Genomic DNA, 144,179 nt, shown 5'->3' with positions numbered 1-144,179 from the left:
GAAACAGATGTGGGAGCAGCTCTGTGCCATTACAACTTTGTGTAATAGGAACCAACTCAGGAGCTAGCTGAGGCCAGAAAACCTGGTAGCGAGGGGGAGACAATGATTGAACGGCGTCAGGGATATCTCATAAATCAAGATGGGGAATGCATCTGGGACTCAGGAAGGACTGGTAATTGTTCCAAGTGCCACAGAAAAACTGTCATCCAGACCCTGTTTTTTGCCTCTGCAGACACATCTGTTTCATTCTTCTTTCTGTCTGCAGGCTGGGCTTCTCTGCCTGCCTGTTCCCACAGCAGGACCTGACCATCACACCATCCCTGAAACTTACTTTTTAAAAAAAATATATATTTTAATATATTTTATTGATTTTTTACAGAGAGGAAGAGAGATGGATAGAGAGTCAGAAACATCGATGAGAGAGAAACATCGATCAGCTGCTTCTTGCACACCCCCTACTGGGGATGTGCCCGCAACCAAGGTACATGCCCTTGACCGGAATCGAACGTGGGACCTTTCAGTCCACAGGCCGACGCTCTATCCATTGAGCCAAACCGGTTTTGCCTACTTATTACAGTGATAGCCACACACAAACTGGAAGGCAGGACCTCAACTTTTCCTGGACCACAAGTTGGTTGTGCCGAGAGAAGGCATCCTCTGAAATGGGACACTCACAGCAAAGGGCCCCAAGAACTGGAAACAATGAGAGAGGAATTGCAAAATGCAACTTGAAGGGAACAGTTTTCCTACTTCACAGCTTCTCTCTCAGCCTGAATCAGGTCATGGTGGAAAGAACCTAGGGAGAACAATTTTTCTGGACGTGGCTGAGAAGGAATAAGTGTGGAATGGCACTGTAGGCTCCCAACGATGAAGTCATTTCTGTTAAAGCCACCAGAACTGGGCTGTCCAGTAGCCAGAGAAAATCCTTCAGAAAACCCAGGTCAGACCAGCGAGAACCCAGGAGCACAATCAGAACAGAAGCGGGCAGAGAAGTGACATGTCTGATTCTTGGCCTTCACTACTTTTGAAGAAGTGAAACAGACCAAGAACAAATGAACAAAGAAGGTGAAACAGTTAAATGTGGCTCCTCAGCCTTTCTTTTCCAGGAACTGACATAAGTTCTGTTTGTCTGCCTACATGGAATTGTGGTTAAGGACACATTTCTGAGGGATTGGTTTGGTTTCAATGTTTTCCAGCATCTGGTAAAAACAGAACTATATAGGTTCAGTGGTCACAGACTTGTGTTTGGGTTTTAAAACAGGAACATGCCCTGGTCGGCTGGCTCAGTCGTTGGGAGCATCACCCCATATGCCAAAAGGTTGAGGGTTCAATGCCCAGTCCGGGTGTATACAGGAAGCAACTGATGGGTGTGTCTCTGCCAAGTCAATCTCTCTCTCTCTCTCTTCCCCTTCCTCTCTCTAAAATCAATAAACATATCCATGGGAGAGGATTGAAAAAATAAACAGGAACATTTTGCAATACCAAATATGTTATTCTTTCATGCCATTATTTTATTTAAAGATATATTCTTTTACTTAAAGATATATTCTTTAAATCAAACCTTTTTTTTTTTTTTTGCCACTAACATAAACACTGTAGTTTTCCTTTTTGCTCAAAAACCAGTTCCAAACATCACAATTTTAGAGGGAGGGAGGAAAGGAAGAAAAGAAGAAAGAACATAACACAAATAAAGGGAAAATTTGAGACAGTTACACATGCTCTTTTTGAATGTTCTTGTTGATTACCAAATCCCATTTCTTCCTTTGACCATGGAGATCTTGCCACAGAGTGCAACAAACAGGAGCAGTAAGAATTTATCGGGAGCAGCTATTTGCATTTGATTTTTAATATATTTAAATAACAGGCATGTCCAGGTGCTTTTCATTTATCTATAATAATAAAAGCATAATATGCTAATTAGACAAGATGTCCTTCCAGACGAAGCCAGGGCTGTGAGGGAAGCCCAGATCCCAGGCGCCAGAAGGAGGCCGGTGCTGCCAGCTGGAGGAAGGAAGGCCTACTCTTTCACAAATTTCGTGCATCGGGCCTCTAGTTTATACATAAAAGAACTTTACTATGCATGCTTTTGAATTTTCTTATTAGCATATACATCTAATGTTATTTTATTTTACTGGATTCAGAGAGATATGTAGAAATTAAAAAGGAGCCCTGACCGGTTTGGCTCAGTAGATAGAGCGTCAAGGGTCCCAGGTTCAATTCCAGTCAAGGGCATGTACCTTGGTTGTGGGCACATCCCCAGTGGGAAGTGTGCAGGAGGCAGCTGATTGATGTTTCCCTCTCATCGATGTTTCTAATTCTCTATCCCTCTCCCTTCCTCTCTGTAAAAAATCAGTAAAAATATTTTTTTAAAAGGAAAAAAAATTAAAAAGGGGTTCCTAGACTTCTACTTCTAGCCAAGATGAAATAACAAAAACTAGATTTATGTTACTGCCTGAAACACCACCACCCCTGACCATCCAAAACAATGGATTTTTTAAAAAGGGTTTTAAGATACTAGATTTAGGCAACAAAGGACAGTGATCCCTCTGAGATGAGAAGCAAACAAGTGAGTGAGTCTTATGACTGCCCCATCTGGTCGGTCGCCTTGAGACAGTTTCCAGACTGTGGTGCAGAGTAGAGAAAGAGGCGAAGCCTGATGGGTTCCTGAATTGTGGAGACAGAGATGAAGTCTGGATTTAATTTGATCAGACAGTGGAGCAATTAATTTTTTTCAACAGGGTACTGTTGAAAACAATAAAACAATCAACTGCCAATCAGTAGAGGCTAAGCACTGGTTGTGACTCCAACAGAGGAGAGGCAGACAGCTTAGCAGAAAGATCAAGGAAACAGACAGTCAAGCTAAAACCACTGTCATATAGGATTACTGTGCAACATGCCCAAAGCTGCACACACCAAAAGCTTTGCACTGTGGGATAGAGATAGGAACATTGATGAGAGAGAAACATCAGTCAGCTGCCTCCTGCATGCCCCCTGCTGGGGATCTAGCCTGCAACCTGGACATGAAACTAGACCACCTTCTTACATCACACACAAGAATAAATTCAAGATGGATTAAAGACTTAAACTTTAGACTAGAAACCATAAAAATCCTAGAAAACATAAACAGTAAAATCCTGGATGTTTCTCAGAGCAATACTTTTTCTGACATATCTTCTTAGGCAAGAGAAACAAAAGAAAAATAAACAAATGAGACTACCTCAAACTAAAGAGATTTTGCACAGCAAAGAAAACCATCCACAAAATGAAAAGAATCCCACTGAGTAGAACATATTCATCACTGATACATCTGATAAAGGAGTTAATTTCTAAAATATATAAAGAATTAATACCACTTAACAAAAGGAAGACAAACAAACTAATTAAAAATGGCACTCTCTCACCGCTACATAAATTCCATGCTATTTTAGTGTGTACTTACACAAGCAATGTGATCATTTCTCTTTTGTGTAGTAAAGGGATGTCATCCGGAAATAAAACCACCTATTGGGCAGTTCACCTGGCTCTTCATTTACAAAGAAACTTCTCTGGGTGGCTTTATTTTAGTTATTAGTTTGTTAGTTAGTTTGTTTATTGGTTTGACATTTGTTAATAGGATCATATAGGTTTTAAGGGTATCTTTCTATGATACATGATCTGCACATTGCATCCTGTGTCCACCAAAGTCAAATCATCTTCTGTCACCAAGTAGTTGGCTCTCTTTACCCCTCCCAAGCCCCACCCCCACCCCCTCTTTCCCTCTAGTAACCACCATCCTGTTTTCCGAGTCTCTCAGTTTCAGTTTTATAATCTGGGTGCTTTCTAACATCTAACATTAGATGGCAGTGACTCTAAGCTAACAGCCCTTGTAGGTTCACTATGCTCCTATTAAGCAGTGGCAAGGAAGCATCTGTGTTACAGAAACTTAAGAGATGAAAGAAACATCTTTTACTGCCCTGTGAACTGCTCCAATAGGAGGTTTTGTTTCCGGATGACATCCCTTTACTACACAAAAGAGAAATGATCACATTGCTTGCGGAAGTATACACTAAAATAGCATGGAATTCATGTAGCCGTGAGAGAGTGCCATTTGGGGCTATGGTTGTAGTATTAGCATCTAATTACCTTTCCTTGGTAGCTAGAGAGAGAATCATGTGACTTGTTAACTCTATGGCCTCTTAGCTCACAAAAGCATGGCTTTAGGGGTGGTATAGAGCTGAAGACACTGTTGTGAGAGTGCTATAACTAAAGCATCAGATAATACATGTAAATTATTAACTCCAATTCTAAGCACTCTGTTATTATTAAAGATAGAGTCCATAACTAGGGAAACCAGGTGATGGTAAATGGAGTCAGAGGAAAGGCAGGGCCTACCAATCAGGTTTAAAATTTCCCCAAAAAACATTTCTGTGCATCTAATAGTATTTTATATGATGGAATATACTTATTTTCCGTAAAAAGGATATTTTCCTTTTCTTCTTATCTAATATATAAACTCAGAACATAGCAGACATTCAGTGAAACTCTAGTTGGTTTGGCTCAGTGGCTACAGGGTAGCCTGTGGAATGAAGGATCCCAGGTTTGACTCTGGTCAAGGGCACTTGCCCGGGTTTTGGGCTCAATCCTATAAAAAAACAAAACTTTTTTCTATAGCTACATGTAGGGGGCATGCAGGAGGCAGCCAATCAATGATCCTCTCTCATCATTGATCTATCTCCCCCTCTCCCTTTCTCTCTGAAATCAATAAAAATCTATTTTTAAAAAAAACAATGTCCCCTCAAAAAGATATATTAAAGCCCTAAACCCCAGAACTTCAGAATGTGACCAAATCTGGAAAGGTGCAGAGGTAATCAAATTAAAATGAGGTCATTAGGGTGGGCCCTAATCCAGTAGGACTTACAAAAAGGGGGAAATTTGGACACAGAGACAGATATGCACAAATTTGGACACAGAGACAGACATGCACAAAGGGAAGACTATGCAAAGAGACATGGGTTGAAGATAGCCATCTACAGACCAAGGAGAGAGACCTGGAGCAAATTCCCCCCTCACGCCTTCAGCGTGAGCACCGCCCTGCTAACACCTTAACTCTGACTTCTGGCTTCAGGAGCCTCACTCACAGGGAAGACTTCAGAACCTAGCTCAGCACAACCAGCCTTTGATGTTTCTGTTCTCCTTCGACCCAGAGTGGAAAAAAAGAAAAAGAAAGCCGAAGGGTGGAGTTGAGAGTGACAATATCTCACTCTTCAGGCAGGTTAAGGGTCAACTAACAGTGGAGTAGGAAGTCTGAGTCAACCCAACAGCTGAAGGAGCCGCAGTCCAGGCTGCATGACTGTTATTGGCTCCCAGCAGGTGCAATAGGATCAGCCCCAGGTGAGTCATTTTTCTGTTGACACAGGCTCTTCCAAGGAAATGGCCCTCCCATTTATGGGTTAGCTGGATGTAGTTATGACTTTTATCAAGAGTGGACAGGGGCACATGGACACAGACAACAGTATGTATTGGGTCGGCAGCTAAGTAATTGCGGATTTTTTAAAGAAAATCAAAGACAATTTTTTCATGGAACTAAATAACTTTATTCTGTAATGTATTGCCCATTTTGATCAATGACCTTTTGCCATCTTTCAGGCAGCATCATAATCCCACGTTCAAAAAACTTCTGGTTTTTATTAGCAAAAAACTGAATCAGGTACGATTTGACATCATCATCATTATTGAAATTTTTACCATTCAAGGAGTTTTGTAAAGATCGAAACAAAAAGTAATCAGATGATGCAAGGTCAGGACTATATGGTGGATGTGGCAAAACATCCCAACCAAGCTCCATTAATTTTTGCCGAGTGACCAAAGATGTGTGTGGCCTTGCATTGTCATGATGGAATACAACACCTTTTCCATTTGTCAATTTGGGCCGCTTTTCTTCAACTGCATTGTTTAATTTCGTTAGTTGTTCAATGTAGACATCAGAATTGATCGTTCGGTTGGGTGGTAAGAGTTCAAAGTAGACAATTCCTTTGTAATCCCACCAAACTGATAACAAAACCTTCTTTTGATGAATATCAGCTTTTGATGTTGTTTGAGTTGGTTCACCTGGCCTGCTCCACGATCTTTTCTGCTTGATATTGTTGTAAACAACCCATTTTTCATCGCCAGTTATCAGTCGTTTTAAAAATGGATCATTTTCATTACTTTTCTTTAGCAAATCGCAGCTGCTAATGCGTTGCGTTAACTGTGATTCTTTAATTTCGTGAGGAACCCATGTATCGAGTTTTAAAACATAGCCAAGTTGTTTTAAGTGATTTTTCAATGCATGTATGTGATACATGAAGCTTCTCTGCAATCTCACGTGTTGTACTGTGACAGTCCGAATTGATTATTGCTTTGATTAGGGCGTCATCAACTTCAACTGGACGACCAGAGCGTTTTTCATCTTTGAGTGAAAAATCACCAGAACGAAATTTGGCAAACCAATTTTGACACTGCCGTTCTTTTAAGGCTTCGTCACCATAAACAGCACATAACTTTTTATGAGCTTGCGATGCGTTTTTCCCTTTGAGAAAATAAAAAAGCAAAATATGACGAAAATGTTCCTTTTGATTTTCCATTTTTTAACGAACGCCAAACGAAAACTACAAAACAGATCAAAAAACTTTTTTTACTGATTAACAGCTGAATAGCCAACTATCAAATAACAAAATGTGTTTTACATTTGTACTACGTCTGCAAACCTAAAAATTCAACTGAAGCCATATATGTGTGAAACCCGCAATTACTTAGTTGCCGACCCAATAGATAGCCCGAGGGAAAGGGGGAGCAGGGATGGAAAGAGACTTTACATTGGGCAATGGTGAAGTGTGCAGATGATATTTTGTGAGCCAATATAATCACAATAAACTAAAAAGAAGAAGGAGGAGGACGAGGGTGAAGGAGGAGGAGGAGGAGGGGGAGGAGGAGAGTGGGCAGGGGTGAGCAAAATGGGTGAAGGTGGTCAAAAGGTACAGACTTCCAGTTGTAAACTAAATAAGTTCAGGGGATACAATGATGTAACATACACATGTTATTTCCTTAGTTAATAATACTGTATTGTATAATATACTTGCAAGTTGCTAGGAGAATAGATCTCTAAAGTTCTCACAAGGGAAAAAATTTGTAACTATGTGTGGTGATGGATATTAACTAGACTTATTGTGGTGACGATTTTGTAATATATACCGATATTGTGCACCTGAATCTAATATATGTCAATTATACTAGTACATCGATTTAAAAATAGAAGCATAGTGTAAAAAAAAAAAATAGTGAGTCCATTACAAAAGGTATACCTGGATCCGAGTCCAGAGCTGTCTTGTTTAAACAAAAAGGAATGTAGGTTCAAGGATATGGCCAGCAGCCTGTTGATAAGTAAAGATTGGTATCTTAAAAAGGAAAGAAAAAATAAACTAAAGTCTTAATGTGCATTAACCAAACTTGCACACCCCAATTATTTTACCAAATCAAGGTTGGAAGTCAGGTGTCCAGACAGGGTTCAATATTCTATTTCTTTTGCCAACTCTTACTCTATAGGCAATAAATAGATTATCAATACACTTTACATTTTAAAGTAGTCCTGTCATTTTTTTTCTTATAATTGCCACTACTTTTTCCATCTATTTATTCTTCCCACAAATTTTAGAATTATTTTGTTCCATTCCTTCTAGTTTCTTTTTTTAGAATCTATTGTTATAGCTGTATCCACGTCTAATTTTAATGTTATAATCTGAAAGGCCCTCTAAGCCTCAGCTGCTGATGTGTCACCTCGCAGCTTCTCCCAGTCCCACAAAACTCACTCCCTTGTCATTACATTTTACCCTTCCTATTAAATTTTCTGGCAGCTTGCCGAGACCGGTTTGGCTCAATGGATAGAGCGTCGGCTTGGGGACTGAAGGACCAGGGTTCGATTCCGGTCAAGGGCATGTACCTTGGTTGCGGGCATATCCCCAGTAGGGGGTGTGCAAGAGGCAGCTGATCGATGACTCTCTCTCATCGATGTTTCTAGCTTTCTATCTCTCTCCCTTCCTCTCTGTACAAAATCAATAAAATATATTTTAAAAAAAATTTTCTGGCAGCTTTATTGAGGTATAATTGACAAATCAAATATTGTAAGATATGTAATGGTTTTGTATGTGTATGCATTGTGAAAGGATTCCCCTATGAAGTGAACACATCTCACCTTACATATTTACCTTTTCATGTGTGTATGAGAACACTTAAGTTGTATTCTCTTAGCAAATTTCAATTATGCAATTGCCAAGCGTTATTAACTATAATCATTATGGGCATCATGTTATATATTAGACCCTCAGACCTTCTTAATCTTATATCTGAAAATTTGTACGCTTTTCCCAACCTCTTCTTATTAACCAACCCCAGGGCTTTTTCTACTCTCTGTTTCTGTGTTTGCCCCCCCCCCCCCCCCCCCACTTTTTTTTTAATTCTACACACAAGTGAGTGTTTGTCTTTCTCTGTCTGGCTTATTTCATTTGGTCTAATGCCTTCCAATTTCATCCATGTTGTTGCAAATGACAGAATTTCTTTTCATGCTAATGTGTGTGTGTGTGTGTGTGTGTGTGTGTGTGTGTGTGTGTGTTGTGTACACTGCATTTCCTTGACTGGTCATCATTGCATCATTCTATTAGAGCCAAAGAACTCCTTGTGCAAAGCTTCATCTGAGCCTGTTGCCAGGAGACCTGATTTATTTCTCATTGACCTGTGATTATTTCCCAATCTTTTTCCTTTTTTTTTTTTTTTTCCTTTTTGTTATTTGCTGATGCTGAATTTCAAAATATCATACAATCTTTTCTCTATGTAACTTCTTCTAAACTTAAAAGATCCCCTCACATACATCCACCAGGGGTTTGATTAACATCCAGTTCTATGTTCTTCTAATCTTCCTATGGTTGCCATATTTTTAATTAAATCCTAATTCTAATGAACTTAATTTTTAGTGACGGGTTTGAAACAAACGAATACATGCCATTTGTTGACGCAGCCTCTATTTCTCCTTTCACTTGCAATGCCGCTGTGATATTTTAAATGGAGGCTGGGTTCTTACCGCGGCTGCAGCTGTAAGAAGACTGGCGATGGACCACCACTTGGAAATGATTTCCGACGCTATCAACAATTTCCTTCCTGTGCATGGGTTTCTCAAGTGTTGTTGCCCAGTCAATGAAGAGTTTTAGCCAAGTACCCCCACTGTTCCCCTGCAGCACAGCCCAGCACACTGCCATGTTTAAGAAAAAGATTGAATCCCAAAACTGACCCTCCTTCACCTTCCAAGGAATTTACCCCGATTAATGAGCTGGTAACTTTGCCCCAAAATACCAACTGAAACTTTAAGTTCAATACAGATGTCATGGGTGTTGCCAAATTGACAGAAAACATTCACAATTACACTTCTTAATTAAACCAAATATTGCAAATGAGAGAGGAAAAGAGTATTAAGTTAAGGTCAGAATTTTATTGTCCAGTAAGTGTACTTTTGTGCGTATTGCCAAGTGAGCATAATATGCCTTTTTAATACACAGTCAGCATTCATGCTTTGCCAAGCAGGCATGAGGCTGATTTCAAAAGATCCCAGTATATTTTGTGCCAACCAAGAAGTTGTTATTCAGATCTATCTGCAGAACCTTGGCCAGTGGGTATGGTTTTATTGGTGTGTGTTTTCCTCGTAAGTGTTCATGAGAAACCTATTTATAACTTGTCCCAAACCAGAAATTCTAAACATACCTGAGTGGAATTCACAGGTTCAACGTGGAGGTGTGGTCTAAACCCCTGTAACCAAGTGAGGAGCCATAGCATTCAGAGTGTGGTTTTCCACAAAGCACACCTGACTCACCCACAAACCATGTCCTGGGTTACGGGATGTGAGAGAGGAGTTGTCTGGTGCATTCATACACATCACTTAAGACTCAAGCAGCTCGAGATCTCTACTAGTAAAATCCATATGGTAGAGAGTTTGGGTGGCATTAGAAAGCGGGTGATGAAGCTGTTCTCACGAATGCACCCCTTTGTTCATACTAGAGAGCCCCACCTCACTGCCCAGACTTCCTTGGTAGAAATTGACCAGGTAAACATACTTTCTTCCCATGAGCCTCACCTTTTCCTCACTCAGTGACATTTGACCTTTTAATTCCTTTTCTTCTCTCAAAATTCTACCTTCCTATTTCTTGGTAGTACCATATTTCCCAACTCCTACCCCCAAGATGTTAGCAGGTCCTAAACATTCTCTAGTATCACACATTTCCTCCACTCCCTCCATGAGCTGTAAACCAGAGCTATTCTCATCTCTGCCTCTACCTGCTGCTAAGTAGAGGAGAAGCACAAACCCAGGAGCCTGAGATTAGGTGCGACAAGGAGAAAGGAGTTTGTGGTGACTCTCCATTTCCCAAATGTAGTTTCCTTTTTTTTTTCTTTTCTTTTTTTTTTTTTTTTTTTTTTTTGCTTTTCTTTGGTTGTTTCCAAGTATTTTTAATTACACATAGCTTGCACTGCAAGATTTAATCTCTTTATCATTGCCCTCTTTGGGTTTTCAAATTGACTCAAATCTCCATTAAAACCCTTGCTAGAATGTGAGAGTTTATTCTGAAAAAATTGACTCAAATCTCCATTAAAACCCTTGCTAGACTGTGAGAGTTTTCTGAAAAAAGTATTGGTTTCACTCTGACCTTGACTTACATGACAAAGCCTCGTCTATCAATTTGGCATTGAAAGGAGCCAGGCCAAAGGACCCTTCCATAATTCCAGAATAATCCAATTGTTGCTGTTGGAAAGAGGACTCTTCCATGGAGTCAGGAGCAAAGCATGTCAGGGATGTGTGCACAAGAAAATGAGGTGTAGTGGTAAGATTTATTGGAGCAAAAACAAAGGACTTCCCCCAGGTGTCTGTTGTCTCATTCAGGACCAGACGGCTCAGCTCTGTCTTTGGGGCTGCAAAGCCTGCACTTGTCCTCATCAAGCCCAGAAGAACCAGGCCCCAGAAATGCAGACCTTCCCTGCGTCTCATTTCCTGATCTGCTGCCAATGCTGTGCTCGGGCCCATGCAGCTGCCAGACCCACACAGCTGCTCTGAAAAGAGAGCAAGGGAATGAAGCAAACAAATGAATGAACCTTAGTTAAGCTTTGATTATATTTCCTTGGATTTGGGAAAAAGTAAGCTTTCTTTCAAACTAACCAATTTCATTCTTGGTTCTTTATGGACTTCTGCTGGTTCCTTCCCCTAACCAATCCCTTTTCTGGATCTTCAGGAGTTTCATATCCGTTATTCAAGCCGATCCTTTTCTCAGGCTAGCCATCATCCCTCTTGGCTCCTACTCTGCATGCCTACAGGCTTTGCCTTGTCATCTGGTTTCTATTGCACATGAGCCTAGCAAAGGAATTTCTCCCAGTTTTATTTCTCCCTCTGATAATCCTGGTGGCCAGTTATCCCCTTGGAGAGATTAAAAAGCCAGTTCTTCCTGCCCACTCTGGGATTAAGTCCCCTGGGGAGCCTGTGAATGGTGCAACTTCCTAGTGAATCCAGTTTAATGTCCAATTCAGCTCCCTAGTAGACTAGGCTTAATGTCTGATTCCATTTGCTCTCTTCCTTTATTAATAAGTAGCCAGCTGCCTCCACTAACTTAACCACATCATTTTGATGCCATTGATGTATTTCCACTGAAATATATATTCTCACTCCTCCCCACCTCACATTTGCTCCTCTCTACAACTGCTGTTTAAGTGTGTAAAGCAAGCATGTCAAACTTGCTGCCCGTGGGCCACATGCAACTCCCAATGAATATTTTTATAGCCCAACCAATGTAATGGTAGGTAAGAAATGTTTTAATAAAAATCTGTAACTTAATTTTTAGAATATCCTGTTATACATAGTTATTAATAATGAACTACAACATTCGCTAATGACTGATTACTATAATCGTGTTGCATTCATTTCCCTTATGCGCATGCGCAACATTTCTCTCCACTAATACCAGCAGAAAATATTTTAGCAGCCAATTGCCATGTCATTAGTCTTGGACTGACTTGCTTGGTGTGCACAACAGGAAATATTTGGCTTTTGGAGAACAAGAAAAATAGCTTTATTTGCGTTACACTTATTAATTTGTGCAGTCACTCAGTGTCTGGTAAGTTAATGTTTAAGAAAAAATATTAATTTTTATTAAAATGTTCTATTGTTTTATGTGAACAATTACTCATTTATTTCAGCCCTCTGTATTCAGCATGTCTCTATCGAAATAAACCTACGTTTCTACGAAAATTGAAGCTTTTGTACTTTTGTGGCCCACATAAACTTAAACCTTGTTTATTTGGCCTGTGTTAGCCTTTGAGTTTGACGTGCTTGCTGTAGAGCAAAGAAATTGAAGCAGCTGACTCTGCCCCACGGATGTCTTTAGGTAGCCACTGCACCTAATCTGAGAAGTGGCTAAAAGTCACACTCATAGATGACCCAAGAGACCTTGGCTGAGACACTATGACAATTTCCTAGAAAAGTTTCAACATGTTCTTGGCAATACTGTAGAAGAATAAAGTGCCACACAATATACATATTTGACAAAGGCATGATTCAGATTGCCATTACACCAATACCTTTAGCATTCTTTTCCAAGACCCAGTAAAACGATTCTACTAACTCTTGACTCATGGCACATCTAAAATATTTTGTCTTGTATGTCATTGTTGAAGAACCTGGTGGACCTGATCTCCTCTCCTATTTGCCTGAGGGGTAAAACTCAGCATAAGGTCCTGAAACCAGTTCCTGATTTCACCAGGAGATTGTCGAAAACCCTGTAAATACACTACTGAAAGGCAGGGCAGAGCAGCTAGGTGATTCAGCAGTCCCTCACCCTGATAAAGTCCATTTATGTAGGTGTGGATGTTTACCCCACCAAAAAATCTCCACGACTGTCAATGGTGCCTTATGGGAGAAACTACTAGTAGTTAATTACCCTTAGTTCCATAATGAGTTTAAACTGAGTACATGGCTTTCCAGCTGGAGACTACATTTCCCAGATACCCATGAAGCTAAGTGTGGCCAAGTGAATCATTTACTAAGTGACTAAGCAATGAGCAACTTCCTTCTTGTTGCTTAAAAGGAAATTGCTTATCCTGAACTTGTGCTTTTTGTTCTAACCTCTATTGGAAAACCAAAGTGCCCAACTTTGACCGGCATTTCAACAGGTCACAGTGTGACCAAGACTGTACTCTAATGCAGAAGTCTTAGAACATTTTGTGCCATGTGCCCCTTTGAGAATTTGATGACATATATGCATCCCCTCTCAGAATAAAATATTAATAAAATATACCACAAAACACCCACTACAGTGGCTAAAGTTTAAAAGGCTAATAATCCCTAATATTTGTGAGAAGGTAGAGTAACTGCAACTCTTATACATTGCTTGATGATAAGAGTATCATCTCATTCAACCATTTTGAAAAACAGTTTGGTATGACCCAACAATCCCACACATATATTTATACCCAAGAGGAATGAGTGCATATGTATACCAAAGATATATCTAAGAATGTTCATAGTAGCTTTATTTGTAATAGTAAAATACAAACAAACCAGTAAATAATTCATGTGTCCATCAACAGGAGAATAGATAAATCAGCTGTTACTACACAACAATACAGGGCAGGGATTACCAAAGCACAAAATAACTTCGATGAATCTTAACGAAGACAACACAAAAGTGTACACATGTTAACTAGATTTATTGTGGTGATCACTTTGCAATTATACAACTATTGAATCATTGTGTTGTATATCTGAAACCACCGTAATGTTATATATTAGTATATCTCAATAAAAATTAATATTCTGAAATTGGGAGGAAGATGAATAGGAAGAGCATAGAGAATTTTTCAGGCAGTGAAAATACTCTGTATGATATTATAATGATAACTATATGTCACTGGAGGCCCAGTACACTAATTTGTGCACTCGGGGAGGGTCCAACTGATGGCAGTCAAACATCCTTAGTGTTGCCGTGGAGATGAGAGAGGCTCCCCTCACTGCCACTGTGCTCGCCAGCCATAGCTCAGCTTCTGGCTGAGCAGCGCTCCCCCTGTGGGAGCTCACTGACCACCAGGGGGAAGCTCCTGCATTGATTGTCTTCCCCCTGGTGGTCAGTGCATGTCATAGTGGCTGGTCGTTCCACTGTCTGGCCGAAACCGGCTCTCCGACATCCACCGAGCAGTCCAGAATTGTGAGAGGGTGCAGGCCAGGCCAAGGGACCCCCACCAGTGCACAGAGCCAGGGAGGAATGTGGGAGGTTGGCCAGCTGGGGAGGGACTGCAGAAGGGCTCCAGGGCATGTCCGGCCTATCGCTCTCAGTCCCGATTGGCTGGACCCCAGCCGAAATTCAATCTCTGGACTTCTTGGTGAGGTTTATAAGGACCCTCAAATTTACTTTAGTTAAAATTGTAAATTATTTTGCTATTGATCAGACACATAGAGCTGTTTTTCAAAATAACTCTCTACATCTTTTTCAGGGGTATTTTAAAAAGGAAGTAGAAAGAAAAGTATTAGTAATAAATTAGTCCTTCTCAAGAGCTCATTGTATGTGGCAGTGAATTAGAATATCAAGGTCAAATGATGTAAAACTGAATACATATTTTTAAATCTGATACCTACCAGTATTTGTCAAATTTAATTTTCTATTATTTAATACACAAAATGATTCATTATTCAACTAGACATCACTTTTGAACACTAAAATCATATAAATTATCTCAATATTCTTTTTTAATTTTTTTTTTTTAAATATTCTTTATGCAGGAAACATATTTATTTTTGTCTAACATACAGCTTACCCAGATGTCTGATCATGGGAGAACTGACGAAATGCTGCTGACTTAAACTACCAGTTCTAATAGGGAGAACACCTCACAAGTACACGATTTAAAAAGAAAAGCTATACCATGAATTGTTCCTTCAAAAATGTTATCAAGTTAAGTGTACCACCTTTTCCCTTTTGTTAAGATTTGGGTTAATTTAGAAATGGAATTGCTAAATAAGGAGGCATCCTGCATAGTCCAACCTCAGGGTCCAGTGCAGCAATGAACTTACATTGATGGCTTGCCCGAGGATTGGTAGAATGTACTCATTCGGAAAACCAAAATGAACAGATCATAAGTGGGTCATTGAGGTGTAACAATAGTTTCCAAGGGACAGTGAAGTTACCCTAATGCAGCATGACAAACTCGTATTTTAGAAATCTGATCAGCGCTTCTGCCTCTGCCCTGGTCTGCCTGATCCATCCTCTCAGGGTATTTGTCCGAGTAGCTGCCTTCTTTCAGGACTGCCTTGGGGAGAACATCCTGCCTTCTGCACACGCTGACATTTCCAACTGCAGAACTCCCGAGGCTGTGTTTACCTCTGTGGGTTGTTTGACAGAAGTCAGGGGCATGAAAGTTAAATACTATGAGCAGCTCAACTAGACAGTAGTCTCTGTAAAATCAACACCCACAGGATCATTCATCTTGTCATTCTCTGCAGTCCCCACTGCACAAACTCTCAAAGCAGGTATGAATTTATTGACTGAGAATGAGTGAGTGGATGAATGAACATGTTTGTTGACTGAGAATGAGTGAGTGGATGAATGAACGAATTACTATAGACAGCATGAGCCAGAACATAGGGAGAAGTACTTGGTCATTGTTTTGTTGGGCCGGCAGTTGAAACCATCGGTGCTGGAGTGCAGCTGGCCTCACACAGGATCTGGAGGAGGGACACACCCCTTTTTGGCCCCACTGCCACATCTAGGACAACTTCTTTTTTCTCTTTTTAAACCTTACTGGAGTAATAATTTAATTTAAAAAATTAAAAAACTCTGGGGAAGGAGGTACAGAGATAATAATTTAATAAAAAATTTAAAAATAAACCTTACTGGAGGACTCAGGATATTTTCCCATTGATTTCTAAAGAGAATGGAAGGGACGGGGAAGTGGGAAAGAGAAAAACATTGATATGAGAGATATACATTGATTGGTTACCTCCCGCACGTGCCCTGACTAGGATCAGAGATCGAACCTGCAACCCAGGTACATTCCCTTGACAGAGAGTCCAACCCACGACCCTTAGGTACATGAGCTGACACTCTAACCTAGGGGTGTCGAACTCAATCAGAGAAGGGGCCAAAATCTAAAATCCAGCCTAAATCGCGGGCCGAATGGTTTACTGAACAGTCATAAACTGACAATGTCATAAACTGACAGCAGAGTGCAGTGATGACAGCGCGGTGCGGGCCACATTGCAAGGCCTGGCCGGCCGGATTTGGCCCGCAGGCCTTGTGTTTGACACATGTGCTCTAACCAGTGAGAAACACCAGTCAGGGCTAGGACAACTCAGGAGGAAGTACCATACCTCCCTAAGCTTGGCCTGAGCATGTGCAAATAGCTTATTCTAACTACAGGCTTAATCATAATCTTCACCATGTGAAGTCTCTTCTCTGTATTTTACCACATCTTATCTCACTTGCACTTTTGGAACCAAGGACTTCCATCCTTCTATTATCATTGTCACGCATAAGTAATACTGACATTCTTGTTAAAAGCAAATATTCTTCTAAAAGAATTCTAGATATTACCAATGGTAATTTAGGAAGAAAACAGGTGGCTCTCTCTGGTGCCTCCCATACCTGTTTCTTGCTCTGGTCTCTAACACTACCTACATATCTTTTAAAAGTCACCTAGCATCCTGAGTTTCATTTTCTTCATCTATAAAACAAGCTGGGGGGGGGGGGGGGGGGGCGGGGAGGGGAGGTAATCTCTACCTGCAAAATTCTCTTCTCTGCCTGTGGGTCTTCTGTACCCATCACAGTGCTGGACACCAAGGTGACTGAGGTTGGACCGCGGTGGACACTGATGTCACGTCCCTGGGACGCATATCCTAATGCAGCACAGCTGGTGCCCTGGGGCTGAGCAAAGGACAAGTTCAGGGTTTGTGTCAACAGCAATAAATGATAAGTGTATGTCATTTATTCTGTTATCTAAAAGGCAGCATCGTAAGGATCCAGAGTTCATTTGAAATTACCAAGTACCCTTCTGGAAATCTGGAAAAGCTGAGTTAGAAATCAATGGTGTTGGGAGCATGAGTGGATCAATTGCCAATTTGTTTACTGGTAGAGAAATTTCACTGACCAGAATCTTGGTCACCTGCATCGGACAGCCAAACTCATACGAACACTAATTCCCATGTGCATTGGATTTTACAGTTCACTGAGAACTGAAGACATATGTACACCCATCATCTCCAGAACACATTCTGACCAACACTGGCAACATTCTTGCAGTCCCTTCATTTCAGGTGAACTAGATCTCCAGGCAAGAAAGTGGGACTTTGCAAAGGTATTTGAAATGACTTATCCTCCCTGTTGTCAAACACGTGGTGGGCCAAGGATTGGGCTAGGTACAACAGACTTGTTCTTTTGTTGAAACTATCCTCTGAAGCTGACAGCTTCCCACGTTTATAAATGAGAAACCTCAGGATGAAAAAGGTGGAATCACTTTGGAATACTTTGGCACACTCTGAATACCAGCCCATGTCTGTCTGGAATACCAGCTCATGTCTGTCTGGCTCCCACATCTGTGCCATGACCAACTACCTCAGCCTTTCTTCCCTCACCCTCACCATCACCCTTTCCCTGTACCCCAAGGCCAGAAAGCCATTGGCTCCTGAAAATTTAGGACCTTTACCCCAGAATACAAAACAATCCTCCATACGTTAGTGAAGAACAGAGAATAAACAGGTTTCTGGTTTCCATGCATTTCAAATGTCAGAGTTGGATTTTTCTGGAAGTTCATGAAGCTTAACCTACAGGGCATTTCACTTGCTGAGGCTCTCCCAAGGCCCTGGGGGGTGCCCCACCAATATGTCCACACAGACTTACGTTTTTGTAAAACTGGCCAAAACCAGTGATTTTTAAATTCTTTTTCTTAAATAGAGCCTCTAAGGTTATATAAGCTCTCCATAGCTGGATCCTCTCTTGTAAATCTCCCCATCACAGAAGCCTTCACCATCCCTGTGTGTTGGTTTAAAACCTGAGGGAGCTGCAACCAGGAGGGAGCCTTGATCCTGAGATGGAGCAGCAGGAAGTTATGTGCCTAGTTTCAAACCTTTGAACGGCCTGATTTTTCCCATAAGAATCTTGACATAATATTTCTGTGTCATTGAAATAAATAAACATATATATGTAACTTTTCATTGATTTTAGAGAGAGAAGAAGGAAAGAGAGAGGGAGAGAGAAAAATCGATGTGAGAAACATCAATCAGTTGCTTCCTGAACACACCCCAACCAGGGATCAAACTCGCAACCTGGGTATGTGCCCTGACCAGGAACCAAACTGGCGACTTTTTGGTGCACTGAATGGCGCTCTAACTAACTGAGCCACACAGGCCATGGTGAAAGAATATATAATATTCCTCGGATAACATTGTGGGTTAACTGAGCTTTTGTGGACAGGGAAACCAATGACCAGATTACAGGGGTCCTCAAACTTTTTAAAGTGGGGGCCAGATCACGGTCCCTCAGAGAGCTGGAGGGCCGGACTATATGAACTACTAATTCCTACTGTAACACCTTGGCTGCGCTCACTGCCCAAAAAACCTGGCGGGCAGGATCAGACTCCCCTGGGGGCTGCATGTGGCCCGCGGGCCATAGTTTGAAGAATATTGTTTCTATGCAAAATGTGTTCCAAATACCAAAGGTCAACTTGAAAAAATTGTCTATGCACCACTGATGTAAGTGATTTTAATCAACTCCATATGTACAGATCCTATCCTCCTGGTTCGAGGCTCAGTCTAAATATCTGCTTTGTGAGCCTTCCTGGATTGGCTCCAGGCTGAATTATCCCTTCTTGTTCTGAAATCCAACACATTTATCTCTACCTCTCTTGTGGCACCTATCACTCTCTTCCTTAAATTAAAGCTATTTGTGTACATACTTAGCTTGTCTACTTTACTGTAAGTCCAAGAGGAAGGTCTCTTTCTTATTTTTCCTGAAATCCCCTTAACACCTAAACAAAAGAGTTCATAAACACTCATTGGTTGGGTGAATGAAGAACGTTGGTAATTGAGTGAATGAAATGTGTTAAGGGTCTATCTCTCTTCTGAACTTCTAAATCACATTTACATTTTTCCTTTAGCAGTTAATTTTATTACCTAACTCCCAATGATAGCTCTTGGTTTGTTCACTTTTTCTCCCAGTAAGAAATTAAGCTTCTTTTTAATGTATATATTTTTTATTGATTGCAGAGAGGAAGGGAGACGGAGAGAGAGAAAGAAGCATCAATGATGAAAGAGAATCATTGATTGGCTGTCTCCTACACACCTCCTACTGGGGATTGAGCCAATATGTGCCCTTGACTAGAATGGGACCTGGGACCCTTCAGTCCACAGGCCAACACTCTCCACTGAGCCAAACCAGCCAGGACTAATCCTTTTTAAGAAGTAATTATGACCTTTATGACCTTTTTTTTTTTGTATACTCCACAGTATGAACACTATGGCTTGTGCAGAGTAGGAAGCTTAGTAAATATTGGTTGGTACTTTAAAGTATATAGAATCACACAACGATTAAACTAAATGGGCCTTGATATATCAGTCATTCATTCACTCTCAGGAAAGATCAGCTATCAGAAACTTAATACTGATCAGCATAATTAAGTGTATTCTCATTCTATCTAAATATCTTTACTTTCAGGTCTGGAGCAAGGTTGCCTTGAACTGCTGAAAATTAAAGAGTAGTAGCTCCTTTAACTTTCAAAATGAAATTGAAAGTGAAAAAAATAAATAAAACCCAATATCAAAAAACTAAAAAGCAAAAGAGCACACATGTTGCTCTATATCTTAGATTGAAAGTGCTTCTTATAGGGAGTTGGTACTTTTCTTGTAAGGAATGAACGCCTGAGTTTTCATCCCCATAGGCACAGAGGGAGTTGACAGAATTCATTTCCTTCTCTTGCCTTGTTCATCTAATACAACATGGGGAGTCCTGGTCCTTGCCTGAGGCTCCTTCTGCTACTGTTTGAGCAAGGACCAGTGTGGATCAGGGATATTTATAATTCCAAGATAAGGACACCACAGGGCTCAGGACCACAAGGCTAAATCACTTTGTCTCTAAGCCCTTATCAAAACATTCTTTCTGATTTTGCACTTGTTAAAGAGGGAAGTTCCATACATTTTTTCTGAACAAGATAAGAGCTAGATAAACAATTAACCACTTCAGGTTGTATTGTGCAGCTTTCTACAGGGTCTCTGTGAAGTCAAACCGGAACAAGAAAGCCTGACTCTGTGCCACAGAGCGGGTTAGCATGCAGCTCGTCCACGTTTGCCCCATCGCAACAGGCTGACACTTGGGTCATTGGGGTCATCTTGTCACCTCAGTTTATATTTGAGGAAAGTCAGGCCCATAAAATTTGAGTGGATAGCTCCAGATCTTGCTTGAACACTGGAAACTCTAGAGAGAGGAAAGAAGAAATGGGGACGAAACTCTGTCCATGTGAGGTTTGCCTTTTCCATTACCCTAGCCACATTCTTAATGATTAAAGCTATTATAGTTTCATAATCAGACAGATTTGGGTGAGAATCTTACTTCTGACTCTTGCAAACCTTGACCACCTTGGGCAAGCTACTTGATCTCTCTAAGGTTCAATTTTCTCATTAATTTTCTATAATTGGAGATAGTACTTTTTCATAATATTATTATGATCACTAAATGTAATATTCATAGAGGATCCAAGATGGCTGCTCGGGTAGACACCGATCCACAGCAGCTCACAACAATTTCAATGGAATACAACTAAAATGTAGAGTGGACATTGCCCAGAGCTACAGGTAGTCGACTGACTGAAAACTCTACAATAGGAAGGAGGGAGAAAACCAGAAGGAAAATCAGAGGAGCTGAAAAAAAGCCTAAGGTACGGAGACATGCTGCGCACTCGCACGTACGCGCGCGTGGGGAGGTTGCAGCCGGAGAGGAGGAGAGGGCTGGGTGCTGCCTGGTGTTCCCTAGCAGGAAGGAAATAGAACGCCCAGCCTGGGCTGAACCCCCGAACTGGCAGCGCTGAGCCCCATGTTATGGGCCAGACCCTGGGGACCCAGGCTCCGGCAGGGGGAGACGGGGCTGTGAGGCGGAATTCCGGGGGATGGCGAAAGGCGGGGCCCCCGGAGTCGCGCGCACATGGCGCGCAGAAGACTGAATGTTGACTCTGATGCTGGATTACCCTAGCCGGAAGAAACAAAGCCTCAGGCGGTGGCGCTGAGCCTCAGTCCAGACCGCCCCGAACTCCAGGTCTAGGCCAGTCCCTGGGGACCCAGGCTTGGGCAGGGGGAGACGGGGCTGTGAGGTGGAGTCCTGGGAGCGCAGCGAAAGGCCGAGCCCCCGGAGTCGCGCACACTGTGCGCAGAGGACAGTCTGTTGACTCTGATCCTGGACTCCCCTAGTGGGAGGGAGAAAGAAAGCTCCAGACTGGAGGAACGCGACGAGGAGAAGGAGCCCCTGCCGGACACCGACCAGCCGGGCGCCAGCAAGGAGCCGGGTGACGGGGCCCCCGGGGGGGGGGGGGTGCCCCTGAGCCTTCGACTACTGAGCGCGGGCAACGGAGCCAAGGACGGGGGCTGCTTCCTGGGCGGCGCCGACCCCGGTAACAGGCTGAAGCAGCGCAGGAGCCTGCGGAGAACAAAGGGGTGCCACAGGCCAACCTGCTGAGCTCCCAGGACAAGGAGGAAGAAACCAAAGAAGTTCTCAATGTGAAGAAATCAAGTGAGAGCAAATGATAGTAAAATTACTTAAGAAAGAATACAAAGAAGATCTTGAAAAATCAAAGACTAAGTCAGAACTCAACGCACCAGCCAACATTGCAACATAAATGCGTTGTTTTTTTTAAAAAAAAAAAAAGAAAAAGAAAAAAAAAAGAGAAAAAAGGGACAGAATGTTGGAACAGCGGCAACCAGGCCTAGAGTGGCCAGGCACAAGGCAGTGGCAGCTGGGCCCGGAACAGCAGTGGCCAGGCCCCAGAGCAGCAGCAGCCAGAACAAGAGCATCAACGGCCAGCACTGGAGCAACCAGACCTGGGGCAGTGGCAGCCAGGCCTGAGGCAGAGGCGGCCAAGCCCAGGATGGCCAGTCCAGGAACACCCAGACACGGCGTGGCCGGGCCCGGAGAAGCCAGGCCCAGAGCAGCCGGGTTGGGAGCAGCCAGGCCCAGAACAGCAGTAGCCAAGCACGGAGCATCCAGGCTGGGAGCGGCCAGGCTCGGAGCAGCCGGGTCGGGTGCGGCCAGGCCCGGAGCAGCGGCTGCCAGGCTGGGAGCGGCCAGGCCCGGAGCAGCCGGGTCTGGTGCGGCCAGGCCCAGAGCAGCGGCTGCCAGGCTGGGAGCGGCCAGGCCCAGAGCAACAGCTGCCAGGCTGGGAGCAGCCAGGCCCGGAGCAGCTGGGTCTGGTGCGGCCAGGCCAGGAGCAGCGGCTGCCAGGCTGGGAGCGGCCAGGCCCGGAGCAGCCGGGTCTGGTGCGGCCAGGCCAGGAGCAGTGGCTGCCAGGCTGGGAGCGGCCAGGCCCGGAGCAGCAGCTGCCAGGCTGGGAGCGGCCAGGCCCGGAGCAGCAGCTGCCAGGCTGGGAGCGGCCAGGCCCGGAGCAGCCGGGTCTGGTGCGGCCAGGCCCAGAGCAGCGGCTGCCAGGCTGGGAGCGGCCAGGCCCGGAGCAGCAGCTGCCAGGCTGGGAGCGGCCAGGCCCGGAGCAGCCGGGTCGGGTGCGGCCAGGCCAGGAGCAGCAGCTGCCAGGCTGGGAGCGGCCAGGCCCGGAGCAGCCGGGACCGGAGCAACCGGGCCCAGAGCAGCCGGGTCGGGTGCGGCCAGGCCTGTAGCAGCAACAGCCAAGTCCAGAGCAACTAGGTCGGGAGCGGCAGTGACCAGACCCGGAGCAGCTGGTTGTGGAACGAACCAGAGCAACAGAGGCCAGGCCCGGAGCAGCCAGGCCCGAAACAGCTCGCTCCTCGCCTGTCCCTGGCCACGGCTGCCTCTTGGACATGGCTGGAAACTTTTGCGGGAACTTGAGGGTCTGCTGAATCAAGTGATGAAGGCTTAGATCTGGATGTGTTGAGTTAGTATAGCGCTGGGGTGTTGATCTGTGAGTGCCTTGGGTGGGGCCTGGATGAGGCTGGTTGACCTATTTGGAAATGTCTTTTGTGTGAAATGTATCATTGGGCATGTGGAGGTATTATTGATATGAGAAAATGCTAAGTAACAGATTTACTATCTGAAAAGGGATTTACTATCGGGGAAAGGGAGGGAGGAAGAGACTGAACATAAACTGTGCACCTATGGATGAGGACAATGGGGGATGGGGAGGGGGTAGAGGGTGGGGTGGGAACCTGGTGGAGGGGGGAAGAAATGAGGAACCTTTGTAATAATATGAACAATAAAGATTGATTTAAAAAAATAAATAAAAATAAATGTAATATTCATAGAGTCTGAGTTTCAATAAATATTCAATAAATTATATTTCTATTCCTTCCTATCCAAAATGATATTCCAAATTGGGATAGTACATTTTATAGATCCCCCTTTCTATATTTTAAAAAAATGTTTTATAAAAACAATTTAAATATTTTTTTATTGATTTTAGAGAGAGAGGAAGGGAGAAGAAGAGAGACATGGGTGGGCTGTCTCCTCCCCAACCCCCACTGGGGATTGAGGCTGAAACTCCAGGCATGTCCGCTGACCCAGAGTCAACAGGTGACCTCTTGGTGCATGGAACCAATTGAGCCCCACCCACAGGGCAGTACACTTTTTATTGAGTCTGTAGCCTGTTAGGATTTTTGGTTCCAAGGTATCAACAAGTAGTGGACAGCCCTGGCATCACTTCTTTCTTCAGATAAGCACGGGTTGCCACTTGCCGGAGCCAGGAGGCTGCTATGACTTCCCCTTCATGCCCGGCCCCTTTAACTTCTCCAGCCCACTTACATACAGCTCATTGCCAAGTCTGAGTCCTTCAAGTTTGACTTTCTCATAAGGCATGGGGAGCAACAATGTTTCTTATTCAGCTTATTTGTCTTAGATTTAGATGTCAACGGTCAGCAACACATGGCTCAACCCTACGGCCTTCAGTAGGGCTCCTAACAGCCTGGGATTTCTTCGAGCACACGGAGTGCCAAGCAACTATGTTCCCCTGGCTGGAAAGGAGTAAACGAGGCACAAGAGATACCCAGAAACTTCATTGTCCTTGGAACCCAAGCTCAGTGGACTTTTGCAGTCTTCTGTTACTGACACATTTGGAGCAGCAAAAAACAAAACAAAAACCTGATACAATTGGGCCAAGAACCATGATCAACCAAGGTTTTTACAAAGAAGTGCCCTGGCCAGTGTGACTTAGTCAGTTGGAGTGTTGTCCAATACACCGAAAAGATTCAGGTTCAATTCCTGGTCAGGGCACATACCCAGGTTATGGGTTTGATCCCCTGTCGGCAACCAATCAATGTTTCTCTCTTGCATCAATTTTTCTGCCCACTCTCTGTCCTTCCTTCTTCTCTAAAGTCAATAAACATATCCTCGGGTGAGGATTAAATAAAGAGCAATCATAAAAAGGAGAGACAAATTTGCATAAGCAAGGTCAAAGGAAAAATTCAGTACAGAGAACAAATCAGATAAGTGTGAATGCCGAATAGTATCACACATTTTTAAAGGGACAAGAGTCACTATTTCTTCGATGGATGACATAAATGGCTTGGTTTTGGTGTGCCAACTTAACAGCATTTGGTGCCAGTCTGTCATCTGTGAGAATTCCTAGGTTTTATTTACAGAAATTGAGAAGGTGGTATCTTGCCTAATTTTTTTTTTTATTTGTTATTTGAGAGAATCAAGTATTAGGAACTTTTAGTTTTGAACATTCTAAAAGATGGGCATCTTGAAATTACCTAGGTAACTACACTCAAGGACAGTTCTGACATTGTTGGGCCTGAATTCTGGAAGCAGAGGTTGGGGGTTGGTCAGCGGGGAAACAATGGTCATTTGTGAAAGAGAGGGCACTGATAGCTCAGTGTCCTCAGAACAGGGGACAAAATCATGTTGACCAATAAGGTTTCAAACCTTTATTTAGAGAAATGAATTGTTAGAAAACAGAGTAGGTTTCTAGGAGATTACCCATCCACCAGACTTACACCAAAAACCTAACATAAAAGGAGGTATGAGAAGAGAACTGTAAAGGGCAACAGACTTCCTCCAATACCCGTGGCTTTTTGTAAGTATGAATATAATAAGGAAATGTACTAGTCTACTCTGAAATTGTTTTAAATTTTTAAAGAAAATCTTGTTGACCTCAAATGGATACATAATTCTGTGGGAGATTTATTAACCTTCTAAAATGCAACATTTCCCAAGACAACCGAGTACCAGTTTCGAGGAGAAAATAGTTTTATTTCTGCCTAGCAGATAATGTTTGTCGTACTAATTACAGGCACGTGTGCTTTATAGATGCAGCCCTGAACACATAGCATATAAGGTATTCTTTACCTTGACAAAAGGGCAGCATTTTAATACCACACGGTTAGCCTTCTTAGAAGAAGGAGGGAAAGGTTTCAGTCTCTGAATAGAAAATGTTTTAATAGGTTTGGCATTATTTAAAATATAAACACAAGAAAACTACTTGACCTGTAATAGACTTTTGCCTGCTTCATAAACCCTTTACTTTTCAAATCTTCCATATACAAATTTAAAATCCCTTAGGATAAGCAAGGGAAACTAATACTTGGAAAGTGTCAAAACTATGCCAGGCATTTTGCTAGGAATTTTGATACATTGTTCCATTTAATTTTCACCCTAACTCTAGGAGATCTGTGGCTAGGAGCTGTCCCGGAGAGCATGCGACTGTACTGCTTCTGGGTATATCAAAGATAAGGCACTGTTCCCATCACTGTCTGTTACCAAAATAATAGAATTAGGGCATGGAAATTCTTTTTTCTGAGAATAGGACTTTATTGCTGTTAAATCATTGGTACCTTCAGTAATTTTAAAACTAATATAGGATTGTAAATTTTATCCAATAAAGGAAACCAAACAGGAGTTTTTCTAGTCAAAATGCAAGTGCTTGCATATCATCCTTTGGTAAATCTTGATATATTTTGTGTATCATCTGGTGTATAACTTGAATGATGGGTATTATAAGTTAGAAACATTCATAATAAACCTTAACATATTAATATAATTGGGGAACATTAAACTGTTCCTATAAATTTTAGCTTACTTTATTTTTTTAAAATAAATATTTATTGATCAGATTATTACATATGTTCCTCTTTTTTCCCCCATAGCTCCCCTCTATCTGAATCCCTACCCCACCCCATGCCCTTACCCTCTGCCACTGTCTTCATCCATAGGTGTAAGATTTTTGTCCAATCTCTTTTCGTACCCCTCACACCCCTTTCCCCCCTGAGAATTGTCAGTCCACTCCCTTCCTAATGCCCCTGATTCTATTATATTCATCAGTTTATCCTGTTCATCGGATTTTTTATTTACTTGATTTTTAGATTCACTTGTTGGTAGGTATGCATTTACTGTCATTTTGTTGTTCATAATTTTTATCTTTATCTTTTTCTTCTTCTTCCTCTTCTTAAAGAAGACCCTTCAGCATTTCATATAATCCTGGTTTGGTGGTGCTGAACTCCTTTAGCTTTTTCTTGTCTGTGAAGCTCTTTATCTGACCTTCAATTCTGAATAATAGTTTTGCTGGGTAGAGTAATCTTCATTGTAGGTTCTTGCTGTTCCACGTTTCCAAGTCCCTGCGTCCCACACCTCAGCACAGTAAACAAGGATTCCTGCATGCAGCTCTGCAAGAAAGCCACCCTCACTTTCTGACCCAATGGCAGACAGTCCAGCTTCTCCTCGTACAGGTCTGGGTTCCCAAGAGTCTCACCAGAAACTGGATTTCAGAGTAATGGGGAGCTGTGTCTCCCTTTGGGTTGAAAGAAACAGCACACCCAGTCGCCAACTGCCAGACCGATTCCAATGCCTCCGAACCCCAGCTTTTCAGCGCTTATGCAAGTCTCAAAGCTCTTTTCTCTTTCCCTAGTTGTAGAACTTCTACTCAGCCAGCTTTCCCATAGTTCCGGGTGATAGACATTTTGTCTTTCTTTCTTTTTCTTTTCTTTTCCTTCTTATCTTTTTTTTTTTTTTTTTTTTTTTTTTTTTTTTTGACATTTTGTCTTTCAGTTGTAGTTTTAATGTGGTTGTGAGAAGCAGCACATGCCAGTGTATACCTTATGCCGCCTTCTTGGTTTCTCCTCGCTTACTTTAAAAATATATATATATATATATATGTTATTGATTTTTTACAGAGAGAAAAAGAGAGATAGAGAGCTAGAAACATCTATAAGAGAGAAACATCGACCAGCTGCCTCTTGCACACCCCCTACCGGGGATGTGCCCGCAGCCAATGTACATGCCCTTGACCGGAATCGAACCTGGGACCTTTCAGTCCACAGACCGACGCTCTACCACTGAGCCAAACCGGTTTCGGCCTGGCTTACTTATTTTTAAAATTACACTTCTCAGTGTTATATTTCCTCAAATGATAATATGCTATCAGAATCCAACAGCACAACTGTGAATCTATATGAATATTTCCTGGTCATTCTTTGTGTTAAATATATGGTTTTGACTTTGGAAAGATTGATGAAGATCTAATAAGTTTGTGAAAATTACCACCAAATCCCTGAAGTACTGTGCTCATTCTTCATCCCTTAGGTCATTTTTATATAAGTGTATAAACATATGGGTGAGTGCCCTAGCAACCACAGGCAAAGAGCATGTCAGCAGAAAGTCATCCAACAGCATTCCACAGCCATGACTCCTCCTGAGCATCAGGAGCTCGGAACTTCGCTCTTCCCTTTCAGAAATGTGGAAACAATTAGATGATTTCTAATGTAAATCAGAGTCAATGTATAAGGTGGGAAAGGGGATACACTACATACAAACTCTATGGCTTTCATGGGATTTGATTCCTCTATAGTTATAAGAGCAGAAATATTTCTGAATTTTCAAAATTGGAAAAGGTCATTACTAAGGAAAAGAAAGGTGGGACATTACTAATTGGTGAGCTGATCCCTAGAGTGAATTAATTCCCACTGACGTACTAAGATGACAATTTTAACATATTGTCCTTTGTGAGGTACTTACGTTTTCATTGAGACTGCTGGAAAGTTAGCATCCCTTCAAGATCCAAAGGAATACATCCCAAGGCTGGCTAACCTAGGGACTCTATGAAGTCTCCTCATTTCCTATTCACTTTATGTAATAAAGGAATAAGTTTCTACTTATGAGAAGGTAAATAAAGTGCTACTAATCTGCCAGCAAAAGGAACCTGGGTCCTTCTCCCAAACCTTCTTGGTCTGCACAGCAGCAGGCTTGAGTTTTGGCCTGGCCCCTTCAGTGATCAACAGCTGCCTGGAGTGAAGAGCATCTGTGGCCACTGCATAGTGCATGTATCCTATAGAACAGGCCCTCCAATGACATTGTTCTGATCAATGTTTTTTCATTGTCATGTTGATGAGAAGAAAAGAAAAAATTCCTGGCTGGGGCCATTGTTTGTGTGGAATTTGCATGTTTTCTCCTCCCCCACCATGTCTCTGTGATGCAGTTAGATGAACTTGTGTGTCTACAGTGTGAGTGTGGGTGTGAGTGTGCCTGGCAATGGAATGGTGTCCTGTCCAGGATGGGTCCCCTTTTTTTTTTTTTTTTTTTTTTTTTTTTTAAATCAATCTTTATTGTTCATATTATTACAAAGGTTCCTCATTTCTTCCCCCCTCCACCAGGTTCCCACCCCACCCTCTGCCCCCTCCCCATCCCCCATTGTCCTCATCCATAGGTGCACAGTTTATGTTCAGTCTCTTCCTCCCTCCCTTTCCCCGATAGTAAATCCCTTTTCAGATAGTAAATCTGTTACTTAGCATTTTCTCATATCAATAATACCTCCACATGCCCAATGATACACTTCACACAAAAGACATTTCCAAATAGGTCAACCAGCCTCATCCAGGCCCCACCCAAGGCATTCACAGATCAACACCCCAGCGCTATACTAACTCAACACATCCAGATCTAAGCCTTCATCACTTGATTCAGCAGACCCTCAAGTTCCCACAAAAGTTTCCAGCCATGTCTGAGAGGCAGCCGTGGGCAGGTACAGGCGAGGAGCGAGCTGTTTCAGGCCTGGCTGCTCCGGGCCTGGCCTCTGTTGCTCTGGTTCGTTCCACAACCAGCTGCTCTGGGTCTGGTCACTGCCGCTCCCGACCTAGTTGCTCTGGACTTGGCTGTTGCTGCTACAGGCCTGGCCGCACCCGACCCGGCTGCTCTGGGCCCGGTTGCTCCGGTCCCGGCCGCTCCGGGCCTGGCCGCTCCCAGCCTGTCAGCCGCTGCTCCCAGCCTGGACGCACCAGACCCGGCTGCTCCGGGCCTGGCCGCTCCCAGCCTGGCAGCCGCTTCTCCAGGCCTGGCCACTCCCAGCCTGGCAGCCACTGCTCAGGGCCTGGCCGCACCAGACCCGGCTGCTCCGGGCCTGGCCGCTCCCAGCCTGGCAGCCGCTGCTCCGGGCCTGGCCGCTCCCAGCCTGGCAGCCGCTGCTCCGGGCCTGGCCGCACCAGACCCGGCTGCTCCGGGCCTGGCCGCACCAGACCCGGCTGCTCCGGGCCTGGCCGCTCCCAGCCTGGCAGCCGCTGCTCCGGGCCTGGCCGCACCAGACCCGGCTGCTCCGGGCCTGGCTGCTCCCAGCCTGGCAGCCGCTTCTCCGGGCCTGGCCGCTCCCAGCCTGGCAGCCGCTGCTCCGGGCCTGGCCGCTCCCAGCCTGGCAGCCACTGCTCCTGGCCTGGCTGCACCAGACCCGGCTGCTCCGGGCCTGGCCGCTCCCAGCCTGGCAGCTGCTGCTCCGGGCCTGGCCGCACCAGACCTGGCTGCTCCGGGCCTGGCCGCTCAGGATGGGTCCCCTTTTGCAACCTGAGCTGTCTGGTTGTGCTCTGGCCAACCATCATCCTATACTGAAATAAACAGGTTGGAAAATCATTATCTTACTTGTTTGCATTAATCTTCTTAAATGTGCGATAGCTCACATTTATTTCCATCTTTAATATTAGAAGTGTTTTGGGTTTCTATTTAGAAGTTTGGTGCTTCGGTAGTCAGAAATATGCCCTATGAACTTACTTCTTATTTATATCAATTAGCCTATGGTAAAATTGGTTTTTCCTTATGCGTAGTTTTGCTTAAAGTTCCAGTTTCCAAGAACCGACCAATGATGTTAAGTGAGGACTTACTATGTAAGGATGAAACCGGTGATCTGGCTTTATTAAAACTATTCTCCAATCAGTTGACTTGACCACTATTTACAAAAGAATTTACTAAGAAGATATGATTTTTGGAATTTAAGAATATAACCTTCCACATCTTTCTCCTTAGTTATATTCTACAAATAATTTTCCCCTAGGTACTTATACTTCCAAAGATGGAGTCAGCATAAGATGGAAGATGTTTATTCCATGCTGAATTCAAGAGATGTTTTTTGTTTTAGAATGTATCATCACATGAAGTGGGGATATGCCACAGGAGATAAAATTATTAGATATATCTTTTAAAACAAGTTCCTTTTGACAATAACTGCTTAAGAGCATTCAATTTGAGGGTGCTTGGCTCAACTTAATAAATAACTGAACTCTCACTAAGTGTAAGGTACTTTGTTAGGGGCTTCAGAGGAACTGCAAAAAGGGCTCTCAGTGTGGAATCATGCCAGGCTGATTCACTGCAAAAGCAAGGGTGAGGATAAAATATGCAAACGTGTCTTTGGTACTGAGCACGCTCTGTAGCATCTTCCAGGTGCATGAAGTTCTTTTAAATGGCTTCATACGTTTGGTATCTTATAGCTGAGGAAGCAGTTTCTAGGCACTTCCACTACTTTGTTTCTCATCTGGCTCTCAAAACACCTAAAGTTTGGAGGGTCCCACTGAGTAAAGGAGGCAGCTGTCACCAGACACCACGCAGAATAAGCCGAGTGCCCAGGAGTGGTTCTCCTGTTGTCAGGAGACAGAATCCCCGGAGGCCATGTGGTCCCGGCCTTGGGGAGGCAGGTTAGCATGATCCCTATCTTACAAAAAAAAAAAAAAAAAAAAAAGTAATTCCTTTTTGTAAGCCATGCACCTGGCAGCTAATGAGCTTTTAATGATTGTTTTCCAAGTTAATGAAAACATGATTAAGTTAAGGTCATCTAACAGGTGGCAGAGATAAGGTATGTTCCAGATCTCCTTTCACCCCCATATTTCATGTGTTCCATGTTTATTATAAACTAGAGGCCCAGTGCATGGATCTGTGCACCAGTGGAGTCCCTTGGCCTGGCCTGCACCCTCTTGTGATCTAGGACCACTCAGGGGGTGTCGGTTAGCCAGTTTCGGCCCAATCCCTGAAGGCCCGATCCAGACAGGAGGGAGCCCGATCCTGTGCGTTAAGCACCTGTACTTCGGTGGACAGTGCACATCATAGCGACCAGTCAACTGGTCGTTCAGTTGCTTAGGCTTTTATGTATGTAGATGGGCAGATCAGTAGCAAATAAGTCAGCTCCATTCCTTGATTTGAAGGACTTCAAGGAAAGATTTAAATCAAAGACAAGACAAGCCCTCTGAGGAGCTTCCAGGAAATGTTCTCCTCCCTTTGATTGATTCGGATTGATTCAGATCAGACACTGTGTGTCTCACACTTGGACCTTACCTAAAAGATCAATATCATTGTTCTTTAATTTTATAAAAATTGAGATTTCTTTATTTCTCTCCTGCAAAGAAGGAGAAAGGATCAGAAAAGACATATCCCAGATGTCCCCTGACATCCCCAAAGATAGAGCTGCTTTTCAGAATTGAAATTCAGTATCTTTTCATTGCTGTCTTTTTCATCTTGATGTCATGCTGTAAACACTGCTGCCAGTCAGGAAAGGACAAGGGATGGGTCACAGTGCCCTGATCGGATGCCAGAGCCTCTCTCCAACTTTGTCTGACCCGTGGGCTGTTCGGCAGGGTCTCAAGGGAATCAGAACACAGCCCCTAAGTTTATTGTTACCTTTTCTTTCCTTACAAAGGTGTTTCTATGGGAATAATCATGCATTCTTGTTACATGAAATTTTGAAAAGCTCTCTCAAAATGCCATCCCTTCTATTTTTTTTAAATAAAATTTTATTGATTTTAGAGAGGAAGGGAGAGAGATAGAGAAAAATATCAATGGTGAGAATCATTGATTGGCTGCCTCCTACACTCCCCACACTGGGGATTGAGTCAGCAACCCAGGCATGTGCCCTGACCGGGAATCAAACCATGACCTCCTGGTTTATAGTCAATACTCAACCACTGAGCCATGCCTGTGGGCTATTTTTTTTTTTTTTTTTTTTTTTACAGAGAGAGATTGGATGGGATGAAAGAGAGAGAGAGAGAGAGAGAGAGAGAGAGAGAGAGAGAGAGAGAGAGAGAGAAATGTGAGAGACACACATCTATTATTGTTTACAGCCCGCAAACACCCCGACCGGGGCCAGGGATCAAGCCTGCAACCCAGGTACATGCCCTTGATTGGGAATCGAACCCAGGACCCTTCAGTTTGTGAGCCAATGCTCTAACCACTGAGGAAAACCCTTCTATTTTTAAACCTTTTCTTTGCAGTGTAATACGTATATGTACTCCATTGAAGAAGAGGGAATTTTGAATATTTGAAAAGACACAATTGCTATTTAATGCAAATTTGTGAGCTTTGCACATGATTTCACTACAGCTTTGTCTATATCAGTAGTCCCCTAGGTGTGGCCTCCAGACCAGCAGCATTGGCATACATCAGAGATGAAAATTCTCAGGTTCCTGAAGTAGAAATTCTGGAGTGGGGCCCAGCATCTGTGCTTAGAAAAGCCCTCCAGGGCATTTGGAAGCAAGCTGGTTTGAGAAATGTTATGCAATACGCTCAGCAGGCAGCTAAGTTGCCCAACTCTAGGGGGTCCAATTTAATGAATTGAAAACTAAAGATGTCAATTACATAATTTTCTCACTACATAACTTGTAGAAAGACATTATGTCCTTAAGCAAAGATCATCTCTGTAGCCAACAAATACATTTTAAATAAATATGCTACAGAAATCATTCACACACATCCCTCTCCTACTCCTCTGGGCTAAGACAGCAGGATAGAATGGTAAGAGGCAGCATGGCCAGCAGACACAGGGCTGGCCTTGGAAACAGCCCATGAGCATCGATCGTGCCTGTTCATTGCAAGGCCAGACCTGCACACAAACTCCAGGTGGGCTGTCTCAGTAGACTTTTCACAGCAAACTGTGAAAATCTATCAATGGGGATGGATCAACAGATACGTGTTTGTAGGGAATCTGCTGAATGGTTTCCTTAGAGGCAAACCTATGAACAGGGAAAGAACTCAGGCCCTCAGTGAATACCATTAAATTGCTTTAAATTAGCTTACATGGAAATGCTTATCCTATCTAATAAAGAGGGAAGATGCTAATTGACTGCCCCACCCTCAAAGATGGCAGTACCCACGGGCAATAAGTAGGGAATATGCTAATTCATTGCCCTCCCTCAAAGATGGCAGCACCCACAGCCAATAAGTAGGGAATATACTAATTGACTGCCCCACCCTCAAAGATGGCAGCAGCCACAGTCAATAAGGAGGGAATATGCTAATTGACTCTCCTGCTCTCAAAGATGGTGGCTCCCAGTCCCCTCAGACCCGCTGGGGCAGCAGGTGCTCCCAGATGCTCTGTGTGCCTGCCTCCAGAGTCCCCTAGTTCTCTCAGCCCCCCAGCCACCGAGGGCTGGCCAAGGCTCAGGTAATGAGGGCCAGCCAAGGTTTGCACTGCCGACACTGGCAGCAGCAGAGGTATGATGGGGCGTCGCCTTCCCCTGAGGGCTCTCAAACTGTGAGAAGGGGCAGGCTGGACTGAGGGATGCCCCTCCAGTGCATGAATTTTCATGTACCGGGCCTCTAGAGTGAAATAAAAGTGAAAAAAAATCACATTAAAATATATGTATAGATGGGTTCGTGTACATATTAAACATAAATCGAAAGTAAATTAGAAATGATGACAATTACTTAAAATTCAAAATTACAAGGGTCCTCTTTTCATCAATGTTGCCTATGCACCCACTTTAAAATAAGTGCTTACTTTCGCCGGCACCGGTTTGGCTCAGTGGATAGAGCGTCGGCCTGCGGACTGAAGGGTCCCGGGTTCGATTCCGGTCAAGGGCATGTACCTTGGTTGCTGGCACATCCCCAGTGGGGAGTGTGCAAGAGGCAGCTGGTCGATGATTCTCTCTCATCGATGTTTCTAACTCTCTATCCCTCTCTCTTCCTCTCTGTGAAAAATCAATAAAATATATTTAAAAAGTAAAATAAAATAAGTGCTTACTTTAAAACTTCTGACTGAGTCAGAGAGGGCTTGGCTCTCTGCAGCCCAGAGGACTGGGTTTCAGTCCTGACTCTGCCACAGGCCACCCACCAGGCCGAACCGAAGTTTCTAACCTTTCCAAGCTTCAGGCCCATCTTCAGCAAATTGAAATCCCATCTGTCCTTGATCTCACAAGACTATTTTGATTTACAATGAAGATAACTTATGCAGAGGCTTTAGAAACTGTAAAATGCAAAAAAAAAGAAAAAGGATTATTGTAATGGGCATTTGGCAATATTGGACTCAGGCAGTCATAGGTATGGAATGCCCTTTGTAGGTAGGGCCTAGCCATCGCTAGTGAGGAAATGGAACATCCACCAAACTACAGTCTCACACAGGTTGCAAACCCCTGTGTCCTGGGTAGCGCTACGACACTGACACCACTACGGGGGAGACAGCAGAAACAGAAGCACATGAACACAAACACTTGCATTTACTGAGCACTTAGTCAGATACCAGACAACTCTTTTCATAAGCCAGGTCATTTAATTATCACAGCAGCTCGAATAACAGTAGCACTCCCGTTTTACACCTGAGTCACGCTTACTAGTGGCACAATAAGTAGGAAGCTGTAATTCGAGCGGGTCTATATGGTTCCTCGCAGCCCAGTTTGATTCCTTGAATTTAGCGCTAGGTGCCCACACACCGCATCTTCCGTCTGATAAAACAGAGCTGTAGCACTCGGCATCTGTTATGGTGGCGTTGAGGACCTTTCTTGCTCTTTTCCCACTTGCTCACTGAAATCTGGCCTGGAGTCCCTCAGTTACCTTCCGCTCCCCTTTTCAGAAACAGCAGGTGACTGGCTCAAAAAAACAACAACAAAAAAAAAAAACTGCATTCCTTTTCCTAAAAATCCTTACCTGAGAACATGTTAAATAACTTTTTAAAAAATATTTTTTATTGATTTTTGGAGGAGAGAGAGGGAGAGGGAGACAGAAAAACCATTGACTGGCTGCTGCCTGTGCACACTTCCCACTCAGGATCAAGCTGGCAACTAGGGCATGTGCCCTGACCAGAAATTGAACCAGCAACCCTACTGAGCATCTTTTCAAGTATTTGTTGGCCACTTGTATATCTTCTTTGGAGAAATGTCTATTTAAGTCCTTTGCGCATTAAATATGTAAAATAATTTTTACTGTCATCCAAGGGAACTGGTTTCTTATAGTTCATTAATATGTAAAAATATTTTCATCTCATCACAGGCTAGTATCCCTTATCAGCCTACATTGATTTGAAAGATGTTGAGGGAAAATATAAAGAAACTATAGATGTGTCATGCATATCCATACCATATTTATTTGTGATGTACATTTGAGCAGTGCACTGAATATATATCATGGCCAAATGCCAAGTTACCAAATCTTAAAAACAATGTTTAGCCAAACCTGGGAGAGCCCCAAATTCACTCAAAGTTGAAGCAGAAGTTGAATCAAGCAATAAAAAAATAAATGGCATGTTGTAAAAAAAAGAAAAAAAAATTAATTTTACCCTTAAATTTTCTAGTAATCAATATTTTAAAGTTTGACATTATAGTATAGGAACAAAATTTGTCAATGTTGTCATCTGTGAAATCACTTTTGTAGTCACTCTACTGCACATTCATGAGACTAAACTGTTACCAGCACATTGACCAATGGCACTAATGTTTTGTGTATAAATGAATATAATTCAGGAAAATCGTTTTTATTTATTTTTATTTTTTTTTATTTTTTTTTTTTATTTTTATTTTTTTTAAATTTTATATTTTATTGATTTTTCACAGAGAGGAAGAGAGAGGGATAGAGAGTTAGAAACATCGATGAGAGAGAATCATCGATCAGCTGCCTCTTGCACACACCCCACTGGGGATGTGCCCGCAACCAAGGTACATGCCCTTGACCGGAATCGAACCTGGGACCTTTCAGTCCGCAGGCCAAGGCTCTATCGACTGAGCCAAACCGGTCCCAGCATGGAAAATCGTTTTTAATACCCTATTTCCTCAAAGAAATTATGCACTTAGAAAAATCTCAGAACCTAGGTGTGTTCAATTACAAGAAAAAATGGTAGGCAAGTCATAGCAAATATTTTGACAAGTTTTTTATTTTGTGGAGGCTAAAAAAACACTTTCCCTCCAAATATCTGCATTATTCTGGCTGAGCTAATAATCAAATTAACAGAGGCACATTAACAGTAGAAAATATTCACAGATGTACATGCGGGGGAGGGGGTGCCATAAGATAGGAGATCCCAGAATGCACTGGGCAGTTTCAGTTTATGCATCATTGTGGACAAAGGAGTGAGGGGATGGGGCCTGAGATTTAAAAAAATAAATAAATAAAAAAAATAGGCAATTTATAGGTAGTTGAGGAAGCGCTGAACACACAAGGCAGACAAATTCTTGCTAAGCAACCCAGAAACAATGGTACACGGGGTAATCTAGTTAACAGGCCCCTACATGGAGCCTTTCAATCTACCCTACTTAATTCATATTAGTCTAAGATGAATGTGCTAAGATTTCCTTCCTGAAGCAGGTCTTCCCATCCGAATCTCTTAGACAGGAAATGGGGTGAGTCAAACATTCTTTCCGTTTCTTTTGTTTCTTCATAAATAGCTTTAAATCAATATTCCAAAAGGCAGTTTTAGAGTACAAAACTTTGGTCCTCCTCAGTGTTTTAAAAAAATATATATCTCTATTGATTTCAGAAAGAAAGAGAGAGGGAAAGAGAGAAACATCAATGCTGAGAGAGAATCGTTGATCAGCTACTCCCTGCATGCCTCCTACTGGGAATTGAGCCCATAACCCAGGCATGTGCTCTGCCTGGGAATTGAACAGTGACCTCCTGGTTCATAGGTTGATGCTCAACTATTGAGCCACACCAGCTAGTTAGTCTTCTTCAGTTTTAATGTTGAGTTTTTATGGGTTCAAATCTATAAGAAACTAGTGACCCAGTGCACAAAATTCATGAACAGTAAAAGGGAATTAATTAGAGGAAATAATTTAATATTGCTGTTTGCCCTTTCTCTATAATAGAAGTGTCAGAGATGAAAGAAACTTAGTAAAGTGTATATGAAAACCTTTCTCCTTTCAGAGTCTGGGGCTCACCACGGGACCCAGAGTCAAGTCCCCGCCCACCCACATGCACCTCAAAATCTTATGAGACCCAGACCTGGCCGCCTTCCCCTCCCCCCCCACCCCCCCCACCCCCCACTTTGGGCTGGGAAGGGGGCATAGTCTCAGGTCTCCTGGCTTAGTGCCAGGATGAGGGGTGTGGCCTGAGGTCCCCCAGCCCAGACTGGGGTGGAGGGGCATGCCTTGTGGTCCTATGTCAAGCCCTGCCAGGTGGGAGACACAGCCTGAGATCCCCTGTCAAGCCCCACTGGGAGGGAGCATGGCCTGAGTTCTCCTGACTCAGCACTGGGGATGCACATTGAGGTCCCCCGTCAAGCCCCGCTGGGTGGGGGGCACAGCCTGAGGTTCCCTGTCAAGCCCAGCCAGGCGGGGGGGGGGGGGGGGGGGGGGGGCTCAGCCTCAGGTCTCCTAGCCCAGCACCAGGCCAGAAAGCACACCTTGAGATCCCCTATCAAGCCACACAGGGGCTGGGGAGGGTGTGGCTTCAGGTGCCTGCTGATTGCTCCTTAAGGCTGCTTATGGGAATTTGGCCTCAGCTGTGGGTGCAGCCATCTTTGAGAAGGAGTGATGGTCAATTAGTATATTCCCTCTTTATTAGATAGGATTGTTTTCCTGTAAATGTTCTCTTGTCATCTATTTTTTAACTTTATTAGAAGAAACAAAATATAATTGAGTACCTACTTTTTCCTCTAACATTCCTCTTTTTCCAACTGTTTTTATACTTTAGTCACTAAAGTATAGTGTATCTATTTGGATTAAAGATAGTTCATTATTAATTTATTGTATTTTTTTAACATTTAAAAATATATTTGTATTAATTTCAGAGATGAAGGGAGAGGGAGAGAGAAATAGAATCATCAATGATGAAAGAGAATAATTTTTTAAAAATATTTTTTTATTGATTTCAGAGAGGAAGAGAGGGAGAGGGAGACAGGAACATCAATGATGAGAGAGAATCATTGATTGGCTACCTTCTGCATGCCCCCTCCTGGGGATTGAGCAGGCAACCTGGGCATGTGCCCTTGACTGGAATCAAATCTGGGACCCTTCAGTCCGCAGATCGACACTATCCACTGAGCTAAATTAGCTAGGGCTTGGAATGTCATCTTGACATGAGCTTTAAAAGGGACTAAAAAAAAACACATAGGAAGGAAAGATAAGACAAATTTCACACAAATACTTCCCTTTATAAAATATACCAAAAATGTATACAGGAGGGTTCAAGTAAGAGATTGGCAATACATTAAAAATAAATTTAAAAAACTCTATGTGTTCTTTTTACTTGGGAATGACACTCTGTGAGAGACATCCATCAACCTGTATCAAAAAATGAATAGAAAAACAAGGTGAATAAAATGTTTTCTTTTTAAAAAAAAAATGTTTTTATTGATTTCAGAGAGAGGAAGGGAGGAGATAGAAACATAGAAACATCAATGATGAGAATCATCAATGGCTGCCTCTTGCATGCCCCCTACTGGGGTTCAAGCCCACAACTTAGACATGTGCCCTGAATTGAACCATGACCTCCTGGTTCTTGGGTTGACGCTCAACCCAGCCACACCAGCTAGGCTGAAAGGTTAAAATTTTGTTTAAAAAGTATTTTTATTGAATTTCTTCATTTTCAGATTGATTCATTTTTATTACTCAAAACAATAACTGATAATCTGCCTTTATGTACTTTCAGGTTCAGGAATGGTCATTCTGAAGAAAAAAGTAAATGGATCCATTATCAATATAAACATTAATAAATGGAGTAGCATCAAGCAATGCCAGGTAGGATTTGTTTATCATCAATATTTCCCCCATGATATTTATTATGTTTGTGTTTGAAGAACCAAATTAGTTAATTTTTACGTTTCCTTGGCTACTAATGAAAGTTTTCACTATCATTTGGAAGAGGACTTATTCTGAAAAATTCAGGCCTTAATAGACACAGATTTGGAAAATACTTTTAAAAAAGTTTTCTTGCGACATTATTTCCAGGAACAGAGCAGGTTAAGAATTCAGACATTGTATTGTGTTCTGACCACTACACCCAGCTTCTGATATCCATGGGCTAGACTGTAGGTGAAATTGGAGTAAGGGTACATAGATTAATGATTGCTATTGTTTAAATATAATTTTCATAAGGAGGAAGGAGTACATTTCATAGGATACTGGTTTAAAAACCATTGATCTTATTTTGAGGAAGGGGTAGAGAAGGAGAGAAAATTAAATGTAAAAAATAAGTATTTGTGCTTAACCACTGAAACATCTAAAACCATTTGACTAAAGGAACCTAGTGAGGCATATAATGGAGGTAAGATGATACCCAAATGCATAGCTTTTGAACAATACAGGCAAAGTTATACAGGCTCTCCTCCTTTGCCACCATCCAGAAAATACTGAGATAAAATTCATTGAGGTCTAGTTACCACAGTCATTATGTACCCCAGACTAGCATTTGGTACACAACCTTTACTTATCATGATCACTGAAAATTATACTGAGTAGATCATCCAGATAGTTTTGTCTTTGGATGTCCAGTACCTGAAGAATAGTTGGCACTTGGTAAATTCTGTGTTGTTTAAAGATCACCATTTAGACTCTAAATTTTAGAGTAAAGGGCTAAATTCTATTTCCCCCTCCTTCCACCCAGAATTGCTAAAGTGGTAGGTGTCAATAAGCAAAACTGTCACAGATTGAATCAATTGGAACGCGTTTCTGTGGATAGTTTGTGAATTTCTAACTTGTCATTTTGAGAGTTGGTGTCAGCAGAATTCATATAATGGCATTTTTCAAGGAAAGGGAAGAAATAGATGACAGTTTTTAGCCTTTAGTTTTAATCCTACATAATTAAGGCTAATATGCTAAGTGTCTGGTTGTCTGTTCAACCAATCAAAGTGTAATATGCTAATGTCGTGGTTGGCTAACCGTGGCTCTCGAGCCACATACTGCTCTTTGGTCCCTTGAGAGTGGCTCTTCCACAAAATACCATGGCCTGGGCCCAGTCTATTTCGAAGAAGTGGTGTTAGAAGAAGTTTAAGTTTAAAAAATTTGGCTCTCAAAAGAAATTTCAATCCTCGTACTGTTGATATTTGGCTCTGTTGACTAATGAGTTTGCCGACCACTGTGCTAATGGTATGCTAAGGCTGCTCAACCGCTTGCTATGATGTACACTGACCACCTGGGATCAGAACCTCCAACCGGTAGGTTAGCTTGCTGTTGGGATCCAGCCGATTGGGACTGAGCAAGATGGGCCGGACATGCCTTGGAGCTCTCCCACGGTCCTTCCCCAGCTGGCCAACCTCTTGCATCCCTCCCTGGCCCTGACCATGCAAGAGTGAGGTCCCTTGGTCTTGGCCTTGCGCCCTCTTGCTATCTGGGACCCCCTCAGGGGATGTTGGAGAGCTTGTTTCCTCCTGATTCCCACAGGCAAGGCGAAGGCACCCCACCGATACACGAATTCGTGCACTGGGCTTCTAGTTATTCTGTATTTGACAAAATTAGACATATACCTGGAATTATGGATTGTATTCCAATCTTTATTACTCTTAGAACTTTATTACTCTTATACAATGTGTTCCATATCTGAGAGGGAAGTTTTGGGAATAGCTATACAGAATCCATTTTATTACACAGAATTGTGAACTTCGGGAGATCTGATTCCTTAGGCAGATCCGTCATTGGTCAAAGCCACACTGCAGAAAAGGAACAAGCTGATGAACTACTTAGAATCACCCTCTCCTGCTCAAGAGACCAGAACCCCCAAAGTGGTATTCATTAAACAAGTCCTTGTTTTGTCCTGCACGTCAAGAGATTACCATATTGGAGGCCTAGAGCAGAACTGGAGGTAGAAATAGGAGAGTGTGAAAATGGAATCAGAAAGCCTAGGTTTTAGCTCTCACTCTGTACTCGGGAGGAGCTTGAGCTCATCAATCACACCCATGTGAAAAGGGGGGACATGATAAAATGTGTGAGATACAGCATTCAGGTGAGCACCTACTACTTTTAAGGGGGGAAAAAACAAACAAACCACAATCCTAGGCACCGCTCACCGAGCACCTCCTAACCTAAATCCAGTGCCGTGCTAGGTTCCCTGCCTTCTTCTTTCACCCCGATCATCCCCAGAGGCAGCGATCCTCCTTCCTCTCACCAATGGGCCACCCGCCTGCTGAGTAACGGGGGGATAAAGACCGGGACCCAGGCCCGCTCGCTGGAGGGCTTCCGCTTTGTCGGTTCCCCATCAGCCGGGCCCGGGTCATCATCACCTGCGTCCGCGGCTGAGCCCGCACCTGCGTATGAGCCTGCGGCGCGCGGGGCGGGCGGGGCGGCCGGCCGAGGCTGCCGCGGGCCCCCCGGGGCCGGGCGCCCGGGCCGCGGGCTTTGTTCGCCGCCGCTCCCCACCGGCCCGGGCGCGCGGGGGGCGGCGCTTCCTCCGCCCGGAGGGTGGGACCCTCGGCCTCCGCCAGGCCTCGGACCGCCGCCGACGTACGTGCAGCCCGGGCAGGGGGCGCGGGGCCGCGAACGCCCGGCCGCCCGCGGAGAAGGGCCGCTGCCGACGAGGCAGTGACCCAATAAAGCGGGTCGGCCGCGGGGGGCGGGGGTGGGGGAGCTCCTGCCCGGCTCCGGCTCCGGCCCGCCAGCCGCAGGCTCCCGGGGCCGGCGGCAGCCGAGGCAGCTCCGGCCGCCGCTCGGCGTGAGGGCGCCTCCGGCCCAGGGTGTGAGCGCGCGCCGCCGCCGCCGCCGCCGGGCCGGGCCGGGAGCGAGGGAGGCGGGAGGAGGGAGCGCCGGCCGCCCGGAGCGAGCGGACGGGCGAGGCGGGGCTCCGAGGCCCAGGCCCCGCGGCGCCCGCCCACCCCCGGCGTCCGTCCGGGAGCCGCTCCGCCCGCGGCCCGGGCCCGGGCCCTCGGCCCGCCCCGCGCGCGCGCCCCCGCCGCCGGCCCGGCCCTCCTCCTCGCCGCCCCTCCCGCGCGCGTCCACCGGCTCCCCGGCTCGCGCCGCTCCATGTAGCCCCGGATCCCCGGGAGACCGAGGAGGAGGAGGAGGAGGAGGAGGAGGAGGAGGAGGAGGGGGCGACCACAAGATGGCGGGTACGTGGCCCCCAGGTCTCCGGGCGGCGCGGCGGCGGCGCCTCCCCGCGTCCGCCCGCCCGCCGCCGCCCCATGTGGTGGGGCCGAGGCCGGCGCGGGAAGGCGCCGCGGGGCCGGGGGGCGGGCGGCCGGGAGGCGCGCCGGGGCCGGCGGGGCGCTAACCGGGCCTTTCTTCTCTCCCCGGCGCAGACCTCTCGCTGCTCCAGGAGGACCTGCAGGAGGACGCGGACGGATGTGAGTGCGCCCGCCCGGGTCGCTGTCGCCGGCGGCCCGCGGGGAGCGGCCGGGAGGAAGGGCGGGCGGGCGGGCGGCGGCCTGGGCCCGGCCCGGCCCGGCCCGGCGGCGGGGGGCGGGCGAGGCGAGGCGTGGCCCTGGGCCGGCCGGGGTCGCGGTTTGCGGGGGGCCTTGCGCTTTCTGGAGGACCCGGGGCGCCCCTGGGCCGCCGGGTGGCGGGGAGAGGTGCCCGGGGAGCGCTTCGGCTCGGGCTCTGCCCCGGCGCCCGCCCCGCTCGGTCTCCCGGGGGCTCGGGCACGCCCGGCGGTCCGCTTTGGGAGGAGAAACTAGCCGCAGAAATTTGAAATAGGGATTCATTCGGGGTGTGCGTTGTTCCCAGGGTGCCTTCCGGGGGCGCCCCTCCCCGCGGCCCTCCGGAGGAAGGAAGAGGCGCTGATGAAGGAGGTGTTTTTTTTTCCTTCCAGTTGCTCGCGGGGTTCAGGGCGGGCAGCCGGTCCCGCTCGGGCAGCCCCCCTGGCGGGTGGTTTGGGGGGGCTTTTACCTGTGGTTGCACTTGGGCTCCTCGGTGCCCGCCCCGCCCCGGGTCCCCGTATGAGGATGAGAGACGGTTGGAAGGTCGTGTGGCCTCGGCAGGCAGGATAGACTGTTTAGAGGTTGAATTTCTTCCATGCAAGGGTACCCAGACCGCCTTCAATATTAGGGTTCCAGCTTTTCTTTGAGATTTGAAGTTTTTAAAGAATCGGTTGGTTCTTTTGTTTAAGAAAAGGAAAAAACACACACACACAACTTTTACATTGTTTCCAGAATAGTGTCAGAAAGGAACTGTTCATATCCGATGGGCCTTTCTAGCATCCGAAGGTGATTTTTTTTGGAATGTGTTCCGAGTTGAAACGATAACGGTGGTAGGATTTCTGATGTCTGGAGAGGAGAGCCCGCCAGATGCTGAGATTTCCTTTGATTAATGCCTATCTAAGTAATTCAGAGGTGGCTACAGATTGAAATTGCTCTTTTTTTTAAAAAAAAAAATACTGTGGAATTAATCCTTAGTATTGTCTGTTATTGGTTTTCCTTGCCCAAATTAAGCTTAATTTTTAAATTCCTGGGTTTTTGTTTTTGTTTTTTTGAGTGAGTTAAGGGGAATTCACTATTTAGAAGGATTCCATAAAAAGAGTGATTATTTGTAAAGTAACTGCACCATATTCAAACTTACCTTTGCTAAGTATGGATTTGTGTTTGGTCTTTTTTATTTTTTTTCTTAAGTACAAAGCTCTTAAAGGGGAGCAGTCCTCATATAGTAGACTGTTTTCATATTGCATTTAATGTTTTACCTTAGTCCACTAATCTGCCTATGAGTGAGTTTAAAATGTTATTTAAGGCAGCTGTTGGTTTCTTGCAAAGTTGGGTCTAGAGAGGTGCTTCTGGTTGTTGTCTCCACGCAGGGGCTTCTCATCCTTGTCTTTTGCTTCAAGACTTTGTAAATAGAAGATTTATTCATTCAGCAGGTATTTAGGAATGTCTGGAGCAAGAACTTCTGCATATCAATTTATGTTCATTTATGTGCCATGCACTCTTACAGGATGAGCTGCAGTATCACTGTCTGGTCTGACCCTAGGGCCTAGGGATCGTAGTCTAGAGGGGAAAGCATACCTGTGAAGAACTCAACAATGATTTATTCATGAGCCTCAAGGCTGCTGCTCCGTCCTGAGGACATAGCTGTGCAAAGGATGGTCACAATCCATTGCCCTCTAGTGGTTTATAAGCAGTTTTAATGTGTGTGATAGTGAAGGCAGCAGAGGCATCATAGCACAGCAGTTAATAGACAAGATGCTAGAGTCAGCCTGTTGTTCCAATCTTGGCATTGTCCTTTTGGACAGACTCCTGTAACTCGGCCTGTCTACGCCTAGGGCTTGTTATTTGTAAATAGCCTGTACGTATTACATACCTTTTTGAGTTGTTCAGTGCCTTTTGTAAATTAATGCTTGTAAAGCACTTAGAATAGTTCCTGGTAGACCTGGCCCAGTGGCTCCGGTGGTTGGAGTGTTGTCCCGTGTACTGAAAGGTTGTGGGTTCAATTCCCAGTCAGGGCACATATTCAGGTTTCAGCTTCGATCTCCAAATGGGAGGCAATTTTTTTTTCTTTCACATTGATGCTTGATGTTTCTCCCTTCCCCTCTCTTTCTCTAAATAATAATAATAATAATAATAATAATAATAATAATGTCAGTACCTGGTAAATAGTGACTGCTGTATGTTTATTATGAATAAAGTATAAGGAAGCTTAAAAGAGAGCAGAAAAGAAAATACTGATGTTGAGTATTACACTGTAGGATTAATATATATTTATAAATGCTTTTAATGCTTACAGTTAACTTTTTAAAGGTTCTGTTTAGTTCCCAGTGTGTTTTAATTTAGGATAAAATGCTAGACATTTGACGGCACAAATAGTTTATTTGCATATGTATAATTTTATTGGAGACTTTATTAGAATAATTGTTTCTTTTTCTAAGTTGTTAGTTTTTATTTTTTTTATTTTTTTAAAAATATATTTTATTGATTTTGTACAGAGAAGAAGGGAGAGAGATAGTTAGAAACATCGATGAGAGAGAGTCATCGATCAGCTGCCTCTTGCACACCCCCCACTGGGGATATGCCCGCAACCAAGGCACATGCCCTTGACCGGAATCGAACCCGGGACCTTTCAGTCCCCAAGCCGACGCTCTATCCATTGAGCCAAACCGGTCTCGGCAGTTGTTAGTTTTTATAGGTGATACTCTCATGGCCCGGGAAACTTTCCCTTACCCCTTTAGTTCTTCTGGCTAGTTGAATAAGTCAAACAACATATTTCAGATCAACAGGAGAAAATTAAATTTTTACAAGTGCATTTTTCCATAGGCATAAAAATTCCAAAGACAATGAGGTGAAATGGGGTTTAGGTGTCATTTTGGACAAAGGTGAAAGGGGTAAGGGCAACTCCTAGGTAGCTGAGAAAATAGCAAATACATTCTTGTTATGCTGCTCAGAAACAACAGGACAGAGGGAAATCTAGGGAACGGATTTTTTCATGGATCCTTTCTGTCAACCACACTAATTTATGTGTGCACAAGTGAATATGCGACAGTGGTAATCCTAAAGTTCCCTTTCCTTTTTTTTCTTTTTCTTTTTTTTTTTTCCTTATATATTTTATTGATTCTTTTACAGAGAGGAGGAGAGAGGGATAGAGAGTTAGAAACATCGATGAGAGAGAGTCATCGATCAGCTGCCTCTTACATGCCCTTGACCGGAATCGAACCCGGGACCCTTCAGTCCCCAAGCCGACGCTCTATCCATTGAGTCAAACCGGTTTCGGCCTAAAGTTCCCTTTCTGAAGCAGGTTTTTCCATCTGAATCCCTTTGAGAAGAAAAGGGGGAGGTTATAAAACAAACACACAAAAAACTACTTCCTGAGTTAGTTGAGCTTTAATTGTTTGCAGCTCAAAATAATCTTTTTGCCAGGGTGACACATCCCAGGGAGAACTCCCTATCCTGACAATACCTTTACCCAGAATATTCAGAAACAAGGGATCTTTGAACACATGGCCAGTTGAAGAACCATTTGCCTTCTATTGTGAGGGGAGAAAGAACGCGAGAAATTTGCCCATGGTGCCTAGATCGAGGGCAAGATGTTTGGTAAGGTAATGAAAAAGTTTATCACTTCCTGGAGAATCTGGAGAAGGTAGAGAACCAGAGATGTCAGCAAGAATGGAGCTTGGGCTCCCCTTACAAGTAGGCCCTGTCTTATGAGCCCACTTTCTCAGGCAAGACTGGTATGGAGGCCAGCCTCCAGAGTAGTGCACCAAGTCCTGCCACTTCATCCAAGCTAGGTCTGAGTTTGCCTTGAAGATGGGAGGAAATTATTTTTTAGCCAAGCTCTACAACCCCTGATTTTTTTTCCCAAATGCAGAACCGCCTAGACTAAGGCAGAAGAGAGGATAAGTACTATTGAACTGGTAATCTGCAGCTGTGGAGACTAGGAGAGGATCTAGGTAGGGTCTGTAACTTGAGAAGGGGTGAATTGCCAGACCTTGGTAAGAGTCTCAGGTCTTTTGTTTTGATTTGTTTAATTTTAAACCCTAAAGTCTATAGAGACAGTAGAAGAGTTGAATGTGTAAAAGGGTTAGTCCAAGACTGCCTTGACTGATACCCCAAGGGAGAAAAAGAAACAAAGTTCTAGTATGCAAAAAATGGTGCATTGTACAGGGTGGGACAAAAGTAGGATTATAATTGTGAGTACATGAAATCCAGAGTTTATATTTGTATTATTATATATTATTTATTGTATTGTCCATATGAACGACTTGAAACCTATTTTTGCCCCACCCTGTATGTACATATAAAAATATCATAATGGTAAGTAAATAAAGCTTTAGGAAAATAATGCAATAAAAGTATGTTTTAGTTTAAAAGTAATACTTTCAGTATTGCACATGAAACATACTTTGAATTTCAAAGTGAAAGCAAGCCAGTGATTCTATTGTATTTGAATAGGTTACTTCAGAGTTGGGTAAACCCTTTTTGTTTCTTGAATAATGAATGGGAGGCAATTGGAAATAACAGACTTTCAGAGAAAGATATTTTAAATTTCTTTTTTAAAGGATAGATTATTGATTTTTAGAGAGAGGAAGGGAAAATAGAGCTGCAAACAGTTTTCCAATAGTTGCTAGATTTCTAAAAGAGGTAAGATAGGCTTAACATACAGTAAGATTTGCCCTGGCCAGGTTGCTCAGTTCATCAGAGCATCTTCCCATGCTGGTTTGATCCCTGGTCAGGGCACATAAAAGAATCAACCAAAGAATGCATAAATAAGTGAAACAACAAATCAGTGGGGGTTCCCCCCCCCCTCTTTCTCCCTTTCTCTCACAAATCAAATCAAAAATAGAAATTTTAAAAAGAGATACAGTAAGATTTAATAAGTTAATGCTTGTAGAAATTTCATTAAAGGAGTTTGATTAAAATTTACATTTTTAAGAAAAGAATACATTGAAGAATATTTTAAAAGAATGATATAACACTTAATAGTTTCTAGTAGCTTTCATAAACAGACTATTCATAGCAGCCCTGTGATGTATAGGCTGTGCTATCCTGATATTAATTAAATAAGTAAATAAACTGATACGCAAAAGAAAATAAGTAAACTATTTCCTCTGGGAAAATTCCTAAGTACCAACCAGAATTTTAAGTTAGGCCTCCTGATTCTAAAATACTGTATTTTAAATATTGTCTCTTCTTAAATTGTCCAGTTTATAACACCAAGCAGCCCAAGTTTCTTACATAGGCAGTTTGTTTGATTCATGTCTAAATTATCCTTGAAGAGTAATCCAGTATGCTGCATGTGGTTTAATTTAGAGATAATTAGAATGGAAGTTGGATGTAATATAGCTTATTTCATTTTTATGTTAACTTTTCTTTCAGCTATAACTAGCATGATGTTAAAGAGCTTTGGGAGCTATATTATGGATTATGCCATACCACAGAATTTTCCATATTTCTTTAAGCTTTGGAATCCTTTTACATGGATCACAACTAATTGGGGGTAACTGCCTATACTGCACTGTAACTACTTTTAAAAACCTAAAACTAGTTTTGATGAACTTCCTTAAATCCTTGCCACCTGGGGAAGTGCTGGAGCCAGGGAATCAGTGAAAAATCCTAGGAAGGTGCCCTTGGAAGTCATGATATTTATAAATGTTGTTAAATGGAGATTTGGAAAAGTGAGTCATGGGTAACTTGTTTTAATTGCTACCAACAAGACTGGACAGGAGAAGTCTTTATTTAGATTGAATATACTTGATATCCTAGAAAAGATTGCTTAAAATGGTTTTAATAATACCCACATGTGTATAGAATTAGTTAATGATGCCTTGAGTAACAATTCCCCTTATAGACTTTTTTTTAAAAAAAAAAGAAGGAAAAGGCAGGAGAAACCCTTTGTAAAAATATACATGTTGACTGCCTGGGATTGTAGCTGCACACAAAAAAAACCCAACCAAATCTAAATATAGATTTTGTTTATTCTTCTTGCTTATGAAGGATAAATATCTATTAGATAAAGTTCATTGTCTGCTACATAATGTTTGATCACTGGTTTATTTTATTTCTGATCCTTTTATCTCAGTTCATCTCATCAAAACAAAATATTTATATTTATTAAACTATTATTACTTCACTTTTACGTTTGTCTTCTATTTTGGAGTTTTGGATTTTTTCTTCTTGATGGCAAACGATTTTTGCCATTAGCTACATTGTGGGCAGTCCCTAAACTTAAGATAGGGTGTTTTGCTGTTAGCTTGGATCTGAAAATAATCCTAATTTTAAAAAATTTTTATTGATTCATTTTAGAGAGAAAGGGTAGAAGAGAAAAAAAACACACATCAATTTGTTATACTTATTCACACATTCACTGATTGATTGTTTTTTTTTTTTTTTAAATATGTTTATTGATTTTTTTAGAGAGGAAGGAAGAGGGGGAGAGAGAGAGAAACATCAATGAAAGAAAAAAACAAAACAAAAACATCAGTGAAAGAGAAACAGATCATCAATTGGGTGCTTCCTTCTTGGTCCCACTAGGGATCAAGCCTGCGACCTGGGCATGCGTCCGACCAGGAACTGAACCAGTGACCTCTTGGTGCATGGGACAACACTGAACCAACTGAGTGATACCTGCCAGGCCATTGGTTGATTCTTGTATGTGCCCTGACCAGGAACCAAACCCTCAACCTTAGAGCATCAGGATGACTCTAATCAACTGAGCTACCTGACAAGAGCTGAAAAATAAACCTAATTTAATGTTTTAGGGAGAAGAGTGAGGTGGCACATCTGTGGAATTTTGACTAAGGAGGTTGAAAGGACTGCATTCCCTATAACTTATAAGAAGCTATTTTTGTACAGATCTTTCTGGCCCATCACCAATGATTCCCTTTTCTCCAAAGCCATCCCCTGACTCTCCTAAGCCAAGTCTTGTGCTCCTTATCCCCTTAGATTTAGGAGCAGACTTGTTTTCTGGCCTAATTGATATCAGTTTGGTTGATATTTGAGCATTTATCATTCTGTAATTCTGAAATGTACCCCAGTAAAGTTTTGTGTAGGGGGAAAGAGCAATGGGCTTTATAAATCTTCAGACCTGGGTTCAGATTCTGACCCTTACCACTTACTCACTGTGTAATCTTGAGCAAGTTGCTTTTCTTAGTTGTTTTCTGTCTTTAAAATGTTAATGGGCTTTTGGATTGTTTGTAGTTTTGGTCTATTAAAAGTAAAGCTGCTATGAGCATTCATGTACAAGCCTTTGTGTGAATATATATACTCTTTCTCTTAGGTGTGTATATACCTAAGAGTGAAATGGCTGGTTATCTTCTTTATTTTTTAAGTCTTTATTATTCAGATTATTACAGTTCCTCTTTTTTTCTCCCCATAGCTCCCCTCCACCCAGTTCCCACCCCATCCCATGCCCTTACCCCCCCCCCCCATTGTCCTCATCCATGGGTGTTTGATTTTTGTCCAGTCTCTTCGAGTACCCCGCATACCCCTTCTCCCAAGAATTGTCAGTCCACTCCCTTTCTATACCCTTGATTCTATTATATTCAGTCTATTCTGTTCATCATATTTTTTATTTACTCGATTTTTATATTCACTTGTTGATAGATATGTGTTTGTTGTCACTTTGTTGTTCATAAATTCCTCTTCTTAAAGAATACCCTTCAGCATTTCACATAATACTGGTTTGGCAGTGCTGAACTCCTTTAGCTTTTTCTTATCTGTGAAGCTTTTTATCTGACCATTTTTTATTAGGTTAATTGTTTTCCTATTAAGTTTTGAGAGTTCTTTATATATTTCAGATACAAGTCTCCTCTTGTGATTTGCAAATAATTTCCAGTCTGTGACTTGTCTTTTCATTGATGTGATTTGCAAACATTTTCCAGTCTGTGATTTGTCTTTTCTTTGCCATAAGTGTATTTCAAAGAGCAAAAGTTTTGAATTTGATATTCAACTAATTTTTTTTACAGATGCCCTTTATCAGATTGAGAAAGTTCCCTGAATTTACTGAAAGCTTTCTTGAAATTAATGGATTTTTGTCATTGCTTCTTCTGCATCTGTGATGTTTGTTTTATAAGTTAAAAATCTTTAGAACAAGTGAACTCAGGTCTTAGGGAGTTCAGAATAAACTAGAATCACTATTGGTGCTACTTTGGATTTAAGTAAAAATTACAAGTGAATAATTCCAGTGTAAAGCATATAAATGCATTCTTACTGCACAACATTATGTAGCTAGTTTTGAAATTAAGGAAGTGATATGCTTACCAGATAAATGGAATAAAGTATGATGGACAATGTAAAAAATAAAAAAGAAAGAAAGCATGATTTTGGTAGCTAATTGGAAAGCAGATAAATACACTGATCTCTTATTTGTTTATGTGTATACTTTAGGGAAATGTTTTTTGAAATATTCAGAGTGTACTTTAGCAAATTATTCTTGCTTAAATTAATTGCGAGATTTAAACATGCTACAGGACAATTTCATACTTGCTAGTAAAAGTTTTATTGGAGAGCTGAAACTGGTTTGGCTCAGCCTGCGGACTGAAAGGTCCCAGATTCGATTCCAGTCAAGGGCATCTACCTTGGTTGTGGGCACATCCCCAGTAGGGGGTGTGCAAGAGGCAGCTGATCGATGATTCTCATCATCGATGTTTCTGACTTTCTATCCCTCTCTTTTCCTCTCTGTAAAAAAAGTTTTATTGGAGAACTGCATGGGTCATTTTTCTCCTTTGCTAGTGGGAGTAGGGTTCTTATGATATCTAGAGGAAAAGAATTTTCTGAGACTTGCACAGGAGTATGAGTGATTTTTATTTGGATGGAATTACATCTCTCCGTTTCCAAAGTCCTATTTTCCTTAATCCAGTCCTGGGAGATGTGCAGCTGGGGATTCAGTAGAGCTAGAAGCAAAGCCAGAGTCCAGAGTTTCCATTCCATGGTGGAGCTGGGTCTGGTGTAGCATCAGTCTAGTTGTAGTTCATTAGTCAGTTGTATGGAGGGTTCACATGGGTGTGAGCATGAGAGTCCTGCAACCAGGAGAGCAAGAGGCAAGAGAGAGCCAACAGTGAGAACTTTGTTTAGGAGATTAAATACTTTAAATCTTCCCATACTTGCAGTGGCCATGCCTACTCTGGCCAATAACCTATTTCTAGGTATGACTGACAGACAAGTACTGACCCTGTTTCACCCAGACTTTAGTGGGCATGCATCTAAACTGCAGCTTCTTGACAAAATTGTTCAAGTTCCATCCCTATAATATTTGGCCTTCCCTTTACTCCTTTGCAGTTATTCATAACCACGTTAAATTACAACAGTATCATTAGATCATTTGTAAGGATTTTGTAAACATTTAATATTTATATTTGTAGGGAAAGTTTCTGATAAACATATTTTCACAAAGTACAAATTGAAACTTGACATACCTGTTTGCTTAAGGCTATACGGTCCTTCAGCTTTGTTTTTCTTTTTGTGTGTGTGTGTGTTAATTTTTGTCCCTAAGCACTGACTTAATTGCATTTCTGCTACATCATTAGACGAAGGGTTGGAAAATTTCTGAAAGAGCCAGATAGTAAATATCTTAGGCTTGTGGGTCATGTGCTGTTTGTTGTACCTACTTAAATCTGCCATTGTAAGGTCAAAGTGTTACTGGAGAAACAAATTTCTCCATTGCTTATGAGAGCAGGGTTCTTACAATATCTTTACAAAGTGAATTTTCTAATATTCACATGAGGGAATGAATGGTTTTTATTGATGTCCTGTTACATTCCTCAGGTTGTAAAGTCCCATGCCCCTTAAGCCAGTCCTGAAAAAGGTACAACTGGGGTTCCAGTAGAGCCAAAAGTAAGGCCAGTACCCAAAGCTTCTGTTCCTTGTTGCAGCCGGGCTCAGTTCTCCATCAGGCTAATTAAATTCCATTAGTGTACTGTGTGGAGTCCCTATGGCCCACACAATGTGTGTGTGACCCCTGCAACAGGAGTCAGGTGCAAACAGCAAGAGAGAGCCTAGAGCCGATTCCTTTGTTCGGAAGTTTATTCCCTTTCAGCGGCCTCACTTATTCTGGCCACTCACTTGCTTCCAGGTGTGACTGACAGACAAGCACCTTTCCATGTCACTAAGACTTTACTGGGCATGGGTCTGTTGTCCAGTCCCTTCCCCTATATATCAATGGGGTACAGACTCAGAGAGTGTTAAATTAGTAAAGCTGTATAAATGGCATGCTTATATTACCTAGTCTTCCCTTTACTCCTTTCCTGTTAAATGATAGCCAAGTAATTACAAAGGTATCAAAAGCAGACATTGACAATACATAAGTGAATGAGCAGAGCTGTCTTCCAATAAACTTTATTTGCAAACACGGGGTCCAGTTTAACCTGTTGAACACAGGTTGCTGATCTTGCACTACACTGTGGTAAGTTCAAGGTCTATAACATTTTTATTCTTTAGCCATCACAGAATGTCCAGCACACAGTAGGCCTTATTGCACACTTGCTGGGTGAGATGAATCTTAATTTTTCTGGCCACATTAAATAAAGACATAAGCCTAACTGGCAGTCAAATAATGAAATAATTTCTTTTAAACTAAACTGTTACTTTGAAAACTTTCAGACCTACACAAAATATTCAGCCATTGTTAGCATTTTGTCAATTTTCTCTATAATAATTTATACACACACAATGTAATGTATACATTTTTCTGAATCTTTTTAAAAATTTGATTTCAGAGAGGGAGAGAGAAACATCAGTGATGAGAATCATTGATAGGCTGCCTCTTGTACATCCCCTACAGGGTCTGTAGCCTTAAACCTGAGCATGTGCCTTGACTGGGAATTGAACCAGTAATCTCTTGGTTCACAGGTTGACGCTCAACTACTGAGGGCTGGGCCCTCAAAGTACATTTTTAATCTTTATATTTTATAGTACATGTTTTTTGCTTTAAACAGTTAATTATCTTTTAAAGATATATTTTTTTAAAATAAGAAGGCCTTTGTATTTACCCATATAGTTGCCATTTGTGTTGCTCTTCATTTCTTTGTTGTAAATCCAGATTTCCATCTGGTATAATTTTTTTTCTTGAAGTACTTTCTTTCTCTTATAATACAGGTCTGCTGGTGATAATATGTCAGTTTTTGTATATCTGAAAAAAAATCTTTTTTTAACCTTTGCATTTGAACAATATAAATTTCAAAGATATTTGAAAGATTTCTATTTACAGGGTGTGTAGAGTTGGAGGTTGACATTGTTTTTTCTTTCGGTCTTCTGGCTTGTATTGTTTCTGATGAGAAATTTGCTGTAATTCTTCTTTCTCTCCTGTTTTTCTCTGACTACATTCCAGAATTAACTATCAATGTTTGACATTTTATTTACTAAAAGCCCGGACATTCGTGCACTTGGGGGGAGGGGAGATATTTGACTTAGGCCCCTGGGGAGGGGGCTAAGCCATCAGTTGGACACCTGTAGGCCTGCAGTGGAGACTGGAGAGGCTCCCGCCACCACCCTGCGCTCAACAGCCAGGAGCCCAGCTTCTGGCTGAGCACCGCTCCCCCGTGTGGGAGCACACTGACCACCAGGGGGCAGTCCTGCGTGGAGCATCTGCCCCTGGTGGTCAGTGTGGTCATTCAACCATTCAGTCAATTTGCATATTACTTTTTTATTATTATATAGGACAAGTTGTGTTCTAATTGAATGCGTAAGTTCTCAAGTCTCTGTGATTACTCTTTTCTAATCACTGTTCTGTGATCACACTATACTGAGTTTCTGCAACCTCTTGACACTTGTGCTCCTAGAGGCAATTTAGAACATACCTTAAAAAACAAACTAACAAAAACAAAAAAACAGAGGAAGCATCCTTCAGTTGTTGATAGCTTCTGATTTGATTCTAAGATTCTCTGTACCACTCCAGACTCCTAAAGGGCAGTTTTATTTAAGCTGCTTCAGACAGACAAGGGGTGCTTTTTAGTTTCAGAGTATTATAAGGAGTATTTCTGATGTCTCTGATAGTTGGTGTGGATGACTACAGCTCAGAGTCTGATGTGATTATTATACCTTCAGCCCTGGACTTTGTCTCACAAGATGAAATGTTGACGCCACTGGGGAGATTGGACAAGTATGCTGCAAGTGAGAACGTATTTAATAGGTACGTGCATGTTTTCTTCACTAAAGTAGAAATGGAAGGATGGTTTTTATTACATTAATTTCAGGAGGGAAAATAAAATTGTCCAGTTTAAAGTAGTTATTATTAACATGCGCTGTCTTAGTGTCCCAAGTTCTCTTAGTAGTCACAGCCTCGGCCTCTTTTATAGTTGTTATGCTCCCTGATCCTAGAAATCATGCAGCACTCTTTCTTTGCTTTTTGGCAAAAAATAAAATAAAATAAAAAATAAAAAAAAGAAATCGTTGCTTTTTGCTGTTAGACATAATTTTGATATGCACGTAAAGAAATTCCTAAGGAGTATCTTATTCTTTCAGCAGATGTATGTGTATACCTACCTTGTGCCAGGTGATGTTCAAGGGAATTGTGACATGCAAGTGACTAAGATAACCCTCTTTCTAATGCATTGTTTCTCCTATGGTCACAAGACTATCCGTATCAGACTTTTCTGGGAAATCTGAAAGTTTTTGCTTAAATTTTTTGAGAATAGATGTATAAAAGTCATTTAGTAAAAATATGTAAAGATGTTTTATATATTGAAGAATGAATAAATTTTCCCATTGTTGTACTTTAAGATTACTGATAGGAATTTTCAGTGACTTTAGAAATTTGTAAAATCAGTTAGGTAAAGATGAAAAATATTTTAGTAAATGTTCAATTTCATCTTGTTAAAATTAAATTCATGATGGTATATGTCACTAAAGGAAATTAGTGACTTAATATATGCTATTAAATGTATAACAAAAAATTTCTTTGAAACTATATAGATTCTGCCTTTTGAAATTATGAATATTAACTGTTGATGACACTGAACACTATGTAATTTTTTTTTTGTGTGTGTGTGTAGACAAATGGTGGCCCGGAGTTTGCTGGATACATTGAGGGAAGTCTGCGATGATGAAAGAGATTGTATTGCTGTTTTGGAAAGAATTAGCAGATTAGCTGACGATTCAGGTATATGTTTATGCAGAAAAAGTTTTCATTTACCAAATTTGTGTTTTTAAAACTAATGAAAAACTTAGTGTAATAAGAAATTAAAAAAAAAATTTTCCTAGGTAAATTGTCAAACCTATTAGTAGCAAGAAAATAAAAAACTGTTATTAAAATCTGAACATCTAATAATTGACCCATATAGTTTAAGATTGGAAATTTCTCAATAGAAAAATCTCAACACTGTTTTTGCATCGTGTATGTTAATATTTTAGGATTAATAAAAATTTTAAAAAATAATTTCAAATAAATTATTTGATGGGATTGAGTGGGTTGTAACTATTTTTAGGCATATATAAAATGCTTTACTTCTGTATGCTTTCTCAGTTGCAAAAGTGTTTAATCACTCACTGTAAAACTAAAGCTGTTAGTCTCCAAAATGAAAATAGGAGAGTCTGCTTAAGAAAGAGGTAAACTAGTTGGAAGACTAGTAATTAGAAATTAAAGTGCTAGGGAAGGATTTTAAAGCTGTGATAGTTGAAGAGAGGGAAGGAAGAGAGGAAGTTAATCCTAAGGTTTCTAACTTGGTAGATTGGGTTGATAGTGATGTTTAAGTAAGATAAAGACTGTTAAAAAATATACAACTTAAAAATTAATGTATATAATCAATCTTCCTAAGCAAATAAGGAGCTTAGAATCTTTAAACCTTTGTTCTGCCTTATTTTATCAATTTTTATCTTGATTTTTTCCCCCTAAATTTAGCATTTATATTTTTATGATTTTATATAGTAAATGTGTTCATTTCTGTTTGTTGAAATCCAAAGCTCTTCTGGACATTTTCATGTATATTTACCTTAAGGTAACTTTAATAATATCAGTAATAGGTGCCAAAGTTCTAATTAGGTCTGATGTAATGACTTGTATGTCTGTATGTCAGTCACGTGCATCCCTTCTATGAATTGTCTATTCATATCCTTATTTTCTTATATTCATTTGAACAATGAATTCAGGGTATACTTAATTATTAATATTTTCTTGTACATTATTTTGTTCTAGGTGGTTTTGCCTTTTTTTTCCAGATGATAAATTAGCATTTTATTGCTAAAGTATGTAATTAACAGATAAAACAATTACATAATTACATTACATATGACTATAATATATAATGTTATATATATGCTAAAAAGTGGAGGAAGCCACATACAGATTTTTAGATATGACCTTTATTTTTCCTATGGTTTTGCCTTTTAATTCAGAATGTAGCAGTATGTTGCCTATATGAAGCCTTTATAGAGTGAAATGTGCTGGTATTTAGTTGGTTTTGGATTTGTTCACCTTGAAAGGACTTCCCACTAAAAACATTGTCTTTCATTGCTTTGATCTAAAAATAAACACAACTTTTGGAACTTAAATTTACCTAGAATTAATGTGAGGTGTGCAGTATGGGAATCTTATTATTATTATTATTTTTTTTTTTACCATTATTTATTGGATAGTTCATCCTTTTGAAACCCAGAGATTTGAAATGCCATATTTATCATATTTAAATATGCCATATATACTTGGGTCTTCTCAGGACTTTCTGGTTTTGTAAAAAAAAAATCTTTTAATAGTCTCCTTTAATATCACATACCATTTTTAGTCTTAGTTAAGTCTAACTATAAATTCTCCAGTCATTGACTAAACTTAAATTAGAAGCCAGTTCTTGTGACTTGTCCGAAGAGGTTTTTTATTTATTTATTTATTATTTTATTTATTTACTTTTGTTAATCCTCACCAGAGGTTATTTTTCCATTGATATTTAGAGAGTAAAAGGGAGTGGGAGTGAGAGAGAGGAAGAAGCAGAGGGAGAAACATCGGTGTGAGAGAGACACATTGATTGGGCCCAGAGATCCAGCCTGCAACTGAGATACATGCCCTTGATCGGAATTGAACCCAGGACCCTTCAGTCTGAGGACTGATGCTTTATCCATTGAGCCACATTGGCTAGGGCTCAAGGAGGTTTTTAAATAGTAGAATTTATAGACAATACCATATTGTAGTTGATGTGACTTGGATATTTAATCTTTAGCACAGTATGGCACAATGTAGGTGATGAATACACTCATTCAGTCACTGTAGGAAATGATTGCATACTAAGTGCATACTATGAAGATACAAGTTTGGGCTGTGGGTAAGGTCCTCCTTTAACTCATGGGGTTGACCTGTACCAGTATATGATTGTGAAAAGGATTGCAGAGTTAGAGAACATCTTGTAAGATGATGAAAAGTCTAAACCTTTATAGAATGAGGATGAAAAGTCTAAACCTTTCCTAAATAGTCTCAAGCCCAGGCAAAGATTTTATTATTGTGGAGAATGTTTGCTCACATTTTTATCATTTCAATAGAACCAACTGTGAGAGCAGAGCTGATGGAACAGGTGCCTCATATTGCATTGTTTTGTCAAGAAAACCGGCCTTCAATCCCATATGCTTTTTCCAAATACTTACTACCTATTGTGGTTAGATATCTCGCAGATCAGAATAATCAGGTAAGAGTGCTATTTACATGTTCTTAATGGAAATTTATCTAATATGATGTAGAATGATCTATTCATTTGAATGTTTTTTTCCCTATTTGACATTGTTGCTCTGTTTTACAAAAGACCATTTGTCTTAGACAAGCTGTGTTGAGAATTTGGCAAATCTAGGGCTCCTTAATGCCATTATAGTTGATGTCTCCTACCTGAATCCTCTTTGGTCACTTGGCTCCCTCATAGGTGTTCCTCAAAAAGTTTCTTTGTGAGACATTTTACAAGATGGCTTCTTTGTTCCATTTCTGTTATAACACAATCTACCAGTTCTATGTTTGCAATACTTAAAAAAAAAAAAAAAAAAATAGCCACACGTTTTTATTTGCATGGTTTTACTGGTTGAGGTGAGAAGTCTTCAGTGTTCTAAAATCAAGTAATAGAGTTAAATCATGTATGTACTTTGCTATGTCATGTATGTACTTTGTTTACCGTATACTGTTAATTTTTTCCTAGGTAAGAAAAACAAGTCAGGCAGCTTTGCTGGCTCTGTTGGAGCAAGAGTTAATTGAGCGATTTGATGTGGAGACCAAAGTGTGCCCCGTCCTCATAGAGCTAACTGCCCCAGATAGCAATGACGATGTGAAAACAGAAGCTGTGGCTGTAAGTAGAATGTGATTTTTTAATTTAGGTAAAAAGTAGTCCTATACTGACTAATAGAAGGTGCTCAATAAATACCATGCTACCTTATGTGCTATAGGGTTTATACATATATTCGGTATCAAAGTAGCCACAAATAATTGGAATTTGAAATAGAATGACAGGCTACAAAAAGACATAGTAGGCTTATAAGAATAGAAGTGTATTTTTTGTGGGCCCCATATTGTGCCAAGCAACTGGAAATTAAATGGTTCTGTCACTGGGCTCACAAGCAAGATATATAGCAAAAAAAATAAGTAACTGTAAAATATTATTATGGAAAAATAAGATGGGAGAAAAAAAACAGTGCAGTTAAAAACAACTGTATTGAGTGGAAAAACATTTGATTCCCTTTAATTGCTGTTGAACACTTTTCTAGACATTGTGTAAGCACAATAGGAAAAAAATAGTAATACTTGGATCCTACCCTTGACACTATGGTCTTTGGGGGAAGGGTAGTCAGGCAATAATTTTTCTTGATGTAAAATTATTTATGGTTATTAATGATATATAGATACTAATTCATTATGCACATAATAAAATCAAGCATAATTGTAAATTTTCTAGGTTTTTTTAAACATGGTTAACAAATATTTTTATAGAGAGCCATAGAAAATAGGGTATGAATTAGAATATATAGTAATATCTGTTGCACTTCACATCTGTGGTTCCTGAGTTCAGATAGTAAGAATTCTGATAATAAATTAAAAAACTGATAAATTCACCTGAAAATTTATTCAAATCTGTTTGGATAGAGAGAATCTACTATTTAAACCTAAAATAAAATAATTACATGTTTATTGGTATTAAAAAAATCAACCAAAATTTTATGGTACTTCTGAATCATTAGTAGGATGAATTTGACCATCTTTCTAGTCCATTTCCCTTAGAAATTCCTTGATTTTATTTTATTTTTATATACTCAAGTACCAGTTAATAAGGTAACTCTGGTACCAGTTAGTGTTTAGATATTTTTTCCCCAGTAAGCCCATTTTTATTGAAGTGAAATTCACATATATAAAATTAGCCATTTAAGGTGTACAGTTAAATAACATTTAGTATTTTCGTAATGTTGTACATCCACCACCTCTGCCAAGTTCTAAAACAGATTTTTTCCCCCACAAGTTCCTCATGAAGGGAAATTAATTTCAGCATCATTGTTGGTTTGTATTGAGCAGAGTTTAACTTGCTCTGCTATAATTTGTGATAGGATTTAATAGTAAAATATTATAATGACAGTAAAAAGACTATACCCAGCACTGGATGAAACCTGTGATGCTCTTACAATTGGTTCACATTTGTTTTGTCACTAGAGTCACTAGAGACCCAGAGCACGGAATCTGTGCACAGGTAGGGTCCCCAGTAGCTGCCAGCTGGGACCTTCCCCCACCTCCCCTGCCGTTGAGTCCAGCCAGGAGGAGGGGCCGTGAGTAGTTGGCTGGTTGGCCCCGCCCCCTGGTCAAACTCCCAGTCGGGAGGACAATTTGTATATTAAGCTTTTATTACATAGGATGTTTTTCATTCCCTGACTTCCCAGCTGTTCTCTATCTGGGGAATAATTTATTCTAATAAATATAATTTATAGATCAGTGATACAGTATAACTTTGGATCTTTAACCTAGGACATGGAAATTCTTAGAAACAGTATGAAGTCAAATAACAAAACTGGCTTTGGGGTTTAGGAGATGTAGATGTTATCCCCAGTTCTGAGGATGTTTCCACTTGTTCATTGCTAACTAACAGAAATGCATTTGATTTTTGTATTTTGACATTTTTGTATCCTGCAAATTTTCTAAATTCGCTTATTTGTTCTAGTGACTTCTTTATAGATTCTGTGGAATTTTCTATGCAGACAACCGTGTCACATATGAGTAGAGCTTTCTTTCCAATCTGTATGCCTTTTATTTGTCATATTTGCATGGCTGGGAGTAGATAGAACAAACGAATAGATAAATGATGAGAAATCATCAGAAATCTTTCTATATTAACTGTGGGGCAAATTTATTTAAAGAACGTTGGGCTGGTTTCCAAACAGTTCATCTTCACTTTGCCTAGCACTGTGGGAACCGTGTCCTGGCCTTTCTTGGAACCTAAGCTTTGCAGAGTAAGGATGTGGTTCCACTGTGCACAAGTTTCATTTAGAATAGTACTTTGTAAAGTAGTAAGAACTGCCTCTGTTTAGTCTTTTCTTAGCAATACATATACTAAACCCAGATCCTCCTTATAGATACTCTTTCCCATTAAATTAAATAGCCAACATTTATTTTCTTACTGAGAAAATGTAGGGTTTTATTGCTTTTAAAGTTATCAGGAAAAATGATTAAGATTGAAACTAATGAAACATGAAGTTTTAATGATTTTCTCTGAGCTTACTATGCATTTAGTAACTACTAGCTAATGTTATTGGTGGTAATTACTATCTGTCTTCAACTCAGATAAGATGAATGTTTTTTGTAATGGTATAATGATGCCATAGTATATATTATATATCGTTAAATTATATGCTTCTAATAAGTTAGCAAACTTAACTTTCTGTTCAAATATAAACTTTGAAAGCCTGTTTAAAGATATTTTCAGTGTATTTTTGTTCTTATTTATTTTAGATAATGTGCAAAATGGCTCCCATGGTTGGGAAGGACATTACAGAGCGTCTTATCCTGCCTAGGTTTTGTGAGATGTGCTGTGATTGCAGAATGTTTCATGTTCGAAAGGTATTTTTTAGTCTTGTTTGTTTGCTTAAAAACATTTGGTTCTAGTGTTTACTATATTGATATGTGAAATTTAAAAGGTTATTTTTAGCCCAGCCGTTGTGGCTCAGTTGGTGGAGCATCGTTCCATGCACAAAATGGTCACTGGTTAGATTCCCTGTCAGGACACATGCCAGGGCTGTGGAAGCATGCAGGAGGCAGCTGGTTAATGTTTCTCTCTCATCAATATTTCTGATTCTCTTTCCCTCCCTCCCCCTCTCTCTCTCAAAACAAAAAAATCAATTAAGAAAACTCAAATTAGAAATATAAATGAAAGGTTATTTAAAAAGAACTTTATGTATAATACTTTGAAATGTCAGTGACGCTTTTGTTCTCAGGTCTGTGCTGCCAACTTTGGAGATATCTGCAGTGTAGTTGGCCAGCAAGCTACTGAAGAAATGCTGGTAAGTATTACAGAAACAAAGGAGTAATAAGAAATAAGTAGTACATTACAAAATAGCACATAAAGTTTAAAGACATACATTTACCCCCAGATTTTATTAATACAATTTCACAAATATAAACCAGAAGGGAATAGGACTTTGAGCTTAGGAGTTTAAATTTCTGTAATCTGAACTGTATTTTTGATAAAGACAGATTGTTATAAATGCAAATATGGCTCTGGCTGAGTGTTCAGTGGTTAGAGCATTGGCCCACACACACCAAAGGATCTTGGGTTTGATTCCTGGTCATGGGCATGTATCTGGGTTGCAGGTTCGATCCCCAGATCTCGTCAGGGCATGTTCAGGAGGCAACCAATCCATGTATCTCATATCATGTCTCTCTCTCCCTCCCTCCTCTCTTCCTCTCTCTAAAAAAAAATCAATGAAAAAAAAATACCCTTGGGTGACGATTAACCAAAAAAATAGCAATATGTGTAAGAACCTTTGATCAATTTTTACCTCTCTTATTTTTATTAAACAAATCAATTCTTATTTATTTAAGTTAATTTTTATTAGCAACCCTCAAGTCTTTCAGTGACAAATCAGTAGCTGGTTTTATTTATTTATTTATTTATTTATTTATTTATTTATTTTAATATATTTTATTGATTTTTTACAAAGAGGAAGGGAGAGAGATAGAGAGCCAGAAATGTCGATGAGAGAGAAACATCAACCAGCTGCCTCCTGTACACCCCCCACTGGGGATGTGCCCACAACCAATGTACATCCCCTTGATCGGAATCAAACCTGGGACCCCTCAGTCCACAGACTGACGACGCTCAATCCACAGAGCCAAATAGTTAATTCATAAAATATATATACTTAATGTACAAGTTAACATACTTTGAGAGTTCCTGAAACCAGCTGTTATGCAAAATAAGTTTAGATATAAGCTCTTGAAAAACAACATTGAAGCAATATTTGTTGGAAGTATTTTGTTTTTTCATAGCCAATAGTTTATGAATTAGATGTATTTCATTTAAAGTTACTGAGTATTAATGCTAAATAGGTCTTCTAAATTTTGTTAAAATCTAATATTTTAAGAGACTGTAAAAGTAGAAAATGAAATAAAACTACATGAATACTTCAGAGATATTGCAAGTTTGGTTCCATACCACCACAATAAATAAATGTCACAGTAAAGAGAGTTACGTGAATTTTTTGGTTTCCCAGTACATGTAAAAATTATGTTCACATTACACTGTAGTCTATTAAATGCGCAGTAGCATTCAATCTTTTAAAAATGTACATATCTTAATTTAAAAATACTGTATTGTGCCCTGGCCAGTGTTATGTTGTTCAGTGGTTGGACCGCACACCAAAGGGTCTTGTGTTCAATTCCCTGTCAGGGGCATGTATACCTGGGTTGCAAGTTTGATTCCTGGCACCAGTCGGGTTGCGTGTGGGAGACAACCAGTCGATGTGCCTTTTTCACGTCGTTATTTCTTCCTCCCTCCCTCCCTCCCTTCCCTCCCTTCCTCTGCCCCTCCCTCCCTCCTTTTCTTTCACTCTCTAAAAATCAATGGAAAAAAATAACCTTTGGTGGGGATTAATTTAAATAAATAAAAATACTTTATTCCTAAAAAATGTTAGCCATCATCTGAGTCTGTTGAAAAAATGGTAGCAGTAGATTTGCTACATGTAGGGTTGCCAAAGCGAAGCACAGTAAAATGAGGTATGCCTGTATTGCACTCTGCCTAATGAAACACTGTCCTTGCATAGCTGCCCAGGTTTTTTCAACTTTGTTCTGATAACGTATGGGGAGTCCGGAAAGCTTGTGCTGAATGCTTCATGGCGGTTTCATGTGCAACATGTCAAGAAATCCGACGGACTAAATTATCAGCACTGTTTATTAATTTGATCAGTGATCCTTCACGTTGGGTAGGATTTTGTTTAATTACTATTTTTGTAAATAATACATTTTATAGCAAACATGATTTGGAGTTCATAATTCAAGTAATAATTTGTTATTTAAGGCATGTTATTGTTCATTCTAGGAGTAAACAATAGACAACTGTATTAACTGGTTTTTTTTTAAACTGGACAAACTCTGTTCAAATATAAAGCATGTTCATTCCATTGTTATGATGTAGTCTATTGATTTTTCAGGTTTTAAGCCAGGGGTGGGGAACATCTGGCCCACAGGTTGTATAAGGCCCATGAAATCATTTGGTCTGGCCCTACTGAGGCATTAGGGGTGAGTGAATTAAATGCTTCCCCAAATATGCAGGCTAATTTTTAAGTTGATAATTTTGTATGGCCCATGAATGATGTTAAAAACATCCAAATGACCATTGGTAGAAAAATGGTTCCCTACCCTTGTGCATTAACCTTTAATATATGGGATTTCTCACTTGGTCATAGCGTAATGATTCTTTATATGTTGTTGGATTTGGCTAGTATTTTGTTAAGGATTTTTATATTCATATATGAGGTAATAGTCTGTAGTTTTTTCTTCTATGGCTTTTTATTGTTGCTATCAGGGTAATAATGGCCTCAGAGAACAAGTTGGGAAGTGTTTCCTGTTCTTTGATGGTTAAGGGAAGAATTAATAATAATTCTCTTTTAAATGTTTAATAGAATTTAGGAGTGAAGCCAAGCCATCTGGGCCTGGGCTTTTCTTTGTGGATATAGTCTTTTTTATTACTACGTTAATCTCTTCACTTGTTTTAGGTCTATTCATATTGTCTATTTCTTCGAATATTTTGTCTTCTCTTTTTTCTCTCTTCTTCTGGTATTCCCATTATACACATGCTGGTGTGTTTAAATGGTGTCTCGCATTATTCTGAGACAGTATTTATTTTTCCTCATATTCTCTTTTCTCTCTGTTTTTCATTTTGTATAAGTTATTTTGATATACCTCAAGTTTACTAATGTTTTTTCTGCTAGTCCAGATCTATTGTTGAATTCATGTAGTGAATTTTTTTATTTCAGCTATTATACTTTTCAACTTCAGAATTTCGATTTGGTTCTCTTTTTAAATATTCGTCTCTTTATTAATATTCTGTATTTGACATGATGTTATCCTCATACTTTACTTCTTTAATCATGCTTTCCTTTAGTTCTGTGAACAGTTTGTAATGGCTGCTTTGAAGTGTTTTTTTTTGTTGTTAAGTCCAACATTTTATTGCTCTCTCACAGTTTCTGTTACTTAATTTTTTTTTTCTTCAGTGTATGGATCATACTTTTCTGTTCCTTTCCATGCCTTGTAATTTTTTGTTAGAAACTGGACATTTTAGTTAGATAATGTATTGCAGCAAATTTGGGTATGGATATCCTTCTTGGGAGCTTATAATTGTTATTTGTTTGTTTAGTGACTGAGGGAATACTTTAGTGGATTCTTATTTCCCCCTTCAGGAGGCACAGCTTTTGGTCTACACGCCCACAGTCACCCTTGGGGTGAGAACATTTTGGTGGGAGTGGGAGGTTCACCAGCTTAAGGTTCCCTTGGCTTATCTCTCCCAGCCTCACCAACTCAGGCATGGGCTTTTGGGGCCTCAGGATTCTGATCTCCGTCCAAGGTAGAGCCTCTGTTTCCCTAATGGGCCTTAGGTAGGAGAGGGGAGCCCCCAGCACTCCACTGCACTTGCCCAGACCTGTCCTTAGCAACAGGTAGCTGATGGCAGGGGAACAAATGTTGAAAGCCCTCCAGCTGGGAGCTGGAGGAGAGGGAGCCCACGTTCTTGGCTGTTCTTGGCTACCACAGTCTGGAGTGGCAGCTCAGCCTCCCTGAGCTGGCCTTGGTTCATATACTCAGACTCTCAACTGTTTTACTGAGCTTTTGTGGATTTTATTGACTGGATATTATTTAATTTGATGTTCGTATTTAGGGCTTTTCCAGAGGTGTTGAATGGTGGAGTTTTTTCCCATTTCACTGGAGAGTGTGGGCCCGTGGAACTCTTATACTGTCCTGCCAGAAGTTGATCTCAGGATCTCACCACATCTATTTTCAAAACAAAATTTACATACAGGAAGCGACTGTTAAGCTTTAGTACTATTTTAATGTGTTTATTATCATCTTGTATAAGATTATTAGGACTTTGTAGCTTAAATTCTAGCTGAGGAATGATTTATAGTTCTGAATCTGTGTTTCTTCGAGAAAAAGTTTATTATCTTGAACTACTTCATTAAGTATATGGAAAATAGTTTGTTAATAATCCCATGTTTTTATGTTTCATGACTTTTTCTTTTCTTCCTAGGTTCGCCAAGCAGCTTTTCAGTCTCTGGGACCTTTCATATCTACTTTTGCTAATCCATCAAGCTCAGGCCAGTATTTTAAAGAAGAAAGCAAAAGTTCAGAAAATACTTCAGTAGAAGACAAAAATAGGTATAAATTTTTAAAACTTTGCTTCTAGTTTTACTGCTTGGGAACATTTTCACTATTTTATAATAAGGTCCTTTTGGAGAATTTTCTCTTTCTCTTGATTATACAAATTGGTAAATATTTTTATAGTTCTAGTTTTAAATACATTTGTTAAATGTTTTGGTTGCTTGTATATTAGATGAGTAAATGAAGATGTACATGACACACTTAGTTTGTTGCCAGTCACATGGAAAACTATAAATGATTAATTCAATAGTAGTTTGGAATACGTTTACTTAATAAATTATTATTTAGGAAACCATCTGTTGACATTTAGAATATATGAGGTAATGGTTGTACAACATAAAGGGCTTGGTTTTTTAAGGAATAAATCCTAACTTATTGTTTTAATATATAGTCCATTTCTTACTATTACTTTTCCTTCCAGTCAATTATTTAATTGTGGATTGTGGATTCTCTGTCTACAGAATGATGATTGTAATCTCAGTTGAGGAGGAAAGTATTCTAATGATTAGCACCAAATTTCTGTACTTGGTAACTAGAATATCAATTTTAAGTGTATTAAACTAATAGGGCAACAGGTTTTAAAATGAAACTTAGAGGACAACTCTGATTTTTATTTTTTAACTTTTTGCATTTAAAAATTAAATTGAGTTTTAGTTTTTTAAATTATATTACATACTTAGGGAAAAAAGAATTCAAACATTACTTAGTGCATGGGAATTAAGCACAGGTTTTTGTAGGTGTACATTTGAAATAATTGAGTACCTGTTTTTGAAACAGCCCCTACTATAATGCGTGAGTTACCATAGTGCTTTGTCCCTCCCTTGTCATAATGCTAATGGACATTTTCTTCTGTAGGTCTTGATACTGTGATATTTGCTTTCTTGGTGTTTTGATTTGGCAGTTCTTCCTTTCTTCTCTGCTGCCTTGTTTTACCTTTTTGCCTGTTCTCCTACTGTCCTGCTGAATAGCCAAACAAACCTGAGGTACTGTTTTTTGTAAAGGAAGAAAAACCACTCTAAACCTGCCTTCCTAGCAAGCACAGTCAGTTCTTCTGAAAACAGCTGCTGCAAGGAATTAGACAAAAATTCTTATTGGGGGTGGGGGGTGTTATCTGTTTTTCATTTTTAAAGTCAGTATATATTTTCCCTATCTAATTTTTACAAAGGCTATGATGTAACTTATTTTTAAAAATGGAGGCAGTCCAGTACTAAGTGAAAATAAAAATTTACAGAAAATTGTATAGCATAGGGATAAGGAAACTTTCTGTAAAGGCTAAATTATGATTTCAGTCTTTGTCACAACCACTCAGTTCTGTTTCTTTTAGAAAAAGTTTATTATTATCTTAACTACTTCATTAAGTATATGGAAAATAGTTTGCCATGTGTAGCAGCCATAGACAATACACAAACAGATGGGCTTGGCCCTGTTTCAGTAAAACTTAATTGGCAAAAATAGTTGGTGTGGCTATCATGGCCAATAGTATTGCTCACTGCCAGTATTGGACATTATTGGGAGAGCTATTTAAAGGTAGTTATCTTTTAGCTACAAACAATGTCTTACTTGACAGTAAGACATTGAGGTATGTCTTACTGTCAAGCCAATACTATTTGTAGTATTGGATTTTCACTATTTTATATGACTTTTTTGAAATGTGTTAATGGGGTAGGGGAGAGAAGAAAGAATTCCTTACTAAGGAAGTTTGTTAAGAACATTGTAAAAACTTTTATATAGTTTTACTTCCTACCTTCAAAAAGACTCGTCCTACATATTATTAATCTCATAACCATTAGTTTGTTTGCCCTCTCTTAAATACTGCATTGGCTATTGTTTTAAGATGCTGTTTTATTATTTAGGATTGATTGATGGAGCTAAAATTAATTGAGCACCTACTAACAACCAGCTACTGTAGATAGAAATAGAGGACTTATTCTCACGGCCCGCTCAGTTTCCTAGAATTCATATTTCTCAACTATGTTACAAAATAAGCAAGGCTTTGGCAATATATTTTCATTACTACTTGTTAATTATATATTGTTTCATCTGACCCTGGTAACGTTTAATATAATTTAACAATGTTTGAAGGATTTAATTAATTATAAACATCTAACTTTATATACAAAATTTATTGTTCATTCATCTCAGAGTAGGCTATTTCAATGATTCTTTGAAGGTGTTAATAAAAGCTACTTCCAAAAGGCTGTTTTCAAACTTGCATTTCTAAATTATGTCAAACCAACAATTACATTATTCTCTGAACACATTGTTCTTTTGGTTCTCCGTGCTTTCTCTTTGGGAAGCCCTCCTGTTCCATTTGTACTTTATTTAACAAAGTCAGTTTCAGTTTGCTTGCTACCTCTGGATTCACTACCTCCAAGAATATATCCTTGCATTTTTTCAAGAAATCCATAGCTTTTGCATCTTGGCTATCAGTAGGACTGGAATGAGAATAATTTTTAATCAAGTTTCTTTTTTTCATTTTTAAATGTATTTTTTATTGTTGATAGTATTACAAATGCTATCTCCCATCCCTCCCCTCCTTCCCACCCTCCTCCAGTCTCTTACATACCCCTATCTTTTTAATTGTGGGTGTTTCTATATGTCACCTAATAGACTACAGGTCCATCCTATGTAGCAATGTAGTTTTTTATCTTCGTATACTCTTAACATCTTCTTTTGGTCTGGCACATAGTTGGCACATAATACATCTTGAGTGACATATTATAAGGAAAAATATTTAATTTTAAATTCCTTAAATAATGAGCCACTTATGCTAGTTTTTGTCAGTTTAGCTTAATGCCATCTATGTGAAAGTAATATGATTGGTACAAATTCGGAAATATTTCACAGTTAAAACTTCATTTATTTAATTCACAGTATTGGAGAGTGCTCTTTGCTTTTATCCCAGGATATAGTGCTTCTCTCACCAGATGTTCTGTAGGTCATTTTCTCCTTGAAAAGCAAGTACAAGTACTTATTTCCTAGGCCTATAGTCTCTATTCAAGAACTCTGAGAATATTAATCATTAACTAAAGGAAACTTAAGGTTCTTTCTGAAAGAAATTTCTGGCTTACTCTCTGGTGCTCTTATTGCCTACGTTCTCTTAGGAAATAATTCTCATTATGCAGAAACATGTCTCAATTTTCAAAAAAATGTTTGCTTGTATAATGGCATTTGGGAGTCTGATAATTCAGAATATCAGAATTTTGGCATCTAGCAGCATGATCTTGCATTGACTCTTATCTGGTTCTAGGAAAAATCTGTATTATTTTTAATATATTTTTATTTATTTCAGAGAAGAAGGGAGAGAGAGATAGAAACATTAATTATGAGAGAGAATCATTGATTGGCTGCCTCCTGCACAACCCCTACTGGGTATAGATCCCTCGCCCAGGCCATGTGCCCTGACCGGGAATCAAATCATGGTCTCCATGAGGCTCAACCCCTGAGCCACTCTCGCCAGGCAGAGAAACTTGTATTTAGAGAACTTTTATTTTTTTTAAATATATTTTATTGATTTTTCACAGAAAGGAAGGGAGAGGAATAGAGAGTTAGAAACATCGATGAGAGGGACATCGATCAGCTGCCTCTTGCACACCCCCAACTGGGGATGTGCCCGCAACCAAGGTACATGCTTTTGACCTGAATCGAACCTAGGACCCTTCGGTCCGCAGGCCGACGCTCTATCCACTGAGCCAAACCGGTTTCGGCAGAACTTTTATTTTTTGACAGTTTGAAGTAATTTATAATTCATACATGTATAATTCTTCCCAGAATTTAATACTAGGAAGTTTTGTCTTTTTTTTTTTTTTTTTTTTTTTTTTTTTTTTTTTAATATACACACTAAGAATTTTATATTAGTCAAGTAGAATGACTTAGCTGTTCTTTGTTTTTTAGGCTAAGAATATTAAAATGTAGTGTTCTTTTTAAAAAAAAATACGTTTTTATAGATTTTAAAGAAAGAGGAAGGGGTGGGAGAGAAAGGGAAACATCAATCTGCTGCCTCCTACATACACCCCAACCAGGGATCGAGCAGCAACCTGGGCATGTGCCCCGACAGGAATTGAACCTTGACTTTTCAACCAACTGAGCCACACCAGCCAGGGCAAAATTTAATATTCTTAATTAATTTTAATATTAAAATTTAATTTGAATGCTAAGGTGAAAATAGTGATCAAGGAACCCTGAAAATCATTTTATATACTTAATTGCATTCTTTTTGTATATTTTAAATGGAACTTTCTAAAATTCATCAGATAATAGTTGAAATGTTGCAAGTTTTACTCACTTGCTCCCTACCCTCACAAAACAATACCTTGTTACTATGATTTTTAAAATTTAGTTTGCATGATACAGAAAAATTGTAAAAAAATAACAGAGAATTCCATATACTCTTTACTCAGATTCTCCAAATGTCAACATTTTACCATATTTGCTTTATTATTCCTTTTTTCTGAGTTTTTGAGAATAAGTTTTAGACTTGTGAAAACCTTTTTACTTTTCTTACTCTCTTAAATATTTCACTGTGTATTTTCTCAAAACATAGACATTAATATATAACACACAGTCCAATTACTAAAATTAAGAAATTAATGCAGATACAACACTACCGTTTAAAAACTTTATTCAGATTTTACCAATTATTCCACTAATTTTTTTTTTTTAATGTTTTTATTGATTTCAGAGAGGGGTGGGAGAAGGAGAGAGGGGTAGAATCATCAGTGATGAGAATCATTGATTGGCCGCCTCCTGCATACCCCCAACTTGTGATTGAGCCCATAACCCAGGCATGTGCCCAGATTAGGAATCGAACTGAGACCTCCTCATTCATAGATCAACACTCAATCAGTGAGCCACACTGGTGGGCCATTAATGTTCTTTAAAACAAAAGAAAAAAATATCTTTTAATAAGAACAACATAATTGGAAAATATTACATAATTCATACACATATAGAAGACATTTGTTTTTGCATAATAGCACTAGCTTTAAGAACTCTTAGAAAGGGAGCCAAAACTGGTTAGGCTCAGTGGTAGAGTGTCGGTCTGCGGACTGAAAGGTCCCAGGTTCGATTCTGGTCAAGGGCATGTTCGTTGGCTGCGGGCACATCCCCAGTAGGGGGTGTGCAAGAGGCAGCTGGTTGATTTTTCTCTCATCGGCGTTTCTAGCTCTCTATCTCTCTCCCTTCCTCTCTGTAAAAAATCAATAAAATAAATTTAAAAATATATTTAAAAAAATTAAAAAAAAAAAACTCTTAGGGAAAGGACCTTATAAGCCATCTAAGCCAGTCCCTCATTTTTATGAATAAGGAGTACATGTTGAATATGAATCCCTAAAAGGCTTGGAGTTTTAGATTAATGTAGTGCCAATACTGGGATAAGTACCTAAGAACTTGCAATTCAATCTTTTCACAGTTATAACAATACGTATTATGTGTGCATACTATATATTTTACAGTTATAAGAGTGGAAGGGAGAAAAAAAAAAAAAAAGAATGGGAGGGAAACACCAGAATTTAAAATGTCACTGTGTGGCATATTTTCAGATGACTTATTAGATATTTTTATCTCTATTTTAAAACTTTTAAAAAATAATTATCATGTGTTTTTTTAAAGTGTATCTGATAATAATGTGAACATCGCCATTAGATAAATCCTAATCAGAGGAAAGTTGATATTTTCATGAGGATGTATATGGTTGACTATTTCATGGATATGGGATTTACATAGGTGTTAACATCGCCTTCCACTTTTGCATAATCCTGGCACGCCTCCTGTTTAATATCCTTCATTGTGTATATGTTAAAGGCACATAATGTTTCAAGGGAGCGACTTTAATTCCCCACTTCCCCCCCACATAATACTCATCTTTCAAATCTACATATCCATCCTTACTTCTCTCACGTTTCTTAGTTTTCATCTATCCATCTGTGTTCATATTCTTTCTGCTTTATTATTATTTCATCAGTCTCCTGTGTCTACAGTTCCCTCACCTCTTAAAACCCTTTCTTTAAGCCTAAAAATATACTCATCTTTACCATCCCTTATACAAGAAAAATGCCTTCACTCTGAGTTATTCTATGTTACTGCTGTGTTTTCCTTCATTCATATTTCTTGCCTCACATCAAAGCCCTACACATGTCCCTCTGACTTGATGACCTCCCAGTCTGTCTCCAGTGTCTGACCAGTTTCCCATGGACATCACCACCACCTTTGACATAGATACCTAACTCAGTCTATCCAAACTGGAACTCTAGCTTTCTCATTAAATTGTTCTTGCATTTTCCACTTTTAGTTGGTGCTACTGGTATCTAATCAGTTGTAGTCGGAAATCTGGATATCTTCACAGATTTCTCTCTTTGTTTCTCCAGCATGCAGTAAATGAACAAATCCTATTGGTTTTGTCATCATTGAATGTGTTTACTTCTGTAGCCCCAAAGACAGTGCCTTCATTCAGAAAGTCATCACTGTCTATCACCTACTCTTCTATGTTTCCTGCCTCTTGTTTCACCTCCAACCAATTTTCTGTACTGCTTTCAGAATGGTCTTTCAAAAATAACATCTAAAAATGTAAGTCTCTTAGTTCCTACCTTATTTCCTGTAGCCCATACGATAAATTCTGGAGGTATTTAGTATGGAATACAGTGATTTTTGCAAAGTTTTTCATTCTTGTTATCTATCATTTCCTTATTTTAGCCATAATAAACTCATTGCTCTTTTCTGAACATGTTATACCACCTTTATCACCCTTACTTTGCATATGCTGTTTCTTCTTTCCATACATTTTCTTCCCCTTAGCCTCATAAACATTTATGGGTTCTTCTAAAACAACTTATATCATTTCCTGTGAAGCCTTTTAATTTCAACTCTCATTTCTATCTTCTGTGTTTAATGTGCTAACTTACATATTTACCATTCTACCTGGCAATTATTTGCTTATAAGTTCTTTTTTTTCTATTTGCTTCTAATTGTAATCTCGTGAATAAGATCTATATTTCACATATGAATCCTCAATATCCATTTCATTTCTGGTTCCTAGTAGGTGCTCAATATATATTAGTAAATTTAATCGAGTCTAATAAAATGCAGGCGATAAACATTAATGTAGTGTAGTGCTTTAGTTTACATAATGAATGGTGATAATCGGTGGTCTTGAATTTATACCATCTGTCCTTATCAATTAAGTCATGGCTCCATTTTGGTAAACTCTATGGGAGTAAAGCTGGAAAATGAAAAGAGCTGGAAGAAATAAAAATAACTTAGAACACTTTAGTGAATTTCTATATATTTTGTGAGATACGTAGTAAATAAAGTCTTTTGTAATGTTGTGTAGAGGGTTTTTTTCTTTTACTTATTGTTAGTATTTTTAAAATTTATTTTAGAGAGGAAGGGAGAGGGAGTGATAGAAACATCAATGATGAAAGAGAATCATTGATCAGCTGCCTCCTAAATGCCCGACATTGGGGATTGAACCCGGGCATATGTCTAACCAGGAATTGAGCCATGACCTCCTGGTTCATAGGTCAACATTCAACCACTGAGTAACGCCGGTCAGGCCTTCTTTTCTTTTTGATGTAAGCAAATAGGTTTTTTGTGTTTTGTTTTGTTTTTTAATATATTGATTTTTTACAGAGAGGAAGAGAGAGAAATAGCTAGAAATATCGATGAGAGAGAGACATCAACCAGCTGCCTCCTGCACACTCCCCACCAGGGATGTGCCCGCAACCAAGGTACATGCCCTTGACCAGAATCGAACCTGGGACCTTTCAGTCCGCAGGCCGACGCTCTACCGCTGAGCCAAACCGGTTTCAGCAGCAAATAGGTTTTAATTCTCAGCTTCTCATTATATTATTGGAGCAGAGTGGCAGTGCCATAATCCTAAAAATCAGATAACTACAAAAATGTGTCTATCTTAAAATGCATTGTAGGACTTTACATTCCTACTATTTTTTTTAAAAGTATTGAAATTATCATGGTATTGTAGGATCCCAGGATTTTTTTTTTTAAATATATATATATATATTTTATTGATTTTTTACATAGAGGAAGAGAGAGAAATAGAGAGCTAGAAATGTCGATGAGAGAGAAACATCGACCAGCTGCCTCCTGCACACCCCCCGCCTGGAATGTGCCTGCAACCAATGTACATGCCCCTGACCGGAATCAAACCTGGGACCTTTCAGTCTGCAGACTGATGCTCTATCCACTGAGCCAAACCGGTTTTGGCGGATCCCAGGATTCTTAAATGTTATCATCTCCAACTAATATCTAATGCTTTATTACTTAGAATTAGGCTTAACAGATATTTACCTCTCTGAACACAGACCAACTGATGGAAAAAGAAGCATTATCAGTAATTTATGCAAATTACTCAATATGTATGGATAATCTGTACTTTATAATATTTAACTTGTTTAAATGCTTTAAGTAGTATCTATCATTGTGTTTTTTTCCCCAGTAATTATTTTTATACTTTCATTTTTCCCCCCAAATGAACAATAAAAGGATCAGAGATCAAGAAGTCCCAGAGGATGTACAAATCAGGCCAGAGGATGTTCCTTCAGATTCCAGTATTAGTAATTCCAGTGTCAAACTGGAAAACACGATGGAAGATCATACTGAAACCACTACGAAACCTCCAGGTGAAATAAGCGTTCCAATGGACAGTTCTTTACTTTGTACTTTGTCCTCAGACTCTCATCAGGAAGCAGCTAGTAATGAAAATGATAAAAAACCTGGTAACTACAAATCTACATTACGGCCAGAGGTCGGCACCGGTTCACAAGATTCTGCTCACTTAGATCAGGAATTATACAACTCTTTCCATTTCTGGAGGACTCCTCTTCCTGAAATAGATCTAGATATAGAGCTTGAGCAAGGCTCTGGGAATAAACTCCACCCAGAGAGACCAGAAGAAACACCTGAAGTAACCATACCAGGTTCTTCAAACATCACTATGGCCACCAGAAAGGAACTTGAAGAAATGATAGAAAATCTAGAGCCTCATATTGATGATCCGGATGTTAGAGGTATGGAAGACTTAAACATGCTATTTATTCTAAAGTTGGTATAAAGTGTTTGCTTACCTTTTATTGGGGGGGAGGGGGGGAGAAGCCTTTCTTAAAAATTTTGACATTGACATTATCTTATCTTGATAACTACGATATTTTTAGGTAAATTTATTTATTTAAGCTCATCATTGTGTTCCTAATTAGTATTTACAGAATTGTTGATTCATGTCTAAAATTGTCACAGTCATTCAGTGTTTTACATTTACAGTTTTAAATATTGTACTGCCTTAACTATTTTGCTCTGGGTCTCATTAGCTTTTTTATGTAATAGCAGAGGACACTGTTTTTATTTTTATTTTATTTTATTTTTTAAAAATATATTTTATTGATTTTGTACAGAGAGGAAGGGAGAGAGATAGAGAGTTAGAAACATCGATGAGAGAGAGTCATCGATCAGCTGCCTCTTGCACACTTTTTAAAGGAAGGATCATGCATTAGTAACAGCTGACAAAAATACCTATTTTTCTGTGGAATATGATCTGTTTTAAGAGCTGTAGATGTCTGTCCATAAGAGTCAATTAGCTTACTTTCTCGGTTTTGACTTTTTTTCATTGGATTACACATTTATCACATAGTATGTCCTTGTGAATGCAGCCACAGAACAACTTTCAAATCAAAAGCTGCCTCTTATTAAGTGGAATGTGTGTTCTCAGTGTATGGGAACCAGCTGTCCTGAAGCAGTACTATTCTTTTTTTTCCTTTTTTTTTTTTAATATATTTTATTGATTTTCCACAGAGAGGAAGGAAGAGGGATAGAGAGCTAGAAATGTCGATGAGAGAAATATAGACCAGCTGCCTCCTGCACACCCCTCGCCGGGGATGTGCCCGCAACCAAGGTACATGCCCTTGACCGGAATCGAACCTGGGACCTTTCAGTCCGCAGACAGACGCTCTATCCACTGAGCCAAACCGGTTTCAGCTGAAGCAGTCCTATTCTACTTGCTGAGGCTTGGGAAGTGATCAGGCCAGAACCTGAGCAGATGTTATCTTTCTGCCCCTTTGAAGACAAAGGCTTCCTTCCTACTGACTCATAGCTTCACTCAGTGAAATCTGAGATGCTGTGTAAAACAAAGACAATTTTGACAAATCCTATAATTAGAAGCCTTTAGGACTTATATCTCTTTGTGGATTTTTTTTGGCCTTGTTCTAAAACCTAAAATTTATAAACTATTGTTTCGCTCAATGTTAGTAAATACCCATTTTTAAAACAGATAAAGTAATAACTTTCAGTAACCTTCTAAAACATACAAAACCTTGTGTTCAAACTTTGAAAATTTCAGTATGGATGTCAAGTTAGTATCTTTATTTGGCTTTACTTTACCAGTGATTTTTAAATGATTTCCTATTATAATTTTACATTTGGAGGAAAATAATTTTACATTTGGAGGAAAATAATATGCCTTTATGCCTTGCATTCACAAAACATAAAGGCATATCCATATCCTTGATTGTTGAAAGTTAGTTGGAAAATGGTCAGTTTCATTCTTTTTTATGTTTATTGGGACATAATTTATATCAGTAAAATATGCCTCTTGAATGGACAGTACTGTGAGATTTGACAAACACAGTTGTGTGTAACCATCACCTCAGTCAAGATACAGAACAGTTTCATCACCAGGTGAAACTTCGTCCCACTTTATAATCAGTCCTTTCTTACATGCCCAGCCTCTGACAACCTCTGATCTGCTTTCTGTCCCTATGATCCTGCTTTTGTAGAATGCCACTTACATAGAATCAAGCAGTAACATCTTTTTTAGTCTGTCACTCAACATAATGTGTTTGAGATTTATCCTTGTTTTATGTATCAGTAGTTCATTCCTTTTTGTTATATTCCGAAACAAAAGCAAGAGCAGAGGAGTGAATATTTTCAATAGCATATCCTATTTTTTATCTCTGCTGGTAGATTATTTTTTATAAAAACACTAGAGGCCCAGTGCATGAAATTCGTGCACTTAAAGGGGAATCCCTCAGCCAGGCCTGCACCCTCTTATAGTCCGGGAGCCCTCAGGGGATGTCCAACTGACGGCTTAATCCTGCTCCCTGCAGACATCTTTAGCACAGCGGCAGTAGCTTCTGGCTGAGGGGCACTTTCCCTATGGGAGCACACTGACCACCAGAGGGCAGCTCCTGCATTAAGCGTCTGCTCCCTGGTGGTCAGCGCACATTATAGCAAAGGTTGTCCCGCCGTTTGGTCGATTTGCATATTAGCCTTTTATTATATAGGATTACAGCTTCATTTTCGTTGCTCATTCCTCAGTTGTGGCTTCTGTTGGTGATTTTTTTTACCCTGTTGAACCAGCATTCTGCATTTTATGACACCTTGATGATGTAGCAAGTACTACATCATCAAGTTTTGTTTTGTTTGATAAATTAGAATATTCATCACAATCTTGTTTTTGTAGTCTCCCTCTGTTTTTCTAATCTCTTCCACCCCCAGATGAGGAAAATTGAGACACAGAGTATTACACCTGAAACTAAGAATGCTCATAGCTGAGGATAGTCAACTCTTGATAAATGTTTATCTTCACAGCTTTCAGCTTTTTGTTTAAATAAATTTTATTATCATTTAACAACTCAAGTTTTATTCAGTTGATCAAACTTCAATAACTTTCATACTTCGTTTTTCTTACACACCATTTTTATGGAAAAAGGCTGTGAGCCTGTTCTGGTAATTCTCGCTGTGTTTACTGTACAGTACCTTCTAGTTTTCCGGCACGCAGTAGGTACTCAACACATACTGAAATACTGAATAGCTACTTTAATTTTTTTTAACAAATAAGCTAAAAATGATACGCATAGTTTGCTTTTTAAAAAGAACTAAATGTACATATAAGCTTCAATATATGACTTTGCGTTTCAGAAGATGGCTAACACTTATCATGTTTGGCTTAAAGTTGTATTGTAAATTTTCAGGCTGTAATTGAGAGATTTCAATACAAATACTATATTGCATGTTCTTTTTTTAAAAAAAATAAAGATGACTTTTATAACATAGCCATTTATTTTATTTATCTTTATTTATTGAGCACGTACTATATTCCTGATCTGCCCCTCATTACTAAATATATAGCAGCAACATACCAGACAAAAATCCCAGCCTCAGAGAGTACAGAACGTTGGGACGATACATTAACTGCCTGTGTCAAGTGATCTATCGTAAAACAGCTATGTGGTGCTGGGGATTTTCTGCTCTGGCTACAAAATTCTTAAGCATTTGATTTTATTGAAATCTGAGGCCATTTTTAATCCATGTTAATTTCATAGTTAATTGAAAATTTACTATGCCTTAATTTTCTATATGTTAGGAGATATTTTGAGTTTTTAAAAGGCGCATACCTTAGTTTTGGATGTTTTTTCTAATCTGCCATCATGGCAAAGTGTCAGAAAATGTCTACTTTTTGGAAGGACAGAAATTTAAGCCAAAATTGGAAACTAAATTCTGACCAGGGTTTAAACTTTAGCTTTATAAGCTTCTGTGCCACTTGTTCTTTTCTCTTATCACTGTTGGTGGGGCATATCATGGGGAAGATGGGGGGAAAGCAAAACGTAGGTTTTCAAAATTTTTAAACAGCCCTTGCTTCCCGATTTAACTCGCCTTCCTTGAAGCATTGATGATTATTAACTTTCTTGTAAGTTTTTGTGCAAACATTTTAAATGTTTCCATGGACTATAATGAGATATTCCTTTTCAGAAAAAGAAAGCCCTTTCTCAGTTATAACAGAAATAGATCCTACATGAAAGGCCAGAAGGGAAGTAGTAAAATATAAAAAAGGTGTAAGAGATCCTCTTTTCCAAAATGCTTACCCAGGGAATTTGAGGTCTTTCTGTTTTTGTCCAGGACATTTGGGATTGCCAAGCTGTTTCAGGATTGAATTTCAGCAGTGCCCAAACAAAATTGTTGATGCCAGCTTGATTTACCACAGCTAGGTTCATAGACTACAAAAGGAAAAATGGCCCAAACTCACAAAATACAGATTTCTTTCCACTTTATGCCCAGTGAAAGAATTGGGCCCTTTGGGCAGTCATGGTCAGAAAAAAATTATATTGTTCACTGATTGAAATGAATAAATGGTTAGGAATTTTGACTAACCTCCAGTATAATTTGTGGAAGAGTTAGTGATGATAACGGTCTAGTTCAGCGGAGCCAGCTTCCTCGGGGAAGGAGAAAAGCTCAGTTTCCCGGTGGTCCCTTTCTCTGAGCATGCATTACTGTGGACAGTGTTTCTTCACTGATCTCTAGTTAACATGAGCTCGGATCCCTGGGATCTCAATTTAGATGGTAAGAAAATCAAGATCTTGGTGGAGACCCATGTATTAAATTTGTCATGGTGGTGTATCCTACTAAAATTTGAGCATTAGCCAAGATTTAGAGTCCACTTCATTCTCTGCTGGAGAATTTAAGCATCACTTTTCCTAAAGAATCAGCATTAGTCTATGTCTTCATGATTTTTATATCAGTTATGAAGAAACAACTTCAAAGTGTAATTTATTTAAACTTTTATAAATGTACAAACCTAAAGACGAAGCTTAACATAGACAAAGAGATACGTAGTCCATTTAGAGGTAAATCTGTGTAAGGCATTTTCTGTGAAAGGCTCTGATTTATTAGTTCATTCCAGGGAACAGGATGAAAATGCATTAGCAATCTCTCTCACTTTTCCCCTCTCCCCCTCTCCTTTTCTCTCCCTCTCCTCGCCCTCTCCCTCTCTCTGTCTCTCTCACACACATGCATTTTATGTGGCACAAAACTTTTTGAAATGTTTTTATTAATTTCTGAAAGGGTGGGAGAGAGAGAGCGAGATAGAAACATCAGGGAGAGAGATACATCCATCTGCTGCATCCTGCATGCCCCTTACTGGGGATTCAGCTCACAGTCTTGGCTTGTGCCTTGACCAGGAATTGAACCAGCAACCTCCTGGTGCATGGCACGGCACTTAACCAACTGAGCCACACTAGCCAGGCTGGCACAGAACATTTTAGCCTTTATATATTGTTAAGTCTTTTTTAGTCCCATTTTGATTTCGTTTTGGAAACTTAAAAGATTCCAAAAAAGGGTAGTTAAAAGGATTAGTACACAATGCAGCTGAAATTCTTAACAGAATGACTATATATTTCATGAGTAACTTTTTATGATTAAACACCTTCATTTACTTAATTTAATAAATAATTACCTAATAAACTAGAACCTCATCCTATAGGTTTCATGTATCTCTAGTGCCAGGTACCTAATATACTTAGACTAGAATTTTACAAATGTGTCGGTATAGTAGTAGGTTATCGTAATAAAACAAGGATTCTAATTACTTTAGGAGCACACTTTCTAATCTTTTTACTGAAATGAAGTTAAAATTTTATTTTTTGAGTGTCCAGGTGGATTGTTACTTGAATTAATGCTAAGCAATATTTTTTTTTGTCAAATTTCTCATTTGTGGGGAAGGCAGAATGATTTATCTCAGTTTTGAGTCACTTTCATAAAAAAGGAGTAACTTAAAACTTCGTGCTACTTGCCAGATTTAAGAACTTGGTAAGTTGTCAGTTTGGTTTGTTGTAAGCAAGACAGTGCTCATTTGGGATCTCTGTGTTTGGGGCAAGTCATTGATTTCATTTTCAAAAAGAACTATAGAGAAAAATAAACTGGAATAAGACATGAGATGTTTAAATGTAACTGCAATAAAAATCTTTGTAATTGCGATTGTTTTATATTGGCAGGGTTTGTAAAGTGACTGCTCTTCTGCTAAAATAGCTTAGTAAGTAAGTCTTATAAGTTCGATTCATGCACTACCCAAACATAGTTAACTCACACTGAAATTGACTCCTTTTAATAAACTGGAGCTACCTCCAAAACTAGATAGCATTTCTCTTTTCATACTAACGCAGAATAATGTACAGTAGTGGATGAGCATTTTTAATCCCATGAAAGCATATTAGTTTTCTACTTTTTCTCTTGAAGGACTAATGATTTACCACGTAGAGGTTTTTTCCCCCAGCTTTTTGGTGGCAGTGTCAAAAAGTATACATTTACATAATGCAAATGGAGAAACACTTGCAAGCATATTGTAATTCTGCCACTTATTATCCTTTCCCTATTCTGCCTGTAGCACAAGTAGACGTGCTGTCTGCTGCGCTGCGAGCTTCCAGCCTGGACGCTCGCGAAGAGGCCAGCGACACAGAGAAGAAAAGTGATGTGCAAGATGAACTGGGTGTCAGTGAGCAACCAAACTGTAAAATGAATCACGATGCCTCCGTGCCTTTAATCAGCGATGCTGTCGAGGTAACAGACTCAGTAAAGTGCTTATCAAGTGAGAGTAGTTTGAATCAGAAGTGTTTCGTTGGGGAATAGTTTTAGCTAATCACTTTCTAGTTAGTATATTCTGTTTGTTGCTGATTTTCTTAGCTCTACCTTTACATAAAGTAAAAGTAATTGCCACCACGTCCTATCTTTGTGACTGGTGTGATGTTCAGTGCTTAGGAAGTAAATCCTAATCCTGTCTACACGACCATTGTAGTAGCTTCAATGTTAATGTAGCTTACTGCAGTGAAATAGTCTTACTGGAAACAAAGCCCTTTATCAAGAATAATTAACTCTTCCCTTTTCTTTTTGGAGAGGTGCTTTGTTTCTGATCGGACCATTTCACTGCAGCAAGCAACACAGTATTCTGAGCAGAAGATCAGGACTTGAGGCCATGTTGCGGAGGGCCAGTGGCATTATCTGGACTCTGGAGTGTGAGGGTGGGTACTGTTACCAGCATCATTTTTGCTATGTACTTGGAGCTGTTTTATATGATCCTTCCTAATTTCCTACCACATCCCACCAAGCCAGCATTATTTGGTATCAGTATTTCTGATCCCTTGTTTTTACAAACAGAGAAGAACTACACCCCTGAATGCCAGAATCAAGTGGTCATAGACAGAGTGGGCTGGATGAAAAGCTCAGGAAAGAGTACCTACGTACACACAGTGGGGATAGCAAGAGTGTTTTTAAACTTTAGTGGATTTCTGTTTTGGTTTTTGGTTGATGACATTTAGTATATTGGAAATTTTGTATAATATCTTTGGTTCAGAATGAATCCCTACCCACTGTTATCATTGGAGATTTGAATACTATGGTATCTTTGCATTTTGGAAGGTGTACTGTTTTATTTTGAGATTGTTTTGTGTAGGGTTTTTTTTACTGTTGAAAAAGTATATTTGTGAAATTAGAAATAGCTAAGACTAGAAATAGTGGAAGAACTTCATATGACTTCCCAAGTCCTCTATGTACTATTTTATAAACAAGCTAATTTTAAATATTTGGGACATTTTAAAATTAATTCTAAAGATTTAATTACTTTTATTATGAAATTCTTTTTCATACATGTAGCATCTTATTCAAGTTTGATTTAAGGCAGGGGAAGTTCTTAATGAAGCCTTATGTATATTTATAAACTTAAAAACATGAAGAACTTACATGTATTTATATCTTTGGCAGTCTCAAAAGGTAAGATAGTTTAGATGGAGGAAACTTATAGACAGTTCAACTTTTTAAGTAAATATTTTTTCCTAACAGAACATGGACTCCCCCCTTCGTTATATTCATAATGATTCAGACTTGAGCACTAGTAGCAGTTTCAGCGCTGATGAGGAAAGGAGACCTAAAGTACAAGTAAGTGACAAAGTGCTCTCTTTGGTGTGACTGTTGTTAATTCCTCTTTTAAAGCTATTTCTCACTGAATTTGATGTGTTTTAAAAATTAAAACTCATACATCATGCTTTTTTTTTTTTAATGTATTGGGGTGACATTGGTTAATATCATATAGGTTTTAGGTATGGATTTCTATGTGACAAGATCTGTATATTGAACCAGGTGCCCACCACCCAAAGTCAAATTTTCTCCTATTACCATATACCAGTATTAGGATCCCCTTCCCTTTGGCAGAACACACACTGCGGTTTGTGTTCACGAGTTTAGTTTCGTGTCCCACATATGAGTGAAATGGCAGCATTTCATCCTTCGTTATGGCTGAGTGGTCTTCCATTTTGTGTAATTACCACATTTGTCCAGTCCTCTACTGCAGGACACTTCGTTTCAGAGTCTTCGCCACTGAATCATGCTGCAGTGAACATAGGGGTGCATTTATCTTTGCAAATACATGTTTTCAAGTTTTATGGGTATATACCCAGGAAAGGGATTGCTGGGTCGTATGGTAGGTAGCTCTATTCTTAATTTTGTTAAGAACCTCCATACTATTTTCTATAATAGATGTATCAGTCCATTCCTACCAGCAGTGAATGAGGGTTCCCTTTTTCCACAACCTCTCCTATACTTATTTATTATTGCATGTCTTGTTAGTAATAACCATTGTAATAGGTGTGAGGTGGTATCTCATTTTAGTTTTGATTTGCATTTCTAATTGCTAGTAAGATTGAACATCTTTTCTTCTATTTATTGGCTGTTCATATGTCTTCTTGGCAGAGGTGTATTTTCAGGTCCTGTGCCCACTTTTTGATTGGATTTGTTTGTTGTTGAGTTTTATGAGTTATTTATATATTTTAGAAATTAAACCTTTGTCAGAGCTACTGTTTGCAAATATCTCTTATCTGCCTACCTGCCTCTCTACTTTGTCAGTTTCTTTGCTCTGCAGAAGCTTTTTAGTTTGATATAGTCCCATTCATTATTTTGCCTTTACTTCCCTTGCCTTTGGGGTCAAGTTCATAAAATGTTCTCTGTGACCAAGGTTCGTAAATTTGGTAAAATATTTTCTTCTATGTAAACTGATCAGCAATAAGGAAATTGAAACAACCATCAAAAACATCCCAAAAAACAAAAGTCCAGGATCAGATGGCTTCATCAGTGAATTCTACCATTCAAAGAAGACTTAAAACCTATCTTCCTCAGACTCTTCCAAAAAATTAAGAGGCAATACTTCCTAACACATTTTATGAGGCCAATATAATCCTGATACCAAAACCCGACAAGGGTAACACAAAAAGAGAAAACTACAGACCAGTATCTCTGATGAATACAAATGCAGAAATCCTAAACAAAATACGAGCAAATAGAACACAACAGTACATCAAAAAAATAATATGTCATGATCAAGTGCGATTTATTCTAAGGACACAAGGATGGTTCAACATACACAAATTAATCAACGTAATACACCACATTAACAAAAGAAAGAAAAATCATATGGCTTTATCAATAGATGCAGAAAAAGCATTTGATAAAATACAATATCCATTTATGATTAAACACTCAATAAAATAGGAATAAAAGGAAAGTACCTCAATATAATGAAGGCCATATATGATAAACCCTCAGCTAATATCTTAATGGGGCCGAAACCGGTTTGGCTCAGTGGTAGAGCGTCGGTCTGCGGACTGAAAGGTCCCGAGTTCGATTCCGGTCAAGGGCATGTACACTGGTTGCGGGCACATCCCCAGTAAGGGGGTATGCAGAAGGCAGCTGGTCGATGTTTCTCTCTCATCGATGTTTCTAGCTCTCTATCGCTCTTCCTTCCTCTCTGTAAAAAAAATCAATAAAATATATTTTTTTAAAAAATATATCTTAATGGGGAAAAACTGAAAGCTTTTCCTCTGAGATCAGGTATAAGACAATGATGTCCATTCTCACTACTCTTATTCAACATAATTCTAGAAGCCCTGCCAGAGCAATAAGGCAAGAGAAAGAAACAAAAGGCATCCATATAGGAAAGGAAAAAGTCAAACTCACTTGTTGCAAACAACACGATCCTCTATATAGAGGTATGCTTTTACCACATATATTGGAGATAATTTCAAGTCAATACTTGCAGATTGTCTCATTCTTTTAATTAATTTATTTCCATTTTAGTTAATTTTTTATTTTATTTATTTTTAAAAAATATATTTTATTGATTTTTTACAGAGAGGAAGAGAGAGAGAGATAGAGAGCTAGAAACGTCGATGAGAGAGAAACATCGACCAGCTGCCTTCTGCACACCCCCTACCGGGGATGTGCCCGCAACCAATGTACATGCCCTTGACCAGAATCGAACCCGGGACCTTTCAGTCCGCAGACCGAGGCTCTACCACTGAGCCAAACTGGTTTTGGCAATTTTAGTTTATTTTTTAAAAGTAGATAAATTTACATAGTTCAAAATTTCAAAGGTACAAAGGCATTCAGTGATTTTTTTTCCTTCCCAGTGTTTCTCCTACATCCATGGTAGGCCAACTGCGGCTCTCTAGCCACATGCGGCTCTTTGGTCCCTTGAATGTGGCTCTCCCACAAAATACCATGGCCTAGGCGAGTCTATTTTGAAGAATTGGCGTTAGAAAAAGTTTAAGTTTAAAAAATTTGGCTCTCAAAAGAAATTTCAGTCGTTGTACTGTTGATATTTGGCTCTGTGGACTGAGTTTGCCGACGACTGTCCTACACCATCCATTTTGCTTCCCCAAAACCAACCAATTTCACTTTTTGTATATCCTTCCAAAGCCGTATTATACATACATAACCAAGATTGTATATACATTCTTCTTTTTCTCATATTTATATAAATGGCTAGCTGTATATACACTTTAAATTTTTAAAGATAATTGGTAAATTTCTATCTGAAAGCAGGTGGTGGTGTTAAAAACAACAACACATGTTGGTAATAGTGCATAAAAGTACCTGTATCCACATTCTCTAGGTTACATCAGCCTTTATAATCTTTGCTAGCATTGAAAGTTTCTGGTCACATTTTTAATGCTTCTTTTAAATTTAGAAATCAATTCTAATTGTCCTTAAGCTGTTTTCTGTTTTAAGATCTTATTCATTGTTTTCCCTCTAGAGTTGCTTTTATTTGTATATGCATTCCCCTCAGCATGTTTCTTTACAGTTAGTATATAACTGAAAATTTCAGATTTTGTTCTTTACTATTTCAAATGCTATGTTAAATTCATATATTTAAAAATAAGTTCACCTAATTTATATCTAAACTGCTCAAAATGCATCCCTGTCCTGTCTCTTCATTAGGACGTTGTGCCTCAGGCTCTGTTAGATCAGTATTTATCTATGACTGACCCCTCTCGTGCACAGACAGTCGACACTGAAATTGCTAAGCACTGTGCATACAGTCTTCCAGGCGTGGCCCTGACCCTTGGCAGGCAGAACTGGCACTGCCTGAGAGAGACTTATGAGACTCTGGCATCAGACATGCAGGTGAGTAAAACATCCAAGGAAATAACAGCATGTGCATATAGATGGTACAGTGTTTGCCCTTCAAAACCCAACAAAATTTCTGTTCATGTTCTAGCAGGTACTGACTGGAATTATAGGAAATTATGTGCAGAAGAGCTTGAACCAAAGACCTTTCTTATTACATTATTCAAGTTCCACAATTTGGGCAACTTCTTTTTTTTTTTTTTTATCTAAAATTTTAGAAATGATCACATCTGACATGTCTAAGTTCCTAATTTATAAATGTGTTATTGTCTAAAATTTGTGTAGATTACTTCTTAAAAATATAGGATCTTGTTTTCTCCATAGAAGCAGTGTTATAAATGCTTCACTATTTAAAAACCTTGATAGAACTGTAGTACTATTGACACTGCGGAGTGCTGTGAGGGTCACTGTACAGGCAGGAGAAGGTTAACAACATGTGTGGGCATGCTCTTCTCTGTACCACACACCACCACACCCTTTGAAAGAACATGGAGTGTGAAACGTTGACCCTTGGTAATTGGTCTAGGTATCTGTGACTTTTTGTGGCTCTTAGGCTTTGTTGACTTAAGTTCCTCTGCCACAGTTTTCCAGAGGAACTGAGACCCCAGAAAGCAAAACTGCCGATAAGGGGGAACTACCGTATTGTCTAAAAGTTAAAGTACTAAGTACTCTGTGTTCAGCTTACTAATGCAATTATTTTTATTTCTTGTAGTGGAAAGTTCGAAGAACTTTAGCCTTCTCCATCCATGAGCTTGCAGTTATTCTTGGAGATCAGTTGACAGCTATAGATCTGGTTCCAATTTTTAATGGATTTTTAAAAGACCTCGATGAAGTAAGGATAGGTGTCCTTAAACACTTGCATGATTTTTTGAAGGTAACTTTAAATTCTTTTGCATAAAAACACACTAAAATTCCACTGTAGATCTAAAATTTTAATTTCCTGCTATTACCAAGATCAATTTCTGTATGTTCTATAGAAGAAAATGCATCTAGGAGTTGATAGTGAGCTGTGACTTAAAAAAAAAAGTCCCATTCTAATAATTTTTTCTGGTGTCATTTTAATTTTTAATTAAAAAAAAAATTGTGCTGCCCTGGCCATTGTGGCTCCGTTGGTTGGAGTGTCGTCCCATATACCAGTGGGTGGTGAAGTCAGTTCCCAGTCAGAGCACATTCCTGGGTTATGGGTTCGTCCTCCGGGTGAGGGCATGTGCAGAGACATCCAATTGATGTTTCTCTGTCATATCAATGTTTCTTCCCTTTTTGTCTCTAAAATCCATTTTAAATAAATACGCTAAACTTCATTTTTTTAAAGATGTTAGAACATGTTTATAAATATTTGTACTTTTTCAAAACTATTGATTTAAATCTGTAGTGAGAGGTTTTTAATTAACATTAAGTGTAGAGGCTTTATGGGTAGTATTTCAGAAGAATTTAACCTAAGTCCCCACTCCTTTGATGTGGGATCTTTGGTGTCTGAGGTGAACAGCCCTGACTTTTCATGCTGGCATACTGTTGTTAGAAGTTAGCCTTGAAATTGGCACTCTCATAGTTTTGTTTTTGTTTTGTTTTTGTTTTGTTTTTTTAATTTTTCAACTACAGTTTATATTCAATATAAATTTTATTAGTCTCAGGTATACAGCATAGTGGTTAGACAATCAAATACTTCATAAAGTGTTACCTCAATATTTCCATTACCCACCTGGCCACATAAGCAGCAATTTTCAACCAGTGTGCCACAAAGAAATTTTAAAACATGCAAATACCTGACTATTAAATCAGTGGCACTGATCTCTTTTCCCTTAGATTGTCAAATAAAAAAATGGAGTAGCCAACACAACAGTAGTCATACAGTGTGAATGAATCAAAATTATACTCATTTTTTTTGTCAGATTGGCACAAAATCTATTTTTTAATGTGCTGCAGAATTGTAGTAATTAATTTGTGTGTGCCATGAGATGAAAAGGGTTGAAAATCGCTGACATACATGGTTATTACAGTATTATCGACTGTGTACACTATACTGTACTTGATATCCTATGACTGTTTTGTAACTATAAATTTGTACCTCTGAATCCCTTCACTCTTTTCACCCAGTCAGCCCTCCAACCTCCCTCCCCTTTGGCAACTAACAGTCTGTTCTGTATATGGTTTTCCTGTAGTTCTAAGGTTTGAGGAATTACCTTGTAATTCTACTTTTTATAAAACATTGATACTATGTTGTATTTTATATAGATTATACTGAAATTTTTCTAATTGTCCCAATTAATGTCCTTCATTTTCCTCACTTCAGAATCAAATTAGGAATTGCATATTGAATTTAAATATCATTTAGTCCCCTGAAATCTAGAATAGCTTCCCTGACTTTTTGTTTTTAATGAAATTGGCATTTTTGAAGAGGCCAATCTGATTGCTCTTACACAATTAGATTCAGGTTAAACAGGTTTCCTCTGCAGGAATATTACTCCTTTATGTAGGTCAGCAGGTGTTTTCTGAATGCATCACATCAGGCGTGGTATGATGTTAGCTCTTGTGATTACTAGGGACACTGAGTCCTGTCACCTTGGTTATGGCAGTTTTGGCTCACTTCCTCCATTGTAAAGTGACTCACCTTTGTGATGAGAAACTTCTTGATGAGGTGATCTTTCAAACTTAGAACGTCTTTTCCCCCAAGTCTTTCACCCAGTGCTTTTTGCATCCATGCATCTAAATGAGGTTCTTGCCTGAATCAGTTGGTACTGTGTTGGCTGTATTTACCTATTTCTGTTTTTATAATTCCTTCTACATTTATTAATTGCCTTTCTCATGTAAAGATAACCATTTTTTTCCTTCCCTTTTGTGGAAATATTTTTAGTACTTGTGTGATTTCTAGAATTACTTTATTTAGGTAACATATTCCATTTTTGTCAGTTGTTTTGAATGTTGAATTTGACTAATTTGATACTGTTATCTCTACTTCTAGTCTAATACCTTTTTTCACTTTATATTTTTTCTTTTGTCAAATTAAAAACTTTTGTTAATAACATTAATATAGTCATTTTCTTCAGTTCCACTACATACATGAAATAGTTGATTTCATGTGCAATTATTACTGGTGGAATAATTCTGAAACTAAGTCATGTTCAAGACTTCCTTCAGCACTTTCTATCCTTAGAACATGTCCCATGAAGATGTATGGTCAGAGTACTAAGTTCACTCTAAGATTCTTATCTGTTTATATACAGTAGGTTTATTTGCTTTTATTTATATAAAATTTTAGTGTTTCCCCCATGCTGACTATAAACCTACTTTTAAATATTTGTAGAGCAACTATTTGGGATAGGGTGGGGCAAAAGTAGGTTTACAGTTATAAGTACACAAAACAGTTTATCCTTATACTAGATGCCCAGTGCACAAAATTTGTGCACGGGTAGGATCCCTAGGCCCGGCTGGCGATCAGGGCAGTGTGTAGGGCAATCAACGGGGTGACCAGCCGGGCAATTGGGGCCCCCACCCCCACCCCCCCGCTGGAACCCACCTTGGCCAGCCTGGCACCAGCCCCACCCCCCACTGCTACCACCAATGGCCGCCTCCTGCTGGCACCCACCTTGGCTTGCCTGAATTGAGCATCTGTCCCCTGGTGGTCAGTGTGAGTCATAGCAACTGGCCATTCTGCCGATTTGCATATTAAGTTTTTATTATATAGATTAAATTTTTTTTTATTGTATATATATTTTTATTATATTTTTTTCCTATATGAACACTTACTTTTGCCACCACCCTGTATTTATTGAACACCTATTATGTGCCATCATAGTGCCATCTGCTGGGCATATACACTGAGTGGCCAGATTATTATGATCTCTGAATGCATAATAATCTGGCCACTGTGTGTGTGTGTGTGTGTGTGTGTGTGTGTGTGTGTGTGTGTGTGTGTTAGAGGCCTGGTGTATGAATTCATGCATGGGTGGGGTCCAGCCAGCCTGGTCAGGGGGAGGGGACATGAGTAATTAACCAGCCTGCCTGCTTGGTCGAACTCCTGGTCAAGGGGACAATTTGCATAATAGCCTTTTATTATATAGGATATACACTGAGTGGCCAGATTATTATGCATTCAGAGATCATCATAATCTGGCAACTCAGTGTATATCCTCTTTAATAAAAGAGAAACATGCAAATTGACCATACCTTTGCTACACCCACAAGCCACACCCACCAGCCAATCAGGGTGAGTGTGCAAATTAACCCAACCAAGATAGCGGCTAATTTGCATATCCAGGCCAGAGTGAAGACAGCGTAGAAGGAAGCCAAGCGCTGCAGAAAGGAGTGAAACTGGAAAAGCAGACAAGCGGGTCTGTGGAGAAGGAAGGGAAGCCGGCGGGGCTGCAAAGACCGCAGCAGGGAGTCCTGTTGCAGGAATCTTCCTACAAGGGGGCATCTAGTATGAATATAAGAACATAATTTCGGTCTTCAAAGAGTTCATGATAGTGAGGGTGTCGTGTATAAGTAGATGTGCTCTAATAAAGCTATGCCATGGTGCTGTAGAGTTCAGTGGAAGTCACTTGCTGACTCAGGAAACAAATGTTTGAAAAGAGGATAATGACAGAAGTAATAGTAAATGGGATTATCAGGGGAAAGAACCTATTACCTATTTTTAAGACCATCAAATGTATCTACTGAATGTATTCTCCTGTAAGAGAATTAACCATATCATTTATAGTTATTTTAAGCAATCTAGTAAAAGAAGTGTGTCTGTGCTTTGTCCTAGTGAATTTGTTGTTGTTGTTTCAGCTTCTTCATATTGACAAAAGAAGAGAATATCTTTATCAACTTCAGGAGTTTTTGGTGACAGATAATAGTAGAAATTGGCGCTTTCGAGCTGAACTGGCTGAGTAAGTTCTGACAGTTTATTAGACTATGTTTTGGAATGGTGTGTATTTACTTTACCTTTTCTGGGTTTGTTCATTGCTTTGTGTAGATACAATTTTCTATCTGGTATCCTACTCTTTAACATTTCTTGTAATGCAATGAATTTTCTTAGCATTCATTCATTTATTTTTAGTTCGTTCCCCCCCTCCCCACCTCTCTTTCTTTCTTTTTTTAACTGTGGTAAAATACACATAACCAAAGTTGCAATTGGGGACATATAGTATGTTCACAGTATATACTGCCATTATCACTCTCTAATTCTAGACCATTTCATCATCTCAAAAGGAAACCTTCACCTCTCTCCACCGCCATCCTCTAGCAGTCAATAATCTTTCCGTCTCTGGATTTGCAGTTCTGGCATTTTATATATAGAATTAGAGGCCCGGTGCATGAAATCATGCACGTGGGGCAAGGATTGTGCCCCTCAGCCAGCCTGCACCCTCTCCAATCTGAGACCCCCTCAAGGGATGTCCGACTGCTACCAGGATCCGGCCTAAACGGGCAGTTGGACATCACTCTCACAATCCAGGACTGCTACCCTGTTTCCCCGAAAATAAGACAGTGTCTTATATTAATTTTTGCTCCCAACGATGCACTAGATCTTATTTTCAGGGGATGTCTTATTTTTCCATGTGCTAGGTCTTATTTTCGGGGAAACATGGTAGCTCCCAACCGCTCGCCTGCCTGCCTGTTTGCCCCTAGCCACTTCTGCCTGCCAGCCTGAACACCGCCTAACCACTCCCTCGCCAACCTGATTGAAGCCTAACTGCTCCCCTGCCAGCCCAATTTCCCCTAACTGCCTTCTCCTGCTGGCCTGGTCACCCCTAACTGTCCTCCCCTGCAGGCCTGGTCACCCCAACTGCCCTCCCCTTCTGGCCCTGTAACCCCCAACTGCCCTTTCCTGCCAACCTGGTTGCCCCTAACTGCCCTCCCCTTCAGACCTGGTCGCCCCTACCTGTCCTCCCCTTCTGGCCCTGTAACCCCCAACTGCTCTCCCTTGCCAACCTTGTCACTCCTAACTGTCCTCCCCAACAGGCCTGGTCCCTCCCAACTGCCCTCCCCTGCTAGCCTGATCACCCACAACTGCCCTCCCCTGCAGGCTATCTTGTGGTGGCCATCTTGTGTCCATATGGGGGTGGCCATCTTGTGTGTTGGAGTGATGGTCAATTTGCATATTATTCTTTTATTAAATAGGATTATGTAACGTGGCTTTTTGTGTCTGGCTTCTTCACTCAGCATAATGTTTTTAAGATTTATTCACAGATTTGCTCTTATTGTAGATCTTAACCCCAGTATACGATTTTTTTTTTTTTTTTAATTCATTAAATCAAGAACTTCCACTCTTTCACTTATAGGAAGCACTTAACAGCTTCTCGTTGGCATATCCGGTTTGCCTGCATCACTGCTCTTGTGCGTTGGGCCAGCAATAGAGTTAGGGTCCCTTGGACACAACAAGCTCAGTGATGCCACATCAGGCAGTGTGAGATCAGCTACTAAGTGACTAACAGGCGGGCAGGGTGCACAGTGCGGAGATGTTGACAAAGGCACGATTCAGCCCCAGGCAGGCAGAAACAGGGTGACTCGAGATTTCATTACTCTACTCAGAACGGTGTGCAATTTAAAACTTAAGATTTCCTTATATCTGGAATTTTCCATTTAATATTTTTGGACCGTGATTGACATCTGGTTACCAAAACCATGACCACAATTCACTTCCTACTTATTATAAATGTAAATAATCTTAAACATAAAATCTGAAAGGCAAAATTCTCATTCATATTCAAGTTATTTCTTCATGAGCATTGTTGCATCTATTCAAATTGGCCTGGGGGCGCTGCTAGTCTTTAGTTCCCGTCAGACTTAATGGGAAAGTTGGTAGAGGACCCCTTACTATGTTATCCCTGTAAATGTATCATTCCCTCAGAAGCTGTACTTAATAAGTACACTGCTAGAACTCTCTTATTTATTTTATTTATTTACAAACAAAATTAAAAAAATACATTTTTCTTTTGTTCAGGGAGGAAGGGAGGGGTAGATAGAAACATCAGTAATGAGAGAGAATCATTGATTGGTTGCCTCCTGCACATCCCACACTGGGTATCAAGCCCCAATCTGGGCATATACCCTGACTGGGAATAACCACTGAGCCACGCTAGCTGGGCTAGAACTCTTATTTATGGAACTGGTTGTAGGTGGAGGTTTCTCAGCACATTCTAAACAGTTACTATGAGAAAAATGTGTTTTGTGTTCCAGTTGAACATGCTAGGGGATGCTTTGCAGACGCAGTTACACGGAGACGGGAGGTGATGCTCTGCATGAGAGACCAGGCTAATTACTAGACTTTGCCTGTGTTCATCTTACAAATATAATAATATCCAGTATTACAAATTATTCAGATGATCAACCTGTTTTCATTTGTCTTATCTGAAAATTTTAACTATATTTTTGTAATTCATTTTTGTAGACAGCTGATCTTACTTCTAGAATTATATAATGCCAGAGATGTTTATGACTATTTACGCCCCATTGCTCTGAATCTATGTGCAGATAAAGTTTCTTCTGTTCGTTGGATTTCCTACAAGTTGGTATGTTTTAAAATTTTTACATTTTTAGGTCAACAAAGTATTTAATAAGATCATAAAAGGAAGATATTTCTCACTCCTACACGTTCACTCTCCTAGGTCAGTGAGATGGTGAAGAAGCTGCACATGGCGACGCCGCCAACATTTGGCGTGGACCTCATCCATGAGCTCGTGGAAAACTTTGGCAGATGTCCCAAGTGGTCTGGTCGTCAAGCCTTTGTCTTTGTCTGCCAGGTAAGCAAAGACTTAACATTTGTGACATATTTTTTATCTAGAACTAGGTTTATTCTCTTCTTCTTATCTCTCTCAGCAACCTCTTTATTCTTTTTTTTTAAATACATTTTATTGATTTTTCACAGAGAAGAAGGGAGAGGAATAAATAGCTAGAAACATCGATGAGAGAGAAACATCGACCAGCTGCCTCATGCACACCTCCTACCAGAGATGTGCCCGCAACCAATGTACATGCCCTTGACCGGAATCGAACCGGGACCTTTCAGTCCGCAGACCAACGCTCCATCCACTGAGCCAAACCAGTTTCGGCAACCTCTTTATTCTTGAAGGACAGAACTTTGCCACCAGGCTGTTTATAGGATCCCCTATTCCTCAGTTGGGTTTCTGCCTGGTTCACCAATCATTTATAAAGTCCACTGAGCTCTTTATAAAGCAGTCCCCAAGAGGGCATTCGGTGGAGCTGGGCACAGGTGTGAGAATGAATGTGACCGTGAACCCTCCAGGTCTCTGTGGAGCAGTTTAAAAACTGTTTCAGTGGGTGAGGGCTTAATTATGTTGTTTTGTTTTGAATTCCCAAGTGCCTGGAATATTTGTTTAAAAAGCAGTAACTAAAATCTGTAGCAATTATATTGTTATTAAAAGACTTTTCTTAGCTAGTACAATGGCTTAAGTAGACTAAATTGGCAAATCTAACGCAGTTACTTCCTTTCCCCAGACTGTCATTGAAGATGATTGCCTTCCCATGGAACAGTTTGCTGTGCTTCTGATGCCACATCTGCTAACCTTAGCAAATGATAGGGTTCCAAACGTTAGAGTGCTCCTTGCGAAGACACTAAGACAAACGCTACTAGAAAAAGGTGGGTACACGACTCAGGAAAAGTGTCAGTGTCGGGGAGGAGATTTATAGACTACGTGAACAGATAAGACTTTAAGCAGAAGTATAATACGTTTATAGAAATAATGTGATAGAAGAATGTACTGCAAGTTGTTCATAATGGTTCCCTCTGTGAAAGGACACAGAAGATTAAGGGCGATGAAAGGGACTTTTAATTATTGCCCTGCTAGTGAGCTTTTCATGATTTAACCCTTACTAGTTTGAATATTGCGCATTCACTTAGGACTCTGAAAATTACTGCCCTTGGAGCCCCACCCCCACCCTCTTGACATCTGTTAGGTTGTTTGGGGCCCAGGAGGCACGTTTGTGTTTCCTCCTCATTTTCATTCTTAGGCAGAAGACATATGCCCCATATTATTTGCTTTGATACAGATTATAACTTCTCGGGTGGTTTTATTTGTTACAATCCCCCATAATGTCCCATAAATATCATTTGAATGCATGGACTCATGAATGAATCAAAGAAAGATGTTTTTAATAGACTTCAAAGAATATGGGTAAATTAACATTGCTTTTTTTCTCCTTTGGAATTCATTTAATTTTTTAAAATAGCAATTAAAACAAAACAACTAGAGAAGACTGGTTTTCAGTATGTTTGGTATTTGCAAGTGTTCCTTTTACTGAGCTAATGAATAGCTGTAACACGAATAAGTTTTAATACATTTGTTAGCCTTGCTGCCATTGAATATCATGGGACATGAGATTTAGTCAAATTATAGCTGATAATTCTCTTACACTTGGGGATTTTTTTTACATAAGAAATCAATTTGGATTACTGTTTATAATTCAGCATAGCTTGTGTTTATACTTGTAGAAAAATCCTGTTTTATAATGACTAAGTACTTTGTATACTTGTACCTAACAAAACTAAAAGTTAGACTGATTTTGTTTATAATCTGCACTTCTTGTTTCCAGACTATTTCCTGACCTCTGCCAGCTGTCACCAGGAAGCTGTGGAGCAGACCATCATGGCTCTTCAGATGGATCATGACAGTGACGTCAAGTACTTTGCAAGCATCCACCCTGCCAGCACCAAAATCTCTGAAGATGCGATGAGCACAGCTTCCTCAACCTACTAGAAAGCTTCCGCCTCGGTGTCTGCCCCGCTTCCTGGGAAGCCGAGGTCAACACGTGCTCCACACACGTGTGAGGGACACTTTGAGGACGAAGAGAGACCTTCATCTCTTGCAGACTTAATTGCAGATGCAAGTTGCCTACACCGACACCAGGGATTTTAAGAGTCAAGAGAAAGTACAGTAAACACTATTTCTTATCTTGACTTTAAGGGAAAATAATTTCTCAGAGGATTGTAATTGTCACCGCAGCCTTAAATCCTTCTGTCTTCCTGACTGAGTGAAACTTGAATTGCAGAGCATTTTCCTTACGGAAGGGACGAGATTCCCAGAGACCTGCGTTTCTTCCCTGGTTTATTTAATGACCGATAGATGGAATTATAGCCAGACGGCGGCTGTGAGCCAGGACGCAAGAGAGACCTTCAGTATTAGCCTCACTTTACCCACAGGCAAGGCCCTGTGCGCCTGTGGCTAGCCGCCCAGTCCAGCCCTAAGTGTGAATAGTTTTTGACGTGTGTTAATGGGAAAGGAGGTTTTTTAATTTCTCATAAGGGCTTGATGCTAACACTAAAGTAGACTGATTTTAACTCATAAATGCAGCATATTGCTGTACACATTTACGTGTGCTGAGTTATCTATGTCCTGAATTTTTTTTCATGCTGGTCATGACCTGAATGACATTTATTAGCACGTATACTGTGGGTCAGGTGTTTTTAACTGGATCATGATCAGCCCTGAGGTGCATCTTTTCCTTCCCATACTGTACATATCTGACACTCTTAGGAGTGCTGCAGTCTTTAATCATGCTGTTTAGAACTGTTGTGGCACAAGTTCTCTTGTCCAAATAAAATTTATTAATAAGATCTGTATAGAGAGATATATACAGTTTTGATTGTTTTATAGATGTCTGCGAATAAATGCAATTTGTGACCTGTATTAATGATTTAGTATAAAATGGGAAAACTAGATTAAAAATTTGTCTTTTAACTAGTTTAGTAATTTCTTTGACATCGGCTCCTGCCCCCTGGGCTGGTCGAGGGGTGTCTGTCTGCCATCAGGTGTGTAAGGAGCAGTAGCAGCTGATCCCTGAGGATGTCAGGGCGCGGAGCCTGTCTGCTGGGCGTCTTCCTTACCCGGCATCTGCCAGGGGCCTCGAGGGGCAGTTATAAAAGCAAGCAGCAAAGCTAAAAAACTAATGAGTCAGCAGTTCTTTCTAATCCCCCCCGGCAGCAAAAACAAAACTGCAAAAGAATTCATAAACTATTAACTTTACAATAGATAAATGAATAGAGTGGCAATAATTCTGTCCCCGGAGGGACTTAGCACTGGTGGCTGAGCTCAGGAGATACTCTGGTCTCTCGGGACTTTTGAATAATAACCAAGGTGAAGGTGAAAACTACATTTTCCTGAGCCCGCACAGGTCCCTGCCTGACTCCTAGGTCAGGGCGCACTAGGTGAGGTCTGTGGCCCACCCTCTTATCTGGGAGAAAGTTTTGTGAGCTTGCCACCTCCTTCTCGCAGCTCCTGCAGACTTCCTCTTTGCCGGGTGGAGTAGATCGAGGGTCGCCTTTTTGCCAAATCTTGTGGATATTTCTGTGAACCAGACCACTGTTGAGTTGTTGTTTTTAGTGATTTTAAAAGATGGGAAGAAAGGGAGAGAGATAAACATCAACATCCTGCATGCCCCCACCAGGGATCAAGCCCAACTTGGGCATGTGTCCTGACGGAATCAAACCAATGACCTCTTGGTGCATGGAATGATGCTCAATCACTGAGCACATGGCCGGGCCAACTGTCATTTTTCTAGAGTCTTCTAACTGAATCAGGCAAGCGTTGAGTTCCTGAGAGCGCCACCCTGTTAAAGGGCTGCCCAGGCTGTCAGGGAACACTGCTCTGGGTGAGTCTCAGTCTGCTGGGCAGGCAGGGGGTGCGCTGTGGGTACTGACCATTCTCAGACTCCTTGGCCCAGGTCCCACTTTCTGTCTGGAAGAGAAGTTGTCTGCACACGGCAAGCTGAATACACCAAAGGAAACGTCCAGAATCTCATGCCCTCCAGTGTCGGCGTTACAGAGGAACACGGAATGCGTGAACCGCCAGGCATGTGTGGTCGTGTATTTGGGGGGGCGTTGGGGAGCACTGTTGCCCACGTGCATCAGGGCACGCAGGAGCTGCGAGAAGGGGGTGGCAAGGCTTTAAACGGACCTCTGTACAGGAAAGAGCCCTGTGTGACAGGCTCCATGACACATTATCTTTCCCGTGTGTGGTAACATTTCTGTAAATTCCAGGAGACAGAGAAGCAGTGAACGAAAGGGAGGAAAAGAAGGACCTGACTCAGCCAAGCAAATGACCTCTAAGATGAATAATCCTCTCACTCAAACCAGAGGAAAAGATGTTGAGCCTGGACATAATCGTAAGCAAGACCCTGGTTTCTGTTGTGTTTTTGAGTTTCTGCCGGAAGCCTTTATAAACTCATGCTGGATGGAGAGCCTCTTGTAGGGCCCCTGGGAGGAGTTGGCCACAGGAGAGAGGCACCAGTGGGAGGAAGGCTGGCTGGGCTCATTGCACCCACATGCGCCTTGCTCTAGAGCCCGTGGATGGGCACACTGGGGGGCCCACATGGAGAGTGGCCAGGCCCCAGGGTAGGGCCTGCAAGTTCATGTAGTATTTCCTTCCCACTAGAAAGCCAGTTGGCATTTTAGGGGAGAAGGGGGAAGGAGACCCAACTTTCAGATCCTCCATCAAAAATTGCACACAGTAGTTTTGTGATCCCTTGAGTAGGAATATTTTAATCTTAAAAAATTCCAACAGCCCAGCCACAGAGACTCAGTGGGTTGTGTCGTCCTGTGTACCACAAAGTTGACTACTCAATTGGACAGTGCATCTACCTGGGTTTCAGGTTCGAGCCCTAGTTGGGGCATATACAGAAAGCAACCAATCAATGTTTTTCACATTGATACCCCTCTCTCCCCTCCTTTTTTTCCTCCTTCCCTCCCTCCCTCTCTCTAAGCATGTCCTCGGGTGAGGATTAAAAAAAAAAATTGCAACAGTAACATGTTTTTGATGAAGAAATTTTCTGAACTCCATTAAGCCAATTTTTTCCCCCAATTTTTATTTTTAATCATCACCCGAGGATACAGATTTGAGAAAGAGGGAGAGGGAGAGAAACATTGATTGCCCTCCCATATGCAACCCTACAGGGCATCGATCAGACCCACAACCAGGGTAGGTGCCCAACCAACTGAGCATCACTGGTCAGGGCCCATTAAACCAATTTAATTCCTGAATCCATTTTCTAGAAAGAAGTAAATTATTTTTAGTTTTATCTTACAGAAATAATTTTCCTTAGGAATTCTTTTCCTTGAAAACTTGACAAATACTCCTTTCAGTTATTAGATTTTATCGTGGGACATTTTACAGTACTATTGTATTTATTTCTTTTTTAGGTCAAGTTTTATTTAAATTTGGCAAGATTTGTTATTTGGAGCCTTTACTTGGTAATTTTAGATGATTTTAGCATAAGACTCTTTCATACTGATTAGGTGTCTTTTTGTTGTTTTTTGATTGGGGTAAAGTTCGTTAATAACATTGTTTTAGGTACCGTAGAACGTTATGCCATCTGACTATTGTGTGCTCACCATCCCAAGTCAAGTCTCTCTTCATCACTATTTGATCTTGTTTAACCTTATCATCCTTCCTCCACCCCTCTGCCATTCAGTTGAATCTGAGTTTTTATTTGTTGTTAATTTTTTTTTTTTTTTAAATATCCCACGAGTGAAATCCTACAACTGTCCTTTTCTGAGTCATTTTCACTTAGCATGATACTCTGAAGATCCATCCATGTTGTCCCAATTGGCAATATTTTACCTTTTTTATGGCTGAGTAGTATTCTGTTGTATATGTGGTGCCACATCTTTGTTCAGTCATCTGTCAGACACAGTTTGCATGTCTTGGCTATTGTGAATATTGCTGCAATGAACATAGGGGTACATACATCTCTATAAATAAGTGTTTTCAATTATTTTGGGTAAATAACCAGGAAGAGGAATTACTGGGTCATAAAGTAGTGTATGAATATGTATGTATGTGTATATACACATACATATATTTTAAAAACATTTTTTAAAATTGATTTTTAGAGAGGGAGAGCAAAACATCCATGTGAGAGTGAAACGTTGCTTAGCTGCCTCCTGCACACCCACTAGGGATCTAGCCCACAACCCAGACAATCCAGACAAGTGCCCTGACCAGGAATCAAATTGACAAACTTCCCGTTCACTGGATGATGCCCAACCAACTGAGCCACACTGCCAGGGCGGTAGCTTACATTTTTAATTTTTGTGGAAGCTCCATACTGTTTTCTATAGTGACTGCACCAATTTACATCCCTACCAGCAGTGTATGAAGATCCCCTTTTCCTTATATCCTCTCCAGTTCTTACTGTTGGTCTTATTGATAATAGCCATTCTAACAGATGTAATATCTCATTGTGATTTTTATTTATTTATTTTATTTTTTATTTTATTTTTTTTAATATATTTTTTATTGATTTTATACAGAGAGGAAGGGAGAGAGATAGAGAGTTAGAAACATCGATGAGAGAGAGTCATCGATCAGCTGCCTCTTGCACATCCCCTACTGGGGATATGCCCGCAACCAAGGTACATGCCCTTGACCGGAATCGAACCCGGGACCCTTCAGTCCCCAAGCCGACGCTCTATCCATTGAGCCAAACCGGTCCCGGCTCATTGTGATTTTTATTTTTATTTCTTTTGATTAATGATGAGCTTCTTTCCATGTCCTAGGGAAAATGACTAATTCAAACCCTCTGCTTATATTTTTAATTGGACACTCCAACCAAGCCACAGTTGGTTTGTTGTACTTTATGTATTTAGGATATTCGCCCCATATTGGAGGTATGTTAGTTTGATGTAGTCCTATTTATTTAATTTTGCTTTTACTTTCCTTGCCTTTGGAATTTACAAAAACCCCTCGGGTTTAGTGCCTATGTATTCTTCTGTGTTTTGTTTCAGATCTTCTGTTCCAAGTCTTTAATACATTTTGAATTAATTTTTGTGCACAGTACTAGCAGCTAATTTTCTTTTCCATGTGACTTTCTAGTTTTCCCAACACCATTTATTGAAGAAACTTTCCTTTTACCAGTGGTTTTTTTTTTTTTTTTTTTTTGGCTCCTTTGTTGAAAACTAGTTGGCATATCATAGTATGTTTGTTTTAGGCTTCTGGGCAATTCTGTTCTTATTGGTGTCTTTTTCTGCCAAAACCATACTGTTTTTATTACTGTAGCTTTATAAAAAAGTTTGAAGCCAGGGAGTGTGATAACCTCTAGCTTTGCCTTTTTTGTGTGTGTGTGTTGCTTTGGTTTTTCAGGGCTATTTGAGATTCCATAGAAATTTGAAGATTTTTTGTTTGTTCTATTTCTGTGAAAAATGCCATATTGATTGGGATTGCATTAAATTTATATAATTTATGTAATAAGGCCGTTTCAACAATACCAACCTATGAACACAGAACATCTTTACATTTCCTTGTGTCAATTTCTTTCAACATCATCTAAATTTTCAATATACAGGTAGGTCTCGCCTTCACTTCCCTTCAGTTTATTCCAGGTATTCTATCATTTTTTATGTAATTTCTAAATGGGATTGTTTTCATTTTTCTTTCTGGTGTTTCATTGGTAGTACCCTATATTGATTTTTGTATCCTAAGACTTTGCTGTTAATTGTTTTTAAGTCTTTGGTGTAGGGTTTTCTGTATGTAGAATCATGTAATCTGCAAATAGTGAGTTTTCTTTCTTCATTTCCAATTTGGATGGCTTTTCTTTTGCCTGATTGCTGTGGCTAAGACTGTGTCTTGTTCCTCTGATCAGCTGTGTTTACTGTTAAGGACACCATGGCTGTTACTAATTGGATACAAAACATCTATTGGGCAGTGTTTTCAGATAGTAATCTGGAAGAACTGCTTGCAATTTTCTCATGGAATGAATCCATCCATCATGCAGCCTTGGGGAATGTCATGCTTCAACAACCCCCACCCCCCCATGGCTCTGTTATCAGGTACTTCAGTGTTAGTCTGAGAAAGTACGTTTGGGCACTAAAATTAGAGGAAAGAAGTTGTGTAGGGAACATTTCCTAGGCAGTCCTGAAGGGAGGAAGAGCAGAAATGGAGGGAGAGGCTTCTTCCAGGGACTCAGTTGGCTTACTCCTGTTACCCAGAAGCCACAGCCACTGCCATGTAAGTACTAACAATGCCGGAGTGCCAGGGTGAGTCCACGAGGAAGTTCTCAGGGGCTCAGGCAGAGTGAGAACAGAAACAGTGTAGTGTGTGTGTGTGTCACATTGTAGGGCTGCCACCTAACTTATCTTCCGTGGTAATTCTGAGGTTTTTCTCTGTGTGTTTTGTTTTGTTTTGACTGTTAAATATCTACAGTAAAATACTGGTCATTTAGAATGGTGCCTCTCAAATAATGTGCATCTCACTCACCTGGGAGCTGGGATGGCAGCACCTGCTGCTGAGCCCAGAGCAGGAACATCCAGCAGCAGCTTTCCTGCAGGTGCTGGGACGCAGCGAGGGCCTGCACCTGCAGGAAAGGTCACACAGGGGATGAATGCAGCTGCCCGACTTTCCCGCTGGCTGTCTTTATTAGAGAGCCGCTTCCATTTGTGACCAGTAACTGACTGGGTGAGAACACATGTGAGTGAGAACATTTTTTTTCACTCTAGGACCTTAAATATCAAACCAACTCTTTGACAGCCATAAGCTACTCGATTATTTCAAAGAAAAAATGTATACAAAAAATGAAAAGCATTTTTTTCTCAAATGGCTGTTGAATTTATTTGCTTGATCAATAATGGTCCTGGCAAAAATTAGTTAATCAACACAGACAACTGTAATGAAATACTAAACTTTAAAAAATCCATGATACCTTGATAGAAATTAGAGTTTACACAAACAAAAAGAAACCTCCAATGTTGCCAGCAAATATAATATGAATGTCATATGACCAACAGGACAGCAAGAAGGCTTTTATACATTTATATTTGACACCTGATCATATTTTCAGTCACCATAGTATCTTCTCTCCAGGTTTAAAAAAATAGTATGCTGATTTCTATAACAAAGCTTTCTTTTCGTACAAAAATCAAATAATGGCCAACAAGTCACAACAGTGCAATAGGTAGAAGATTAAAAACTGCATCAAACAGGTGCTGAAAATAAATACTAACTAGGAGGAGGAGAGGACGAGCCTCCTGGGGGGTTGTTGCCATCACCTTGGCTGTGAGCCTTCACAGCCATGAGCTGACCTCCTCTTGGGTGCCGCTGATCTGGGCGGAACAAAGCATGACTGAACAAAGGTGCCTGAGGGCGCCCTCAGGTCACCAGTGAAGTAGCAAAAGCAAGAAAATGGAGTTGGGGATCACAGCTATCATTAAAAGGAAAAGTTGTTTTTTCTATTGCTCAGTCTCGTCAATTGGGAGTCCATCGGCAGTTCGGATTATTGAGAACTTTTGTTTAACAGCATATATATGGCTTATTCAGGCAAAGAGACATTTACATTCTAGCCCAAGCAAGCAATCAAAGTCATTCTGTTTGTAATGGAAGGTGAGTAACAGAAGATTTCTGGTTTGAGAAACAGGTCCTTTGTGTGGATTCCTTGGGTCAAGGTGGCTACCTCAGACCAACCCAGCGAAGAGCATTTGCTCATCAACAGCAATGAGTACCTAGAGGAGCCAGGCTGCTCCAGGACTGGCAGGCCAGCTGCTTGGGCAGCTCTGTCTGCCACCAGCCAGGCCAGCCTGCTGACTCAGGCGCGAGGACTGTGTTTTAGGACTGTCAAAAGAGAGGATGACAAGAGTGAGTGAAGGTAACCCCCGTAAGAGCCATTCTGGCCAGTCAGGAATTACGAGGCAGCTCCCCATGATATAATCTGCACCAAAAAGGTATAAAAGGCACAAGCAAGAGTGACTAGGTAAGCAGTGACCCTGGAGGGTGAGACTGGGGCGAGCCACAAGGCAGGAACAGTATTTACCTTGTTTGGTTCCTCCCCTTAAACGAGAGAAAGAGATCCTGATTCTGCCGTAATAAAAAAGCAAAGATGATTTTTGGTTTAAAAAGAAGCCACTCAAGGGTTAAAATAGTTATTTTAAGTTAACAAAGAAAATTAATCTTCAAATAAGCTATCTGGAAAACTCATCTGTCCCCTACAACCCTACAGCGCGACCACTGTGTTCTCCTCCCATAACCTGAGCCTGACGCAGAGAAGTGTGTGTGTGTGTGTGTGTGTGTGTGTGTAAGAAGGAAGAGTCTCTGGGAAGAAAAGGTATCTTTACAGAATGTACACAGAATGTACAGCAGAGAGTTGTCCAGTCTGACTCTCGGGATTACAGTAAGATGCACAGGTCTGGTTAGGTCTGGAGATCCCATGACCTCAGGATGCTCAGATGGGCGTCTCTTTCCTGTCTCTGCTCGGGGACGGCTTGGCCTGCTCCTTGCCTGCCTTTGGCTGCTCTTTCGTTGCTTTTGCCTCCGGGGCGCCGTCTCTGGGGGGTGGGAAAGCGCCCCCGCGCCTCTCGGGCTCCTCTTCCTCCGCCGCCTGGGGCTCGGACTTGGCTCGCTGTAGCTGGAGCAGGCGGAGCTGCACGCGCAGTTCAACGATGGCCTCTCGCTCCTCGTGGATTGCTTGGTTCAAATGATTGTTCTTGATCTTGAGGAATGACAGAAAAGAACCATTCTCAAAACGACTGATTCCCGAGCAGAGAACAGATTTGCTGTTTTTGTTTTAGTAAATTTAGTTGTGAAGTGAAAGACATGACCATGAATAAGCAACTGAGGCCCATAAACTCTATTCCAAAATACAAAAAAAGAGTATCTTAAGACAAATGTACTAATAGAAAATAATTGTTTTAATAAGTTTCTAGTGTTTCTGGATGTCTGCTGAAATATACTATCTTGTTCAAACCATGAGAGTATTATCTTTGTATCCCAAGTGTTATAATCCTAGAATATATCTCCCTACTTAGGATTTTTAATATAATTTGTAAAATGTTAACAAAATAAGGTGCCAACTTGAAACCTGTCTAAAGAATGGAAGCTACCTGGTGGCCTAGGACTCAGCCACTGCTCTGCTTCTCTGGCTACATAGCGAGTGTCTGGACCTTGAGCCTCACTGGGCAGCCTCTCTGAACTCTGTCCCCAGGTTCTGTGGAGAGGACTTTTGTGGGTGGCGGATTTGTATGGAATTCATCTAATTTTCTATGAGGAAGGTAGGTTCTGGTTTGCCCCAGCAGCTGAGTGCACCTGAATGAGGGAAACAAAGCTGTATCACTTTCTTACATTTCCTTTCTGAGAAGAGAATGGCCTCTCGGAACCTTTAGATTAAACACCTAGAGACAATGTTTTATTTGGGGTAAGGGGAAATTCTGATCAAGATAATTTACTTCTGTTGTTTTACGGCAGTTGTCTCCCAGTTCCCTAGTGCCGCGTTTACTCTCTGGCTGCTTTACAGGTAAAGTTCCAAGAGAAAACTGTCATTCATGTCTCCCAGAGGGAGATTTTCCATGTCTCCCAGGAGGTTTTCCTTCTCACATTAGCCTTTCTTTTTCTGTTCACCTTCTCTGTGAACACAGACCAGACCACTCAAAGCTGCTCAAACTGGCACTGTCAGGTGAGGCTTTTTCCAAGTGGGAGAGGTCTCTACAGTCAGGAAAAGTCACCGCACCTCAGGGACAGCCTGGCCCGGCCACACCTGTGCCACCTGCTTGGCCAGCAGTCAACATCCACCTAACTCCTCTCTACTCAGCCTCCCTAGCTAGTTACCAAGGAGAAGGAAAATTCTAAGGAGAAATACATAGCTGCTACAACTTTCTAGAAGTTAGTGTGATTTTTTGTGATTTTTTAAAAAAACTCACTTCTAGCTCTTCATTCTGTCTCTGTAAATCTTCCAAAATGATCTGGAGCTCCTCTTCATCCTCACTCTCACTCTCACTCTCAGAGGAATACTCCTCCGTCTCACTCCGGCCGTGCTGCTGGCGACTAATGGTGACAGAGGCAGAAGAACGTGACAGGTAACTGGAGAAAAGTATGCTTGTCTGTTACCTTCCTCCTTTAGATTTACCAGGTTTTCACAAGTCTACTTAATATAACACCATTGTTTACATTTAATAAGTAAGAAACTTAGGATGATTAATTTTACATGCCTAGTTCTTTTACATGGAAGTCTGAGAGCTGAAACCATTATGCTTCTGTTTAAGTAAACACCTGGGAAATTTCAAAACCCTTTACCTCTGAATTTCGGCAATCTCAGCTCTAAGGCGCTCGATCTCTTCTTTCTCGGAGGCAATCTGTCGGCGGAGAAACTGCTCCATGGCTAGAAGCTCCTCCTGTTCAGTCAGGATCTCATTCTCCTAAAATAATGATCAGTGTGAACCCTTTGAGAGTAGGACTGTAAGGTATGTCACTCTTTTGGGGTCTCCTATGTTGTCTCGAATTCTGTAGCCGCATACATATAACACACTAGTAATGGGAAAGCTTGTACTGCACAACCAAAAAAAAGATCCTGTTTCTTTCTTGCCAAGGAAAGACTCCTGTGAGAAAAGGTAAACCAAGTTACTTGGAAGGAATGACAACACATAAAGCGCCACTCAGGAGTCCCTATGGGGCTTGCCCTCTGGGCACAAAGCTGAAGTTCCAAGTTTTTGCTTCCCAGTCCTTTCTCAATAAAGGGAGAGTATCTGGGGCCCAAGATGGCCGGCCTCCAGTAGTGTCACTGCGAAGAGAAGAACCCAGATGTACAGCTGGTGTCAGCATCACCTTAAAGCAGATCCTGTGCAGGAAAGATGTTCACAGAAGAAATCTCACTGCAAGCCACCACCCCCATAAACCACACCCCCAAAGAGAATATTCAAACAGTAAATATTCTGCTTTAGCAGAATATGGATTTCTAAAACTGATGGATTCAGCCTGGTTTTGCTAGTGGACTGAAGGGTCCCAGTTTCAATTCTAATCAAGGGCACGTGCCTGGGTTGTGGGGCGTGCAGGAGGCAGCCAATCAATGATTCTCTCTCATCATCGATGTTTCCATCTTTGTTTCCATCTCTTTTTCCCTCTCCCTTCCTCTCTCAAATCAATAAAAATATAGTAAATAAAAACCTTACAGCTTTGTAAATGAGCTTCTCTATTAGATAGCCAATACACTCTTGAATAACCAATGGGTCAGAGAAGAAATCAAAATAGCATCTTGAGACAAATTAAAATGGAAACAACATACTAAAACTTATCAGATGAATAAAATTATAAGTGATACCACAGAAATACAAAGGGTTTTAAGAAACTACTATGAACATTTATATACCAACAAATAGGAGAACCTAGAAAAAATGGGTAAGTTCTTGAAACATAAAATCTACCAAGATTGAATCATGAAGAAACAGAAAATCTGAACAGACCAATAATGAATAAGGAGATTAAATCCATAATAAAAAAAATCTCCCAACAAACTAAAAAGACTTATAAGAAATGGCTTCATAGGTGAATTCTACCAAGCATTTAAAGAAGTAACGTCAATCCTCCTCCCTCTTTCAGAAAACTGAAGAGGAGGCAACACTCCCAGATTGATTTTACAAAGTCAACATCACCTTCATACCAAGAGCTAGGTGAGGACACTATTAAGAAAAGGAAATTATAGGCCAATATTTCTGTTGAACACATGCAAAAATTCTCAACATACTAACACCACAAAAGATAAGATGCCATGATTAAGTGGAATTTACCTGAGGACAGCTCAACATAATAAAGAATAAAAATCATATCTCAATCAATGCAATAAAACAGTTGACAAAATTCAACCAGAAGTCCTAGCCAGAATGATTAGAATAAGAAGAAGAAAAAAAAAAAGTAACCAAATTTGGTAAAAAATAAGAGCGGGGGGGGGGGGGGGGGGGTGGTGGTGTAGCGCAATGTTAAAATATGTATGCAGATAATAATTTAATTTAAAAAAGTAAAAAAAAAGGCAGATGATCATGATCTTATATGTAGAAAACCCTACAGCCTGGCTGGTGTAGCTAAGATGGTTGAGGGTCATCCCATGCACCAGGAGGTTGCAGGTTCAATTCACAGGGCATATGCCTGGTTGTAGGCTCAATCCCATTACGGGGGCATGCAGGAGGCAGTCGATCAATGATTCTCATAGATGTTTCTATCTCTCCCTCTCCCTTCCTCTCTCTCAAATAAAAAAACTTTTTTTTCTTTAAAGAAAGTTTTATTAAAAAAATAAAACCCTCAAAGATTCCACCAAATAATTGCTAGAGCTAATAAACAGTAAAGCTGTAGGATACAAAATCAACATTCAATATCAGTTGCATTTCTATATACCAACAACAGACCATCTGAAAAATACATTAAGAAAGCAATTCCATTTACAAGAGCATCAAAAGATACTTGGAATAAATTTATATAACATATAAAGGTGAAAGATCGATACACTGAAAACTATAAAACATTGATAAAAGAATTTGAAGATATAAATGGAAAAATGTCCCATGTTCATGGATCAGAAGAAATTTTAAAATATTTTTTAATTGATTTCAGAGAGAAAGGGGAAGAGATAGAAACATCAATGATGAAAGGGAATCATTGATTGGCTGCCTCCTGCACGCCCCCTACTGGGGATCGAGCCTACAACCCAGGCATGTGCCCTTGACCCAGAATCAAACTTGGGACCCTTGAGTCCGTTGTCTGAAGCTCCTGAGCCAAAGCAGCTAGGGCAGAAGAAATAATATTGTTGAAATGCCCATACTACCCAAAGCAATCAATCAACAGATTCAATGAATCTCTATCAAAGTTCCAATGGTGTTTTTCACAGAAATAGAAAAACAATTCTAAAACTCATACAGAAACACAAAAAGCCAAAGCAATTTTAAACAAAATGAATAAAATTAGAGGCATCACACTACCTAATTTCAAAATAGGCTACATAGCTATAATAAAGCAGTATGATATTGGCATATAACCAGACATATAGACTAATGGAGCAGAATAGAGAGCCCAGGAATAAATCCACACATTTATAGTCAATTGATCTTTGACTAAGGTGCCAGGAACACCCAATGGGGAAAGAATCTTTTCAAAAAATTATATTGGCAAAATGGTTTTCCTCATGCAAAATAACGAAATCAGACCCTTATCTCCAAATTTTAGGAAAAAAATCAACTCAAAATGGATTAAAGATTTAAATGTAAGACCTGAAACCATAAAACTATTGAAAGAAAATATAGGAGAGTACCTTGACATTGGTGTGGACAATTAAATTTTTTTTATACACGATCCCAAAAAAACACAGGCAACAAACAAAAATAGATGGAATTGCATCAAATAAAAGGCTTCTGCATAGCAAAGCTTCCCCCCCCCCCAACAGAATGAAGAGACAGCCTATAAATAGAATGTATTTGAAAACCATACATGTGATAGATAGGATTTAATATCCAAAATATACTGAAAACTATAAAAAAAAGGAACTCAAAACAACTTAGGAAAAAAGTAAGGAAAAAAACAAAAAGCAGGCAAAGAACCCTAACATCTCAAAAGATATACAAATGGCTAACAGCTTTATTAAAACATGTTCAATGCCACTCATCATCAGGGAGATGCTAATCAGAACCACAATGAAATATCACCTCATACCAATTAGGACGCAGGAAAAAGGAACCCTTGTACACTGTTGGTGGGAATATAAATTGGTACAGCCATTATGAAAAACATGTGGTTCCTCAAAAACTAAAAATAGAAGTCATTCTCCAGTAATCCCATTTCTGAATATACATCCAAAAGAAATGAAAACAAGATACTGAAGAGATAAATGCACTCCCATATTCACTGCATTATTCAGAAGAATCAAACTACAAAAAAAAACAAAACCCAATCAGCAACACATGAATGGATCAAGTGGTGTGTGTACACACATACACAGAGGAATATTATCTATACTACAGGCCCAGTACACGAAATTTGTGCACGAGTAGGATCTCTAGGCCTGGCCAGCAATTAAGACTGATCTGTGGGGCGACCAGTGGGGCAATTAGGCGGGGAAGGGGAGGGGGCGGGGCACCCTACTGGCGTCTGGCAGCTCCTGCACTGAACATCTGCCCCCTGGTGGACAGTGCATATCAAAGTGACCAATTGTTTCACTGGTCATTCCACCGTTGCATTGATTTGCATATTAGGCTTTTATTATCTAGAATAGGGGTGTCAAACTCATTCAGAGAAGAAGCCAAAATCTAAAATCCAGCCTAAATCGCGAGCCGAATGGTTTACTGAACAGTCATAAACTGACAATGTCATAAACTGAGAGTGGAGTGCAGTGATGATAGCCCGGTGCGGGCCACATTGCAAGGCCTGGCGAGCTGGATTTGGCCCGCGGGCCTTGTGTTTGACACATGTGATCTAGAATATATAAAACACTAATATGCAAATAGACCAAATGGCTGACCAACAGAACTGGTCGCTATGATGTGCGCACATGTGGGCTTCAGCAGCAGGCAGCAGAGCGTGGAACATGGCAGGCATTGGCTGCAGTGGGATGGTAGGGCAGGTGAGCAGGGGCTCCAGACCACGGCGGGCACTGGTTGCTGTCATTGGGGCGAGCCTCTGGTGGTAACTGAGAATTCTTTGCTCCCAGGCGTTGCAATCCTGTCAGGCACTCACCTGCTCCCAGTGCTGGCCCCACTCGCACCTGCTGATGGTGTCTGGTGCTGGTCCTGATCGCTAGGCTCCATCAGTGGGTGGGAGCAGTGGCAGCTGGATCTGATCGCCCCTGAGGGCTTCTCCCCTTCCCCCTGTTCCTGAGGGGCGATTAGGGCAGCACTGATGGAGCTGGCCCTGCTCACACCAACTGCTGGTACCAACCCCAATCTCTCTGTGCCATCAGCAGGTGCAAGGAGGGCGGACCCCGTCAGCATGGTAGTGGTAGTGGTAGTGGCGGATACAGGGCTGCTGGCAGATGAGACTGGGGGCCGTGGGAGAAAGGGCGGGGGGGGGGGGGGGGGGTGTGAGGAGATGGGCCAAGACCTGCCCCCATGCTCACCGCAGCCTTGCAGCCCACAGTTCCTTTCAAGGAGCACGGATGTGTGTACTGGGTCCTTGATATAGGACAGGGGTCGGCAACCTTTAAGACATTAAGAGCCACTTGGACCCGTTTTCGAAGGAAAAAAAAAACCTCAGAGCCGCAAAACCATTGCGACATAAGTGATACAGCTCCCCGCCCCGCCCTGCTATCTGCCCTGCTAGTGTCGGACCTGCTGGGGGCCGCAGCAAAGGTTCAAAAGAGCCGCAGGTTGCCGACCCCTGATATAGGATAATACTGTGTTGAATATTAAAAATGTACTTAAGAGTAAATTTCAGGTACTCTCATCACACACACACAAAAAAGTTACTATGGGAGGTGATAATATTAATTAACCTGACTATAATTATCTCATTTCGTATATATACAATTTTAATTTTTTTAAAAAAAGGAAGCTTGCAGAACAGAGAAAAAGACTAACTTACCTGGGCAAGGAGAATATTTATAACTTCTTCATTTTCATTCATTTCTTCTTTGGAAACATCCTCTTTTGAAAGACTGGCTATCTCTTGTGCAATCTTGGTTTCACACTCCTGTCAAGTAGGACAAATGAAAAAAACAACTGATCAGCTTATATGTAACACATATTCAATAAATCACATCATTACCATTCTAGAAGTTTCCTTCTCATTTCCGAGAATTGAAAAAAAATAAACCGTAGAGGAACCATCTGGATAAATGGACATTTGTTAACAGGAAATGTTAATTGGAAAATAACATGTGGATCTTAACCTGTAGCTACAGTGTGAAAACGTGCAATTTTGGTTAGTGTGCTCACCATTTCTGGAACCCTTTCACACAAATTGTCTTCTGTGGTACTTTTTTTGGTGGGGATTTTAGCATACAATTCAATTCGTTTTAACAAATGTATACAGCCAAGGAACCACCACCACAATCATAATATAGAACAGTTCTATCACCACACAAAATACCCTTGAGCTCTTCCACCATCTGTTGTCCCTGGCACCACTGATCTGTTTCCTATTGCTATAGTTTGGCTTTTTCGTGAGTTTCGTATAAATTAAATCAATCAGTAGTCTGTTTTCTCTGGCTTCTTTCACTTAGCATAATGATTTTAACAATTCTATTTTGTTGTTTGTATCAGGAATTTGCTGAGTAATACTGATGTGAATGTACCCCAATTTGTTTATACACTCACCAGCAGATGACATTGGGGTCCTACTTAGTTTTGACCAATTTCAACTAGAGCTGTTATGGACATTTTGTAAAAGCTCTGTGTGGGTGAGTAATGCTTTCTTAAATAACTAGAAGTGGCATTGCTGGGTTATATGACAACCGTACATTTAACTATAAGAAACTGCCAAAATGCTTTCCAAAATTACTGCACTATTTTGTACTATCAAGAGCAATAAGAGTATCAGTTGCTCTATATTCTTGTCAACATTTGTTTTTCTTTTTAATTTTAGCCATACTGATTGTTGTGTAGTATTATCTCATTGTGGTTTTAATTTGCATTTCCTCAATAACTAATGATGTTAAACATCTTTACACATGCTTATTTGCCATCTGTATATCATCTTTGGTGAACTGCCTGTTCAAATTTTTGCCTATTTAAAATTGAATTGTTAATGTAATAAATGTACCACTCTGATGAGGGGTACTGATAATGGCAGAGGCTATGCATGTGTGTTGGAGAGGGGATATATGCAAATTCTCTATACCTTTCTCACATTTTGCTATAAACCTAAAACTACTCTGGAAAAATAAAATCTTAAAAAAAAAAAAAAAAAGTTTTGTCTTCCTATTAAGTTGTAAGAAGGTTTTTTAAAAATAGATTTTATCAGTCCCAGAGCCAAGCAGCATACACTAAACTACAGGGGAGATCAAAAGTCTGACTCATGCACCCACACTTATCAGGAGTCATATGCCACTCTTCCTGTTCCTAGATAAAGGAAATCCCTCCTGATCTTTAGTACCTCCATGTGTTTCCAAAGATCTGACTCAAATGCCCCAGTGGAAGTATCACTCTCCAACTGCTTCTCATGGTTAGGAAGCTCCTTTTACAGGTACAACCAACCAGGAAATGACAAAACATCTCTTAGTCAAATAATTTGTTCAAATGAAACATTTCTCTAATACCAATCTGAAGAATCAGTAAGTTAAAACTGGGAAAATTAGAACTGGGAACTTCTAAACAAATAAGTTTTCCATCAGGACCTTTACTTCAAGAAATGTGTATATATTGTATTTTTAAAAGAAATAACTTAAAAGAGTATATGAAAGATCCTAGTACATTCTTTTTATATTTTATTATAAACACAACATACCAAAAATAATAAATTTACTCACTTGTCTTTTAGCTTCTCTCAGTTTTCTTTTGAGGGCTGTCAAAATTCTTTGTACTTCCCATAATCTTTCTTCTTTAGATAAATCCTTTATCCCACCCTGCAGATCTCGATGTAAACAATTCAAAAGAAACTCCTAGAAAACAATAAATTACACACTTCTGATCAGTCACACCCTATCACCTTAAAATAAAACCATGCAATTTCTAAAGATGTAGAATCAATTGTTTTGCTTTTCTCTCTTTTTTTAATTCTCACCTGAGGGGATGTTTATTGATTTGAGAGAGGAGCGTAGAAAGAAAGAAACATCAATGTAAGAGAGAAACATTTATCGGTTGCCTCCTGTGGGCACCCTGACTGGGCTGGGGGTGGGGAGCTGGGGGAGCTGGAATGGCATGGGGGTCCAACCCACAATGTACTCTGACTGGTAATTGAACCTACAATCTTTTTGGTATTCAGGATGAAGCTACCAGGCCAGGGATCCACTATTTTTTAACCCTTTGCACTCCGCTGTCCCCTCTCAGGGGACATTGGAATTCTAGCATATCACTCGGATGTCCCCTCTCAGGGGAGATTGCAGTTTATTAGTGATTACGGGAAATTGAGTTAATTCAACGCACGTGTCCGCCGCAAAGTAGCGTCGAGTAGCTGGTAGCCAATGTCCAGAATGGTTCGGAGTGCAAAGGGTTAGTCATCATTAAAAGAATGAAGTAGCAGCACAAATTTTTTTTTTAGGATATGACTAAAAAATCATGCTTGAAAGAAACCAAGATGGCGGCAGCATAGGTAAACACCTAAACTTGCTTCAGTGCACAACTACTTCAAAACTATAACTAAAAGAGAAAACGGACATCATCCAGAACCACAGGAAGGCTGGCTAAGTGGAAATTCTACAACTAGAAGGGAAGAGAAAAGCACAGTGAGACTCAGAGGAGCGACAGAAGTAAAGTCCAGAGGTACAGAGGCGTGTGCATGTGTGCAGAGAGGGCTGGCAACTGTGTACGAAGCTGGCTTTTTCAATCCACAGGGAAGACACAAGCTCTCGATTGCTCAGAACTCCAGTTCTGGGTGAGACTCTAGACTCATATGGGAAGAAACTGGACTGTCTGGCAGCAGGCGGAACTCTAGGGCAGCTTTTTCTCAGATGTGCTTGCAGCAATTACCAAGGGATACTGAGACCCAGGGGCCTCTAAGGAAAGGGCTGATGGGAAGCCATTGCTGTTTGCTTTGCCCTGAGGCTCCACCCCATCCAAGCTGTGCACAGAAGCTTTTGCATATGAATGGCCTGGTCCTTTAAAAACTAAACTTGCCTAACAAACTGCAGCTGAATCAGAAAGACCCAGAACATCCACAAAAATAAAAGGCCCAAGGCCCCACAGTAGCTTGCATTGCTTAACAGCTGGGCCTCATCTGGGCACCTCCAAAACCCAAACAAAGTAGAGGAATCTGCAGATCTCTCTGTAGCTACTACTGGGTGGCCTCAGGCAGAGGCTAAATCAACACACTCCTTGGACATCCAAGAGCCAGTGTACCCAGAGGTCAGAGTAGGACCATCCAGATTACAACTCCTCAGATCCATAAAGGGACACACTTTGGGCAGACTCAGCACAAAGCCCCACGGAAGCAAAACTTGCCCCATAAGGATGTCTCCAACACATAAGTTCTCCCATCGTAGACACAGCTGATCCTTACAACCAATTGGTCTGGAGGTCAATTCTGCCCAGTGATACCAACAGCAATCAAGGCTTAACTACAACAAGTCTGTGCACACAGCCCACAAAGGGGTGCACAAGAGTATCTACCTCAGGTGTCTGGGGAGGCTGAGCCACTGGGCCCCGATAGGATACTAGCACACAAAGCCACTCTATCAACTCAGGGAAGCAGCCAAAATGCAGAGACAAAGAAACAGGTCACAAATGAAAGAAAGGAAGAAAAGCAAACAACTTGATATAGAGTTCAAAACCACAGTTATAAGGGTTTTCAAGAATTTTCTAGAAAAGGCCAATAAATTTAGTGAGACCCTCGAGGATATGAAAAAGGACCAATTAGAAATTAAACATACACTGACTGAAAAAATAATATACAGAGATCCAACAGCAGACTAAAGGATCATAAGAATCAAGTCAAAGATTTGAAATACAAAGAAGCAAAAAACACCCAAATGGAAAAGAAAAAAGAAAAAAGAATCCAAAAATATGAAGGTAGTGTAAGGAGCCTCTGGGACAACTTCAAGCGAACCAACATCAGAATTATGGGGGTGCCAGAAGAAGAGAGAGCACAGCATACTGAAAACCTATTTGAAGAAAACTTCCCCCACCTGGTGAAAGAAATAGATTTACAAGTCCAGGAAGTGCACAGAACCCCAAATAAAAGGAATCCAAAGAGGACCACACCAAGACATATCATAATTAAAATGCCAAGAGCAAAAGACAAAGAGAGAATATTAAAAGAAGCAAGAGAAAAACAGTTACCTACAAGGGAGCACCCATATGATTGTCAGCTGATTTCTCAACAGAAACTATACACAGGCCAGACAGGAGTGGCAAGAAATAGTCAAAGTGATGAATAGCAAGAACCTACAACCAAAATTACTCTACCCAGCAAAGCTATCCATTCAGAACTGAAGGTCAGATAAAGTTCTTCACAGATAAGAAAAAGCTAAAGGAGTTCATCACCACCAAACCAGTATTATATGATATGCTGAAAGGTATTCTTTAAGAAGTGGAAGAAGAAAAAGGTAAAGATAAAAATTATAAACAACAAATACATATCTATCAACAAGTGAATCTAAAAATCAAGTGAGTAAAATATCTGATGAACAGAATAATCTGGTGAAAATAATAAAATCAGGGATATTGAAAGGGAATGAATGGACTGACAGTCTCGAGAGAAAGTGGTGTGGGAGGTGTGGGAAGAGACTGGACAAAAATCATACACTTATGGATGAGGATAGTGGCGAGGTGTAAGGCCATGGGGTGGAGGGGGTGGGTGGGAACCGGGTGAAGAGGGGTTATAGGGTGGGGGGGAAAGAGGAACAACTGTAATAATATGAACAATAAAGATTAAAAAATCATGCTTATTTGTTTTGCCTAGGCATTTGTTTACATTAGTTCAACAGTAGTTCATTCAAGACATCATCAACTACTAAAAAAATGAGGGAGCTCATAGCCAATGGAACGGAAGAAGCAGGGATTTGATAATGTGTATGCAAATAAAAGATGTAATAATAATAAAATGTAAGTTTCTTATTTAGTCCTGAGTTTCTTACTCAGCTTGCCAAGCACACACACATAACCAAATGGCACTGTTTTCTTCTATCAAAGTAGCAAGTGGGAAATCACAGAATATGGGGTCAAGTCTTGGTTCTATAGCTTAGTAACCATGTGACACAGAGTACGTTACTTATAATGTCAGTATTCTTATATGTAGTATATGGTCAGTAATAGCAATCCTGTCTAGATAAGACTGCTTAAAACATTCCCAGAACCATGCTGAGCATCTTTAATGCATTATTTCATTTATTGTAACATTCACATCAAATTATGAGAGGCCCCATTTTAAAATAACTAAAGCTTAAAGAGGTTAAACAATTTGCCTAAAATCTGTCAGTTAATTAGAAGCAGACCAAGAATTTAAAGCCAGGTTTTTCATTTCAAAACCTGTATTCTCTCGATGATACTGACTTAATCTCCATAACATGTGCCTAACATAGCTCCAGGTATACTTTAAAAAGTACCTATGAACAACAGTTTATCTTCAGCATCGTCATCATGTCTCCAAAAGGGTCAGAGCAAAGGCAGGCTCTTTCAGGGCTAAAGCACAGGCTGAGCTCACACACCTGTCTTCTGATCTCCTCCTTGATGCTCTCCTGGGTCTCTGGCAGTGTGGGCATAGTGGCCATGTTAGACCAGCGAAGAGGCTTTGTCACTTGCTTTAGTATCACATTTCCAAAGAGCTCTTGCACATGTGTGAAAAACACATACAGAACACGATTGCTAATCTAAGGGGGAAAAAGTAAAGAAAAGGATTTGTAAGAAAATTAATAACATTGTTTTGTTTCATTTATTTTGTATCTATTGCATGTGTATCCTTTAATCCTGGGCATGAGAATGAAAATTCTCGATAGTGACTAGACATGCTTTGCTAATTAGCGGACAATTTAAAGAAGAGAATGGAAAAAATATACTTGAGTCTGTACTTAGCACCATAAGGAACTGAAAAGAAAAGGATACAGAAGCTGATAACCAATTTATTTCTTCTTAGCACTATAAACTGATTTTTAAAAAATCTTATCATCTTATTATTTTGAGACCTTTTAACACACACATCTGGATCTACTGAAGAATATGAAGAAAGTAAGAGCACTTGGAGTTGTAAAGCTGGACTGAGAGTTTGAGACCTCCAGAGACAATGTCATCTGGGCACATTTGCATAGCCATTGTTTAAAGATGACATTTTTTATGCTACATCAGGACATGAGGTTGGCTGGAAAACTAGCAAGAATTACCTTCTACCTAAAACTCCTATAGCACATTTGAATCTTTCATGATACTATCATCCTTATACTATTACTAAATAACAATGTAATAATTACCAAATTCTGAAATCCTAAGAATGATAACATTGAAATTTGAAAAATATTTTGCTCCCAAAGTATAACCAATGAGCAATAAGAGAATCTGTAGTAAAAGGAAATACACTTACACAGTGTACTTAGACAATGACTAATAATAATAATACAGTATATTGGCCCGAAAGGCTTAAAATAAAAAGTATAAACATCATCTCATTTTTTGTCATTTGTATTTGACCTGAGTAAGATATCAATTACTCTAATTAAAGGAAAACACATCCTCTGTGCCAGCACCAAGTGAGCAGCAATAAATGAAGGCCAACTATTTCTGTTATAAAGAAATACCAATTAACACACTATTCAATTTCCTGAAATCTTCTCAGATTAAGATTCTATAAAATGCTTCTCTAGGACCTATCTTTACGAATGGAACCCTCTATTTAAATCCCTAACCAAGCAAATGCTAGGTCCTTTGTGCATGAGTGTGATGTGTGTGTGTGATATATTGAAGCAATGATGCAATTTGCAGAAGTAGTTGAAATTCTATGAATGAATTCTATGAATGAATTCTGTAATTGCAGGTACCATGGATTCCTCTTCTTCTAATGACAGACCACTATCATGAGGAACTGGTTTATAAATCCACACCAAAGACTATAATATTCATATTATATAGCTACAAGCAAATGGGAAAATACATTCATCATACTCTGTGTTGACATTGTCCATATTGTGAAAAGAAAAAAATAATAATATTCAGGCTAAACCATTATCTACTTATGCTGGTTAATTGCTTGTATGCAACTCAGCAGCGAAAATGTTTCCCCCAAAACCCATGGCACATGTACCTGAACAGTTGGGCTGAGCACTATAGAAATGTTCTGTATGTTCATTTTTGTTTCCAGTTCTTTCGCGATAACATGGTCCATGTGCACGATCAGCCAGGAAATCAGAAGAAAGTTACATTCTGGCAGTTCTTTCAGTAAGCGTTGGAATTCCTGCACTTTCTCACTCTCTGTGCTCCTCCCACAAGCCTCTTCAAAGCGAGGCATAAGTTCTTTGGTAAGCAGGTTTTCCGGAAGGTCTCGCAAATACTGCTTCAGCAAACTGGCTACAGTGTTAGGCTCATACTCTTCCAGATTTGGAGACTCCTCTCTGTCATAGGCTGCTTTCAGCTCATCCACTTTTGATTTAATTCCTTAAAACATTCAAATTCAGAGAAAAAGAGAATATTAGAAGAAGAAAAATCAAACAGCTTTATTTACCCTTGTGCCCACCCCTTGGGGGGCACATATGAGAAAAGCCAATCTGACAATGACAAATCTCTAATTATGAAGTATTTATCTGTAAAAGGTTCACACAATTCCTCTGTAAATAAGATAATAGGAAAAACTATAACTGGAGGGTGAATTTTACTAAAAGTTAAATGATAATAGAAACTCAATATTCAGAAACAGAGTCATAGCAATCAGCGACATTTTAAACAAATATGCCAAGAAACTCAGGAAAATATTATTTTGAAAGTTAAAGATAGATAGATAAAAATTCAGACAAAAACTAAACTACAATCTAAGCATAAAGTCTTGCTCTACAAGGTCAGCCAACAGCTTTTTCTACATAGTCACAAGACTGACAACATAAAATGACAACTTGGTATATATATGCATATTTCAATTTTTATAAGTAAAATCCAAACAGTGAGTTCACTATCAAAACAAACTCTTTGAAAATTCTCCATTAAGTAATTCCCACCTAATTTTTATTTTTAAGTTTTAATTCTTTACATATTTTCTTAATCTAGAATAGAACTGGAACAAAAAAGGTAAAATTTGGGTTTTGCTTTTCTTCCTATTCCGAAAGAAACACTGACACACAAAACGAATGTTTTCAAACATTATCTAAGCTTTTTAAGTCTTAAATCCAATCTGTATTTAAGTAACAAATAACAGTGACTGTTCATAAGAGTATAAAGTTGCTCTCTGGTTGTTTTTTTTTAATACTTAAAACTTTAGGCTAATTATTAGAAACAAGAACAACTTAAGGCTGAACAACTGTAATGGCAAATTTGAATACTAAAGTGTTATCTAAACAGCATTTTAACTTATAGCACTGACATCTGGGCTTTGGCATTCCTTATTTTATGTGAAAACATTTTAATGGCATTATAATAAATGTGTACCTTACCTAGCACTGACAAAATAAAATCAGTAACTCCAAAGATTAAAGTATTATAAATCTCATTTTTGTATAATCTTTATTTTGAGGCAGAAAAGTTAGAAAATAATCCCTATTTTCTTAAATGTTTTCCTTTTAAAAACTGGACACTTCAAATAAAGTATTCCAGGTAGAGAAGTAGCACATACAAAATGGCATTAATGTATTTTAAACTTTAAAACTGGAACTTTTATATGAATAAGCAAGAATCAAAAATCTCCAGCAGAAAACAAAATTCTTATTAGCATTAAAACAAAAAACAAAAAGAAGTCACAGCCTTAAACTGTAATACGGTGTGCTGAATGCAGCATAGGACCAGAGCTTTAAAAAGTAAATAACAAAGCAGGAGCTCAACCTGCAGGATTCCATGGGGATGGCTCAATTTGAATGCTCTGATATACAAATGAAGGGGTCTGCAGCTGTCCCCCCAAAAGAAGACCAGCATTAAAAATAGGTCAAAGACAAAAGACAAAATAGTTTTTTGAACAAGGCTATAGAGACTCTGCAACTTTCACCAAAACCAAATTTTTTCCATGCCTACCAAAACCATGTGAGAGAAGCAGCTTATTTTAATATTGTTTAATTCTTTAAAAATCAATTCATCATAAGCTATTCTTAAAAGTCAACATTTTATATAGAATGTTGCTAAGGAGTTATAAAGTTGTATTCAATTTTTAATTTTTTTTCTATAAAGTAGTACTCTTAAATATGTTACCTATGAGATTGTGTAAAGGGTTTCCCCAATTTAAAAAAATACATGCCCCTTCTCAACAGAACTAAATATCAAATCTACCTTCTAGAAATGTGTATGAACCAATTAAATAGGAAAACTAAGTCTAGTTTCTTTTATATATTCTAAATGCATATTACTAACTCATTCCAGGCTGCTGCAAGCTATGATCAACTCATGCGTGTAAATCCTACTAATGAAAAGGAGTATCATAAAAAAAATCAAACTGCCAAAATACACCACACACACACACACACACATACACACACACACACACACACAGAGGGATTTTTTTTCAAATGGAAAAATCAAGGAAATGAATGTCTTAGGACTCATGTCACAATTTTCCTCACAAGCTAATATTTGTCCTTCCTTTGAAAAATGGATTTAATTTAATACACAGATGACATATCATAACGTCGTACGCTTGAAACCTATATGCTTTTATTAACCAATGTCACCCCAATAAATTTAACTTTTAAAAAAGATACAAAAAATAATGAAACTAATTTTTAAAAATCACCAAGGTGTCCCCAATACCTGAAACTCTGTAGATGCCTTCACACTTCATGCCGTACTTCTCTACATAATCTACACATTCACGGAAAACTGCTGGCAGTCGAATGCCATCATACATCATGGTCCTCTCCGCTGCATCAGCCAAAGGAATTCCAAAAATGGGTTTAAGGTTTGGAACATCAATCTGAGGCACCTCTGGCTCCTGAATTGGCTTCTTCTTTTTCTTCTTTTCCTTCCACTGTTTAACTACATCAGCTGCTGTCAAGTCTTTTGACTTCTTCTCCTTATGTTTTTCTTCTTTGTGCTTTTCTTCTTTATGTTTTTCCTCTTTGGGTTTCTCTTTTATTTTAAAATCCTTCTCTTTCTTTTTAGAAAAGCTGGGCTTCTTGAAAACATGGATCCCCTTGGATCTCTTCATTTTGGAAGGACTTTCGGCTTCATCTCCAGAGCTATCCTCCTGAAAGGCGGCATAGCCTTCCGCTGCCAAAGAAATGCAGGGAGTGTAACTTACATGTTTGTTTAATATCAACCTGTTCGTGTGCTTTTTAAATACAGGATAAAAAAATTCCACCTGGCACTAGCTACCTACCTTTTCACATCATGGCCTAGCAAAAACTGGGGTTCCTCTAAGCTAAAATGAGATGTTGCAATGACAACTCCTGACCACAAGAGGACAACACGGAGAAAGCTAGTTATTCTTGCAATAGTAGGTGGTGAAAAGTGCATTTATTGTATGTGTTTAAGTGGAATTTTAGTATTACAAGTACACAAGAAAGTTCTACACATTTGGCTAAGGAAAAGAATCCTATAAAATAGAGCATTCTTTTGTCATCTGAATTTTACTTTAACTTAGATTTTTCTTATATTTGGTCTCTGAATTAGAGTCCATTTCAAACCATGACAGGAACTGTACTTCTGTTTAGATGCTCCAGTCAGTCCTCTATCACACTTCACTCCCCTATCACTGCTTAGTTCCTTCTGAAGGCTGCATCAGAGTCTGAAGTCTCATTTGGGTGGAGGACAAATCAGGAAACTCCCTAACTTCCAGATGGTGGCAGAATCCATCAGCCCACTTCCCAGCATCAGAAGCCCTAGTTCAGCGTTTTTCAACCACTGTTCCGCGGCACACTAGTGTGCCGCGAGATGTTGCCTGGTGTGCCGTAGGTGCAGACAAGACAAGAATTTTATAATTTTTCACTATTTTGTTTACTTAATATTTCATAATAAAGTAATTATAAAATACTTTCTTTGTGTTTATTTGATTTCTATTCAAGAGAATTACTTTATATATAGTCAATATAGGCACAGAGTTAAATTTTTTAACATTTTCTAATGGTGGTGTGCCTCGTGATTTTTTTCATGAAACAAGTGTGCCTTTGCCCAAAAAAGGTTGAAAAACACTGCCCTAGTTTACACACACTAACAGTTGCTTTATGTCATATCAGTTATCCTTGTTTGGTTTTGTTTTTTTCATACCTATAACTCTCCTATTCTTTTTTTAAATTAGTACTCTTCTAGCTATTTTATTTAAAAGATTCAAGTTTTTCATAAATACCCTTCTAATTAAAATATCACAAACCCCACACCAACCAGAAGGACATAAATCTTAAGGTCATACTCTGATGCATAGCAAATTGAGTTCTCAGACACTGCTGGTGTGAGTGTAAATTGATACAACATTGTGTATGTGAAAGACCCTAAAATATTAACTCTAGTATACAAAAATTGAGACCTTGAAAATTAAGAACAATAAATGTCAAATGGAAGTTTTTGGATATATTTCCAGAAGACACCAGGTACATATGACTGGAGTAGACATTTATCTAAAATGTATCAAAAACATAAGAGAAAAATGGCACTTACTCCTTTTTTCCTTTTTCTTAAATTTTCCTTTTTTCTTCCCATAGTCTTTTTCATCATCAGACACAATATCAGGAGGCTCATGGAGGCTGTCATGGGGAGGCGAGGGCTCACCAGTGCGGTACAATCCAGGAAACTTAGTAGGGCTGATTTCCTCAGAGCTGGGGGTTCTGGTAAGACCACTGCCATGCTCCACCCTGCGATGTTCACTGGGGCTGCTGGTGGGGGGCAGGAAGCACTCAGTCATTCTGCCTCCCTGATACAGTGCAGAAGGCTTCTCTGTTACCTATCCATTACACCTGCACAGAGGAAAAAAAGATAATCAGAGTCGTCAAATGCCAATCAAAACATAAAGCACCACACACACACAACAGTGCAATTAATCTTGCATTTATAAATCAAAAGTATTTTTTTTCATTACCCTCCTTTAAAAAGATGCTTTCATTTTATCACCTAAAGTTACATTCCATGCATCACACATTTTAGTAAGAAGGCCTGGGATCTTCAAGCATTAGAAAAATATACCAAATGAAAATCAGAGTTAGAGAACTCAAAGTAGAATATAGAGTTCCTTTTAAAAAGAACTCACTATTATAAAGGGCTTCATTTCAACTGCTATCCTTCTTAAAATATTATTGTTTTCCTTTAAGCTATGACCAAACAACTATAAATTTAAAAAAATTATATACCTAAACATGAATAGCTCAGTATCAAAATTTACAATACAGTTAAAATTATATATTTAACTAGAGGCCCGGTAGATCAGTAACTGTAATTCCTTGTTGCAAACAGTTCATGTGTTGTTAACTTTATTTTGCACTGCAATTACCTCATTTGCTCAATCGTAAAATACACACAAATAGTTTCACTACAATGGACGTTACAAAGGACAAACATTAGTAAGAAGTCAAGATTTGTTTGCATTGTTTCTTCTTTAGACAGAGGGTACATCATAGTCAAGTACTGTGTTCATAAGTTATTTGCATTGGTTCTCATGATTTCAATTGAAATACTATTGGAATCACTTGTTTCTCTTTGCAATCACTTTTAAGGTTAATTTGCAATTTTAAAAATCCATAAGCCATAAATAACAAGACTAAGCATTCTAATCCGTAGTCAGACGCGTTATCCATTGCGAGACTGGCCCGGTACAAGACTAAGCATTCTAATTAAGAGTCAGAGATAATCATACTGAATGAAATAAGATTCAACTATATGTTGTTTATAAGAGATGTGCTTTGAAAATAATACTACACAGAATGGTTAAAGCAAATGAAGGGAGCTCCAGTTTGGCTCAGTGGGTAGAGCATCGGCACATGTCCCAGGGTTGTGGGCTCGATTCCCAGTCGGGGGGTGTGCAGGAGGCAGCTGATCAATGATTCTCTCTCATCATCTGAAATCAATAAAAGCATTTTTTTAAAAAGGCAAATGAAGGGAAAAGATATATCAAGCAAACACATATCATAAAAAGATATGTCAAGCAAACACATATACTTTCAAACAAAATAGACTTCAAGACAGGAAGTATTGTCTGAAATAAAAAAGGGTATTCCCACAACCATAAGACATAATTCTACACATGTACTAGTACACGCCTAATAACAGATTCAACTACTAAAAGGAAATAAAGGAAGACAAATCCCCAATTATCACTATTACAGAACTCCTCTCTCAGTAAACAATAGAACAAGCAGACAAATATAGGCAAGAGTACATCAACTAGGACACTAAAAAACCATAGAAGAACAAATTGATAAATCGGTTTTCATCACAATTGAAAACCTCCACTCTTTGAAAGAAAATGAAATTAGGAAAATCAAATGGCAAGTTACATACTTGATTAGAATACATGTAATACATATAGCTGACTTGATTAAAATACCTGTAATAGATAATTTCTTCAGGGAAAAAAATGTATATGTGTACATATCATTGATTTATAAGATACATATCTGTACTATATATGTAAGATATACCATATTTTTTGGACCATAAGACGCACTTTTTTCCCCCCAGAAGTGGGGGGAAAAAGTCCCTGAGTCTTATGGTCCAAATATAGCCTACACATATACTTTAAAAAAAAAGTTTTTTTACTTGCCTGGCTCTGTGTGGTCTCTGTGTGCTTGCCCGGCTCTAAAATGGTTCTAAATGCTGCTGTTTACTTTACAGGGTTGATTACATGTGTTTATGACTGTGATGTTGGGTTTTAATGCACATAAAATATTTTAGGACACTATTTGTTTCAGAATCTTTTTTTCTTCATTTCCCTTCTCTAAAAACTGGTGCGTCTTATGGTCCGGTGCGTCTTATGGTCCGAAAAATACGGTATGTATCTTATAAATCAGTTAAGACAACTCACAATGCAATGAGCAAAAAATATGACTGGACACTTCACCCAATAAAACATATAGTTAAAAATACACATGAAAACAATCTTCAATATCATTACTCATTAGAACAGGGGTCCTCAAACTTTTTAAAGTGGGGGCCAGATCACGGTCCCTCAGAGAGCTGGAGGGCCGGACTATATGAACTACTAATTCCTACTGTAACACCTCGGCTGCCCTCACTGCCCAAAAAACCTGGCGGGCCGGATCAGACTCCTCTGCAGGCCGCATGTGGCCCACGGGCCGTAGTTTGAAGACCCCTGCATTAGAAGAATGCAAATTAAAAGAACAAAATACCTATACACCTACTAGTATTACTGACAATGCCACGTGTTGGTATGAATGTGAAACAACTGTTGGTGGGAATGTAAAATTGCACAAGCACTTCAGAAAACTGCTCAAGTTTCTTATAAAATTAATATACTTATTCACCATTAATTTCACTCCGAGATGTTTACTCAAGAGAAATGAAAATCTAAGACAACTAAAGACTTTTCAAAGTTCACAGTACCTTTACTCACAATAGACAAAAATGTAAAATAGTCCAAATATATGTCAACAAATAGTTAACGTAAATTATGATATATTCTTAAAATGAAATATTACTCAGCAATAAAGTGGGACAAATTACTGTTAAACACAACATAGATAAGTCTCAAAAATAATAATTAGACTCCAGACAAAAAAAGAATTCACACAGTGTGAGTCCATATATATGGGATTCCAGAACAAGCAAAATTAATCTGTAGAAAGCCAATCAGTGGTATTGTTGGGCTAGAAATGGCCAGCTAGGAAAGTGAATGCAAAGGGACATGACAGGGTCTTTGGCATGATAAAATGTTCTATGTCACGACTGTAGTAGTGTTTTCATAGGTATACACAACTCTCAAAACACGAAGAACCACACTTTCCACTGGTTGCATTTTGCAGTATATATACATCAACTGAGGGCCCAATGCACAAATTCTTTTTTGTGTTTTGTGCACAGGTGGGGTCTGGCTGGCCGGTCCCAATGAGGGATGATAGGGCCCCGGCCTGCAGAGGGGAGGGGCCTCGGGAGGTTGGCCAGCCACACCCACCCCCATCTGGCCAGCCGCAATGTGCATCATAGCCACTGATTGTTCCGAGGTTCCAACCGCTTGGCTTTTATATATCTATATCTATATATCTACATATATTTTTTTTAAACTTCTGAAAGGAACTGTCAAGCTGATACTAAATTTTTTAGAAATGGAAAGAACTTAAAACAGCCACAACCATCTTGAAAAGGAACAAAGTTATTAAAGCCAAAGTAATGATGTTAATGGAACAAAACAAAATTCAGAAAGAGACCCATCTGAATATAGTCAATTGATTTTTTTCAACTTCTTTGATTGATTGATTTGAGAAAAATTGATTTGTTGTTCCACTTATTTATACATTTATTGGTTGATTGTTGTACATGCCCAGACCAAGGATCAAACCTGAAACCTTGGCTTATTGGGACAATGTTCTAACCAATTGAACTACCTGACCAGGGTATCAACTGATTTTCAACAATGATTCCAAAGGAATTCATGTGGAAAAGGAAAGACTTCAACTGGTGCTAAATAACCATGTGGAAAAAAGCTCTCCAGATCACACACAAGATGTAATTAATGATAAATCACAGACCTAAAACTTAAAAGCTAAAAACCATAAGACCTCTAAAACCATATTTTTGAGACCTTAGGATAAGAATTTTCCAGACTGGACCAAAAAGCATTAAGTACAAAATTAAAACTTGACAAATTGGACTATTATCAAAAGTAAAAACCTCTGCACATCAAAAGACACTATAAGAAAAATAGTCAAGTCAAAAAGGCCTGGAGAACACATTTGAGACTATATATATATCCTATCTAATAAAAAAGTAATATGCAAATTGACTGTAACTCCAATACACAAGATGGCCACCCCCATGTGGACACAGATGGCTGCCACAGATGGCCAGCAGGGAAGGGCAGTTGTGGGCAATCAGGCCAGCAGGGGAGGGCAGTTCGGAGGGACCAGGCCTGCAAAGCAGGGCAGTTGGGGGGACCAGGCTTGCAAGGAAAGGCATTGGGGGGGACCAGGCCTGCATGGAGGGCAGTTAGGGGCAGGCCTGCAAGGGAGGGCAGTTGGGGGTGACCAGGCCTGCAGGGGAGGGCAGTTGGGGGCAACCAGGCCTGCAGGGGAAGGCAGTTGGGGGTGACCAGGCCAACAGGGAAGGGCAGTTAGGGGTGTCTGGGCCAGCAGGGGAGGGCAGTTGGTGGCAACCAGGCAGGCAGGGGAGGGCTGTTAGGATTGACCAGGCTGGCAGGGAATGGTTAGGGGTGATCAGATTGGCAGGCAGAAGCAGTTAGGGGCAATCAGGCAGCTAGGCAGGCGAGCAATTGGGAGCCAGCAATCCTGGATTGTGAGAGGGATGTCCAACTGCCCGTTTAGGCCCAATCCCACCGGGCCTAAACAGGTAGTCAGATATCCCTCAAGGAGTCCAGATTGGAGAGGGTGCAGGCTGGGCTGAGGGACACGCCCTGTCCCCATGCACAAATTTCATGCACTGGGCCTCTAGTCTGTCTATAAATACATATACATACATATATACATACATACATACGCATGCCTATTCCAGAAAACAAACAGCTTAACTGGCTAATAAATTAAACAAATTAAATATTTTATAAATGTCACTGAAACCCATTTGGCTCAGTGGATAGAGCCTTCGGACTGAAGGGTCCCAGGTTCAATTCTGGTAAAGGGCATGTATCTTGGTTGCAAGCACATCCCCAGTAGGGGATGTGCAGGAGGCAGCTGATCAGTGTTTCTCTCTCATCGATGTTTCTAACTTTTTATCCCTCCCCCTTTCCCTTTGTAAAAAAATCAACAAAATATATTTTTAAAATATCTTATAAATGTTCTTTATTAATAATTACCAGGCTAAAATTCACTAGAAACAGCTTTTCCTTATTTTATGGTTTTTAAAAAGCATCTGTAAATTTAAAAAGTCTCTAAAACTCTATCAGGGAATCCAAATACAGTTCATTAATATATTACATACTAAACACTAACCAGTATTAACATACTATTTGAGAATGTCAAGTTTTGTAAGCAATATTTGTATATACAATACATTTTTCTTCTTGAAATGGTGTGAAAAGTTTTTTCTCAGAATTAAGAGAGGGTCCAGATCATAAGGGACTACTAGATACGCTGCATTGCGAATGACGAGACCCAGAACAAAGCACATCACGAGGTCTCAGAGCACGGGGGATAGAAAGAGGATACTAAGATTCCTGCTGGATCTGGGACAGGGTAAAAAACTTACATACAAAGGACCGGGACCAACTTATCAACACAACCAGTGGAAACTTAAAAGCAATAAAGGAATATCTTCAAATTTTTTAAAGAAAATTAGTTCCAATAACCATTCAAGTATATAGGTAGAATAAAGGCATTTCCATACACACCATGGCAGGGAAGGTAGTTCCCATTTTCTCAAAAATCCCGAGAATCTGAAATGCAAGCCTGGAGAGCAGCAAAGGAAGCCCCAGAAGAAGCAGGCCTATCACCAACATGTGACACATTTCACACTGACACTGAGGGAAGAAGAGCTCCAGAGGACAATGGGAAACACAGACATATCTGACCATGTGGAAAAGAATAGTAAGATGCGGTAAAAAGCCATTGATGCACTTAGAATAATTTTGTCGTAAGACTAGACTAAAATAGCAAATAAAAATAGCCATTAACTCTAAGAAAAATAAAAATGTAGATGAGAAAATGAAATTGTAGTCTACTGCCTGGCTCACCATTAGACAGTATATCTCTAATCATCATAATGAAAACAATGAATAACGATTCTATCAGAGGACTGAGGCAGAAACTAGGGGAAGTGTATGTGAGACCTAAATTCTCTAGTACTATAACACCTAGTTAATAGACAATGTCTAAAACACGTTATCTTAAAAATTAGCAGTTGAAGTGTATTATTTAGAAATAAGAAAATACCAGAAGAAATAGAGGAAAGAACAAAACTAAGACTGAGATACAAGAATGAGGCAGGGCATAGCATTTCCATTGTGAGTCTTTTAGTTCTATGTTGGCAGTCTTCAAAACCACCCCCAGGATAGGTGATTGCTAGAAGGACTCGCATATCTCACTATATACTCATACCCATGGCTAAGATTTATTACGATAAAAGGATACAAAGCTGAAACAGCAAAGGGAAAGAAAGAAGGAAGAGGAATTCTTTCAGCAACAGTAACAACATGTGTTAAGTGTCTGCTGGGCAGCTCCTTAGGCTCAGAGGCCAAGGCCTGTGTGGAGCCTGATCATGTAGGCATGCTCCGTCTAGCATGTACCGAAATTCCAGACTCCCAGAAAGACAGCAGATATTCAGCATTTTTGTAAGTGGTGTAGGCACAGTGAGCCACTTTTACACATTTAGGAAAGGTTTTATATATAAGGAACCTTAGCAGTCAAGTTCCCAGATGCCAGCCAAGGGCCAAAGTGCCAACCGAACAAGCAGGCCTTTCTAAAGACAGCAGTTCCAGGTCTGCTATCGCATTTCTGTTCCAGTACTATTTGATTTGTTAAACTATCCTTAGGAATCACTGATAAAACTTTAAAACACAAAAAGTAAAATCATATCTCACAAAAAAAGATCAGTGCAAATCATTTTAAAATCTAATAAAAGAAATAAAGAGCTTTCAAATTTTTAAGTTTACAAACTGAAATGGGAGAGAAACAATCCTTCAGACAAAGCAGATTAGGTTTGAAGGGTTTCACATCATTAACAATGAAATCTTTCCCATGATAATAATATGTTTGAGGTTTTATGGCTGGTACCCAGTAAAAATGCAAACTACCGTAGTATTCGAATTTACAGCCTTGACAGTAATTTCTCATGCACATCCTCACAGACCAAATGTCATCCAATTTAGTTATGTAATCAGTCCCTTCAAATGCCCTAACATTTAAGGCTGTACTTTAATAGAGATTTTACTCTTAATTTAGGTTGTTTCCTTTCTGTATCCTTCTTATATAGAGTCAGATTTCATCTATTTTAGTTTCTCTCCTACCCCCAGGTGCTTATCCAAACTTTTAATTAGAATCCCATATGCCACTCACAGAAATTCAATGAATGACACAGTGAATTACTGTTTTTCACTCAGCTTCCCAACATTCTCAGTGCTACTGATTAAAACATAGCTAAGACATGTTTTCTAAAATCAGTTTTAAAAATATGAAATTCTGAAGTTCTTCGTAATGAATATGAATGAGTTTTTAATGCTAAGTATTACATGATTAATAACATGAAAACAAAATAATTTAACAAGTTATTGTAGGAGATTAGCATAATATGTAAAATCAACCTCCAGATGAGACCAAAATATAAAGAGCACAGATTATGTCTAGTATTTAAAATGAAAATTCAAACTCTTTGAGGATTAGAGTGTCAGGTACTAGAAAATAAACATCCAAAACATATTGAACCTAGCAGACAAATAATTTCTAGAAGGTTAGAAAGGCTGAAAAGGACCAAATTCAGTTCTACAAATAGCTGTCCAAGTAAAATAAAGTATTTGTATATTAAGTATTGGGGGAAAACCCACACTGGATTCTTGCCAAATTCTAAAAATCCAAAGGGTTATCACTAGCAGTCATTCTAATACAGAGGACAAAAAAACAAAAGTTTTCTTATAAAAAATAATGAAATACCATTTGGTCCCTACCAGTGAAACAACATTTTTACAGGGAGATCTATCCTTAGGTGGGGGGCAGGCCTCTTTTCTGCCACATTTCATAATCACAGGCTCTATCCTCAAGTAAATCTTAAATTAGAACTTCACTAAGGAGTGGGGGAGGAGGACAAAAACTTTACTTAATAACCTTTTTAAAAGCACACCACTAGTTACAAGAGAAACTGATCCAAAGCAATGCCCTGAGGCACCCAGAGCACCTGAGGCTCAGCAAACTCAGGGAGGAGCCACGGGGTTATCTTGAATTTGAGGGAAACAGCAGTACAGCAATCTCCCCCTTATCCAGTTTTGCTTTGTGGTTTGTACCTACGGTAAACCGTGGTCTGAAAATACTAAATGGAAAATCCCAGAAACAAACTGCATAAGTTTTAAGCTGTACATCGAGGAGTGTGATAAAAACTCATGCCATCTGGCTATGTCCTGCCCAAACTAGGAACCGAAAGAACTTCTTCAAACTAATAAAGGGCATCAATGAAAAACCCACAGTAGCATCAGACTTAATGGCAAAAGATTAGAAGCTTTCCTCCTAAGATGAGGAACAAAACAAGGTCTGCTCTTTCCACTTCCATTCAATGTTGTGCTGAAAGTTCTAGTCAGGGCAATTAGGCAAGAAAAGAAATAACTAAGTAAATAAATATATGGTAAGGAAGAAGTAAATATCTCTCTATTCACAAATGACATCACCTTATATAGGAAACCCAAAAGAATACACAAGGAAACTATTGAAAATTACAGGACACCAGGTGAAGATAGAGGAAGAAAATAAACCCTGGCCAGGTGTCTCCGTTGGTTGCAGGGTCATCCAATAGGTTGCAGGTTTAATCCCTCAATGTTTCTCTCTCACATCTGTCTCTTCTTTCCTCTAAAAATCAATGAAAATATATCCTCAGTTGAGGATTTACACACACACACACACACACACACACACACCAAAAAAAAAAAAAAAAAAACCAACAGAAATGACGTCCTGCGAAATGCTACAATATGGAGGAACCTTGGAAACATTATGCCAAGGAAAGAAAGTCAGTTACAAATGATCACATATATGATTCCATTTATGTGAAATGTCCAGAGTAGGCAACTCCAGACAGACAGAAAGCCAATTAAGTGGTTGCTAGTGGGCGGGAGAGGGGGAATGGTGAATGAATGATAATGAGTACAAAGTTTTTCTTTCCGAGTAAAATGTTCTAAAATTTATTGTGGAGATGGCTACACAACTCAGTGAATATACTAAAAACCACTGCATTGTAAACTTTATTTTAAAATATATATATTTATATTGATTTCAGAGAGAAGGGAGAGGGAGCTAGAAAAACATCAGAGAGAATCATTGATTGGCCGCCTCCTGAAGACCACTACTACTGGAGACAGAGCCCCAAACCTGGGCATGTGTCCGACCTGAAATCAAACCATGACCAGTCCACTGAGTCACTTGAAATCTTTAAGAAGATAAATTTTATGTTATCTTAATTATATATCAACAAAACTGTTAGAAAAAACCAGTCTCAAGTCTTTGCCATGTTAAAAACCCCTTTAACTTTTTATTACCCCCTTCTAATACGTCCTTCTATTCTTCCCCTCACAGCTAAGATTTGTTTATTCTTGAAGTAGTCTACATTTCTTTTCTCAGTCTGACACCCCACCCCCCAAATTAAAGAAAACCTAGCTTCTTTCCTGATTGTAAGCATTAAGAAGGCTACAAAACTATTATCAAATTCAATAGAATACTGCATTATTAATAATAATAATTCTTGTTTAACTAAAGTTCTCAGAGCATTTGAAGTACAGCTTCCTTTTTTAAATTTTTATCTTTTCTGGAGTTGGTTATAAAGTATAGCTTCCTTTTAAAATGATCCCATTTGGGTTTCTACGGTATTTTCTTATTGTTTCTCCATAACTCAAAACACTTTGGCAATTCCTTTTCCAATTCTCCTATCTGGCTGTACGTGTTTTTCTCCATGCCCTATTGCCAGAACTATTCTCCATCAGTAAACTCTTCCTATGTAGTGTCATCGAAGGCTTCAGCTACCACTTATAACATGCATAGACTGCTGATTATCTTATCAAGACCTCTCTTGAACTCCAAACCCACACATCCAACTCTGCAGTAGGGGTTTCCACCTGGATGCTTCCTAAATAACTTCCACACATGTATTCAAAAGCAACATACTGTCCCTCCCCAAATTTGGACCTCCTCCAGAATTCCCTCTCAGTACATTTTACCATTGTTTATTCAGTCACCCACATTAGAATCCAAGTCATCTTATCCTATTATTTCTCATTTCCCAAATCTATGAAGTCCACCTTCTACTAAATATTTGTGGTACTAACCTATTCCACTGTGTCTCCACTGACACTACCTCGTTTAGGCCCTTATCTGTCACCTCAATTATTACAAAAACTTCTAACCAGCCTTTCTGCCTGCTGCCTTATCTTCCCATTATCCCTTCTGAAATTCATACTCTACAATACCAAGAATGATCTTTCTAAATAAAACCCCTATCGCGACTCTTCCCTGATTGAAAATCAATAAACCCAATGATATAGCAGTAGAGAGCAACTTTCCATTCATAAAGATGTACCATGCTCTCTCTCATCAAGTCCAACTTTCCCTCTGTCTTAAGTTCCTTTCTTCCTTCAGTCATGCCTAAGTTTAAGGAGCTAAGATAGAAAGAACCTGATATAATGCTTAACACACAGTAGGTGGTTAAAATAGTTTGTGCTGGCTTAAGCCTCTCGTTTATCCTGTCTCAATGACCCCATTTACTTACAAAGTAAAGTTGAAATCACTTCAACTGTATACAAGACTATCCATAATTTGGTTCTGCCTCGCTCCCCAATTTCATGTTTTGCCACCAGCCTATACTCTCTCCAGCTATACTTGCAGATCCAATTCACTATTTAAGTTTAGACTCCTGTGCTTCTCTGCTCACACTGTTCCTTCTACCTAAATGCCCATCTGTCTGTATACTTTCTATGCCTACACTTAAATGTTTTCAGCCCTCTTAAATATACTTTTTCCTTACTGCCCGCTTCCTCCTTCTCCTTTCTACACCCACTGTACCTCATACTTCCTACAATTAAAGCAATCTTAACAACATATTGTACTTGTTACAATTCAAATGAGTCTTACCGCTCTGAAGGCAGGAGCACTGCCTTTCCCATCTGTAAGTCCTCTTCACCTAGTACAGTTGCTACACAGTAATACCTCTATAATAAATGATCCACATTTTCCCTTATTCCCTCCATATATACTAGTGTGTTTTTTCTTTCAAAAAAAGGAAAAAGAAAAAGAAAAAGAAAAGAAAACCTTAACCAGTTTGGTTCAGTGGATAGAGCATCAGCCTGAGGACTGAAGGGTTCCTTCCATGTTCGATTCCAGTCAAGGACACATGCTCGGGCTGTGGGCTCTATCCCCAGTAGGGGCATGCAGGAGGCAGCAGATCAATGATTCTTTCTCATCATTAGTGTTTCTATCTCTCCCTCTGCCTTCCTCTCTGAAATCAATAAAAATATATTTTAAAAAAACACACACATACTTTTGGGTTACATCTAGGACCCAATCTCTTCTGGACAAGCAAACAACTGTGCAAATACAACTGTACAAATTAAAGTTAATATGCATTTTCTGATACCACTTCTTTCTCTAAAATAGGGAATACATGGTCCCTGAAAGGTCTAAAGTTAGAAATACTATTTTGAAGAGAAAGCATCTAAGTTGTGGTACACTTCTTGAAGATACTTTGTTTAAAGAATTCTCAATGGTTACTGTTAAACTTGTCTACTTCACTTAAACCACCAGTCACTTTGAAAAGTAGAACCGCTCCACTAATTCCCTCCTACTGCCAACACAGCTCACAGCAATTATTCACCTTCGGGAAAACACTCAGAGAGGAATGATCAAATCACCGAGACAACTCATAAGGCAGAAAGCGAGGTTACCTTCTCATTCACCGTCCCATTTAGAAGTGCTGCCTCCGTGATCACCAAACCGAGAGTGGGCCTATTCCTTATCCATTCACTTATCGATTTTGTGAATACCTGCCAAGTATGAAGGAATGCTACTCAGAGTGTTCCAGCACTGGACATGCCCACTCCACTCAACGAAAAAATTCAGGGAAGAGCTTTTCGAATGAGGCTGGACAGTGTGTTAACGCCCTGTCCGAACGACTGTACCCTACACTCCTTCTGCACGCACATGCAAGCAATCTGGAATTAACATTTTAATTATCTTCAAGAATTCTATTAGGCCCTCGGGGAATAAGGATGCTTGCTCAAGAGGGAGGCTCTGCAGTAATGAATTCCCAAACTTGAAACAGCATAATTACTTCAGATAAGACTGGGGGGGGTGGAATGTTTTGTAAAACCTGTTTTACAACGATTAAGACACACACACACACACACACACACACACACACACAAATAAAACAGCTGACCTCAACAACAGCATTTTGGCAAAAGCACAGGTGGAAATGTGCTGTGAAAGTAAGTCTCAGATCTGTCCACCCATTCCCACTGAAACCTCAACTAAGGACCGCAGCATGCAAAGGAGCCCCGCAGCTTACACGCCGGCGGTGGGCAACACCAAGAGCCTGCTCCGGGTCCGCCGGGAACGCTGGGGAGACGGGTCAATCAATAATCCGGGTGCGACTGGAAAGCAGCGCCGTTACATAAAAGGCTGAGCCCCCTCTCTCCGTCCCGAGGTGCCCGAGGGCTGCCCTGAGGCCTGGGAGCCCCGAGGGGGGAGGGGTTCGGCTCCCGGCGGTGCTCCTCCGGACCTCGAGCTCCCAATGACCAACGCGGCCGCCACGAGGGAGGCCCGGCCGGGAAGGAAGTGGGAGGAACGAACGCGCGGCGAAGGGCGAGAACGGAGGGAAAGCCTGCCTGGGAAGGACCCGCACTAGGGGCAGCCACGCCCCCCACCCCCAACTCCAGCCCAGCCCCGCAGGCTGCCTGACAGACGCCACTGCGAGGCGGGTGCGGAGAGGGCTCCCCGGGCACGCGAGGGGGGCGAGCTGCGACCCCTGTGTGCGCCACCGCCGCCCCTCACTCACCTGTGCCCGCCGCCGCGCGACCGCCCACCCGCGCCGCAGCCGCCGCCTCCTCGCGCTCACGCTGCCGCTGCAGCCTCCGAAGCCACCGAAGCCTCCTCCTGCGCTGCGCCCCTGGCCGGCCTCGGGCGCCCCATTCTCACCCCGCCCAGCCTCCGCCTGTTTACAATGATTGGGACGAACGGGACAGGCTGGCCCAGCGCGCAAGCGCATTCCCTCCTCCCGGCGCAGCCGGCTTCCAGGTTTCCTCCACTCTGCGGTGACGGCCGAGGCCGACCTGGGCACGCGCGCGGGTGCCCTCGCGCGGGGTGCGTCGGGAGACGTAGTTCTCGGAAACCCAGAACCCAGTCTTCAGGAGGGTCCCTTGTGGAGGAAGCACACTACAACTCCCAGGAAGCACCGCGCCTCCTGCGGCCCCGAGGCTCGCGGAGGAGACTGAGGGAGCGCGCGAAAGAACGCGCCGCGCTGGGGTTCTGGGGGCGCCTGCGCAGTGCCTGGTCTTGGGGGACTGGGTGGGACGTACACCTACCGCCGCTTATCTTGGTTTGGGGGCAGCGCCTTGAGAAAGGAAATTCCTCCCCTCTTCACGCTCTGGCCCGTCTGTTCCTCATCTACTGAAGACCAGACCTTTTGTGCCAGCGGCTTCAGTCGTCCTAACCAGTTCAACCAGCCTAGAAGGCCGGCCCAGCCTGTGACTGGGTGGGACATCTTCCCGGCCGCGGGCTGGGTGCGGCATCTCTGCCTGGGGGCGAGGACTCCTTCTCTGTGGGCTGTTGGTTAAAGAAAGCGTCGTGGGCCCGTGAGGAAAAGCATGAAGCCCTGGACCATCCTCAGATTAAAAAAAAAAAAAAGCCAGGCGGATTTGACTCAGGGGATGGAGCATGGGCCTGGGGACTGCAGGGCCTGGGTTTCCATACCCGGTCAGAAATTCAATTCAATTTTGCTTAAACAAAAAAGGAGAATTTGCCCACCTGGAGAGGCACAGGGTATGGGCTTGATCCCGAGTAGGGGGTGTGCAGGAGGCAGCTGATCAGTTACTCTCTCTCATCAGTGATGTTTCTATCTCTCTCCATCTCTTCCTCTCCCTCTCCCTTCCTCTCTCTGAAATCAGTGAAAATATATATCTTTTAAAAATCGGTATTGACAAGAGTCGGGTTTGCTCTTCCGCCATCTTCTGTGGTTCAACATTTACAAAGAAACAGCTGACTGAGAACTTAGAATTGCCCAGTGCTTCTAGAGCTTGCAAATAGAACGGAATCTGGAGGAAGAGTGGAAATAAGGAGCTCCTCCGGAAGTCTGTCCTAAAGTCTTAAGGAATTGTTCTGTTAATGCATGGCTGGAAATCAGGGATCTTTTGAAATGTTCTTGTTTTATAAAGTTTGGCAGCTTAGAAAGGGAAATGCGACTTGGGATAGATAGTTCTTCCCAACGCCTTCCATTCCTACAGTCCATACTCTCTTTAGAACCTCCTTGCCTATTTAATTAGACCTCTGTAATCCATCTTGCACTGGACCTCTCAAAGCAGCGTCCCTCAAATCGGACAAGAGGTCTCTCCCTTGTACTCTGCATTTTCTACCCAGGGAAGTCAGCCCCCTCCGCCTGACATTCAAGAGCCTCCCACAATTAGACACCAAGACACTGTCTTCCGACTGCTTGCTGAGCTTTCTTGTTTTCCCTCTGGCAACAAAAGTGTCCCCTGGTTACTAAGATGGGCAACTCCCTATACTCTTTGCCTCTGGCAACACTAACGGGGCCAAAGGTAGACACTGACTCAAAGTTGGGGCATTTTTGAGCCCTTGCTTGAAATGGTTATATGTACGTAGACATGGGAGGGGGGAGAGGTTCTTCTTGAGGTAACTGGAAGGTGAACATGGTGGGTGGTTAGCATGGTGGTGTGCCGGGGGAGGCTAAATAGCCATCTCAGATGGTGGTTTAATTGAATTTATTTAAGGGAAGGGCACGGGGGATGAGATATCCAAAGGGAAGGGCTGCACAGCACCCAGCCAAGGGGACACTGGGTCCGTGATGGCAGCCCCTGGGACCTGGAGTCTCATCCTTCCATGCAGTCACTGGTGGGAAACCTGTCATCCGTGGGTCTGGGGCCGAGCAGGCGGGTTGGAATGTGAAGGGAATGCAGGTGTGTGAGCAGCTGCCTTCAGGCAGTTTTCATGCCTTGTGTGGTCTTACCCCTGGCGTCCAGCGAGTTTTTCCTGGTCTTTTTGTTCTGTGCCCGGAAGCGAACTTATGGCCCTTAAGGACTGTATTTCCCTGTAGGCCTAACAATAACAGCTGCTGGCCATGTTCTTCATAACGTAAACAGGCCCGTCTACAGTAGGAATGAATGAGGCCAAAGGTGGGATAGGCAGGTGGTGTGGGTGGAAAGGCAGAGAAACCAAGAGCTGGCAGCATGAAAACTGGTTTCCATTTCGAAGGCCATCGTTTTTATAACTCTTCTTTGAGTGCTTTGAGCATGTGAGCCTAGCTGAGTCAGCTGATACGTTTATTTATGTTTTATTATTTAGGATTCATTGGTGTAGTTATAGAACATACTTGTGTGTTTTTAAAAAAATATATTTTATTGATTTATCACAGAGAAGAAGGAAGAGGGACAGAGAGCTAGAAACATCGATGAGAGAGAAACATCGACCAGCTACCTCCTGTACACCCCCTACTGGGGATGTGCCGGCAACCAAGGTACGTGCCCTTGACCGGAATCCAACCTGGGACCCTTGAGTCCGCAGGCCGACACTCTATCCACTGAGCCAAACTGGTTTCGGCGAACATACTTGTTTTTTGCCTCCTGGGTCTTCATTCCTCTCACCGAAGCCATGCAGCATAATCAGACCCTCAAGTGGCTGAATGTTTCGAGATGGTCATGGAACCCAATCAGAACCAATGAGCTCCGCAGAGACTTCACTTGGGGTTTGAGGTGAGTTGTTTTTCTGGCATGGTGTAAGTGCATGAAGTCTAAACACATGCAACCATTTTGCTCCTACAAGAGGAAAGCCTGAAGGAAATGGGTTTAAGGCAAAGGCTCCAGAGAGCCTGAAGGTGAAGTCAACACTGTCAGATGAGCTCTGGAGAGAAGAACCTTATGTTTGGTGGCATCATTAGAGCTGCACTTTCAGACCTCGCCTGTCTGACCTACATACAGCCTAATGTCTACACTGTTTAGAATGATGTCATAAACGTCCTGTTGTTTAGGCAGGTTTGTATTGGGGGTGTACTGTGACTCAAAACTCTACACGTACTAATTCTGCTGGATTTCTTTACTTGACATTGAAAGGTGTTAACAATACAAATTAATACTTAAAAATAAGCCGTGGAAGAGACTTTTGGCTATGGCTATGTGACATGGCCAACGATTCCTCTTCACAAGCAATTTTCAACTGGTGTGCTGCAAGAATTGTTAAAACATGCAATAACTGACTATTGAGTCAGGGGCAGACCTGTATTCCCTTAGACTGTCAAATTAAAAAATGACAACAGCCAACAACACAATAGCCATTGGTGTGAATGAATCAATATTACTTTATTTTGTTAGACTGGCAAAAAAATATATATATACCTTTTGGTGTGCCACAGAATTTTAATAATTAGTTTAGGTGTGCATGAGATGCAAAACGTTGAAAATCACTGCTCTGCACACAATATTTCAAATGTTTGGATGTCATTTACCAATGTCACCTTAGCCAAAGCATGTCACAAGCCAAACCCCAGGATGTAGAAATAGACTCCACAAAAATCTGTGGTCACTTATTTGCAATCTATGACAAAAACTCTTGGAGCTCCTTGGGTTCTGGGGGGTGATTGTTTACTCTCCCAGGATCTGTCAGTTACCGTGAAAGGACACCTTTTTCTGAACCAGCTGCTTCAGATAGTCGGCTAGCACTGTGAAAGTAAATCCAAGAACAAAAATCATAAGTATGTTCACCGTTCTGATTGCTGATAGAGTGCCTGGCTCATAATAGATGCTTAGTAAGTTTTTGTACAGTAAAGCTGCTAAAACTCTAGCAAGTGTGAAAATTCAATTCAATTTTGCTTAAACAAAAAAGGAGAATTTGCCCAGCTGGAGTGGCACAGTTGGTCGAGCAACATCGCCTCATGCTCCAGAAGGTTGCCGGTTCGATTCCGGTCAGGGCACAAACCTGGATTGTGAGTTTGATCCCTAGTGGGCTGCAATCAGGAGGCAGCCTAGCAATGTTTCTCTATCACATCAATGTTTCTCCCGAATATTGATGTTTTCCTCTCTTTCCATCATCCCTCCTCCCCTCTCTCCCTTCTAAGTATGTCCTCGGGTGAGGATTAAAAAATAAAAGGAGAACTTATTGGCACACATAACCAAGGCCAATATACTGACTCCAGGCACAGCTGGTTCTTGGGTCTCAAATGCCTCATCATGATTTTTCCTTACCATCTTTTGATTCTTCTTTCTTTGTGTTGGGTTTATTTTCTGGTAAAGACTCGCTCCATGTAGTAACAAACACACCACGTTTATATTCTTGGATAGTGTACCCCACAACTGTATATGTCTTCTTCCTCTGCTTGAAATAATAACATCTGTTACTCATTGACTTGACTTTCTGTGCCAAGCATTTAGGTTAAATGTATGTTTACTGTCAGTGAAATAAATATTTATATTGCGTAGTAGTTAAGATCATGGATTCTAGAGCCAGTCTGCCTGGATTTAACCCTATATTTATACAAATCCCAGTTTATGCCAAATACTTTATAGTTAATACTAGAACACAGTTTAATTATTGTGTTTGGATGTTCTTTGAAACCACTCAAATTAACAATGAAGCTATACTAAATGATGGGACTCAAAGTTTGGTGGGGTGAGCGGGGAATGGAAATGATTTATTTATTTTTTTGTTTATACTTCTGCCAAATTCTTTCTCTTTCTCACTGAAGTTGAAATAGCATTATCTCTAAAACTTCCCTTTCCTTCTGAGTTTTTAAAATAGCTTGTCAAACCCCTCTTTAAAAGAAAGCATGGTAAGGCTTTTTTCAGCTCCAAGAAACCACCAAAATAACATGCAGTAGTCCTCCTTTATCCATGGTTTTATTTTCTGTGGTTTTAGTTACCTACGGTCAACAGTGATCTGAAAATATTAAATGAAAAACTCCAGAAGTAAACAATTTATAAGTTTGAAAGTGCATGCTGCTCTGAGTAGCATGATGAAATCCTGCTCGATCCTGCCAGGATGTGACTCAGGGCATAACTCATCCCTTTGTACAGTGTATCCACACGTATACACTGCCTGCCCCTTAGTCACAATCTCGGTTATCAGATTGACCGTTGTGGTATCTCAGTGCTTGTGTTCAATTTTACTTACGGTAGGTCTACCCCAAAAGCTATTCACATAATTTTTTTTAAATATATTTTATTGATTTTTTACAGATAGGAAAGAGAGGGATAGAGAGTTAGAAACATCAATGAGAGAATCATCTATCAGCTGCCTCTTGCACACTCCCTACTGGAGATGTGCCCGCAACCAAGGTACATGCCCTTGACTGGAATCGAACCTGGGACCTTTTAGTCCACAGGCCGACACTCTATCCACTGAGCCAAACCAGTTTCGCCTATTCACATAATTTTTATTATAGTATATTGTTATAAGTGCTCTATTTTATTATTATTTTTTTATTTTTAATCCTTTAGTGTGCCCAATATATAAATTAAACTTTATCATAGGTATGTATGCTTAGGAAAAAGCACAATGTGTATAGGGTTCTTTGGTACTATCTGTAGTTCATGCATTCAGTGGGGGTCTTGAAATGTATCCTTCATTAATGAGAGAGCACTACTGTATGTATAAAACATATATGTAACTGACTGGGCAAATCCAGTTGGGATGACTGTGAGATGACCTTCACCTATAGACACAGGATTAACATGTAACTATACTGTGATCCAGGCCATAGTACTCTAATGTGTCCACAAGGATATGAGGAATACTGTCAGAAACTTTGCAAAAATCTGTATACACAATGAGCAGGCATAATTAGACTAACTAATGGGGCATAAATTGTTTGGAATTTGATTATTGGTTCTAATTTCTACTATATGCAGGGTCAACAAACTTTTTTTAAAAAGACATATTTGTATTGACTTCAGAGAAGAAGGGAGAGAGAGAGAGTTACATCAATGATGAGAGAGAACTATTGATTGGCTGCCTCCTGCATGCCTTACACTGGGCATGGTACCCTGACCAGGAATCGAACCGTGACCTCCTGGTTCATAGGTCAAAGTTCAACCACTGAACCACATAGGCCAGGCAACAGACTTTTCATTATAGTGCCAGAAAGTAAGTTGTTAGGTTTTGGGGGAGCCATATGGTCTCTGTTAGAACTACTCAACTCTGCTGTTGTAATGAATAGTAGCCAAAGACAACCTATAAACAAATGAGTGTGGCTATGTTCCAAAAATTCTTTATTTGGAAAAACAAGTGGAGGTGCTTTGCTAACTTCTGCCCTGTGGACATATATTCTTACCTTGTTTGCAAAAGTGGTCCTAATGCTAACTACTTTGTAAGGTTGTTATGGCACTTATAGAAAACAATATGATGGATCTTAAAAGTTCTTTAAGAAATTGTAACTAGTCCTGGGTGGCTTGGCTCAGTGGACAGAGCGTCAGCCTGCGGAATGAAGAGCCCCAGGTTCAGTTCCGGCCAAGGGCACATGCCTGGGTTCCGGGCTCCATCCCCAGTGCGGGGTGTGCAGGAGGCAGCCAACCAATGATTCTCATCATTGATGTTTCTATCTCTCTCTCCTTCCCCCTTCCTCTCTGAAATCAATAAGTAAATATATTTAAAAAGTGAAAAAGAAATTGTAACTATGCGTGGTGATGGATGTTACCTAGACTTATTATGGTGATCATTTTGCAATATATGCAAATATGGAATCATGTTGTACACCCAAAACTAAGATAATGTTATATGTCAATTCTATCTCAAT

General features: G+C 40.2%; 2 protein-coding genes across 9 annotated transcripts; one reads left to right on the top strand and one right to left on the bottom strand.

Moving 5' to 3' along the window:
- Positions 1-41,859: 41,859 nt before the first annotated feature.
- Positions 41,860-97,674, top strand: PPP4R1 (protein phosphatase 4 regulatory subunit 1). Of its 7 annotated transcripts, none has more exons than XM_084887755.1 (20): positions 41,860-42,064; positions 42,856-42,900; positions 55,012-55,096; positions 55,959-56,065; positions 58,429-58,571; positions 59,067-59,213; positions 61,853-61,960; positions 62,335-62,400; positions 64,162-64,320; positions 66,639-66,766; positions 75,269-75,792; positions 81,933-82,105; positions 83,381-83,476; positions 86,810-86,995; positions 87,711-87,872; positions 91,766-91,866; positions 94,368-94,488; positions 94,585-94,719; positions 95,435-95,576; positions 96,530-97,674. In XM_084887755.1, the coding sequence occupies exons 1-20, from the start codon at positions 41,875-41,877 to the stop codon at positions 96,691-96,693; spliced, it is 2,982 nt and encodes a 993-aa protein (XP_084743881.1). In that variant the 5' UTR covers positions 41,860-41,874; the 3' UTR covers positions 96,694-97,674. The 7 variants fall into 7 exon arrangements, with proteins under 7 accessions (XP_084743881.1, XP_084743880.1, XP_084743879.1 ...); XM_084887754.1 differs by having other exon boundaries at positions 54,961-55,096; positions 87,711-87,830; XM_084887753.1 differs by having other exon boundaries at positions 54,961-55,096.
- Positions 97,675-101,463: 3,789 nt separating this feature from the next.
- On the bottom strand, positions 101,464-137,475 carry RALBP1 (ralA binding protein 1). 2 transcript variants are annotated; one of them, XM_084887762.1, is made up of 10 exons: positions 137,223-137,475; positions 124,023-124,318; positions 122,181-122,639; positions 119,545-119,894; positions 117,962-118,123; positions 114,128-114,259; positions 112,243-112,350; positions 106,984-107,105; positions 106,611-106,734; positions 101,464-105,406 (listed from the first exon to the last, which is right to left on the bottom strand). In XM_084887762.1, exons 2-10 carry the CDS (start codon positions 124,264-124,266, stop codon positions 105,140-105,142), a joined length of 1,968 nt encoding a protein of 655 aa, XP_084743888.1. In that variant the 5' UTR covers positions 124,267-124,318; positions 137,223-137,475; the 3' UTR covers positions 101,464-105,139. The 2 variants fall into 2 exon arrangements, with proteins under 2 accessions (XP_084743888.1, XP_084743889.1); XM_084887763.1 differs by lacking the exon at positions 137,223-137,475 and adding an exon at positions 136,734-137,014.
- Positions 137,476-144,179: the final 6,704 nt, after the last annotated feature.

Source organism: Pipistrellus hanaki, assembly GCF_964339955.1.
Source record: "Pipistrellus hanaki genome assembly, chromosome: 6".
NCBI classification, from domain to species: Eukaryota; Metazoa; Chordata; class Mammalia; order Chiroptera; family Vespertilionidae; genus Pipistrellus; species Pipistrellus hanaki.
This window is presented reverse-complemented; position numbering and strand designations above follow the sequence as displayed.

Coding starts and splice junctions, on each gene's coding strand:
- RALBP1 (XM_084887762.1), bottom strand. CDS start 124,266: ATGACTGAGTGCTTCCTGCCCCCCACCAGCAGCCCCAGTGAACATCGC. Junction 112,351..114,127: donor TGAGAGAAGCTAAAAGACAA/GTGAGTAAATTT, acceptor CCTACTTGACAG/GAGTGTGAAACCAAGATTGC. Junction 105,407..106,610: donor GACAGAATGAAGAGCTAGAA/GTGAGTTTTTTT, acceptor TCATTCCTCAAG/ATCAAGAACAATCATTTGAA.
- PPP4R1 (XM_084887753.1), top strand. CDS start 41,875: ATGAGCCTGCGGCGCGCGGGGCGGGCGGGGCGGCCGGCCGAGGCTGCC. Junction 58,572..59,066: donor TCGCAGATCAGAATAATCAG/GTAAGAGTGCTA, acceptor ATTTTTTCCTAG/GTAAGAAAAACAAGTCAGGC. Junction 91,867..94,367: donor TTTCGAGCTGAACTGGCTGA/GTAAGTTCTGAC, acceptor TCATTTTTGTAG/ACAGCTGATCTTACTTCTAG.